Source organism: Phalacrocorax aristotelis, chromosome 2 (assembly GCF_949628215.1).
Source record: "Phalacrocorax aristotelis chromosome 2, bGulAri2.1, whole genome shotgun sequence".
Lineage (NCBI taxonomy): Eukaryota > Metazoa > Chordata > Aves > Suliformes > Phalacrocoracidae > Phalacrocorax > Phalacrocorax aristotelis.
The window spans coordinates 114,664,431-114,808,609 of NC_134277.1; the positions used below are offsets into that span (position 1 = coordinate 114,664,431).

At 39.8% G+C, this 144,179-nt stretch overlaps 2 protein-coding genes across 2 annotated transcripts; one reads left to right on the forward strand and one right to left on the reverse strand.

The window, feature by feature from the left end:
- Window positions 1-2,919: 2,919 nt before the first annotated feature.
- On the reverse strand, window positions 2,920-22,481 carry NDC80 (NDC80 kinetochore complex component). The gene is made up of 17 exons (XM_075084775.1): window positions 22,375-22,481; window positions 20,894-21,004; window positions 20,347-20,433; window positions 19,465-19,588; window positions 19,165-19,337; window positions 16,874-16,976; window positions 15,956-16,045; window positions 13,916-14,009; window positions 12,666-12,772; window positions 11,664-11,808; window positions 11,179-11,384; window positions 9,807-9,959; window positions 9,438-9,527; window positions 8,521-8,613; window positions 6,882-7,012; window positions 6,238-6,340; window positions 2,920-5,872 (listed from the first exon to the last, which is right to left on the reverse strand). Exons 2-17 carry the CDS (start codon window positions 20,992-20,994, stop codon window positions 5,750-5,752), a joined length of 1,923 nt encoding a protein of 640 aa, XP_074940876.1. The 5' UTR covers window positions 20,995-21,004; window positions 22,375-22,481; the 3' UTR covers window positions 2,920-5,749.
- Window positions 22,482-22,519: 38 nt separating this feature from the next.
- On the forward strand, window positions 22,520-41,508 carry METTL4 (methyltransferase 4, N6-adenosine). The gene is made up of 8 exons (XM_075084776.1): window positions 22,520-23,721; window positions 24,449-24,511; window positions 28,270-28,636; window positions 30,883-30,952; window positions 32,286-32,460; window positions 32,667-32,773; window positions 33,381-33,469; window positions 40,240-41,508. The coding sequence occupies exons 1-8, from the start codon at window positions 23,293-23,295 to the stop codon at window positions 40,383-40,385; spliced, it is 1,446 nt and encodes a 481-aa protein (XP_074940877.1). The 5' UTR covers window positions 22,520-23,292; the 3' UTR covers window positions 40,386-41,508.
- Window positions 41,509-144,179: the final 102,671 nt, after the last annotated feature.

Genomic DNA, 144,179 nt, shown 5'->3' on the forward strand with positions numbered 1-144,179 from the left:
GAGAAAATAATAATAGTAATGATAATAAAAGAACATACAAAATAAGTGATGCACAATGCAATTGCTTAGCACCTGTCAACCGATGCCCAGCCAGTTCCCAAGCAGTGGTCGCCCCGTCCCTGGCCAACTTGCCCTGGTTTATATACTGAGCATAATGTCATATGGTATGGAACATCCCTTTGGCCAGTTTGGGTCAGCTGTCCTGGCTGTGCCCCCTCCCAGCTTCTTGCTGGCAGGGCATGAGAAGCTGAAAAAGTCCTTGGCTAGTGTAAGCACTGCTTGGCAACAACTATAACATCTGTGTGTTATCAGCATTATTCTCATACTAAATCCAAATCACAGCGCTGTATGAGCTACCAGGAAGAAAATTAACTGTCCCAGCCAATACCAGGATACCTCTCTGCACTTCAAATGTAACAACCCTTGCTGACTAAGATCTGCCAGATAATTAGAACTGGTAACTCCAGATGCTCTTTTCCAGGCAGGCTAGTGAAGGACTGTCCTTTTGGCTGGGTTCGTCAGTAGTCACGCATGACTGTGCTACTGTTCAGTGTTCTCAGAAAGGCCAAGTGATTTCTACTGATACAAAGGCATTCACTATTCTGAATCCTGGTATGAAAAGTGAAACAAAATTCCATACACCTTGCTTGGTTCAAAATATTTATACACATTCCATCACCACCTGTCTTTCCTTCTGCTCTGGAGTCTTACCAAACTGGTAAATATTTCAGTGGAGGTGAAATTGGAGTAACAGACAATTTCATGTGCCTTTTAAATATTAGCTCTGTGCAAAGGGTTCTTAAGATTAAAATGCTAATCAGATAAGATAATGCCAATTAAAATTGTGATCGCACGCATGAGGTGCTAGGGAAAACACCATACAGACCACACATTACAAAGACTCCTTGTTTACACGAAGCTGTTGATAAGGGCTTCTGGAATGGAGGGACAAGAGAGTCAATCATCCTCTAGAAGATATGATCATATCTACTTTGGACAAATACTGGGACTGGTAGACCCTTATGAACTAGGGTTCACAAAAGGTCCACTCTCCAGAGGGGAGTTGACCACAGCAGAGCTGGTATCTGTAATGTTTTATAAAGTACTCTAAGGTCAGACTGATACGACAGCCTCAAGTGTGAGCTATAATCTAGAGCATTTTCTCTGCTTGGCAATCGTTACTGTTGCCTGACCTGTGATAAGTATCAATTGCCTTTTATTCTTCTCGTAAATTTTTAATCTCCAAATCTGAAAAATGGACATCAAAACTGCATGCAGATACTCTTCTACGAGATCTTGCTGTTGTACTGATGCAAACTGACATCTGTTTGAAAAATCCTGTAAACAAATCAAGTTCTACAGGAAAAGCCTGCAAAACTAAGGGTTTTCTCAGGCTGACTGAGAAGTCTCTGCCAGTCTCCTTATACAGGATTGAAGATGCCAGTGCACTTCCGAGGTATGACATTGGCTGAGGCATCAATAGTCCCTCATCCAGTGAGGACACTGAGGGCTGTGTGTCTTCTGTGCTTCTTCCATTCCGTAAAATGGAGTGAATACCATCGAAAACTTTCAACAAGTGCCTAAAACATAAAACTCCAATAGTCTTGTATAGTAGAGATCTTTGCAAGGAGAGAGACCTCAACAATACATGATCGCATCATGCCAGAACCCTTTCACAGCCAAAAATCTGGAGAGCAGGTGTTGTAAAATCAGGTCAATTCCTTGTTCTATAGTACTGCCGAAAGAGGAAGGTTAACTGACTTGAAAGGAGACATTAAGGTTTCCAGTATTAAAAAAACAACAGTGCTCCTCAGAGAAGAGTGGAAAGATAATATTTTTAGTCTCTTCAGATTCTTTGCAGTGCTCAGAATACTTACCAAATAATCTCTAGAGTAGACATAGGCAAGTAGCAATCATTACTCTCATCCACAAAATCTCTATTGCTTTGCAGAGTCACTTGGCATGAAAGGCCATGGACTTCCTTTTTACCACAGAGCTTTGCTGAAGGGAGTTTCCCCACTTCTAACTGAAAAGGGAATGTATTCAGCTGTCGGCCTTTTCTTCTTTCGTACTCTTTCCAGAAATGAAAATATAAAAGTATATGTATGGTTTTCAATTCTACCACAAAAGGTAGAGCAGGGATGAGAACTCCCATGAAATGCCAAAGCACACAAAATATTAGAAGTATTACAGAACCAACAGAGGACAACATATTGTTATCCAGCTTAGAACTAAAGACTTGCATAGGCAAGCAGTACTGTACATTGGCAAAACCAATGAGAAGGATCTGAGTAAGCTGAATGGACACGTGAACTGAATAGACACTACAAAGTTAAAAAAGCCTTATCAGGCTCATAAGATGCACTCAAGAAGTACTCCAAAAAGAACTGCCCAGTTCTTGACAGCGATACAAATTTCTGACAACAAAATTTGAAAAATTACATACTCCAGGGAAGAGAACAAAGCTATACACAGAGTTCTACCATGCTTCTACAGCATCAAGTGTTATTTTTTTCATAACTAGGTCAAAAATATAATCAGATGGAAGAGTGGTCATGTAAAGGAAATAATTCTTTAATGCTGAAGATAGCAAAAAGTTGGTCAGGGAGATTAATGCTGAAGGGGTACTTATGCACATAAATCAGTTGTAAAAGTAGCTTGGACCTCTGTTCCTTAGAGTTTTTAAAAAGCCATCTATTTTTTAAAAAGGTTAAGACAATTTTTATTCCCTTGCAATTTATAGGAAGCACATGCTTCTATATTTATTTTTCCTCTGCATAATGCATGTTTAACAGCAAGAATAGTCAGGGAATTAGTATCAGCTGCTAAGATAATTACCTAACTCCAGGAAAATCAAATTAATTGTGCTTTTTATGTCATGTTTCTATACTTGCAGTAGGAGTCTATCCTTCAGAGAAACAGGTTTAAGAAATTTTATTAATAGTAAATATACATAAACTTAAGGCATATTAACTGTACAAAAGATACACTAGCAATAAATGAGGCAACTGTATCCATACAAAAGCCAAAAATTTAGTTCAGCCCAGTAACAAAAACATGTTGCCAGCATTACAAATGTGGACTTTTTATTACTCAGACTACTTTAATTTCAAAATATTACATTTGCCAGTACATGAAGGAAGGTCGTTGTGACCTTGATTTTTTAACCCATTACCATTGGGTTAGTATTAGTCCTTGGAAATGACATTTATTTTGCTTTCATTTACTCAGTTAACTGACTACTCCACAAAGCAAAGAAGCTGCAGATGCTCACACACAAGAACAGCTATAGAAGCAGAGACAAACAGGTGTCAGGCAGCCAAGAGAGAGCATAACCCCTAAATAAGCACATATTTTAAAGGAACATGATTATTCTGTATAGTTCGCAGTTTTGCTTAACTAGAAGAATATTGCTTTAGATAACAAAAATATCAGAAAGATCACAAAAGAAAAAAGCTTCTAAGAACAAGGAACTGAGATTTGGTAAGGATTAGGCTGTTACAGAAAAAAAGTAGTAAGAGTTTGTAAAGGTAAAATGAAAAAGGACAAGCAGAACTACTACCCACCTGTCAGAAAACTAACAGCTGTCAAAATAAACTTCTGAAGTACAACAAAAGAACAGAAAGTTAGAAGCTTAAAAAAATGCCATCATTATCAAAATATCTGAAACAAAATACTCATACCTGAGCCAGAGGAGTCACACACTGTGTTGGCTGGGATAGAATTAATTTTCTTCCTAGTAGCTAGTATGGAGCTGTGTTTTGGATTTATGCTGGAAGCAGTGTTGATAACACAGGGATGTTTTAGTTACTGCTAAACAGGGCTTACACACTCACTTAAAAGAGTCAGGGCCTTTTCTGCCTCTCATACCACCCCACCAGTGAGAGGGCTGGGGTTGCACAAGAAGCTGGGAGAGGGCACAGCTGGGACAGCTGACTCCAACTGACCAAAGGGGTATTCCATAGCATATGATGTCATGCTCAGCACATAAAGCTGAGGGAAGAAGGCAGGACAGAGTGACAGCGTTTGTCTTCCCAGGTAACTGTTATGTGTGACGGAGCCCTTCTTTCCTGGAGATGGCTGAACACCTGCCTGCCCATGGGAAGTAGCGAATGAATTCCTTGTTTTGCTTTGCTCACGTGCACAGCTTTTGCTTTACCTATTAAACTGTCTTTATCTCAACCCATGAGTTTTATCACTTTTACTCTTCCAATTCTCTCCCCCAGCCTATCAGCAGGTAGTGAGCGAGTGAGTGGCTGTTGGGTGCTTCGTGGCTGGCTGGGGTTAAACCACGACACTATGTTACAGACAACTGAGTTTTATATATGCTCTGCAAAAATAGTATAGAATTAAAAACAATTCAGTTTTTATTTGCAGTCTGTGTTCAGATGATCCAAGTTAAGTTTTGTTAAGTTATGTATATCCTAGGGACCTGCATTTCATTCAAATATTGTGTCTAATTATAGAATTAAGGAGCAATTTCATTTAGCTATCAGCTGCTAAAAACTTTTGAACAGACTGCAAAGTTTTTATCATTGTATATTTGAATCAGTGATATTTATTACTGAACTCTTGAAAACACTCAAATACTCCAATACTTTTATTAGGAAATACCACCATAAACTGAATTATTCAAGACAAATGCTGATTTTTTTTTTAAACACAAAGGTATATACAAAGTAGATAAGATGCTACTTCCATAACACTGAACAAAAGTACATGTTCAAAAGATGGTGTTACTTTTTCTTCAGTGTATTTGAACTGGAGCTCTCCATATGCTAATTTTACTGCTACTTTCCTGAGGAAGAAAAATCAAATAAAGTCTGTCCTACTGGTCTAACAGAAGAATGCAGACTCATTTTAGACCATTTTGATGTATCCAACATTAGCCAAATCTAAAACTGATTAGCTGTATTGCTAGAATTTATATGTTGCCCTACTTAGAGCTGCCTCTTGTATACATATTCAAGTAGTACAGTGAGGTTTTGTCTGGGACTATGAGCAGTTAGAACTTTGTTTTCAAACTGACTTTCTTTCTGTAGACTATTTACAACACTACTGTATAACTACTACTGATCTTTTCAAAGAGATTTTTGTAAAAAAAAAAAATCTTACTCATGTAAGAGGGGTCTTCTGGGCAGTTTCACAGAAAAATGAACAAGCAGGAGACTGAAAGACATTTGCATTTGGTCGTGCTACTAAAAGGCTTGGGGAAGGATGTGCACTGTCATGCATGTGCACGAAATACATACATATATTACAAAATGCACAAACTATACTCCAGAAAGGAAAGTGTATCTCTCTCCTCGGTTAGCAATCCCACAAGTTTACAAAAACCACTAGCTACTTTTAAGTGGCAGTATTTCAAGTTGCCAATACCCTCTGCATTTGTGCTGTCGCTTGCAGTTCCATCTTTAAGTCCACTCTGGCTTCTTACGGTAACAGGTTAACTGTACTCTTGTCTTACTAACGTTCCTAGAAGAGCACAGATTTGATGAAAGCATGAAGAACACAAATGATTTGATTATGAAGAAAAAATGAAATTAAGTTCCACAGCTGTCTTGTCAGATGTCTGTAATCATGTATAATATATTGCAAGGAGGAAGTGTAATAAAACACAGGAAGTTCATAAACATTTCCTTACACTTATAACCAGTTTCACTGTAAACACAGGAACTACCCATCCTTTTTGAAGGCACCATACCAGAGCTTTAGAAACACAAAATTTTCATCTTCACCTTTTCGGTAATTACAGACTTTCAGCCTTCTTTTTATAACTGTCTAGAATTCTGGTCAAGAATGATAATAGATCCTCAGACATGAATTCTTCATAGTCTCTGTCAATTTTTGCATTCTGTTCATCAAGATATTTCTAGAAAGAGTCAGAGAAAGTTTATTAGAACTATCATGGTCTCTATTGTACTGGTTCTGCTAAAGCATTTTAAGCAGTCATTGCACAGGTTAAGTGATTTCAGTTAAACACTTCTCTGAAAGACATCTACCAGAAGCAGATTCTACCTGACCAGATGTTACTGCTGAGATTTAATGATAAATTCTGATTACTTATACCAAAGGTTTTGTCAACACGTTTATTATACTAGAATCCACAGACCCAGTGCAGCAGCCCTAAATAACTGACGCTTATTTGGAAAGAGTGAGCAATAATTCCTAGGTGTTTAACTGCAGTTGCAAATGTCTCTAGAAAGATTTAATTCTGAATATCAAGTTTTAGCTTACCTCTACAGATACTACATGAGTAGCAATCACTTCTAAAAGACGATTCAAGTTATCACCAGCTTTCCTGCTCTCTTCTGTTGTTGTTTGCATTACAACTTGATATCTAAAAAGACACTCAGAGTCACATCTGTAATTATAAAATTCCTGATATCTAAAACAATTACTTCACCAAATCTGATATATATTCATGTTTAGCCATAATTTTATTCAATTAGTGTTAACTTGAACGAAGTTAGATTTGTTATTATTACTCAACTTAGAAGAAAAAGGACTGTATTTTGCTAACGGGTAAGAAACAAAGTACGTTAGAGTCAGAACAGAGTCAGAATAGTCTTTCCAGACTTTAGGCCGTAAAATGTAGTTGTCACATAAGTTTGGAAACAAACTAATTTCCTTACTACAACCATATATATCAAAAAAATTACATGGAAAACCGAAGTTCTGATACAGCAGACAAATGTTCTAACAAATTATTGAGTGTTGAGGAGAAACATCTTTCAACTGTGAACTTGTGAAATTAATATACTAGATGGATACCTGCTCACCAAAGAATTTTATGTTAGGATTCGAGAAAATGCCTTTATCCTTAACACACATAAAACACAAAATAAACCACACAAACTACTTGAAGTTATGGGCCTTACTGTCGCTGAAGGTCATGCAATTCATTTGTGGCTTCACTGAGACCGTCATTGACACCACTCTCAAGTAACTGTTTATGCTTCTCTAACAAATCCAGTTCATTTGCACATTTTTCCTCTTCATTTTCTGCCTCCTGTAAACATAAGGAAAGGGGGGGTGGGGGGGGGGCGGGAAGAAGCATAACTTGGGAATAATTAGGATTTTTTTTCTTTTATATTGCCTGATTACATCCAATACTTGAATTCAGAATTCACACAGATAACTCCAAACTTGCAACTAAAAATAAAAAATGACACCCCCCAAACCTAAGTTTCAAGTATTTTCTGTATTGTCTTCCACCCAAAACCAGCCTAACCTTCCTTAACTTCTCTAATATTTCAAGGTTTGTGTTGCAGCTATTTTCCCTTCAAAGATCATCTCAAAAAGTGTCATTTACATACTTTACAAAGCTTAGAAATGGAACAAAATGAATAACTGTATCTAGGGTAAAAAAATAAAATGACCTTTGGAGTAAGAAAATTGCTTTTTTCTTCTGTGTCTGAAAGATGAATACGAAATATAAGTAATCATCTCTCCAAGGAGAATGACACTGTTGACACTATACTTAGCACAATTAAATGCACAAAACCAAACTAAATTTTGCCATCAAATAAACATGCAATTCTGGTAAATTACTGAAACATCATCCTTCAAAAATAATTTTAATACTGAAGTCTTATGGATAGCATTTTAAAAATTACACAAGGAATTACATGACTATGTCTTATTATAACAATCCAGTTGCAACTGAGTATTTTATGAGCTCATCTTAAAAGAAAAGCATATGCAACAGCACAGATCAAAAGCTAAAATTTCAGGCATTTTTAAAAACAATAAACTAAATGAATTGCCTTCAGCCATCTAAGCAGGTATTAGCCACAAAATAACCCTGTTTTGTGGTTATAGCACAGCAGTGTGGTTTTGAAAGAGCAGATATGTTAAAACACTAGCTTAGTTCAAAAAGCGTTTTTCTCCTGGGCACCACAGCCCCAAAGCCATGCTGTTAGAGAAGTTGGGAGGTACTGAGGCAGCCACTTAGTTGTTAACTGAGGAGGCTCTGTTTTGTTCTTAAACTAGAAGTGAGGAAAAGGATAGGGACTGCTCTCCCACTGGAGAAGAGAAACAAAGAAGCAACAATTTTATAACATTAAAACATTTAATGTGCTCTTAGTCAAATGTTTTCCTTAGTTTTTAATGTGATTAAACATGTTTACTAAAAACGGTAAGTATTTATTACATACAAATTGAATAGACAAAGCAGATTCTGTTGACTCCAAAATCTCCTTCAAGCACATGCTTTGAGACGCCCTGAGGTCAGGAGATGATTGCCACTGCTTTTATTACTGGATGTAGTAGCTTATGATTTACAGGATCTGCCAAAGTATGATGCCAGACTGTCTTACGAGAAAGTGAAAACTGACTCACTTAAGGGAGCACTCAAACATGCCTGAAAAGAATGAGAGAATCCTGCAGGAGGAATGGAAGGAGGGAAGGGCAGAGGTCCAAACAAAAATTCAAACTGAGAACTTATGTATAAATACAACCATTAAGGATAAGGATATCATTAAGGATAAATTGTCATCAACCTAGATGAGGTTCTACCTTAAGCTTCTGATGGTAAAGATCATCCAGCTTTTCAGCTTCTTCTTTCAGCATTTTCACACTGCTTTTCTTGTCTACTACCATTACATTCACCTAGAATGAAAACATGACCAAGAAAATATAATTTAAAAAGATTTCCAACATATAAATCCATGCCATCACAAACAATACACGGTAGCCCAGGAATATTTAAACTGGGCCAGGCTGGGTGGCATTAACTTTCTTCATATCAGCCTGTATCGTGCTTTGTTTTGGATAAGTGGTTAAAACAGCATTGGCAACACACCAATATTTTGGCTACTGCTGAATAGCACTTGCACAGCATCAGGGCTTTATCTCCCTCTCACAGCCCCTCAGTGATTAGGGTAGGGGCAGGCAAGAGGTTGGGAAGGCAGATAGCCAGGACAGCTGACCAAAACTGGGCAAAAGGATATTCCATACTGTATACTGTTGTGCTCAGCAGTAAAAAGTGAGGTAGAGGAAGAATGTGGAAATAAAATTCTCCTTCTTCCAATCCTTCCTGAACCCAATATTGCTATAAATCTTCCTGATGACCAACTTGTCAGTCATGGTAAGCCACACAACAGACTGGAATGGGCAACTTATTAAGAACAAATCTTTCCAATGTTTATGGTCAAATATATAAGCTGCATAATCTTCAATGCAGGGAATACACATTATTTCAACCAACAGAAGAAGACCCTAATTATCACAAAAGCTTTTAGGTTCCATTATAATTAAAGCAACCTTCTCACAGCTTTCCTCCCTACCCCCCCAAAAAAACCCAACCCAAAAAAGCCCCCAACAAAACCAACCTAAACAACCCACCACACCACACTTCAGCCATGCAAAAGGATAAATGAGACCAGCAGATAACATTATGGTATCTTAGTCCTAATCTTCATTAACCAACACACCTGTTCCAAAGTATCTTCCAAAGTCATTTTCCTCTGAGTAGCTTTCCTAATTTCTTCCTCAGTCTGGTTTATGATCTCCATAAGGGGAGCCTGTAATACACATACAAGAAGATCTGGCTAATGCAAATTGTTAGTTTGAACTAAGATATGTCCCAGTATGTCTTTTCCCTCTCCTGTTTTTATTTAGGCTGCTGTACCCTCCAATACCAAATTTCCTCCCTATACTATGATGTAATTATGGTAACGCGTCACACAAGCTTTTCACTGAAGTTTCATGGAGAGGTTAAGAGAGACCTTTCCAACATTTCCAAAGAAGCGCATTTTTTTTCATGAGTGGTAACAGAAACATTCAGTGTTGACTCTGCTTACCTTGATCTGAGTTCTGTATTTGACTAGGCAATTTGGTCCTGCCTCAGGATTAAACTGAATCTCAAAGTCGTGGCCTTTGGAATTCTCAGCACTTACTGGAATTAATTTCAGCTTCCGAGCCAGTTTATGATACTCTGCCAGTTGCATTTCGATCTGTTCAGGGAGAAAAGGGCAAAACTCATAGAAGAAATACAAATGGAAGCTTTGCAAAAAGTATTCATACAGTACTTCAAACAAGTTTCTGAGTTGCTCTGTACAAACATGATTCCCTGTCATGCCGCAGTATGCAAGAGCTGCATGTATTGACAGTCCAGCAGTCTGCACTGTTTGGATTAAGTGCTGTTTTATGATTCTTTGAGGGTTTGCTCTGCAAGGTTTCTCAGTGTGTATGGGTGAGACTGAACGGTTTCACCCGTAGTTTTCCCTACTCATTTGCCATGTTTTTTCCCGCTCCAAATTTTTGAGGATTGGTTGATAGGGAAGGAAAAACATGCTTGGAAATAATACAAATAACTAAAACAATGATCAGTCATTATGTTGATATGCCTTCTCTCATAGGTTTTTACAGGAAATGCCACATAGGCACACATCCTAATAACATACTTTAACTGGAGCATTCCTCCAGTTAAAGCTTATTAAATGCTTTATGTTCTGATTAATGAGTGCCATTTGCATGCAAACACCAAACAACGTAAGTATTTTTTTCCAGTTTTTATATGCTTCATGCTTGCACATTATGGGTAATTTAAGGTAATACCAAGTGCTTGATAAAGCATAACCCTGCCAAATGCAAAACATATTTGAAACTTTTTTTTAGTTCTCCATCTAGCAAAGCAGAAGCTTTTAAGTCCCACCACTTACAGGACCACATCTTTTCCTTCTGTTTGAGGGGACTGAATTTGGCCCTTAAAGCCTATCAGAACTTCCACATAAGGGACCAATCTGGCCCTAAATGCATGCAGATATTGATCCAAAGCACTAGTTTTGCATTACTTCCTTACTATGAAATCTTAACAGTAGCCTGAAGTTGCTTGTGTTATCAAAGCAATTTCAAGCTAACGTTATCAAAGCACTTGAGGCTGTAACAATGAGAGCTGACAGTGGTACATATTTCTAGCTATGTCCCCTATGATATAGAAAAAAAAATATGAGAAGAATATATTTCCATTATGTTCAAAACAGAAAAGGGGAAAAAAGAAGAAACATTTTTCAGAGAGATTATAAACATAAGCTGTTCTTGTCACTTTAGCCTGTTAAGTCATATCTATGCTGTTAGATTATTTATGAAAGAAGTTAACAATAGTCAATGTCTGAAGTTTAAGCTTGCATGATGAAAACAGTCACCCCTCAGTGTAGTAGGGTTTTCACATACCGCCTCTTTATTCCTAGCATATTTTAGCTCTTCATTCCACAGCTGATGTTCTTCTGCTTCCACTTCCTTAGTCAGCTTGTTAATGGTTTGCTGCAACTCATTTCTCTCATGATTTATTCTCTCAATGTCCGCAACTGAGTACTTTTGGTTATCAAAGATATGCTGGAGCCGGGCATTCTCCTGCTTCATTGCTTCTACTTCCATTTCTAAGTCCACAAAACATTTGTGAAATTGATGTAAAATACCAGCCTATATAGTTAAGCCTAATATCTCTGTGTTTTTTTGAGTAAATAATGTCTGTATTTCATTACTTTACTGTACAAGCAGCTATGAGCCAAAAAATCTCTATTAGCAATCCATTTTGGAAAATTATTTACAGCATCATCATATATTAAGTGTCTGTCTCTATCCCGAATCTGAGAACTACAATTATTTTAAGCCTACTTTTAGCTTCACTATCCCATTTGTGACCGAGACCTTCTTACCCACTGTCTCAACTTCCTCCTTAACACCTTCCAGTTTTTGATCAAGGATGGCTACATGAGATTCCAGATTAGCCAAATAAGCCTGGTATTTCTGGACATCTGCTTGAAGAGACGATTTCAGGTTTCGAAGTGTTACTCTACGATCCTAGTAAACAGATGGAAAGAACAACTGCTATTATATTAATCTAAAATAACTATCTTACATTCCAGACAAGACAATAGAGTAATTGTTCAACAGTATAAATATAACATTAAAGAACTTCAATAACTTTTTTTATATCTCTGTGGTTCAGCTGAATCAAGTTAAGCATCTTTAAAATAATAAGAAAGACTGAAAAGATGGTTTGTACCTTAATTCTTTCATTTCAGCATTTAGTCTTTGATTTGCATTAGGCATTGCATTAATAAAGTTCTTCCTACAGATAATTCATAACTTAAGTATAATAATACACAAAGGCAGATAAAACTAAGGGCAAGGATAGCAGGTAATAAAAGCAACACATCTTGCACAGTAGGCAGGAGTCTCAATTTGCCAGCTGCACCACCACCAAACCAGTTTTAAACTCATGATGTATTAAAAGCAGAATCCATCTTTTCAAACAAAATATTTTCCCTATAATATATTGTTACCACTGAATCTCATTCTCTCATCCCTTAAAAACTCCTCATAACAAAATTTTTGGAAGAGATAATGTTGAAGTTCAGAAAAAAAAAGTTATTAAAGTATTTTATTATTATTTCAGCAAAGCAAGATCTCATTACCTGAAAATATCAGTACAATATCAAACAAATAGTGACTGAAGACTCCACAGGAAATGCCTTGTACTATAATGGTATAGAGTCTGTAATAACCTGGCCTAATTAAAATCCTGCAGAGTACCGAAAATGATTTTCCATTCGTTGTAATGTATAATCAGCATCTTTGTTTAATAATGACAATAATGGTCAATAACATAAAATTCAATTCCACTGTATAAAGAAGCATAGACACAGTTTACTAACCGGTTCGCTTTCCTTTTCTTTTTCTAGTCTCGCAATCTCTTCATTAAGTCTTTTGTTGTCAGCTACTAAACCTTCTATCTGGAATTCATCTATATTAAATAAATCCTCTGAGGGAAAAAGAAAGGAGCAGGGGTGGTTACAAATTAACCTCACTGAATAGCATCACCTAATCTGAATATCTGTGCTTTACCTTCAGCACAGTAAATACCCATTATCTGGACAATTAATTTAAATAAAAAACAAAACAAAAAAACCCACAAAACAACCAACAAACAATCAAGAAAACCTTTCATTACAAAGCAAATAGGCAAAACCCAAAACAAACAGGAAAAGAAAATAGTTTTTCAGTCCCCATGTCATAAGCGAGCTCAAAAATCACTCCTGTGAGGTCAGTTTCCAAACTCTCATACAGCCCACATTACAGGATAGCGGTTGTTAGATAACTTTCATCTGTTCCAGCTTCACAAGGTAGTCTGGTCTGTAAACTCCTCCTTCCTCATGCACATACTTCCTTGCCTCTTGAGACATCTTTTCCCCTACTTCCCTCAGCCTTTGCCAAACATCAACATGACTACTTTTTCCTACTAACATCTAGTAAGTCTGGTAGGTTATGTTTCCTCTCCAACTGACGGCTCCAGCCTGCAACAGAAGTATCCTTAATCTGGCTTTTCATAGGAGGACATAGAAAGCAAGAACTATTTTTCCTCCTTGTTCTCATATTCTGTTTGTATTTCTGTAGGTGATGAATTGAATGAGTCAAAAAAATTAATGATTTTCCATGTCCCCAAACACAAACACAGGTTCATGCATATATGGGAACCTTCACAACAGAGTTTGGAACTCTTGCAGACTGTTTTCAGAGCTTTTAGAAGCTGAACTTCATTACTTGCCAGATGTGCATTCTCTGGTAATATTTTTTTTTTTTAATTGTTAACTCTGTCAAACAGAAAAAGAGTCATCTACATAGATGGAATTTGCATCTGAAAAACAGTATACTGCTTTTTCTGTCACAAAGCCATTGAAAACAATAGGGTTACACAGGTAAGCTGGCAGCAGAGCATGACCCATCTGTCTGTACTAGTAACAATGCATAAAGAGAAGAGAATTAAGTCAAAGTAATTGCGAGGTACTTGGGAATTTCAGGTTCCCCTACCTCAGATCACTTTTAATTGTAAGCTGAGCAAAACCAATGCTAGGAGGAAAGAAACCAGTAACACAATTAAATACTCGATTAAAACATGAAAACTTACTTAATTTTGACTGCACTTCTGCATCCAATTCTTCAAAAGTATCTCTCCCTTTCATGAATTGCTCATAGCACTTCACAGAGTAGTCGAGGAAAAGCTGAAAAAAATTTAAGTTTTCATTTCAATGATTCAAAGGGCTGTAAAATATCTAGATAGTCTAAATCTACTCAAACAATGGAATTAGACACCAAAAATGTCTTTCATTGGTTTGGCTGCACTTCTGTAAAAATCAACTTTTTTTGCTCCTTTTAAACACAGAATGTCAACAGATTATATCCAGGCAGAAGGAGACATCTAGAATTCACATTAAGAAAGGACTGGAAATACTTGACACACCCTTCCAGCATACCTAACAAGAATAGTAGATATAACATTTAAGAAGTTATCTTGAAATGTATGGAATCATCTAGTTTGGAAAAGACCTTTATGACCATCAAGTCCGACTACAAACCTAACACTGCCAAGTCCACCATTAGACCATGTGTCTAAGAACAACATGTCTTTTAAATACCTCCAGGGATAGTGACTCTACTACCTCTCTGGGCAGCCTGTTCCAATGCTTGACAACCCCTCCAGAGAAAAGCTTTTTCCTGTTATCCAATCTAAACCTCCCCTGGCACAACTTGAGGCCATTTCCTCTCATCCTATCGCTTGTTACTTGGGAGAAGAGTCTGACCCCCGCCTCACTACAACCACCTTTCAGGTAGTTGTAGAGAGCAAGAAGGTCTCCTGTCAGGCTCCTCTTCTCCAGGCTAAACAATCCCAGTTCCCTCAGCCACTCCTCATATAAGACTTGCGCTCTAGACCCTTCATCAGCCTTGTTGCCCTTCTCTGGACACGCTCCAGCACCTGGATGTCCTTCTTGTAGTGAGGGGCCCCAAACTGAACACAGTATTCGAGGTACGGCCTCACCAGTGCCGAGTACAGGGGCACGATCAATTCTCTACTCCTGCTGGCCACACTGTTCCTGATACAAGCCAGGATGCTGTTGGCCTTCTTGGCCACCTAGGCACACTGCTGGCTCATGTTCAGGCGACTGTCAACCAGCACCCCCAGGTCCTTCTCTGCTGGGCAGCTCTCCAGCCACTCTTCCCCAGCCCTGTAGCATATGGTCCTCTCAGGCTAGTTTATGGAAACTGTAGGTCTGTTTAACAGACCTCTTCAGTAAACGTGACCACTATAGTTCAGCTATGCAGATGTCAGAAAAGGGATCTAGAATTAAAGAGAGGGTACCCAGAAAGAATTTACTGGAAACTTTAAATTACAGATCTTTCAGAAGCAATTATGCCCGTACTGCAAATTTTGTTTCAACATATATGCGTATGTATTAATGTATAAGCACACATTTAGCTTAAACCATTTTTACTTGTCAACTGTCAGTTTTGTAACTGTAGTTCAAAATACTGATTTGATATTTGCAATTTTTAAATTAAATGTTCTGGCACATCATACAACCCCTTCCAAACATCTGCTGTGTGTTAACACTGAGTTAAGTCTGAATAGTACTACTAATTTATGATAAATTAGAAAGAAAGCAAGCTGCTGGATTTTTAAGTGCCTTAATTACATTGCCACCCTAGTTTGTGGCTTGGAAATTAAACAGAACAACCAACTTTTAAATGGTAAACTGAGTAAATATTGGCAGGAGCCACTACATATATAATTAAGTCACTGTCTTTACACTGTACTGCTGTTAACCTTAGAAGACTCAAGTGCAAAAGAGAAATATATCTGAGACCCCACTAAGGCAATAAACAAACAGAATAATGATTCCCTTTCTCCACAAAGAGAACAGAAACAGTAGCAACTCAGAGAATAAGGTATTTTAATTTAATACCCAGTCTTCACCAACAGACTGGCCGTGATGCCTGCTCAGGAAACTAGTTGATCAGGCTTTTTGTATAATGCTACTATACTTCCTAGAGAACTCTGTGAATGTAAAACTGAACAGAATGTATAAATAAAGTTAAAATGGCTGTGTCGTATTTAAATTGTGTTGTTACAGCATATACAATTCTAATAATCCTTTACTTTTTATGGTACCTTATTATGTACAATCCCATCATCTGTCTCTCCTCCCCAGCTCTGTCCATCGTCAAATAATGGTGCATTTTCCCTCATGGCAGCATACAACTGAAAGGCACAGGTGTACATACAAAGAGCAAGTGTGAAAATCCCCATTAGTTTTCATATTAGTTGGAAGTTCATAAGAAGCAGAGTAACACTGGATTAGGATTTCAGCAAGCAGCGTGTAATGGTGATTGGTCACATTCTGAAGCAGCACATCAGGGTAATGAGCCTGTGGTTTAGTTAACTAAAAGCACATGAAGAGGAATGCCTTCATTCACCACTGCCAAATTGCCTTGCTAAAGCAAATGTGTCTTTTCAGCATAAAGGTTGGGATTTTCATGTGTGTCCAATTCATCAGTGGTGAACTTCTGTCACAGATTCCAAATTTTGCTCAGACCTGAGCTGGCTGCAACAGAGAGTTGCCACTACTTAAAAAAAATAAAACAACAAAACAAAAACCTCCCACCCTATACATCAATGACAGGACACTTGAATAATTGCTACTGAAAATTCCATCCTTAGACTTCAGATTTAGGACAAGATGGCAGATGTCACAAGATCTGCACTGGAGATACACGATTATAACCATTAACTTTTCACATTTTTATGTATAAGTAATTTTCCCCCCTTCTCACGCACAAATTTATCCAGTGCACACAGTAAAAAAAAAAAAAGCACAAACCATTAAAAACTCAGTTTAAAAGTTACTGAAGGTAAGGCTAACGGCTAGCCTTAGCTAGGTAGCCTTAGCCTAGGTAGGTGAGAACACCTACCTTTTTCTTTACATAAATGCTAAACAGAGATTTTTAGAAAGCATTTAGGAGGTCTGTATTGAAACTAACATTCCGGTCTGAAAGTGGAAATATTTGGCTTAAAGAAGACAAATGCTACCTTGACGCAATCAATTAACCAAACCAAAGCTGTCACGATCTGAGGCCAGGTGTGTGGTGCTCCCACTGTGTACATGGAGCTTTTTGACAAAGGAAAGGGGTACCTACAAGGCAAAAGAAAATACATTTTTCATAGTTGTGGCAAACAGTGATGAAAATGGAACAGCATGCTTTTACATGCATATCAAGGCACAGAAGGAAGAATAAACTCAATTGTACTTTATACTGTACATTGAAGGAAGATAATTGCATAAAATAGTGCTGTAAGAACTCAGTTTATCATGGGTTTCTCATTTTGTGATTCATAGAATCACAGAATATCTCGATTTGGAAGGGACCCATAAGGATCATGAGGTCCAGCTCCCTGATCCTCACAGGACTACCTAAAACTAAACCATATGACTAAGAGCATCATCCAGACACTCCTTGAACTCTGACAGGCTTGATGCTGTGACCGCTTCCCTGGGGAGCCTATTATCCAGTGCCGGACCACCCTCTCAGTGAAGAACCTTTTTCTACTGCCCAGTATGATCTTCCACTGATGCAGTTTCATTCCATTTCCCTGTGCCCTATCGCTGGTCACCAGAGAGCCTATTTCAGCACCTCCCTTCTCCTATGCCTTCCTCAAGGGCGGCAGCAACTACAATGAGGGCACCCCTCAGCCTTCTCTTCTCCAAGCTGAAGAAACCAAGTTACCTCAGCTGCTCCTCAGAATTCTTGCTCTTGAGACCTTTCACCATCTTGATTGCCCTCCTCTGGACACACTCTAATAGTTTGATGCCCTTCTTATTTTGAGATGCCCAAAACTACACACAATACTTGAGGTGAGGCCGCACCAGTGCAGTGTGAAGTGGGACAGTCACCTCCCTCAACTGGCTAGCTATAGAAGAAGTGATTGAAGAAATTGACTTTTTTTGCATATCCAAAGAGTAGGAACAATTAAGGCCTCATACAAAAAAGTGTAAGCTATTCCTTCATACAATCCTTAGCCCCTTCCTATTCAGCTTAGTATGTTGTCTTGGTAGAAGCCAGATTTGTCTTTCTCCTGAAACTGCTATGGGAGGAGAGATGGGCACTGCAGTTCTAAGGAAAAAGGAGTGGGTGCCCTACAGGCATGAGTAATGTTTGATCACAGAACAGATTTTAGGAACAGCTGCATATCAAAATATTAATATTACCTATAAATATGGAGCACACAAAAGCCACGCTGCTGATTACAGACACCCTCTCAAAGTCTTCTACAAGTCAAGGAACACTGAAGTGCAGATTTTATTCTATCTTTAGACTTTCAGCTGCTCAAAGTGATTTTAAGAACATAGGACAAGAAGCTATGATGGTTCTAAATAAGTGCTCATGAGCCATTCAGCCTAAGAATTTTTAAAAAATTAATTATTTAGGTCCATTTCATAACTCTCAAATGACAACTTAAAGTGAGTTCTCAAAATAAGTCTTTTTATCCAGGATTACACTCTTGGTGCAGCAGAATAAAGCCTCTTGAGAGCAACTGCCTTTTCAACATTTCAGGTAGGACACCAGTTTCAAATGTTATAGATTAAAACAAAATTTCATTAAAATACTGAGAAGTGAACAGAACAAACTTGTACCTAACACCTAAGGAGCCCTGGTGCTTTGACACAATCGTGGCCTCAAATCTACAGAAGTAAAATACACTTCACTTTTTTTTTTTTTAATGAGACTGAAAATTCACATTCATCAACAGGCAGAGGATTTTCTTTCTTGGAAAGTGTTGGCACATTCATGATTTCAAACACTTACTGAACAAGATTAGAAATAAAATACTGAGCTACTTAGTGTTTTTTTTTTTTTTCACCTCAGCAGTCGTTTTTGTTATTTCCACCCCCTGCTTTGAAAGCAGGGTGGGAGAAACTGCAGCTAAAATTATTTTTGACTAAATTAACTGGATCCAACATTCTGAAATTGTTTTTTAGTTCTTGGATTTTAACAGAATGAACCAGAAAAGTCTGTCAAAAACCAATGTGTCTGTCTTTCAAAGTTTAATACAAAAAGATGATTAATTAGATTTTACATTACAAAGTAAGCTTCCAAGAGCCTATAGCTCTCAAGTTCAAATATAAAATGTATAGTAGAGTCTGAGGATCAGAGTAAACTTAAACAGAAGTGAAACAAAGTAATCACAACATTGTAGTTTGAGTCTTACCTGAATAAAGAAGCCTATCTGTTCTCCCCAGCTATCATGCAGCGTTCTTAGCTTTTAAATTTCTAGCTGTATCGTATCTATTTAGCACAACAGACTAACAATAATGATCTTACCCAAGCTCTTTAAAAACTCTGGGAATTTCCTCTTCAAATTTTGAGTCAGGCAGTTCGTATGAAGGGCAGAGAAATCCATAGATAAAAGTGAAGATTTTTAAGAAGTCCTTAACTGATGGAGACTGTAGTGATTTCATGGAAACGTTATGGGCGTAACCATTCTCAACAAGAAACTGAGAAAAAGAAGCATGGCATATTAGTCACTAAATAAGATCTAAAGTTGAAACTGTGAAAAATAAATATTTTTATTAGTATCTTTTATGCCTAATAACGCACATTTAGAAAAAGTTAATAAGTTACCTCACAAAGCTGCTTGATACATTGTTGGATGAATGCCTTGTCATGAAGCGGCCTGGGATCCTTGATCTTTTCTGTACCAAACACACCATACTGACTGTTACGTGAACCTCCAGCCCCACTAGTTCTGAGAACAAAAAAGAAATACAGTTCTTGTCACAATACAGATAAAGAAGAACTCTTTTAATGTTTAAATCAGTACAATTGCTATTTTCATGTTTCTTGTGCATTTGTTATGCCAAGGGATACCTCAAGGTTTCTCTTTATCTAGGATGATTGGAAAAATAACACCAGCCTGGAAGCCATGATGCACGCATACAACAGATGCATCCTAGATGCATATTTCCTTCAGTTTATTGAAAGAAATGAAGTTTTATAGAGCAGAAAAACACCCCAAGGATGAAGAAACAAAATTATGTAGGTGATTGAGAATAAAGACTAAATACTTAAGGAATATTTAAAAGGCATAGATCCCTGCAACAGTGGGGTCCTATGAAAGATGATATCTGCAAGCCATCAGAACACAAAAAGCCCTGAACTAAGCTTAAAAATAATAAAATTTTGGAAGGTTTGCATTTTAGAAGACAAAACTAAGGCAGAGTGTACTGGAGATATTGTTCTTCCTTACACAGGCAAACATATGAGAAGCTCTTAAGGTCTGCAGTACATATCATTCCCAAGAGACAGAACAGCTCTCAAAGCAATTCCTACTCCACAGCATTAATGTTCAGTGATCAAAGAGTGGAGGAAGGGAGACCTGAAGGTCTGCTGGGCTTAGATCTGTTATTTCCTATAATGAAAATCTGTCCAGAGAGAAAAATGACAAAACAATGTGGGACTGTTATTGTTTTAATTTACAGTACAGAGATCTGAAGCTATCAATACCTCTTCCCAAAAAAGCTGACTTTTCTTTCTGAAGTTCCAGGTGTAGGTTTGCTCATGCTCAGCTTCCCAAACGTACCTCTGTCTTTCCTAAAGGATAGGGACAAGCATTTAAATGATGTATTTCTACCATTTCATCTTTTGTTCATGTAAGAAAACTGTAACACATGTATATAAGCTTACGCATCTTCAGCATAGCACCATCTTAGAAAAGTCAATGTTTTTAATGCATTATTTGTCCATTATCAAAACTACTCCTGCAAGATTTATAAGTATACATTTTATACATACATGCATTCAGCCACCTCCTAAGAAACATGTGAGAAGTGTTACAATTTGAAACGTGTCACGAGTAAACAAATAGTTTAAAGAAAGTTTTTTTCAGAACTGATGCACTTCTGCAAATATCCTTGGCTGCAGCAAGTTTTCTTCTTGCTGCTTCCAATTTTGTTTTTCAGTTGCTACTCACACACTCAAACACACTACAGTAAATCTCTTCTGAGTTAGTTTTTTATACACCTATTCTTAGCAGATGATCAGCAACACTTACATCTGAGGTGTTTGAAGACCCATTTTGTTGTTGTCCTGCACTCTCAGTGCCATCATAGATTGCCGTCCGCTGCTTCCAGCAATACTCGAGCTTCGCCTCATTGTGACTATACTGTAAATCACAATCTGTCAGTATTGGAAAATCAAAGACTTAAGAGTATTTGCTTTTTTTAAACACCACAACGACTTTTCTGAGGGGTCAGAATAAGCAAGTAGAACTGCCCCTTGGACCAACCAGTGTGACAGACAGTTTACAGAAATATTGGGTTATCTTAAACCCCCAAAATTAATAGAAAATGGTGTATGTCAGACTCCAGAACTATATAGCAGTAGCCACAGACTTTCAAATTAACTATCTTATTGATGAAAGTACCAGTGCTTGTTCCAAACCTATTATTTATGCCTGGTCATTTCTATCCTACAGGTTCCAAATGCAAAACAGCTTAAGAAGTCTTTCAGTCCAATCAGCTGGGAGGAAGGCCACACTAACATGATTACTGTTTCTAGCACTTCAATCATCCCTCTGTTCCTTAGCTGCTAATTCTGAGCCTGGTTATTGATTTTGCAAATGACCTCACAGAACCATAGAAGAATAACTGGAAAGACTATTCTGAAGTAATATTATGGCTATGTTCAGACTACACATACAAAATATAAACCCAACTGAAAATATTGAATATTCCCCACAGTGGTATTAAGTGGGATTTTGAGTTAAATGGCATTAACTCTGCAAAAAATGCCAACTTTTACCCTCTACAGATAATCTGTTTTATTTTTGGGATGTGCCCAAATGACTGGACTATAACTCATCAAAAACATTATTGTTTTGTATCGTTTGAATCCTTTGTTACAAGCATCACCAAAACACATTATCGATATAAATTGTGTTTCACGATTACACTTCTAGCTGCACTTCTCCCAAACCGTTGCAGAAGTTTAGCTTCCGCCCACTTCATAGGGCAGACTATCCACGACCTCATTTTCCCTCTGGAAGAAGCTGCATTCTCCCATTACTATTCCAGAGATCCACGGTAAACAGAAGAAAATTTTTCGCAAACATACCAAGTGACTAGTTTAAGAGCAGAGTTTACTAGAGACAACATGCTAGCAGGAAAAAAAAAAAGGCAGGGGCGCGGCAGAACCGGCCACAGCTACACCCACTTGAATTAACAACGCGTTTACACCGTGCCAAAGGCAAACAGGGAAGCCAGCGGCGTTTACACGCCAGCACCAACAGCCCGACGCTCCCCACCGCCGCCGGGCCCGGCCCCCTTGCAGCACCGGCTTTCCCCCAGTGGGAGGCCCAGGGTTCCCCGGGGCCGGCCGGCCGGTGCTCGCCGCCCGCCTCGCAGGCGCCAGCCCCGGACCGGGGGGAATGGCGGGGGGTGGGTGTGTGTGTGTCGGGGAATGGCTGCCACTCGCCCCGCTCGGCAGGGAAGTCCCGCGCCACGAAGAGACCCGTCCCAACAGCCCAGCCGTTACCGTTAACAGCGCCGACTCCTTCCTCTCAATTTCAAATCGGCCCGCCGACTACGTCACTCTGCGCGCCGCAGTACGTCACAGCAGAGCGGCGAAGCATCAGGATGAGGGTTGAAGGGGTGTGTCGTCACTTCCGTTTACCAGCTGCTTACCCGCAAACCGGCAGATTCCCCTAAAAGCACTCTGGAGAGGAGGTGGCGGCCGCACGGCAAGATGGCGGCGGGGGGCGGAGCGGTGGCGGTAAGCCTGCCGGGTGCCGTTGGGCTGTGGCAGGCCCCGGGGCGGCGGGCCGCTCCCTCCCTATCCACCCGCAGTAACTGCTCGGAGCCGCCGTGCCGAGCCTCCGCACGGGCTTCGGCAGCTCCTCCCCTGCTCGGTGCGGGGGGTGCTGCGCCGTCGGGTCCCTCCTGCCGCCGAGTGGCGAGGGGACACGGCCGAGGGGTGGTTCCGAGGAAACCCCTGAGCTTCCGGGCCCCGTGTTCCTGCGGGCGCGGGGGCCGCGACTGCCCCAGTACTGCTCTTACCGCTCCTGAGCGCTGCCCTGTGAAGTCTTGATTTATGTAATTGCTGTGTATCATAATGCTGTTTTCTAACTGGCTAAAAAAGTAATCTTAGATAAAATATACACTTTATAAAATTATAGAAAGTTATTTAGACCTTGCTTGCTATAAAAAAAGTGAAATCGGAATGAAGCAGGTCACAACGAGGAAAACGGCTGAAGTCAGAAGTTTCTGCAGTGTATCCTGTGTGCACGTGGAAATCTCTGTCAGAAGATAAGTGCTGCTTTATTAAACAGTGATAATTCTGAAAAGTGAACTCTTAAAAAGAATTCCCACAGGAGAAGTTTGCTTCAGGAAGTGTGTACAATTACCGGCTACAGCTTCAAGGAGTTGATTTTCCTTCGTGAAAAGGGGAGCTGTGATGACTGTGGTACATCGGCTGACGGCGGGGTGGCTTGTGGATCATCTGTCTTTCATCAACCAGTGTGGCTATGAGATCTGTCACTCCTTTGCGTACCGTGGTGACGTCACTCTCAATGCTTCTGATGCTTCTACTGAACATTATCGTGCTACTTCTACCTTTCCTGCCACATCCTCACCAAGAGATGGTCCTACTCCTAGTCGTGGAGATGCAATAGAAACAGAAGGTAAAACAGAAAAAATTAGATATATGTTTCGAGAGGAGTTCTTTGACGTTTCTAAGCCTCATATAGCTGCAGCTCCTGAGGAGCAGCTGTGGCAGGGATGCCCTGAGGTGATTCTCACAGAAGTAAAGGCCAACAGCAACAGAGAGGAACACCAAGAAGGAACCACGAGTGGTGTCGGAGATTCCGTTGCCAGTGCTAGGAAGGTATGCTCTCTGTATTACAGTAAACTACGGCAATCCCCTGGTAAATAATATACCACTAAAAATGTCTTGCATATTTCAGTTTCCTGAAGTTATGTAGGAGAGCAGGAAGTCTTCCACAATAGATCTCAAGATGCATGGAAAATGTAAGCACTCGTAAGGATATTCTTGTGTCCTATGTCAGTAATGTGCATTCTGCGACTCAAAAACAGCAGGTTGCTCACAAAATCTGATGTTGGTTGTGGTCAGGCACTTGAGCTAAAACTGTGGTAGCCGTCAAGATTGTGCAGATTAACAGGGAGGGAAGGACAGTATGAATTTATTTTCAGTACCTAGATTGTTCAGTACTATTCCTTATGGACAAAAAAAAATAACCCCAGTCGCTCATCTAAACAAACAGATGTAATTGTGAAGAACTAGTTAATTTTCTCCTGTTATTGATAAACTGCACTTGGGAGCTGTGGCACGCACTAAGTACCTTCCGATCCCAATGCCGTGAGTAACACGACACAGCTTTGAATCGATGTGCCTCGAGAATGCCTACAGCAGCCTAAGTATTTTGAGATCGTTTTGCTTATTGGACTTATGCTTGTGATAGAAAAAGAAAGAGATTGAAGTTTCTTTTGCTTCTGAAAGAGTTCATTTTGTAATTCAGGTATGTTTGACTGTTTATTTTTTTCCTTTCGTCATGGAGTAATATGGATTCCCCCCCCATTTGCTCATTCTGCAGAAACGTAAAAGGAAATGTGTATTCAACCAAGGTGAACTGGATGCTTTAGAATACCATTCAAAGGTAGGCCTGAACAAAAGTATACTTTGTGAGTATGTGATACCTGACTTTGGGCATGTGCAGAGGGCAAGTCATAGTTGCAGACAGGTTCTGTTCTTGTAGCTTGTTCCACTAACAGGGAGGTCATCCCTCCAGTCTTTAAATGAGTAAGTGCATACAGAGAATATCTTCTGTGTAGATATAGGTGAAACTAGGCATGAAACTACAGCTGAGACGTTTCGAAGAGCTGCAAGCTGCATTCACAAAATATCTTTTACTGTTGTGGATAACTGAGCATTATATAGTCATGAGTTGAACATTAGTTGAACAGGAAGTGACTGAGTTTAACAGGAAATGACTGAAATAAACAGCGTAACCTGTTCTGAAGATCAATTCATCTTTAGCTGTGCTGAAGTTATTCAAAGCTTCCCTGAACAAATGCGCTTCAAGATGTCTCGCTTCGCCTAATGAGAATGAATTATTCCCTTTCACATTTTACATTGTCATACTAAAGCATCATGAATAATTAGAATTCAAGTCTCTATTTCGGCTCACGTCAGCAATGTATTGGTGAAGTCACAACTGAATTTCACTGAAGCATGTTAGTAAATTCTAGAAATGTAATCTGTGGTTAATGTTTGATGTATTCTTACTGCTTTCCTAAATAGTGATGTTAACCTGAACTAGGACCTGCACTTGCTTTCTTTCCTCTGACAAAGGTGTTAGTCATACTGGGCTTTTTGTTTAATTCTCTTCCTCTTGGGCTATATTTAAATGACTAAATTTTTCTTCTCTTGCATGGCAACAATTTTGCAGTAAACATGTACAGTTTGCTATGATACAGTGTAGAGGTCCTGTAATTATTGTTGTGAATAAGCTATGCATGTGCAGAATCACCTTAAAGGTGAGAACGTTGAAGATCAAGGTCATAGAATCATAGAATAATAGAATCGTTAAGGTTGGAAAAGACCCTTAAGATCATTGAGTCCAAATGCTAACCTATCACTGCCAAGTCCACTACTAAACCATATCCTCAGGCACCACATCTACCCTTCTTTTGAATACCTCCAGGGATGGAGACTCAACCACCTCCCTGGGCAGCCTGTTCCAATGCTTGACAGCCCTTTCGGTGAAGAAGTTTTTCGTAATAACCAACCTAAACTTCCCCTGGCACAGCTTGAGGCCATTTCCTCTCGTCCTATCGCTTGTTACTTGGGAGAAGAGTCTGACCCCCGCCTCACTACAACCACCTTTCAGGTAGTTGTAGAGAGCAAGAAGGTCTCCTGTCAGGCTCCTCTTCTCCAGGCTAAACAACCCCAGTTCCCTCAGCCAGTCCTCATAAGACTTGTGCTCTAGACCCTTCATCAGCCTCGTTGCCCTTCTCTGGGCATGCTCCAGCACCTGGATGCCCTTGTACTGAGGGGCCCCAGACTGAACACAGTATTCAACATGCGGCCTCACCAGTGCCGAGTACAGGGACACGATCACTTCCCTATTCCTGCTGGCCACACTGTTCCTGATACAAGCCAGGATGCTGTTGGCCTTCTTGGCCACCTGAGCACACTGCTGGCTCATGTTCAGGCGACTGTCAACCAACACCCCCAGGTCCTTCTCTGCTGGGCAGCTTTCCAGCCACTCTTCCCCAAGCCTGTAGTGTTGCATGGGGTGGTTGTGACCAAAGAGCAGGACCTGGCACTTGGCCTTGTTGAATCTCATACCGTTGTCTCCAGTCCATTGATCCAGCCTGTCCAGGTCCCTCTGTAGGGCCTTCCTCCCCTCCAGCAGATTGACACTTCCACCCAGCTTGGTGTCATCTGCAAACTTACTGAGGGTGCACTCAATCCCCTAATCCAGATCATCAATGAAGATATTGAACAGGACCAGCCCCAACAGTGAGCCCCGGGGAACACCACTCGTGACTGGCCGCCAGCTGGGTTTGACTCCATTTACCAGCATTCTCTGGGCTTGGCCGTCCAGCCAGTTTTTAACCCAGCGCAGAGTGTACTTGTCCAAGCCGTGAGCAGCCAGTTTCTCCGGGGGAATGCTGTAGGAGACAGTGTCAAAGGCCTTACTAAAGTCCAAGCAGACAATGTCCACAGCCTTCCCCTCATCCACTAAGTGGGTCACCTTGTCATAGAAGGAGACCAGTTTGGTGAGGCAGGACCTCCCTTTCATAAACCCATGCTGGCTGAGCCCAATCCCGTGGTTGTCCCGCATGTGCTGCATAATGGCTTTCAAGATGATCTGCTCCATGAAATGAAGATTTTTGAGTATGAAAACCTTTCAGCTAAAGTAAAGTCGTTCAGCAAAAGGAATAAGGGAAGAAATGAAGAGAAGAAGTTGGATGTTGTGGAGGCCTGTGTAGCTTCAAATGGTTTTTGGTGAATATGCAAAAAAGACAGTTTTGAAAAATATGTGGTTGCAGCTAGCCTGTGATACCATTCACAGATTAGAATGTATTGTTTTTACTGTATTTGTAGTGTTAAACACTGTAGCTCTGCAAGTCAGTTCAGATTATTTTGGCACTTATTGTTATCTTTAGAATAATTTTCCAAAAAAAAACCCCCTAAATTTGTGTCTGCCAATGAAAGCAGGCATTGAATCCATTTATGCATTTCAGTCAGAGTCAACACGGAGGACAGTACAAAAAAACCGCTATATTCCGTCAGCAGCCATTTGTTAAAACTAATGTTTAAATTAATTGATAATAAGAGGCTTTGTTCACCTGTGAATTAACGTGTGGATATAAGAAGAAGAGTCATCTGCATTAATTCAGCTGTACAACTTGTAGCATTTCTAAGAATGCATCTAGTAATTCTGTTAAAGTAGTGCAAAATTTTGCTATCACAAATGTAGGTACTAAAAAATGATGATTCTGTCCCTTCAGATATCTAGATGGTGGTGATATTAAAAAAATGATTTTTAAAAAATCTCCCCCTCCCTCCCCCCCAAATTTGGAAATGGTTATAAAGAGTATTTTGTAAAAATATCTTGTAGCATTGAGGATTCTGTAACCAGGAGCTTTAGAAGCCATAATATGTATTTGGAACCTTTGATAATACAACTGTAACTGGCAGTATTGCTAGTCTAAATGAACAAAAATGCCCCATTGATAATTAAAACTCATACAGGCTCAGTGATTTGGGAATAAACTAGGTCTCTAAATTTTGCAAAGGGAAGGTGCTGAAATGAATGAGAGTGTATATAGATTGAAGGGTCTTGTCTTTCTGGACTCACTGGCAGATTATTTGAGAGGTGTGTCACTTAGAAAAGATGCAAAACCAAATTCTAATAATTTTATTTCCTTTTTGTACTTCCATATTACTTTTAAAATGCATAAACTATTATTTTTCAAAATTAATTAAAATGTGGAAAAATACTGATTTTTAGATCCCAGTATACATCTCAAACAAAAATGTTTATGGACACAGTAGCTTGAAATTAGATTAGAATTTTAACTTAAATTATTTCTTTGATATTTGTGTTTGTTTGGAACCATAATATTCCACCTCTGTTGTCTGTGCAATGTTTTATTCAGTAGTCAGTCACTCTTTCTTTCTCCAGGCTTCTAATTGTTGTCACTTTACCAAAAAAACAACAACAAAAGTTAGCATGGCCTCATTATCATGCCTTTGTAGCTTTTGAGTAAATGATCTCAGTATTTGGCAAGGATCCTTTTCCCACTCTGCAGACTGAAAATGTTTTGATTTCCGTTGCATTCTGTGATCAAGTAGATACTTGAAAGATCATTTCTTTTCCCTTGTTTCTTTATGACCATACAGGTCAGGAAGCTCATTTGGGAAGGCACTTTGCATTTAGTTCAAGAAGGCCTGAAAAGTGGTTTTCTTCACCGCACTACTGCAGAACTCAGTTGCAGGAAGAATGTTGTTCCTGGACACATAGGCTGTGGGTTGGCTGAATTATGTGAAATGGCAAAGCAGTTTCCAGCTGTGAATGAAAGTGACCGTCAAGCTATACATGTGCTAGATGATGAAACCTCTATTCCAGAGCATGATCTGCTTTCGTGTGTTACAGAAAACAGCTCAGACTGTGCAAAGATCGTTGTGTTAATGGGGCAGAAGTACTTGGTGCCACCAAAAAGCAGTTTCCTTTTATCTGATATTTCATGTTTACATCCCCTGCTGAACTGTAAGTATCTTTAGGCATTAGAATTTACCACTTCCCTCCTACATGAGAAGGCCAGTTAATGTCAGGGTGACTGAGGACTCAATGAATGGATTTTAACGTACAGCATCACACTGGTAGGAAATGCTGTTGCAAGCTTTCAAAGTGGTATTTCTAACTTTGTGCAAATAGGTGAGGGTTTTCAAAGGATTCTTGAGCGATTAGGAGCTCATGTCATGGGGGGATTATCTGTCTCCAGGAGGCTCCTTTAAAAGTCTCAGCCACAGCATTTTACATGAAGGCCAAAATACGACAATTTGTAAGCGTGTCATGAGCCGCTGTCAGTATAGAAGTCATGTAAATGCATTAATTGGGACTAGATGTGCTGCTGGGTCCCTATTCCATAGGATGAGGCTTTAATATAGATAAATCCATGCTGCTGCTGGGGTGGTATTCCTGCTGTCTTGGTTTTTAGCTAGATTAGATCGTGGGAGAGGGATGGGATTATGCAACTTAAAGCAAGGGTTCCCTTACAGATTCATCCTGTTTAGCAGCAGGGTCTATTTAGATTGGCATAAACTGATTGTGAAACCAACTCCAGCATCCCTCAGATAAGGTAACAATGTGAGAGGCTGCTGGACCCAGCTGGAGGTGAACACCACTTCAGCAAGACCATGAGTAGCAAACATGAGCTGACTTGGTTATCAGCTGCTACATTTCACAGCTGAGAGTGCTGGCTTAAGCCAAAATCAGTGGTAGGGAAGTGGTGGGATTTTAGAGTTAATAACTCCTCTGTAAAAGTAAATCAAAAGCTATCCAAGCCAGTATCCCCAGCCTTAATGGGCCATGCAGAAAGCTTTAAGCTGACAACATGTGGTAGTCTTCACTGTACTTCACCATTCCATTAACTTTCAATTTGACCTTTATTATTATTAGCATCTAAGCTTCATTAGACATTCTTATAGGAAAGTTGTTTCCTGTGAGCAAGAGCTGGGGATTACTGCTCTACACTCTAATCAATAATTTTGGATTTCTTAGTTAGTTACATATGTTTCCTTCCTTCTAATATGCAATTTAGATGCTTTCACTGATTTTTTTTTAATTAAGAAGACCTGCAGGAGGTGGAATCTTATTATTGAAATAATAATTTTATATTTGAAGTCCAGAATTCAGCCAGCTAATTGCTTTCAGCTGTATGAAAGAAGGAAGATCACTATTACTGTGCTACTGTACTATCATTATGCACAGCTGTGCATATAGCAAGTTTGGATTCTCCCAGAGGTCAGAGAGCAGTCCAAGAAATTTGAGAGAATGCTTTTGAAGTAACCAACAGTAAATGTTAATATAATGCCATGACTTAGATTTTTCTTTTTTCTTTTTTTTGGTGAAAGTCTACTGTTCATTTTAATTACTATTTGGCAGGTGAAAGGGAAGAAGAAAAAAGAAGTCTTTCTTGCTGGTCAGCCCACTGTCAGTATAACACCTCCAATATTAATAAAGGAATAAGATGTAGGAAGCACACTGAATGGACGTTAAGAGTGAAGCTGTTGTTCTTACTAGCTATTTAAACAATTAACATCACACTCAATGAAGGAACAAATAAGTTCTGTGGAAAAAAATAAAATTGGAGAGTCCTGTTTTTTCTCTCCTCCAACTAAAGCAAACCCAACTTCTTCCATGAATACTCTTTCAGTCTCCTTCATCTTGTCCATTAATTTCCATTTCATACACTGGGTCTAGCTCTCTGTCTCTCTTCACCTCCAGTGGTGCAAAACAGAGTTTTCCAGGGCTGGTTTGGAGCTCTGTGTCTCAACTGGCCTGCTGAAGGATCAGACGGGCAGGGATCTTGTGTTCAGGGCTGCAGCTGTTCACTCAGCTGGGTGCCTTATTACGTAGCTTCTATTAGGAAACTTGGAGAAATTTTCATCTTTGAGACTTGCGCTCTGCTATCAGGTTTTTTTCTGAAAGTCCCCAAGATGTTAAAAATTTTGTGGAGGGCTCTGACACAGATCACATTTATGTCCCTTCCTTTGGTAAGCAGCCTAAAAATCCCTGAAGTATATGATTATCTGAATTAAAACAAGCATGCTAGAAGCCTTTTAACTTCTTATTTGGAAAGAACAGAAGAAAGCTGTGGTTTTGCTGCGTGGTTGGCTCTTTAAATGTTTGTAGGTTGGTAGCTAAGCCTTTATCAGTTTAAAATAAATCAGTAGATTTATTTTAAAAGGAATTTATTGGCTTTTTTTTTTTTTTGTAATTTCACTTCCCAGACAAGAAAAAGTATGATGTAATTGTGATTGATCCACCATGGGAAAACAAGTCCGTTAAAAGGAGTAACAGGTAAATTTTATAGTAAAATCAAATGAACTTTGTTGTCTTGGTTTCCGAAGGGTATTTAACGTTTTAATATACCGGTGCAATCCAAGACCAATATAACTGTGAAACTGTAGCTTAAACTAGCAAGTGTCTTAGCTCATGCCTACCTTCAAATCTATGAAACGTCTTGGGGATTTCACTGAAATGCTTTGGATACTTTGCATACAAAATATTTGCAAGGGTAGATCTTAAATTACCGAACTGGTGAGAGAACGTTGATCCTTGAGATTTATAAGGAAGGCCTGTTTTGTAAGCTCCAGATCATGCAGATACTCATTTGAAATTAATAGGGTTGCTTTAGTGGGCATAAAGCGAGATAAATGTATAAGTATTTCCAGGACTGAGGTCTAATTCAGAAGTTCTAGTTTTTAAATTTTTTTTTTCATGTGTGCTGTAGTTTGGGCTTCAGTGTGATGGGTAGAAGAGAGAAAGTGATAATGCAGCAGTAAAATCCTCAAGTGCAATAGGAACTTTCAGAGGACTGTAGTTTATCAAGTGGTTAACTTAAAATTTTATGGGCTTCCTTCTCCACTGAGTAACATCAGGCTTATGACAGTGGAGCTCTCTTGATTACCATAGAATTTCATCCATGTGAAAGAAGGGCAGACAGGAAATATGGCCTTACAACTTTCTAGAATAATGTCTACTCAAAAAAAAAAGAAATTGTAGTTATTCACAAGCATGAATTAGCCAGCACAAAATAAAGGCAAAAGTTGGAAGAGTTATCACTGCTGTTAGTTACCTTGTTGATGGCTAATCCTTGTTAAGCATTTCACATCTGGGTTGTGAATCTTGATTTCTCTGGGCAGTCCAGTCGAGGAGGTATTTTGGATTTTATCCTTGTTACCTGTTTCTCCCTGTTGTTCTCAGTGCTGCGTTGTATAGGGATCCCAGGTACCCAGGCGGTGGCTGCCAATTCCAGTAGGCAGCGTGCCAATGTTTCCGATGCTGCAACGTGTAGGTTCCACAAATTGCGACTCACGGGTAGTATAGAATAGCATCATGTGGGCTTTTAGACTTCTTCAGAATCACAACTTATAATACTTTGTTTGAGGGAATAGTAGAAATATGTAGTTAAAGTTTCTGCTCAGTAAAACTTCAGTACATACACCAATAATTTTATATCAGACTCCATCAGATTTGGCCACTGGGTGTCAGTCTTGATCCATTTTTATGACTTGTCAGGAGGCAATTCTTGAAACATCTTGGCCGTGTAATTTCTTTATCCATTTGTGTTGCTTTGCAATTTTTGTATTTGGTATATGCTAACTTGCATTCTCACTGTGTTGCTGTATAGATACAGCCACTTGTCTTCTTGGCAAATCAAGCAGATTCCTGTACCAGCACTAGCTGCTCCAAATTGTCTTGTAGTCACGTGGGTGACTAATAGACAGAAGCACTTACGGTTTGTTAAGGATGAACTTTATCCTCATTGGTCTGTGAAAACACTTGCTGAGTGGCACTGGGTAAAAGTAAGTTCTCATTTTTTTTGTTGCTTTGTTGGAGACTGAGAGGGCTTTCACTATAACACTTCATATTCTAGTAATTTGTCTATTTACTATTATGTGCTTTCGTATTTGAAAGGTATGGTATTGACAGTATCTTATCATCAAAGAAAATGTCTCAAAAATATGATATGAAAATCTTCTACTGTGTACTGTTAACTCCTTTGTGTCAGATTACTAGAGCTGGAGAGTTTATATTTCCGTTGGATTCTTTACACAAAAAGCCCTATGAAGTTCTTGTGCTGGGGAGAGTTCAAGAAGATGTAAAGGAAACATTAAGGTATGCCAAGATATTTATAGTAAACGTCTTTTTTGAGGCTGCTAGGATTCTCTTTGTATGTATCACTTGTTCATAGTACGATATAATGCAAAATCTTCTCTTAGCATCATCTTGTGTCTGATTGTGGACCTAAAAATAGCTTTATTAGCTTTGGGACGAGGGAGTGCTCTAGTGAGGTTCATGGGTGGAAACCTTTGTTCCTTACATCGGTGTTGGGGAACTGGCTCAGATAAAAGCCTCGTGGACAGGGAGGGCTTCCTTTGCTGGCAAGTTCTCTTGGACCATGTGTCCCTGGCACAGGCTGATGCCATTTTGGGGATGCTGGTGTTTTTCTACACATGAAAACATACAGGATTATGTTGTTTGTTTTCAAAGGCTTTGTATGGCTGTTGTTAACCACATTTTGTCTAAAGCCTCAGTGATTTCGTAAACTGTCCTTTCACGTATTATGGGTGAATGACATTTAACTTCCCTTAGACTTATCTGAAGTTTGACTGTGAATGAACATTTTGTGTTAGCTCCCATCTGAAGGAGCTCTGTGAGAGCTGCAGCATCACATTTGGTGGTATTCATTCTCATGCCTCTTTTCTTCTGATTTATACGACAGGAAATCTGAAGATGTACTTCCAATTCCAGAACATAAGTTAATTGTCAGCATACCTTGCAGTCTGCACTCACATAAACCCCCTCTTACTGGTACGTTTTGTTTTGTTGCATAATGTTTCTGTAGGGCATTGGACTTGGATATCTGAAATGATGTACTTAGAATGAGATACTTTTATATATGAAGTGCCTTGATTTCCCATATGCCAAACAATTCTGCTTAATAGGACTTGTGGTTCTTCAGCGTTTCTAACAATGTTGTCAGATGCCTCAGTCTTGGTCTCTAAAAATGAATATGAAAGTAGAACTTCAAGCATGATTGTGTAAATATTTTGGGTAGACGCGTAAAGAAAAAAGCTACATTTTTAAAATTTGTTTTTAAATGCTGCAGGAACAGTTTACAGTAGGTAGTTATGCCAAATGACCTAAAGTACCTTGTGGTGTTGGGGAACTTTGGGAATATAAAAAATAGGATATCTTATACTTAGTTAATAAAAGCAGAAACCTCTTTCTTTATTATAGAATCATAGAATCGTTAAGGTTGGAAAAGACCCTTAAGATCATTGAGTCCAAATGCTAACCTGTCACTGCCAATGTCATCCTGAAAGAAATAATTTTATTTCTGCATGAGTTGTTCATATACCTGCAGTACAGTTGTGCATTTAAATAAAAACCCAATTATTTTAAAACTGTTTAACAATAGGCAGCAAATAAGACGTGCCCAGCTTATTTCTGAGGAGCTGCATTTAATTTACTGAAACTGATGCAGTAACACCAGCCAGCCAGTTAGCGTGGGTATGAATTTAACTTTTCAGAGTTTAGTCCAAAGCATTTGAAGATTTCTGGGTGATATGTTACCATTAGCACATTGTTCTGGAGCACTCTGACTAATTTAATCTATAGAAAATGGTACTTGTTTCATCATTATAGCATCTGAGCACCTTACAACGCTATGGTAAGAAACATACGGTTTCATCGTCCCTCAAGGGGAAAGCTCATGATGAATCTGCAAGTATTCCAGGTGCACGTGGCACTATGTAATCACATCAGAAAAGGCAGGTAGAAGAAATGCATAATGTTCTTGGAGAGGAGAGGCATCACAGTTTGCTTCACTGGCATGCTTTCCTTTTTCTATTCCCAAGGAATAGAACAACTTCGGTTAGGAAGCTGATCTGGACAGTTGTTACATGTTCAGGGAGGTTCTAAAATTTGTATTTTGGGCTTGTATTTATTAAATAAAAAAATACATATATACCTATTGAAAAACTAGTAAGAAGGCACATATTTTGGTTAGCTAAAAGTAAAAAAAGGCAATTCTAGGAGGATCTTTTTGCAGTTCTGAAGCCATGTCTTTAAGAATTAGGGCTACAGCAGGAAGTACGTGTGTTGATTTAAGCAAGTGAATGGTAGGGTAGTGATCTGAGGCAGCCACCTAGAGCCTTTTCAGAAGACCAGTGCTTAGCAGCACACTCGGACACAAACAGTAAACTTGTGAGGTATCCAGGGGTGCAAAACAGAGGTTTATATGTATTACAGAGAATTCTAGTGCCAGAATGGTCCTCAGAACAATTCTTTTGTAGGGCAGAATCTAGAAACCGTACTGGGGAATCCTTTAAAAATTATGATCCTGAATGGTTTTTGAAATAAATTGTCGATGCTAATTTATATATTTCTTGAGTCTTGAATTTGATACCATTGTGCACCATTTATGTTTCTGTTTGAAGAATGAATTTCTGTTGAGCAATATCAGTGATTTACAAGGTTTTTATAAAAATCCACTTGTATCCTACAGTTTTGGCATCTCCATTCAGCTCCATGTTTATGGTATGAAAAGGTAGACCATAAGACAAAAGCTAACTGCTGATGCTTTGACTTCAGTGTTGTAAAAGGGTATCACTTCCATGACCGGACAGTATTCTCAAGTGGCCAATAGAGAGCAGCTGAGCTACATCCTAGAGTGATTCAGAAGAAATTTGAACAGAAGCAGAGAATTGGCAATGGGGCAGAAGGACACCTGATGAGTCACACGCATTCTTTATGCTTTGTTTAAGTAGTAACAAAGCCAAAAATATTAGTATTTACTGATGCTGTCTGGTACTTTATTTCTTATTACTACTATAAAGGCTGTATGTTGGTACATATGTAGCCACTTAATGACTGATTGTAACAGTTTATCTCTCTGGGGAAAGAGAAAGGTGTAAATTAAAGTAAGCCATCAAAAAGAGACGTTTGGGTTCCTACAGTGCATTTAACCATGAAATTGCGACCGTAGGGGTTTTTGGTGATGCATATGCTGTGTTCACTGCTTAGAGCTTTAATACGTCATTGTAAATGTACTTAAGCTTCTTTATGCAAATGCGTTAAAATGAGATTTTATTACTTCTGGTTTTGATTCAAATAACAGCAGGGTTTCTTCCTAATTCAATTCAGCGTTGCTCTTAGAAGGCATAGAAGGTATTCTGTTACACAAATGATTGATGTGATGTAATGTAGAATTTCAAACACCTCCTTTCCTTTTCCTGTTTTATAGAGTCTTCTTGTTGTAGTCATCTCCCCTCCAGTTTTTAAGTATGTACATTTATTGTTAGAAAATAATATTGTCATATAGGAATATTCCTAAAACCATTGGAATTAATTCTTGGCTATGTTCTAGCCACTTTGCATATCTACAGCAGAAGAGTGCAATGGGATATCTTGGGAACTCCCTCCTGTAGCAACCCTGGCTTGTTAGGCCATGTTATAAAAGTGTTCTTGGAAGAAGTAAATACCTTTTGTTTCCTTATGCACCTTGCGAGTCCTTACTGTTAGACTAATTGATAGGTCCATCAACATCTAGGGTTAACTTGAAGCTCAGGAAAGATGCAGAGATGTAAAGCCATTTTTGTGCTTAGTTTCAGGTCGTTTTCTAGCCCTACTCTCTTCAGGGATTAGACAAACTGGGCAGTAAGGACCTCTACATTGCAAACTCTTTTGAAGGATTACTGCGAAATGAGTTCAGTCGTGTGCTTTGTGTGGCTCACAAATCAGATCGTGAAAAGCTGACAGTCATTTTCACTTTGTGTATCCAATTTGCCATGCAGAACTTGCTTTTTAGGTGATGGAAGTTCAAAAGATAAGGGGAAACTGTTGCTTGTTTTGAAAATGATCCCTTCTTTTCCTTATTGAAGCATTCCTTATTTAAACATTTTTAGCAGCATGCATCTTCAATACATATTTGGGATTAGGAGTAGGCAGGTGTGGCAGGTATCCTGCCTGACTGCCAGATCACGCTTCAGAAGGAAGTGGGTTTTCTGGAAGACCAGTGTTACATCTACCAGCTGGCTTTGTGCTAGCTTTGTGTGTAGGTGCCCAAGGATAGGTGCCTGAGTTGCTGTCATAGTGTTCATGGCACCTGCAAGCTGTTTATTGTCAGTGGTATCTGTAGGTGGATAGAAGTAATTGTGTGTTTTTTCTTTTTTTATTTAAATCTGTTGCTATGGTAGAAAAACTTAATATTTAATCCTTCTACTGATGTAGATCCTCTAACCTGTTTTCAGAGGAAAAAATTCTAGAGTTTGCTTAAGGGCTGCAAGTCAGATCCATGTGTGTTAGAGTAGCCTTCTGGTTATATAAAAGCCTAGCAAAGAAGCTATAATTTGTAACCTGAACACTGACTCTTCCTATTTTAAGGAAACCTGTGTAATGAGATTTTATGCCAATAAGATACAGCCACATTATTGCCCTCTTGATATGGTTATTTCCATTGCAGTGCAAGTTACTGCCTGATGTGATTATGTAAATACCTACAACCTAGCAATGAAAAATCATACTATAATGTGATCTTGAATTATATGTAATCTGTTTTTTAAAAAACCTTCTGACTTTAGAAAAGACCCTCTCTCTGGCAGCAGTCGAGGGGAAGATTCCTGGGACTTCCTTTTTAAATTCTATAACCAAATCAATCCAAAGATTGGCACAAGCTTCCTGCTTCTGCTGAACTGACCTGTTTTTTGGCTATCTCTTTTTTGCTTTCCTTCAAACCAATCTTCGAGGTTGGTTGAATTTCCTAAGTCTGCTTCTAAAATTGTTTTTAGGCATGGAAGTTTTTGGTGCTTAGTAAAACTGCTTTTGATTACTGGACTTAGTGCTGTGATGATACTTTTAATTTATGCATTTTAAGAATGAATGTCAACAACACTAATGTGCTCTTAATGAAATTTTGTCACCTAAACAATTGCTTCCTCTACTTAGAAGCCTATATAAGGCATAAAATGGTTCTATTTTGTTTTTATATGGAGTGGGGGAAGCCATATAAAGCCTGACTCTGCTGTAAGCTGTGCACGATCTTATGCCCATTAGGGTCAAAAAGATATCCTACAGATGTCAGGGTCTGCTCACAGAGAGCTTATTGAAAGCTTTGGAACTTTGCTTTCCAAAGTCTCTCCCTTCTTTTCTGTGGAAAAACTGCAGCCTCCTGCAACATGGTTTTTCTTAGATGATCAAGAGAATAGATTTTTGGAAGATCTTTGTTAAAGTAATGGAATCATAGAATGGTTTGGGTTGGAAGGGACCTCTAAAGGTCATCTAGTCCAACTCCTCTGCCATGAGCAGGGACATCTTCAGCTAGATCTGGTTACCCAGAGCCCCGTCCAACCTGACCTTGAATGTTTCCAGGGATGGGGCATCTACAACCTCTCTGGGCAACCTGTGCCAGTGTTTCACCACCTCCACTGTAAAAAACTTCTTCCTTATATCTAGACTGAATCTACCTTCTTTTGGTTTAAAACCATCACCCCTTGTCTTATAACAGCAGGCCCTGCTAAAAAGTCTGTCCCCATCTTTCTTGTAAGATTTTAAGTATTTGATGTATATAAAACTTTGAAAGGCCACAATAAGGTCTCCCTGGAGCCTTTTCTTCTCCAGGCTGAACAACCCCAACTCTCTCAGCCTTTCCTCATAGGAGAGGTGCTCCGTTCCTCTAATCATGTGAGCAGTAAATTGCGCACAAGAAATCCTTAACTAAATAGAACATTGAAAAAGAACAATAAATTTTACCACATTTTTTTTAATATGTTGGGTTTGCAAAATGGTATAAAAGCAGCTACTCATAAGTGGTGTCTAATTAGATAAACTCCCGTGACACCAAACAGCGATGTTCAGTGCAGCGTTTTCCATCAGAATGTACATTTTCCTCTAAACCTCCTGGACTCTTCTCTGCAAATGTTAGATTTGTTTAAACATTTTAGCTTGCCTCTAAAAGAAGCAGTTTTTAGAATAAGATTTCTGCTGGTAGCAGTATTTTTTAGATTAAAAGCTGCCTTGATGATAACCCATCTGAGACGTTCATTTGACATTTGGTATAGATTGGGGGAAGGAGGATAGATTTTTAAGCCGTGCCAAAATACAAGAAAGTCTGGAAACACCCATTACAAAATATATACCAAAAAGTTTTGAATGGATTGAACCTGTGGAAGGGGTGATCGTGTAGGTAGGAAATGCATCTGGGGTTGGTTAACACTCACTAGTAAGTGAAGTGGATGCTCATCCTTCTGCAACAGGAGCAATCTGTGACAAAATCAGCTGTGGTCTCACACAGGGAGTCTGTGACTGGCAAACTTGATGCAAAAAGTCAGAACTTGGATTGCACAAAAAAAGAGCTTTCCCTCTCCCACTTTGATATATGGTGATTGGATGTATTTTTGCTTTCTGCAATGATCATATCTGAAGAGACTGGGTCAAGCAACATAATGCTGGATTTATGAGCTGTAATTTTAAGTTACAGAAATTCAGATCTGATCTGCACTGATCCTTTGGAAAAGGAAATGGTTTCTTAGTTTTTCTTCTTTTGACCTCAGTAACAACAACAAAAAAACATGTAATTTTTAGTATACGTATGCTTTTCACTCTTTCTGCCTCAGTTTTTTTTGGGTACTCCTTAAGCCTTTGCTTTTCTCATACCTATTTTTATACATAATATCTTTGTAGCTATTTCCTGAAACCTCATTAACCACAACCTAGTTGTGGTTTGTTTGTCCCAACCACAAGCTAAATGGCTTTGTGTGGCAAGTAACACATTTAACAATAAAGTGTTTGCAATAATACTTTTCAGGTGGAACGTAAGATCTTTTTCTATCACTCCAAGAATACCAGTCGTAATTGGTGGATGTTAGTGACAGGCATCTATCTATTTGGATTTAAGCAGTAAAAATGCCCAACAGTAGAATAAATTTGAGATTTACGTTACTGAATGAAAGAACACAGTTATATAAATATTTCTGCAGTTGCCAAGCTGATATTGGGGAAAAAGAAGTCCCTGCATTTTTATAGCCCTTTTAGTGCTATGCTTATCTAACTGGTGTTTCTTATTTTACCTTTTTAGCAGTTGTCATGTAAAAAAATGCTTTTATCCCCTTTAAGATGTGGAGGAAAAGAGTGATCTTAATTAAGGAAAGCTTTTATTTATTTTTAGAAATATTGCCCCTATGTTATAGGAGCTAAGTGAGTTTTTAAGAGCTGTTTGGTTGGTATTAGTGAAAAATTCAGAACTCATCCATGTAGAGTCTGAAATAAATCCTGATTCCCTTTCTCTAAATGAAAACCAATAAATCAAGGCTATTGAAGGCCTTGACAGTATTGTTCAGAATCTCAAGGGCACTTATTTAAAATTACCTTCTCACTATAAATAGTCCAGCTGTTTGATGAAACCCCTGAAATTAATTTGCTGTCTTTCCCTTTTTTAATGAAACATTCAGTTTTCACCCACTAGCAGCACACGGGAGGTTTCATTTGTTTATTTGTTCATTGTTTATTTTTGTTTCTGTTGTTATTTGTACCTTAGTCACGGTTGTTATCATCTTTTTTTTCTTTTTTTTTCTCTTGCGCAGCGGTTCTGGCAGAGTTTATCAAGCCAGATGTGGAATGCTTGGAGTTGTTTGCTCGCAACCTACAGCCTGGCTGGACCAGCTGGGGAAATGAGGTTTTGAAGTTTCAGCACGTTGATTATTTCACTCTTCTGCAGAATGAAAACTGAGTTGGGTCTTGTAGCTGAATTCTGCAATCCCACACCTTCCCAGCAGACTCTTGAACTTGCTTTTATTACTGATGGTGCACTCAGAAGGTAACAGAAATAAAACCAATTGCACTTCAGTTAAAATTAGTGAAGTGAAAGGATATCTGTTTAATGGTATCTCCATTTGTACAAGCTGGTCCTTTATTTTGAAGATCTTGAGATATTTAAATACTGATGTCAGCGTGTAAGTCCATCTCTGCTTTTTTCAAACCTCAAGAAAATAAAGATATTTTAAAGCAGTCTCACTGCAGCTATCAAATCTGAGCATCTTAAGTGCTACACTGTTGCACTGGTATTATTTTTAAAGAATGGCAATGAAAGTAAACAGTTCTGAATGATGTTTTCTTAAAGAAGATTGGTTTTTGCAAAACAGTGGATTTTGAACTGAAATAATTATGAAGTGTATCCTCCTACATGTTATTATCTGTCTACCTCAGAGGCAATAAAAGGATCAGTGCTTATATTAATTGGCAAATGAATTGTTGACTGACCACATCCTGTGTAAACTCACACTTTTAAAACAGTCAGCAATCCCATCTTTCCGTATATGGTATTAATTCTTTGAATACATTGTAAATGATCAGTCTCAACATCTTAAAAATTCTGCATATGAAGCTGTTAGATTTAACTGAAATTTTAACAGATTATAAGGGTTTTAAAAATTCTCTTTCCTTATGTTCTTGGAACATTAAAAAGCCATGCAAGTGAGCTGGATTTTTCAGCTAGCATAAAAATGATCTTTTTTTTTTTTTCTTAAGAATGGTACGCTTTGTGTGTCCTTTGCTGCCCTTAGAATTGCTTTGAAAAATAAAGAAAAGGAGACTTAACGAAGCCTCTGCCACTTATTCATTTGCAGAGAGGCAGAGGCAGAGCTGCTGGCCAAGCTGATTCTCCTGATGGCAAGCTCCTGAGCTCTGACTATTTATAATGGAGAACAAAATGCCTTGCATACCTTCTTTGCATTCATTCCCCTTTTGGTAGTCTGATGAGCTGTGAAGGTCTGTAAATTAAACTTTAAATGTTAGCAGATTATTTTTTAATAATTTTGTAATAAAAATGAAAATAAAAACATGTCAGTATCTTATTTGCCGACTCAGTTTCTATATTACGGTACAATTTTATGTTTTACTTATTGGAGCAGTGGAGTTAACATGGAAAAAGCATTTTTCTTTTCTCCCCCTCCCCCGGTGAAACATATACTTAAAATCGGTAAGTACTGTAACAGTGAAAGTAGTTACAGTTACCAGGCAAAACACTTCTTGCTGCATGATTTTATTTAGCCTACGTAAGCAACCTTACCTACAACTATAAGGGAGAAGGTGGTTCTTTATTTGCTTTCAGTTTTACAAGACATTCCCTGCCTGGAGCTTCTGAGTTCCCAGGCAGAATTCCCCTGCCCTCCCAAGGTCGTCTCATCCAATACTAAATGAGTGTATGAGTCTAAAGCATGGAATAAATCATAACTGTTGCACGTATATTGTTTTCCCTTTCTACTCTGTAAAACAGCACCAGAAGTGACGATATTGTCTGTTCCACATCCACTGCTATGAATGGCTCTAGATTATCTTTTAACTGCAAATAAAGGAAAGGGATGAACAGTCTCAGAGATCAGGAAACCACTTTTCTCCTCCTTTGAGCTGTGCAGCAGAATCCTTCTAAGGGAATGACCTTCTTCTAGCTGTTTAAGAATTGATGACCTATTTAATGTCTCTTTTCTGTGCAAGTTTGCAAGTTGCAGCCTTGTAGTTCGTTTCTCTGTTTTCTGAGCAGCCAATTCTGGCAGCCGGGAATCCAGCCTCCCGAGTACGGTTTGTATGTAGAGGGCATGTGCAGGCAGGCTGTAAGCTTCTCAGTCTGAGAATCAGAAATTGACAACTGGAGCCTAAACAATACCTGATCCTGTCATAAATAGTTACAGAATTGTGCGTCGGACGGCTGTCTGCTCTGCTACTTTTCCAGCACTCTGGCTCTGAATATGGCAGAAGTGCATAACGTAACACAACTGCAGCCAACCTGAAACTATGGGGTTTTCTCAGGAGGAGGTTCAATGTATCTCTGTTGCTAACTCAGAAATTTCATGGTGGTGTTAACGGTAGTTTCAGGGTCATCTTTAAAGCATAATTATTGCCTGTTATGCTTAATTAATAATTTAAATAGCCTCTTACTTTTCTAGCTGTCCAGAATTTCAGCTGTCCCCAACCAGCCATCAGATCTTTCAGTGTCAGTCAGATGGTTCCTCTGAGGCAGCATCTGAAGCGTGCCGAATAATCGGTGGTGAGTGAAGCCAGCTAATATAAAAGGACAAGATCCGAGTTCCTTTTATAATGAATAATATTATCTGTATCAATTGCTCCATATTACTTTTGTGTTGGAAAGATGTCCTCTGTTGTGTCAAGCCTTGTATAAAAATAGGAAGCCTGCTCTGAAGTGTTTACAGACTTGGTAAGAAATGAAAGAACAAGGGAGAAGATAAGGATGGAGGAATACAGGAAAGCAATGAGATGTTGAGGTGAATATGGTGAGTAGCAGCCTAGGTATTATGCACATCTTCAGTGTTCCCAAGAAATGATAGGGCTTTTTTCCCCCAATTTTTAAAGAGATTTTCTGCTTTTCTATTTTAGTATGTTAAAATTCACACATTCCAAGGAAAAATAAGTGAAGTGTGTATTAACGACACTGATAGGGTTTTTTTAAGTTCTAAATTCTTTGTGTGGCAGTTTGGTGAAGTGAGAACTGTGCTCAAGAATTTTCAGAAAGCACGTTATTTGGTACATTTGGTACATCTGCTGTTATTTTAGCAGGACAATGATAAAAAAATTCTTTGGCTAGGTGTTCTCCACTACTTAAGGCCTTTTAAAATTATGTCTTACTGCAAAAAATTCTCAGTTCATAAAGCAATAAGAAGTAATTTTAAGCTGCTCTTATACAAAGAGTACATCAAGTGTCATAATCAAACTTACTTTTACGAAGCTTCAGGTTTGAGTATGATTTTGAAATGTCAAATTAGCATATGACCTTTACTTGTATTTTAAAACTTTTATAAAGTAAGAAGAATTGTACCAGTAAGATATGTTTTTGGAATAGTGATTGCTAGGTGTGAACTCCTGTGGAAACGGAAGTTTCTTCTGCAAGATTAAACATTATTAAAAAGGTGAAGTAAGTGAGCAGCTCTTACCTCTTTATAGGATTCAGCTCAGGTAGGTGTCAGCAGCAGTAAAGAGTTGACCTTGAAAATCGATTTACAAACTATATAGATGATGACAAAATAACAGGAGGAAAATGCTACTATGCCTTGAGAATTGTGTTCATTAACCTCAGCATACCACTTAAGACTTACCTACTGCTTATTTTGGGTTGAACGCAACAGTAAGGGAATGGAAGATGGCTAGAAAATAGCCAAGGTATGATGTTTGTTCAGTTTGCTGAAAGAAGTCTTGTGGTGTCCCAGCTGGCAGGTATTTTCCGAATGGTCTGACAGTCTAGTGGAGCTTGCTTGACTTAACCACTTTTGCCACAGTAACATGTTTGGGTTGTAAAGATTAGGGGTGTCCTTGGGTGGCAGCACATTGTTACCCCGTGTTCTTCAGCCCTTACCTGGACAGGGATTGCTCTTTGCGGAGAACACAGCCATGGAAAGGAGCTTCTGTTTCACAAAGCCAATTTCTAAACTGCAAGACCTGAAAAATGCTTGTCTGATCTAACTGTGTGCTCTGGTTACACCCTGACTCCAAAGGAAGGACTCAAGGATCAGGAGGAGCCCCACTGTGCATTGGTCAGGGCTGGTATTGGTAGAAGAGGTGCGCACTGTGACCTAGTGTGAATCAAGGTCTCTGCTGTTACAGGAGACACCACTGGATAATCCCTTCCCTAGAATGATGAGGTATTTTCCATTAGTGGTGGTAACTGAAGGCTGATGTTATTTCAGGAATAGTGGGAAGTTAGAGAAAACAACCAGGAAGAGCAACAAGTGGGTGGGATAAACTGCTACCCATACAACAGAGGCATGGCTAAGCCACTAACTAACGAGTCTCCCTTATGGACAAAATCTGCTTTGTTGCATTGGCAAAGCTTGAGCCTGCAGTCATTAAACTGTTAAAAATCACGATGCTGGGAGGGGTATGTGGGGAGTTTGGTTATCAGAAGCAACTAGTATGGACCAGTCTAACTAGAGACCTTTGGGGGCAGATGCTCCTGCAAGACAGCCTTCCTAAAGTGGGTCTTACAGGTTGATCCCAAGAAGAGAAAGGAGCTTTGTACAGAACAGTAGGATGGAAATCTCTCCCAGAAACCTGTTCCTATGGCTCAGCCATAAGTGGTCTTTACTGCTAGAGAAGGCATCTTGGGTAACCCACACTAAATGGAGGTCCTCTCAGAAGAAAACGGGTACATCTTGTTTGTGGCCCGGTGGTCTGATGGAGGAAAGCATGGCAACAGATGCCAAGTCCACGGCCGGGTTTGAGAGAAGAGTGTATGTAAGGTCGTGTTTGGACAGCACTGGGAGGGGGACGGACCTGCCAGTATTTCACAGAGAATTGCGTGTGTGTGTGTACATGCACAGCTGGTGTGTTGAAGTAGTGTGAATCAGGGGTATACTGTCCTATAAATAACAACCAGAATTGTGCATTCCTGGAAACTTAATACCTTTGCGTTTTTACCTGTCAGTGCCCTAATGTTACCAATTTATGGGGAAAAGGTACTTTTTATTTGGTTAGAGATGCCCTGATAACACACATATTTTAACAGCTTGCCTGGAGACTGCATGATAGATACATTTTTTCTTGGTGTTTTTTCGAAGGCGTAACATAGACTCTAGTAAGTGAACAGCAGAGCAGCTGCCAAGATGAGTTCCCATGACTCTGGCCACATCTCAACAGCGCAAGTAGTACGCAGAGGGTTGGGCAGATGGGTGGTTTCATGGGTTCTATGGTAGCTTCGATTCGCCTTAGCATTATTAAAATGCCACCAAAGCAGCTCTAATTAGTCTAGGCCACCTTGCTGGGCCTGGCTATGAGAATTTTCATTGCTGGGATAATGATGATGAGGCAAGACCACATTAGGGATGTTCTTTGGGTGGATTGAAAATTTTCTAAAAGAAATCAGTTTTCACTTGCAAATATTTTTTATTAAACCTGTTGATCTCTGATGGTGTGGTGCAGAGCTGGGGCTTTCAGCTTTGGATCTGAGCCTGCCACATGGGCTGTCATGGGATTAAAGAGTTATGGGCCTTGCTTTGTGGGGCTGAGACCCAAAATGCTGGGGGTTTCCAGGCTTCCCCTCTTGGACACACCCTGGCTGCCAAACTGCAGGCAGTCATCCTCAATGGCCCTCCCTTCTGGCTTCTTAGCTTTTTAGCTCCCTATCAGTCCTATGAGAAGAAGGGCTGGGATGCACCCTTCATACTGGGGTCTTGACACTGGAATCCCAGTGTTGTTTCCTTAAGAAATGTGATATTTTCAATTTTCCCTGTGATAAGAACATTTGATATTTCTATTACTTGTTTCAGAACATTTACATATTTTAGTTAGTAGTTTGCCATTTACTTAAGACAAAATAAGTCTGACTTCCCATAAGCTCTGGTTATTGCTATTTGTTCTTCTTCCTTTCTGCTTTTCCATCTTCTATTTTGCAACTTCAATCAAACATCCATTTACACATCAGTAACTTTATTTTGTTACATCAGAGTCTCATTGGTGTTATTGGAATTGCCTTGGATTTCATGTAACTGTTGAGAAGTCTTGGCCATAAAATGGTGCGGTTTAGGAAAACCCAATTTGAAATGATTTATCATCTGTTTACACGAACCACTGTACAAAACAGAGTGTAGCATGGGGTTGGAAAAAAGTAGCTGGAAGTGAGGTAGGAAAGAGGGGCTACTTAGTAAATGCAAGCAACAGCATCATTGAATGTGCAACTGCTGCCATCCTGAGGCATCTGATGTACCACGTGGCCACACACTTGGAGCTGAGGATTTGAAATTGTGGCAATAGGGAAATTGGCTGCTGTCACAAGGACATAAAAGTGTGCAACCCACGGCAGAGAAAGCTGTGATTTCTCTTTCAATCCTTGTGTTGCCTAATTTGTAGGAATAAGGATAGAAAAGAATCAGCAGTAAATAAGATAAACAGAACAACAGTACTGTAGCAGGATTGTTTTTCACAACTGGAATTTCATTTATCTGTTTTCTGGTGCTACCTGTTTGATAACAAAAGAACAAAGTGAGGTCTAATTTGATGACTTTAATGGAAATGAGAGCCCTGCCTCTGAATATAGGTGGCTTTTTTCAGATGATCTGGGGAGATAACATTCATGGTTAATGTACTACTAATAAAATGCTATGAAAGCAAATATCTGAGTAAGAGTTTTTCCTCTGACATTCAATATGCAGTGGCATGTCTTCTTTTCCCTCTGTCAGTAAATAAATGTTCTTAAAATAAAACAGAAATATTGCTTATCACTAGCTGGAATATTAGGCACCCTTATACAGTTTTCCTCTTCTTTTGTAAAAACCAAACATCATCTGCTGAGGGAGAAGGAGGTCAGACATTCTTGTTTTGACAGTAACATTGCCCCTATTTGCCTCAGATTAAATCTTGTGGAGCTGACAGTCCCATAAGCAGCCAGAATCTGTGTGATATTCCTCACCTTGGCCAGTCTTAAACCTCCTCTTTTTTCCATTTTCTTTCCCTCTTTAAACAACAGCTTTTTAACAGTTAATGTGTAAGAAAATGAGGTACTGTAAAGAGAAAATAACAAAGTGGAAACTGATGCCTAAAATGCAGTGCAGTAATGAGGAGAGAATTGTACACTTTCATAGTCTAGTCCTCAGCTATTGCCACTGCAATGCTCATGGCTCTCTAAGCCACCGTTGTGGACTAGCTCATAAAGACATTTGAAACTTCAGAATCTGTAAATATCCATCCTTAGCCTCTTTGGAAATGGAAGCATTTTTCAGCATGAGTGAGTGCAGCTCCCCAGGCCAGCATCATTGGCACAGTGGACCTTGCGTACTGCTGGTTACAGGTCAACTGCAGAAAGTAGTTGTGTCCAGTTTTGGACCCCCCAGTTCAAGAAGGACAGGGAACTGCTCAAGCAAGTCCAGCTGAAAGCTATGAAGATGATCAGGGGACTGGAGCATCTCCCTTATGAGGAAGGGCTGAGAGACCTGGGTTTGTTCAGCCTAGAGAAGAGGAGACTGAGGGGGGATCTTATAAATGCTTACAAATATCTAAAGGGTGGGTGTCAGGACAATGGGACTGGACTCTTTTCAGTGGTGCCCAATGACAGGACAAGGGACAATGGGCACAAATCAGAACACAGGAAGTTCCACTTAAATATGAGAAAAAACTTCTTTCCTGTGAGGGTGCCAGAGCAGTGGAACAGGCTGCCCAGAGGGGCTGTGGAGTCTCCTTCCCTGGAGACATTCAAAACCCACCTGGATGCGTTCCTGTGCCCCCTGATCTAGGTGTCCCTGCTCAAGCAGGGGGGTTGGACAAGATGATCTCCAGAGGTCCCTTCCAACCCCTACCATTCTGTGATCCCGTGAAGTACAAAAAAAAATCTGAATTTAATTTCTCATCTTATCATATTTTCCTTTTTTAAAAACTATTTTGCTTAAAGAAGGATCCAGGTAAACAATTGCGTTATTCACGTAAATTGCAAGATGAAGGTCAAAAAGAGAAAAATGTTACAGTTTTTCTTGTCCACCTAAAGAAGGCAGAAATCATTATATATGTTTGAAACTGAAAGACTTGCTAATAATGTCATAGGCTAAAAATACCAGTGATGTGGGTCGTGATTTTACAGGATCATTAACTGAAGTCTAGCTAAATTTTACTGTTTTATTTAATAGTATTGTCTTGTAACAATTTGTCTTGATTTTAGCTGGGGCAGAGGTAATTCTGTTCCTAGGAGCTGGTACAGTGCTGTGCTTTGGATTTAGTATGAGAATAATGTTGATAACACACCAATGTTTTAGTTGGTGCTGAGCAGTGCTTACACTGGTCAAGGACTTTCAGCAACTGCCCTGCCGGAAAGAAGGCTGGGGGTGCACAAGAAGCTGGGAGGGGGCACAGCTGGGACAGCTGACCCCAGCTGACCAGAGGGATACCCCACACCATATGACGTCATGCTGAACAAAAAAATGGAGGGAGTTGGCTGGGGGAACGCAGCTGCTTCTCGGGAACTAGCTGGGCATTGGTCAGCAGGTGGTGAGCAATTGCACTGTGCATCACTTGTTCTGTATATTCTTTTATCATTATCATTATTTTCCCTTCCTTTTTTTTGTCCTATTAAATTGTCTTTATCTCAGACAATGAGTTCCACCTTTTTTTTCCGATTCTCTCCCCCATCCCACTGTGGGGGACTGAGTGGACAGCTGTTTGGTGTTTAGCTGCTGGCCAGGTTAAACCACAACACTGTTATATGCTATTAATTCAGGAGGCAGCTTATTGAAAATGTTTTTATGACACTGTTACTGCCCTCAAACTGTTAAATGTGTGGTTTTAACTATGTGACCTATGTATATTTCATTACTTTTTGCACTCCAAAATTTAGGCTGAGTTCAGAAAGGAAGTATATGCCCTTTTCTGAGGTTCATGGTTCATCTATTGGTTCATATAACTTCAAAGAGACAGTTCAGACATAAAAATTACATTTTCCCACATCAAAGAGACCCAGTCAAAACTTCCATCTAAAATTTTATGGTGCTACAGCCTAACTCATTAAAAAAAAAAACACAAGAGGTTTTAGGTTACAGAGAGCTATTTCTGGCCAACTAGCAGTCAGGCAAAGTTACAAGGATTTTAAAATTTCTAATAAAGTCAAGGAAGTGCAGATCATAAGAGGAATCTAAATATTATTACAATTTTCAATTACAGCTGTGTGATGCAAATCACACACACATATATATATATTTTGTGGGTCCTGTGATCTTCAAAGTTAATTGTGATAACCCTCAAAGTAAATAATGCCACAGGGATCAACAATGTTAATGTTCATCCTAACATTATAGGAGGAAGCTTTCTGCTTTTATAGTGCTGAAAAACCTCATTTACAGAGACCGGGAACTGTCTTACCCAACAATTTCATTTGGTTGATATACTCATTGCTTTGTATAGCCATTTACATAATAACATCACAGGTCTGTAAGAGAAACAGGATTATATTATTCCATAACAAAGTTATCGAGGCTTTGGTATTATACTAATACTGAGACTCTGCTTTTACATATGATTTCCATGAGAATGCTATTTAAAGGAAATGATTTACCCATTATCACACTGCTCTTTTTGAGGTCTTAAACAGGCCTTCAAAGCCTAGGCCTCTTGCTAACTAACTTTTGCTGGTGGTAGTTGGCAATTTCACTCCAAATCACTATGGTGAGCAAACTCTTCTTTTAAATGAGTAGCTTGTGTATTCTTGTCCCCTACATACACATATAAAAAGGTGAAGCAGAATAAAATTGAGTATCTGGCTTTTCACACGTGTTTCTTTACAGGAGGATTTGATCATTGTGCAAAGCAGTGTGTGCAAAAGAAGAAGATATCCCACAAATTCGGAGAGGAATGATGGGCAGTGAACAGTGATCAGACAATGGGATTGGTCCTCTCCATGGGGGATGCACTTCCTTGCAGCTGATGCCTCCACAGTGATGAGTACTCTGCTTGGAAAGGTTGCATCAATAACAGGGGATTCACTTAAAATGAAGACGTTGCTTCTGAGTTTTTAATTCTCAGTCATAAATCTTCCCTGAAAATCTAAATAGCTCTCTCAGTTTTCCAGATCTGATCATTATGCAAAGTCCCTTTGCATGACAGTAGTTGTGAAAGCAAGTGAAAATAAATCCAAATGCACTGGTAGAGTTAAGACTCCCTTTGCAGCCCAGAGATGTGAGATGATGTGTGTTGTCTTAATTTTTTACTGCCTAGCCATTTATGAAATGCTTACCCAGTGAAGATGTAATAGTTTTCATTTAAAATCTTGGTAGTAGATACTTAGTCTGAGACCAGCTGTGACACTTAAGTATTTCCTGCTTTGATGAACCAGATGATGAAATAATCTAATTAGTCTCCTCATGAGAAGCAGTCAGGAGTATGATAGCTTTCCTATTTAAGAATCAATAAAATGGCAAGATGGTAAAATCTGTCAGGGCATCTGTAACATGAATGTTTTATTATGAAAAAATGGAAGCTTCATATAGGTCTGATTACAGATGATTACTTATCTTTGCAATAGCCAGGGATTAGCAAACAGTCCTTATCCTCTTCTGTACTCTATGCATTTGTGTATTTTTGAGAGAAGGGAGTATGTGAGTAAGATTAACAGATAAAAGTATTTAGTTTTCTTTCTCCCAGTGGGTACTGTAAGTGATGACTCCATTTGTGCAAGACCTTTATTCTTTCTCACCTTTCTGCATAGCAGTTCTTAGAGGTCCATGCGACCAGTCTTCAGCTGGTATGAACCTGGGAATTTTCATTGAAGTTGATGAAATTGCACTAGTTTGCATGAGCAAAGCCATAGCCCTCTGCCTGACAGTTCCTGGTGTCCACTTTTCCCATCACTGATGATCCCTTCTCTGAATTTCTCAGCTTATTCGGGCTGTAGAAAACAACAGACAGCTCCCTATAAGGCAGGCGTAGTATTTTTTAAACCATCTGTGACTATTTTTTGACTCATCTTTTTCCATGTGATCCCAGCCTTTTTACTCACTGCATCAGAAGTAGCTCCTTCCGTGTCTTGCAGGGGAATCAAACCAAATAATAATTACAGGCTGCATGTGTTTATACTTAATCCTTTGCCTTGAAGGAACTGGGCTACTGCTAGCAGTTAAGGGTATTTGGAATTCGCCGTCTTGTGAATGCTGCAGCCTTGTGTTATAATTTGCATTCTTATCGCACCTCCTGTGGAAATGAACTACAGCTGCTCTTGCTATCTAACATTTTTAATGTATTTTATTTCTTTTCTTGACCCTTAGAAACATCACAGACCACAGCTTTAGAAATACTGAGCTAAGTATCTAGCAATTCTTCCTTCTAGGTCACACAGTGCGTTGGAGAAATGGTCTCTCTTTTATGGTAACACTTTCACATGCAGACATTCCCTTTTATCTACCTGTCCTAGCATAGCTTGTTCACGTTGAGATATAAATCTGTTTAGACTGAAAAAGACCAAATATTTCAGGAGGCTTTCTAAAAGCAGCCGAAGCATTTATCTACTTTGGTTACAAATATTCCAGCTCTACCTAACAGAGCCGTATATCTGGGGAGAGCTTAATATCATATACAGTTCTCCCACTGGATGGGGATCTTTAATGTATCATTTGTGAGTAGTATCTTCTTTGACATTTGCAGTTGCTGTTGCCATTTCTTACCTTTTAATGTTTCCAGGCAGTGAGTCTTTCATAAAGGCCTGAGCCGTCTCAGGCTGAGGCTCACTTGTCTCCTCTGGGAAGTTGTTCTGCAGTTTCGAATACCTCAGCTATTCATAAGAAGGCAATGTGACTTTGCTAGCCCTGAAGAGTACATCTGTCTCACTGACTCACCACAGAGATGCTGAAAACAAATATACTTGCCAGTCCCGATCGTGGTGCTTGGTTGGCTGGCTATTTCACGCAGTTGGAAGGATAAAGTAAGCCTTCTCAGGGGGGCCTTTGGGCAGACGGGTCAGAATGGCAGAGGCACCTGGCCAATACAACAACTCAACGGGAGCAAACACTGGACTTCTGCATCATCTGGTTCATTAGGGGAGGAACCACTTAACTGTCATGGGAGGTGTCAGACTGAATCTCTAGCACCTAGGAGGAGAAAGAGAATTGTTGCGTATGACCAACAAGGAGTCTAGGAAGAGATAACTGGTTGCATGCAATAAAGGAGCTTTTATGAGGACATCCAAGAGAAAAATAAGAAGTCTACACGAAGTCTGAATTCCAAAATAAAGGGTTAGTAAAAAGGTTAGGATTCCCAGTGAAAAATGATAACGCATGCCAAACTTGTGTTAAAAAAAAGTCTTCACTATTAACCTTTAAAACATTTAATGAACCTTTCACTTATTTCTTGAAAATTTAACTATGATAAACATTCTATTTAGCTTGTCTGGTCTGAGCTCATTTCTGAGTTATTTTCTCCTCCCAGTTTGTGTTGGCAGTATGCTCAGCCAAGCGTGATGCAAAATGCTTAACCATGTATTACGGAGAAGATTGGAAAGGCAACGCCAGCCTTCAGCTGTTGTTTTTAAAGAACCACCTTTCATATGCTCGTTACCGAGTAAGAGGCTCAGAGCCATGTATGCTAAGTCTTTTTTCTGGTTTACTTACTCCATCTTTGGGAGCATGGCTGAAGGTGAAAATGAAAATGGAGGGCCCGGAACAAGATGAGAAAAAGCAGAAGTGGTGGCTTCAAAACACTGCGATGAAGGATGCCTAGAATAATGTAATTTAAAGGGACAGCATTCTATTAGACAATGTTGTGGTACCTTGTGGTGATCACAGCAATTGGTCTCATGTCATGCTAGACCTAGATTTGCTTGAGATTTATTTATGCTTTCAGGTGATTTTGAATGTCACAAAACATGGTCATCTGACTCTTGAAAATCCAGCTGAGACAGGAGTATTGTATTTCTTTAGCTCTAAACAATAAAAATGCTTAGCACGTTCAGTTGGTACTTCCTCAGCCAATTAACAACAGAATAATACTTTGCTTGAGAACTTTGTTTAGCTTAACAGATAATATAGCCATCAGTACACTCATTGCCAGTCTAAGCTTATATTTGTAGTGTGCGTAGGTTTTTAAATGTGCTTAGTATCCAGGAGAGGTTTTGTCTTGCCAGACAACCTAGATGGATGGACAGTCTATTATTGCTCAGTAATAATCTGACTATTGCTTACAACAACAACAAAAAAAGATCACAGCAGAGAAAATGGCCCACAGTTGCATGAAAGATGATGTGCTGGTTACCAAATTAACTGAAAGCAGATCCAGATGTCACTGCCAGTTCTTTTACTGTGTGCTCAAGATGAGTACCCATGGTTTCCTGTCTTACCTAACACGTTCTTCCAATAACCCTCTGTTGTGGCAGAGCTGACTGTCGATTGAAGAAAAGCAGCAAATACTGAAAACGACTGATGGTGGCACTAGAGGCCTATCCCTCTATTCTACTCCCCAGAAAGCTAAAAAAGAACATAAAAAATAGATGTTATCAGGCCATCAAGAATTAACAACATGCAGCAGATGGTAACACCTACCCTTTGCTATATACCTAATTTTAGCCCAGACTATTTACCAGCAAGTTGTGGCAAAGGTTAAGGAATCCAGTGCTGAGAAGTGGGAAGCGAGTAGAGGTAGAAGGGAGTGCAGAGGTTCTCTCTCACTTCTGGCCCTGTTTTAGGTTGTCGTTTTAATTAGTGTCTTTGGACACCGTTATTACTCTCAGTGAAATGAATGAAGGTGATTCTTTTAATCCCAGACTATCAACTGATAGTTAGAAAATACAACCCTTGAAATATATGAAATACCCGAGAAGCTGGAGCTATATTTTATGGCTGAAACTGAACCATCTCCCTGAGAGTGTTATCAGGGGAAATGCAATTATGTTATGCAGTGTATGTGTGGGGTGTCTGTATGGGTTTATGGATGTACATATGTATTTTCACTTGTCATATTTTGTCCTTACCTGGTCTTTTCTCTCTGCTTTATTCATTTTTCTTTCCTGACACCAGCAACAGTGTGATTTAGGACAGTAAATGTCTATTGATGCATGTTGGATCTACCACTCATGTGATGGATCATCTAGACTGAGAGCATGTCTTTATTGCAGGCTTAACTCAGGCTCCCACCCACATTTTAGTACAAATCTCCCTGTCATCAATGCACTTAAACTTTTTACCTGGGCTTATCTGAGCTCGGAACAGGTGTCTGCTGGCCCACCGAGGGGCACAGGCTAAGGCCAAGGTGCTGCTGAAAGGTGATCTCTGAACATCCAACGCAGCAATGCAGCCGTGCCCAGCCCAGCACAGGGAATGGCTGCAAAGTGCTGACAGAATAAAAGATGTCAGAATTTCTCCCCCAGTGATGAAGGATGCCACCAGCAGCGTCAGCAGGCCCCACACCAGATGGATTTGAGACCAGGTGCTCTGTCTTTTTAACCAGATGAGAAGCTGGTGCCACTGCTGGAGGTGTCCACCCCAGAGGCTGCAGCCTCCCAGCAAGTGACAATGGGCATTTAATACCATTGCTTCTGCTCCCCCTCCCCAGTGCTGTTCACCAAGGCCAGACAATACTGACTTTGCTATAGACTTAGCTCACAGGCGTGCACGCTCATGTCCTGCAGTGCCAGACCATTGGCTTGATGCTACCCAAGGGACTGGCTGGATTTTCTGTTGCAACCTGCACCTTTTTATGGGCCTTTTCTTGCTTGATCCCTGCTAGGTCGTTTGGCCATAGGCTTAAATTTGCCCATGAGTCCATACTGGAAAGATGTAAGGAGGTCTACAGATTAGAAGAGAGTTGAAAACTTCTGAAGGAGTGTGTAAGCAATGCAAGTATTTTCCCCAAAGCACTGGAAGACAAAACCTTCCTTTGTTCCTCCTTTGAGAGGCTCACTTATAGATTTTATTTCTTTTTTTGTTTAATTGCTGTATTACAAACTGTGTTTCCTAATGGGAATTTCCATACACAAGATGTTTAACACGTTTCTCTGCTGTGGATGCTTTATGTAAACAGCACTTCAGTGAGAAGCAAACTGCTCTGAGTTGCACAAGTGAATAAAAATGGCCTGAATCCCTGGTTCTGATATACTGACTAACTACTGTGAGTTTTCTGTATTTTGTGCCTGATTTGAAGTGCCTGAAAGTTATTGGTTTTTATATTTATTATTTAACAGACTTCTCCTGGGAAGACAGCTCTGGCCTGTCTAGTTGGTTCAGCTACGTTTTTCAAGAACAAAAAGCTCACAAACCTGTTCATTTTGAAAGTTACGTTATTGGAAGAAGGACTGTAGATTTTTTTCAGGTTCAGTTTTCACATTTACAGTTGAAAAGATCATTCACAAGGAATTGTTTGAGTTTTGCCTTTTCCTTGGTAGACCTGCTGGAAATTTTACAGGTACATGTATTAAATTTCTGTGTGTATTTCACTATGAAAATTTTTTGAGTGATGCAAATAGCCTTTTGTGAATCGTCAAAATCTGAAATGCTTGTTGCATTAGTTAGGTAGAGCACAATTTGTTATTCCTGAGTGAATCTAGTAGCACTGGTGATTGCAAAGTATGCAAGAAACCCCAGTGATGCCAGTAATACTTGCATAAGTGCTAACCCATATGAGCATTTAAGGACAGACAATTATCAAGGTAGCATAACTTTGTGTGTCCCAGGATCCCCAGGGCTTCAATATCTCTTGAGCTTGTATTTGCAGAGCATCAAGTAAAATCAGTTGCTGGGCAAATACTCCAGTTACAACTGAGATTTTTTAGTTTTTTTCTTGTTACTTAATGCAAATAGTTGAGAAAACAAAGAAAAAAACCTTTAATGTTTCTTATTCCCATGCCCCTTTAATTAAGATCTCAAGCAGATAATAACTTTTAATAACTTCTGTTAAAAACTAGAGAACATCTGGCATTTGACTTCATAGCAAACATGGAAAAAAAAAAAGAAGCATTTTTGCCTTTATCCAGCTGACTGTACCATCCTTGGGCAATGAGCAATGAGCCAGGGTCTGATCTGCTCCCTCAGCTGCCTTAAACTGCAACAGGCCTTAAAAAGAGAGTTTCTAGCACTAATACTGTTGAAATTAAACTTTCAGAGGATTCATTCAAGTTGAAAGTTTGAATATGTTGACGCACAAGAAGCAAATGCCCTTTCTCTAAAGGACTTTATCCTGCAGCATGCTTAGAACTAGCAACAGCCTTGAGTTAATTGAATGCAGCGTACGAGAGAAGTATAACATAGCATCCAGACTCAATACAATATATTCAAGTATTTGTCCATATGTAAGTAGTTAATTGACTGTGTTGCTATGAAGCACAATTCAAGGTTATTTTATTATCTTTAGCACAAACCTGTACAATTACAAAATCATACAGGTTGCAAAATACATTTAAGGGCAAGGTAGACTTAACTATAAATTGCAAATGACAATCAGGTTTTTTGCTTGTGTCTATCTAACTGTACCCTTCAAATCTCAGGGACAGCATCTGGTGCTCAGCGAAACCCTTGTTCTATTTAGTTTTTCTGCTAGGAGGAATGGCGGTAAAAGAAATTGTTCGTTTCCAAGGGCATGCATTCATGCTAAAAATGGTTCACATTTAGATTCCTGATTCTTGATCAGTCCCAACCATTCATGTATTATGATTGGAGTCTCTCAAAAATATGGACATGTTAAAGAAAGCATACAAAAAAATCCTATACAGGGGTTAGTTTCTTTGTCCTGTCTTTCTAAACATTTTAAACAACTTTTCTCCATGACCATGAAGTCTAGAAACTTATATAAAAGCTGAGATTCTCCTGGAAAGCATTACTCAAAGGTCTGGGGAAGTGCTGAAATTTCCAGACATTTAATGAAATTGTGAAAGCTAGATTCTCCTTTTTCTTCTATCCAAGCATCCATCGGGACTGTGTGAGGCTGATGTGAAGATGAATGTGAAAGTAATACTCCATCTTACATTATCTTTCTTTAGGGCAAATGCATGAAACTGAAGAGGTCTTGCTGGGCTAAAAATGTTTGCATTTTTGGACTGGATTTCCTATTTTTTCTCCTGTCAGCCATCATTGCAGCTGCAGCCAATGCTGCACTGGATGAGGAGTAACCTGGAGCAGTAGGTAGAGGGCAGATGGGACGACAGGGTGTGTGGATACTTCACCAACCTATGTCACTCTTAGGGTACAATGGTGACGGGAGGTTGAAAGGGTCAAGGGGAAGGTTTTTCTATGTTCAGGAAAAAGCTAAACTTCATTAAAGATGTACAGCATTTCTACTGACCAAGTGAATGGCACAAGATTTCTTTACCCCCATTCCTGTGCAAGCACAGGCACACTTCAAAATATACAATTTTTGTGTGTGTGTGTAGCTGGGGAAATGACATAATGTAAAATTTATAACTGTAGCTATAACTTAGATAATAAGGTGGCTACAAATGCTGTTATACAGTATTTGACACCTTAATTCCTTGCTATTTAAGGCAGACAAAAATGTTTGCGAAACATTTCAGAAAGCTGTTGTTTTTAACAAGTGACAAGCTGATCTAGAACATAATGGCCAGGAGCTTTTAAGCAAATTAAATAGCATGATGTTCTTAGATTGAGTGCTAGATAGGAAAAACTTCCCAGGAATGAGTGTTTGAAGGCTAAAAATGGGATTTCATTGGGGAAGTAAAATTATTTTGGATTATGAGTAGCTTTGGGAAAGGAACATCCATGCAGCAGTGTTACCTTATCTATCTTATCTGTACATTAGATGTAGTTTGTCTGTGTGTAAGAGAAGGAAAGCACACCCTCTACATCGTCAGTTAGAGCGTCTGTATCAGCGAATCTCCCTGAGAGTGCCAGTGTCAGAGTTTCCTCTAATACATTAAAAAAGAAAATGGATTGCATATTACTGTATATGTTCTTGGATATTTTCTTTGAATTTGCTAGAAAGTTGTAAGAGTTTTGACATTATTGTTGAGATCCTAAAGCACTGCAGAGAAGCTAAAAAATGCATCATACCTAATAAGAGAGGAAATTGAGGAGTTGAAACGGAATGATGAAGAAAAACATTGATGCCTGCATGATGCTGGAAAATGACTGTTATGCTCTTTTACAGAAATTAAAATAACTTCAGCAAGGATTTATTATTGAAGAAAAGTAGACGTAGTACTAAAACCCAGAAAAAAGTCAAAACCAAAACACTGCAAGCAAAAAGCCTTTGGCAGAGAGAAGACACCAGTCAGGACACAAACCGAGTTGTTAAAGTATTTCTAATTAAAATGTTTCATTTAATATGAACAATAATTCAACTGAAGTATGTTTGAAGTTCAAAGCAGGTTTGTTACCTATAACAGAGCTTCTAGATGCTAGTTAAGGAGTTATGATTTAGAATATCCACAATTAACCCAGCTGTAAAGACATCTATCTGTTAGTAGTTTTGCTAATGGGTCTGCCATTTTGATACCTAAGCGCCATTTGCTCCTTTTATCTGAGCTAAAAACCCCAACAACCTATGAAAAGTTCACATTTTTAAGGGTGTTCCAGCTCGAACTGTTTTGACACAGCCACCTGCAGTAATTGCCCAGCTTGGCTATTCATTAACCATTTGTTGAATTTTGTTTCCATGACGACTTCCTATATCATAATACCTTATAAACTCAGTAGAATTCAGCCATCAACTTAAAACACCTAAATGTTTCTCTGAGTTGCATCTCTTGTTTCCTTGGCAACTTCCTCTCAAGTCACCCTAGGATATTTCAAGGCACCCAAGACAAATTCCATTGCATTGATCTTTTAAATGAATTTACACTGACCTGCAGTATACACATTGTACCAAACTTAAAATATTAGATGACAGAATCTTTATTGATTTCATTCAAATGCTGCTTCTCAGCTGAAATCCAATTACTTTGCCCCAGTGTGTACATTTTCCCCATTAAGGCGGCAAAAACAATGCTGTAAGGCGCTATCTAGATGTATGTAGACCAATCTGAAGATTAAAAACAACTTTGCATACTAAATGCAATATTTCTGCCAGAAAAAAAGGACATATTTTTTGCTGCTCCAGAGTAATGTATGATTATTAAGATAAATTCTAATGAGAAAAGGTAAATGCAGAAGAGACCACAAGAAGCATTGACACTTGCATTCTTTCTGGCATATTGCAAATGTGGTAGTTAAAAAAAAATCATAATACAAAAGAAACATCCCGGATGCTAAATCCCTCCCACCGTGCCATCCCCAACCCCACCTGCCCCCCCCCGCCCCAAAAAAAAAAAAAAAAAGGAAAAGATGTCACACTGAGGCCATGCTGGTCACATGGTCACAAAATATGGCAAAAGCTGGTGACTGATTAGGTCTGCCCTAGTTCTGCACATGCTCTAATTTGTGCTGTCTTGGAACAGTGTAAGATGCTGAAACAAACCAGCTGAATGCTGTATCTTGGTTGCAGTCTCTTCCTCCAAGCTCCCTCAAGGAAATAGTGGCCAGCTGTGAGCCAGTATTTAGTCTCTAATGTGGGTAAAGACCATCTTCATCTCCCACTTTTGCCCTTTCACATAGACTGGTTCCACAGCATAAAGAAGAGGTGGGACCTGGATCTGTGATATTTGAGTGGAAAAGTGGAAAGCAGATCAGACCCTGAAAATTAATCTCTTTTGAAGATAAGAGGGGGCTAAAATTCTAAGATCCATGCTCTTGAGTCTTATACCCATCTGCTTTATTTAGTTCTACCATACTCAATTTTCCCAGTGTAAATCCATGTCCTACTTCCAAAACTGTCCTACCCTTTTACATTGGCATCTGTACTTTGCTGGCCTCAACCCTGGTTTAGCCTCTTCCCATTTTTCTCATGGCTTCCTTTTATCTGGTTTATTGAGTATGCTTCACTCTAAAATAAACTAAAACCAAACCTAGGCAACATAACGAGTGCACAGGCTGATTTAGCCTTTGTGCAGATGAACATGGGAATATATACACAAAACCATCAAAGTTAGCACCCACAGCGTTCTTTGCTGACATCTTTTTCAGATCTCTACTGCAAGGGTAATTTGCTGCTTTCAGAGATGTTCTGGAAGCTTTTGCATCTCAGCTTTGCCAGCAGTTTGAATGTCTCCAGTTCACTGTTTTTCAGAGGAAGAGAGATCTGAAGTCGAGAGAGCACTCTGCAGCACACTGCTGCTTTGCCAGCCTTTAGCAGCAGCTGCTTTTGGAGCCAGAAGAAAATTTGCGTCCATGCTTATACCTACAGAGGGTCAGGGTTTAGGAACAGGTGTTGATTCTGGTAGGATATTTTAATCTCTTTGTTCTTAAAATTTCTTCACAAGGGTGGAATAACCCTTCTTACATGCCAGGGACAACTTCCTCTTCTGATTATGTGTGACTGAGATGAGCTGGCTCACGCAAGAGCAATTTTCTGGGTGTGTTTGAATCTGAGGTTTTAATCTGAACCAGTCAGCCTTACCCAAGAAAGATGGCTGGGGTAGTCTTTTTTGGTGATTACCCTTTAAGTCTAGCTCCAGTCTGGTGCACACGAGATCAGAAGGCAGGAAAGAAGCAGTGGAAGAGAAGGACTGTATTTTTACTGCTGTGGGAACTGGCTGTCACGGTGTCAAGAAATACCAATATTTGTGTAAAGAAAATAGAATTGCTGCTGGCAAAGGGATGAATGAAGGATGTTTTAAGAGAGAGAAGAGTGATTTTACTGATTTGAAGTTAGTCCCGGTGTTGAGGAGCAACCTGAGAGGAAATTAACTACTTTAAGCTTTTAAAAAGCCTATCAAACAAACAGACCTTAACAGAGCCTGCAATCACAGTAATGCTAATCAACAGATGTGCAACAATTAAAAAAATTTTTCGAGATGTACAGTTATATATAAAAACTAAGTAACAATGGCTTTGTAAAAGGTAACTGGAGGCAATTAATTCATACCCTTAAAAAAAGAATTAGTGAGCTGTTTGTCTAAGCCAGAACGATCATTCCTCTACCTTGTGTCTGCTGCTTTCTTACTTTGGCCTGGCAGGAAATGATCCTTTGAAGACATAATGACTTATCTAATTTTCTGCATGTTAGAAGACTCATTAAGTGTAATAAATTATTAATGCCAAAGAGATTATGGTGGAGAGCATTTGGTGGATCAGAGCTACAAGTGTTAAGCCCTTCTGGAAGTAGCTGTGGCTTGCCTATGTCTGTACAGTAACAGTTTACTGGGACTCCAAGCTTGATAGCCTGATACCTTCGGGTGGGATAAATAATAACATTTAAAAGGACCAGATTATATGATGAATGTGCAATTTCAAGCAAACTTAAAATGTTGGGCAAGTCAAATGCTATTAAACTTCCTTGTCTCTTGAGACAAATAATAGCTTTTTTTAAAAAAGAAAAGCATCGCATATGCTCTTTCAAAATCTCAAATGCATTTCATAGTGTCTGGTAGATGACTTGCACTGCCAAGACTTGCTGTTATGCAGAATGCACTTTAATTAAGAATTTAATGGATTTCTTGTGTCACCATTCAGGGTTATAATATGCTGTTTTCTCTGGTGTTTTAGCCTAGTGGTGAAATATTAATATTAAGTTTTTAGTAGTAATGGTTCTTTGAAAGTATTTTTTTGTTCTTGCTTTTCTCAGACTAATCGTTCTCTGAATATTTCAACTTTATTTAGGTGGGTGTATCAATACATGGTAGACTGTGACTGCCAGTGGGGTTTAAAGGACTAAGTTCAGGAAAGACTGCGAAAGTCTTTCCGATTATTTCTCTTGGCTTTGGTTCATGCTGAAGCGAATATTTTAAGATACTTCTCTTCAGTTCCATATTGACAGTAGTGTTACAGCAAGTTCTTAGTAAGCTAAGGTATTTTCCTTAGTCAAGACGTATGACTAGAAATATTTCATGAATGTGATCATCCATTTGTTTTAGTCAGAGTGTAGCTCTGAGCAAGCAATACAATGTATATGTGTTTGAAATAAAGGGTGTTTGTTGTACATATGGAATCAGTTTTTTGAGATAAAGCACCACCACTTTCAATCATTAACAGACTGTGGATATTTTTGAAGAGAAGGAACAATAGCAATAGCAGCTTCATTTACCCTGGGGACAGCTGAAAACCCCACAAGGCTAGGGAGACGATGCTGACCTGTGCTTGTAGTTTTGGTGTAAAATATATGGCCTTTGTTTGTTCTGCTTAGTTTCCTTCCTGACTTTAATTCAGGGAGATTGTGAGAAACAGCAAAATGCTGCATGACACGGTGGCACCTTTTTGCAGCCGAGCATGTGCCAATGGCCTGAGGGTTACATCTGCTTTGCATATGAATTTGCACAGTATATTCATCAGAGCCTAATGTGCAGGATTAGCCTTTATATATTTGTATGAATTATAAAGCAACTGCATAAAATATGTTTCAAAGGCTGCAGGCAAACTGACACTTCTTGTGTCCATCCCTCTCTTCATGCATTATTTAACATGCCTTCTACTGCCAATATCCATCAGGCTGAAATTCTTCAGGAAAAGAAATCTAAAGCTTTGTTTGGAAGACAAAGAACCTCACAAGTCAGATGATATGTTCACCTTCCTAGGTGCAAAGCAACACCAGAATAAAATAAGATTGTGGTGCCAGCAGCACCCTTGGGTACATGAAGGAGTGCTTGGAATCTCTTCCAAAACTGCCCAGCCAGTGAAGTACACCATTCACCCTAATTCCCTATTTACTTTTTATTTACCTAGGTGAACTCTTAAAGCAGTGAAGACTTCGGGGTGCAGTTTTCAGATGATGATTGGCCTCAGAAGGATCAACTTCTGGCTTCACTCATGCCTGCAAAACCAGAAGGGCTTTCCACCAAGAAGTTCCTGGTGGCTGAGGATTCTTTTCCTTCTCTGCGCCTTACTTTGGAGAAGGACTGTATGAGGAGGTATGCTGAGGAAGAGTGGCTATGACCATTTCAAGTTGTATTCTCATCACCTGGGGCTTCTGCAAAGATTTGGAGAACTTCCTTCTCCCCCATAGCACCTCTTCTTGTGCTCAGAATGGGCACTAGGGATAGCTCAGGGAAAGCCCATTCTTTGACCAGGAAGCCCAACAACATCGAAACACTTCAGAGAATTTTACTCCAGAGACAGAAAATGTAGACGTTTCCCTTTTGTGTTTGTTTTGTTTTGTTTTGTTTTTCTATTTCTTTTAAATGAAAGCTTAAATCTGCCTCAGCTGGTGAGGTGATCATAGAGCGAACCGTGGGAAACACATGAAATATCTTCTAATAGCACACTTTAAGGCCGGCAACCAGACAGACCAAGGGCCGAGCAGTCTAACGGCATGTTAACAGAGAGGGACTGAATCTTTCACTGCACTGTTACAGTTGAGGTCAGCAGAAAGCAGCGCAGTGTCCTCACATGTAATTTATTTTGGTAAGAAATTGTAAGAAAAGTAAGGTTGAAGTGTCAGATTCTGTGCTTGTGTCTGTGTTAGAGCCCCCCTTATCTTTGTCATGGACACCTGTTGGGGGTGTGTGAATGAGCACGCTTGGTTGTAAAGACCTCAGCCCCAGGTGAGACCTCAGCTTAAGACAAGAACCCCTACCCCAGGCTAGGCAAGCCCATGGGGCCTGAAGAAATGGGTAGATATATTCATTGCAGCACAGTCCTACTGCTGTTAAGGCTGCATACAGTATTAATTTGGAGATGTCTATTTTAGTCTGTTATAACCTTGTCAAATATTTGCCTTTCACTTTGAAATATTGCATGCCCATTGTCGGTCAAAGTCACTTTTTTTTTTTTGTCAGGAGGTTCGAGCTGTAGCAGATGTTTTCTGTGAAGAAAATGATGTTCCCCTAAACCACCCATATTACTGCAGTGCTAAAAGTAAAACCATAGCAATTTAAACAGGAAAGTGCCTCATGATTTGGAGGAGACACTGTAAATCTGACGGGAGCCAAGAGGCTTGGGTTACACGTGTGTGACCCAATAGTGTGGTGACAATCGACTCTGATTTGTCTACTTGTAAGGGTTTTTACATCACACTTTCAATGCAGATGTTCTTTTTCAGAAGACAGAAAAACTCTTCATCTTTTAAATCAGTGATGTACAATTATTGAATGAATGTGAGTTCTATTGATGTTTGACTGAAGTGCTTTTGTCATGGTCTGATCATTCTTTCCTGAAGCTCACAGGAGCATTCCAGCTGGCTTTGCTGACCTTTGCATTGTCTTCAGCATATGACTGTAGTTTGTAAGGGAAAGCTCCATAAGGCTATGCTTACCTTAGATATTATTCACTGTTAGATAGCCCAAGAGTTATTAATCCACGTCATGTCATTTTTTTCAAGTCCTTGCAAAGATTATTTTTTATTATAGGTATGGTAATAGCACAATTTTTTATAATATAACCAACAAAATTGTTGAAATTGAGTGCATTATTTTTGCAAATAGTCTTGACAGCTATTGCTGTGCTTGCTATACTTTATATTACACAAACTAACAGCATATAAAACGATGGAGGGTATAGTCTAGTGACTCCAAATTAATATTTCTCAGTAAGGAACTGTAATCAATATAAAACACAGAGGTTTTTATCCTGAAAAGTGAAAACTAACTTCTGATTTGTATCTGTTTCTATTCCATGATTGTATTAGAAAATTACCTGTTGGCTGTGGAACAATTATAACTATATAGTAATGTAATTCTGTTATAATAGGTGGCAGCCTGCAGTGCTTCATCTACCTTCTCATGTGCCTAACAGCTCCATGTTAACTCACAGCAGTATTATTTCATTTGTCTGTCTGAGGCAGATACAGAATAATGGAATCACAGAATCATTAAGGTTGGAAAAGACCTTCAAGATCATCAAGTCCAAACATCAACCTAACACTGCCAAGTCCACCACTAAACCATGTCCTTAAGCACCACATCTACATGCCTTTTAAATACCTCCAAGGATAGGGACTCAACCACTTCCCTGGGCAGCCTGTTCCAATGCTTGACAACCCTTTTGGTGAAGACATTTTTCATAATATCGAATCTAAACCTCCCCTGGTGCAACCTGAGGCCATTTCCTCTTATCCTGTCACTTGTTACTTGGGAGAAGAGACTGACACCCACCTCACTACAACCACCTTTCAGGTAGTTGTAGAGAGCAAGAAGGTCTCCCCATGGCCTCCTTTTCTCCAGGCTAAACAATCCCAGTTCCCTCAGCAGCTCCTCTTAAGGCTTGTTCTCCAGACCCTTCACCAGCTTCGTTGCCCTTCTCTGGACATGCTCCAGCGCCTCAATGTCTTTCTTGTAGTGAGGGGCCCAAAACTGAACACAGTATTCGAGGTGCGGCCTCACCAGTGCCGAGTACAGGGGCACGATCACTTCCCTGCTCCTGCTGTCCACAGAGTTCCTGTTACAAGCCAGGATGCTGTTGGCCTTCTTGGCCACCTGGGCACACAGCTGGCTCATGTTCAGGTGGCTGTCAACCAGCACTCCCAGGTCCTTCTCTGCTGGGCAGCTCTCCAGCCACTCTTCCCCAAGCCTGTAGTGTTGCATGGGGTTGTTGTGACCAAAGTACAGTATCCAGCACTGAGCCTTACCGAACCTCATACAATTGGCCTCGGCATATTGATCCACCCTGTCCAGATTCCCCTGCAGAGCCTTCCTACCCTCGAGCTGATCAACACTCCCGCACAACTTGGTGTCATCTGCAACCTTACTGAGAGTGCACTTGATCCCCTAGTCCAGATCATTGATAAAGATATTAAACAAGACTGGCCCCAACACTGAGCCCTGGGGAACCCCGCTCGTGACTGGCCACCAACTGGATTTAGTTCCATTAACCTCAACTCTTTGGGCTTGGCCAACCAGCCAGTTTTTTACTCAGCAAAGAGTATATCCATCTAAGGCATGAGCAGCCAGTTTCTCCAGGGGAATACTGTGGGAGACAGTGTCCAAGGCTTTACTAAAGCCTAAGCAGGCAACATCCACAGCCTTTCCCTCATCCAGTGAGCAGGTCACCTTGTCATAGAAGGAGGTCAAGTTAGTCAGGCAAGACCTGCCTTTTATAAACCCATGTTGACTGGGCCTCATCCCCTGGTTGTCCTGTACGTGCCGTGTGACGGCCCTCAAGGTGAACTGCTCCATAATCTTCCTTGGTACTGTGGTCGGGCTGACAGAGCTGTGGTTCCCTGGATCCTCCAACCTTCTTGTAGATGGGTGTCACATTGGCCAGCCTCCTGTCATCTGGGACCTCCCCTGTTAACCAGGACTGCTGATAAATGATGGAGAGTGGCTTGGCAAGCTCCTCCACCAGCTCCTTCTGTACTCTTGGGTGGATCCCATCCAGCCCCATAGACTTGTGAGTGTCCAGGTGTCTTAGTAGGTCATAAACTGCTCCCTCCTGGATTTTGGGTGGTTTATTTTTCTCCTTGTCCCTGCCTACCAGCACGGGTGCTGAATACCCTGGGGCTAACTGGTCTGACTGTTAAAGATTGCGGCAAGTAAGGCATTAAGTGCCTCAGCCTTTTCCTCATCCTCAGTAGCAACGTTCTCCTCCCCATCCAATAGAGGATGGAGATTTTCCTTGGTTCTCTTTTTGTTGTTAATGTATCTGTAAAAACATTTTTTGTTATCCCTTATAGCAGTGGCCAGGTTGAGTTCTAGCTGGGCTTTTGCCTTTCTGATTTTCTCTTTGCAAGACCTAATGAGATCTCTGTACTCTTCTTGAGTTGCCCTCAGAGTGAAATATCTATCACAGAAATATATGAACGCATTTCCATAATTAGTGTCTTGTGAGGACAGATTATGGATTTATTGGGGGACTCAATTCTTAAGTGTCTTGCAAATTGCTATATATTGATTAGTACTATCCTCTCAACCAGAACTTAGTTTAACAGCTGTATGTTTCAAAAAAATCCAGAAATCCACAACTGGAGTAACCTAGTGTTTAAATCAGAAAAATAAATGAAGTTAGATGGACAAACTGCAACTGAACTATCCTTGTAGAAGAATATTATTGAAGCTGTGGTTGGTAAACATTTGGAAATAATTTTGAATACTTTTGTGCAGGATGTGTACCGTAATTAAAATTGGCCCTCCAGGTAACCTTTCATACAGTAGTAATATTATTTAAAAGTGGAAAAGCTGAATTATTAAATGACTGAAGGGCACAATATTTACCAGATGTGTTCAAACAGAATTTGAGAATGAAGAACACCAAGATTTGCTTTTCTGTATAAATATTTCCTGCTGTATTTGTGTGCTGGGAAGGGGAAGGTTTGCTTCCTTTGGTCCTCCTTAATTAAATTCTCTATGTATGATACACTGAAACTGTAGTCAGAACCCAGAAGAAACAAACCTAGACAAAAGGAAGGTGAGAATGCTGGGGAATGTAATATCTCTCCCCTTGTTTCTGTTGGGCTTGCCTTTGCATAGCATGCTTGGAGCCCTATCTTATCTATTTCTTAAGGAGGATCCAGCAGCAATTCTTAGAGGATTATCATTTCTAAAGAGGTATGCAGGAGGAAGAAAAATGAATGTTAGTAGTCAGAGCTTGTTTGCTTTTTGCTACGGGAATGTCAGTCAAACTCTGGTGGCCAGTTACTCTGTAATGAAGCAGTTGCCCAGCTTTGTCACCATAACTTTTGCAATGTGTCTTGGTTGCTTTTAAATGGAAGATTTTTCTCACTTGTTATTTCACGAGTTGAGAAGAAAGTCAGAAGAAAATATTTAGAGATAGTGCAGTGCCAGGCAATATCCAGCTGATTTTTTGATCAGACTTGTGAGGGCGCCACTGGACCAGAAGTCCTTTGATGCCCGAATTTGCTGCCAGAGGTCAGCGTCTGGAACAACGTCTATCTGCAACAGATGAGAACATTACTTGCTTCTTTTAATAAGGTGCCTGCAACTCAAAGGGTCTGTGAAAGGCATGTCTACAAAGTTTATCCATGTCCTCGGGCCACCATTATTTGGTCTAAAGTGACTGAGTATGAATGACCAAAATTTCAGAGGTAGTAACATTAAGCACTTCCTTTCTTCTGTTTTGTTAAAAGCACGCCAGAAAGAGGTCTGAAAACAAAGTTGTAGAATTTCATTTCAAAATACTTTCCTATCTAAGCAGGATAAAGAGGCAAGTGTGTGGTGCAGACAAAGTCTGCAGTAATTTGCCCAGACCTGTGATTCTCCTTAAGCAGTGACTGTGTTCCCTCTTTTGGGGACTGCAGAGCAGTGATTGCCTTCCCCTTGCAGACAACTGGCCTCCCACACTTTATCTGATTGTCAGGAGAAAAAGCAAAGGAGAAAGAATTGCAAGGAGAAGCAAATATTTCTCAGGTATAGATATTTCTATGTCCTTTCATGCCCTGAACTTTGTTTATCTTTATTGCTACACCATCTGTGGTCCTGTTGCTAACTACTGTCCATCAAAGTTCATGAAAAGTCACAGCTCTCTTGGACTGTCTGTCACCTTACACTGGGAAATGCCGCCTTCTGTTCTATCAGCCAACTCTGAACTGTTATTAAAAATAATTCTTCGGCATCTTTGTGATTTTTACCCAGAAGTTCAGAAGACAAATATTAGTGTCTTTCTGCACATTTTTCAATTTGCATAGAAAACCAGTTTTATGTCTTTGTACGTGCAGCTCAGAAATCAAGGACATATACAGCTATTGAAAACGTCTCAGGTAGTGTGGTAAGTGTGTAATGGAAAAGAGCCTTTACCCCAACCAGGAAGATCCTCCTGGTATTGTTAAAGATAAGATTAAACTAAACTGAAAACATTGCCCAAACTGCAGACATTTGTGAATCTGCTTGGGCATTAGCCTTACACATGAAGATGACATTCCTGGAGCTCTAGATGTAGGTAAAAAAGAGAAACAGCACAGGATGCTCCAGTCAGACCCTTCACAAACATTGGTACAGCCCTGAAACAAACATGACAAAAGGGCATACAGACAAAGCTTGAAAGAGGCTGCGAGCTTGAGGAGAAAAACTCTCCTATCTGATTCTTCTTGCAGTTCAGGAACCAGGCTTTGTCTCCCTATCAGAGAGACACAGCTCTGCAGTGGCAAGACTCAGCCTCATCCTAAGCTTCTTCTAGTGAAAAAGGAAAGGTTGCTCAACAGCAGCTTTGATTTAAGTGGACAATATTACCTCTTTTCATGTATAGTCCTAAATACATACGTGCAATTAAATATGTACGTGCAATTAAATTTTTTTGGGGTATATGTTTTACAGAGATGCCAGAAGAGTCAGCCACTGGCATTATGTGAATGCAATGGCAGAGAGCTAAAAACTATCTCCTAGTGTTGTGCAGGACTGGTATTAGCTAAAACCACCCCTGGCACTATCCTGCATCTCTTTACCTCATTGCTGAGTTTCATCTCTGAACTTTGTCTTGACCCTTCCTACCTGATCTTCACACAAGTGTGAAGAAAAAGTACGTACCCAGTTTTTCTTTGGAACATATCAAGAATGTACTATTTTCAGTTAAAACACTATGGCCCCCACCCCTTATATGAGACTGTTGTGGTTTTTTTGCCTTGCATATGATCAGCCAGTGGAAATTCATCCATAAGAAAAGTAATAAATCTGCCAGGAAAGCTCATTAGTTTAATTTATTCTGATTAAATACAAGGATTGTTCACTTCCCTGTTTCATCAAGGATTATAATCAAGATTTTAAATGTGGCCAGAAGGGACATTTCAGCTAGTGATTCAGTCTGTAAGACAGGATGCAGGTTTTGTATAAGAAAACATATTTAAATATGCAGGCACAGTATGCCTGTGTGTGAATTTGAAATACAGTTGAATAAGGATCTCGACATTTAACATGAAAAATTTCTAGGAGGGATTCATTTGGGGGTGGGGGTTGAACACCATTATTTTTCCTCTTATTAGTATTGAGTTGAACATATAACCTTTTAATAGGAATATGAGGAAAATAAACAGTCAATTCTTTGTGATCCGGAACTGGCTGGACAGAGAGCTGGGCTTTAGGTAAGCTTTATTTGTGTATTTCTTGAGTGACCTAAAACACTTCCAAAAGCAAGTTAATGTTTTACAGACCTTTCACATAGCAGATCAACTAGCAAACAATCATCTTTCCTAAAATTACTACTTATATTGTCAATGACTCAGCATGTGTTTTCTAGAAGTGACTTGTGAGAGAAATTATCTATTAGCAGCTTAGACTAGCATCCTTCTTTCTCACTCTGTCCTTATCCATTCCCTGCACCTGTGGGGTCAATTCACTCATGGTTTTGTCCTATGTTCCTCTTTTACCTCTTCCTCTTTTCCATAAAACTTTCCCAAAGTACTTTCTGATCCCCTCCTCCCCTGTGGGTGGAAGCTGTCAGTGAGGCAGCTGTATGACAAGGACCGGTGTTTTACCAATTGCTTGTGCATTTCTGTAGAACGACAGAGAAAATACAGGAATTGCCAGAATGAATCAGACCCATGATTTCTCTAACCTACCATCCTCTGACCTCACATATATATTCCTCTGAACCATATAAATTCTCTGTACTAGTTTCCTCTTTTCTCCTCCTTCATAGAGGTAGACTTTCATAGTCTGTGGAATTAGGGAAGCAAAGATATAGTAGCACAATACAATAGGATTTCAGCTGAAGGAGAAACATATTCCTGGGTTGCTCCATCTTCATAAATAAAAGCATGAAAAGGGATATCTGCTGAAGCCTGAACTGTATAATGAATAGTGCACAACACTCCGTCCACTTATAAAGCTCGCTTGGGCACTTACCACCAGTGAGTGTACGAGCGCAAGGCCATTCAGGAAACAAAGAAAAAGAAGCACAGAAAGCAGCATTACTATGGGATTTGAGGTAAACACTTCGACCTGTAACACTCAAAGCATGTTTCCAAGGTTGAAAATCAGATTTAACTGTATTTAAATAAGACGAAAATATGGTAGATAAAAAGTTAATTACTTGTTGAAAGTCTCTTAAGAGACTTAAGGCTGAAAATGAGCAAAGTTGAAGAAAATACCCATATGGAAAGAAAGGATATATTACATTTATTATCAAATGGAGCACATTAAACACCATTTGTCTTGTAGAGGAGAGCTGGCAGACAAAAATCCAAGTAAATAACAGTTTAGCTGGAAAATGCCAGTTTGTGAAAAGTAAAATTTGGAGGCGGTAACTTAAACCCCTGCTTCATCAAAGCTGAAATTTTTGTTCTAAACTCAACTGATGTCCCCAGATACCTACTAACTTGGTGATTAGGATACCTGGGAATGGGGCTTCAGGTGCAAATCCCTCTGCTGTCTGCTTTGGGCTGGGGCCTTCAGCCCAAGTGTGTCACAATCCAAGGAAACCATTTTCCATGGAGGTTGAGACAGGGATGAAGTGGCCACTGCTGCAGAGATGACTTCTGGGCAGCCAAGAGCAGTGTGATTGCACTGGCTCCCTGTCTCACCAGGCGGGTGGCCTGCCATAGGTTACGGGGACGTGCTGCCTATCCTTCCGCATGACCAGCTGTACTATATGTTTCTGCCTGGACTATACAATTTCAGTAGCAGGTTCTGTACTCAGCCATCTGTTCCAGGTCCTCAGGATTGGGAAATGTGGTTGCATAACTGTAGGCTTTTTATCACATGGAGCCAGGTGGCATGCCTTCTACTGCCATTAAAATGCAATTCTCTTCGATGAATCCTTGCATGCATGCAGGGGCTGCCACACTAGATCATTTGCAAGTCCTGCTACCATCTGGGATTTATGTTGAGTGTTATTCAAATGATACACATTGGAGCCTCAGGAAAATAACAGCAGTGAAGAGAATGTACACTGAATGCATTCATCGACCCTATTCCATCTGAAGAAACGCAGTCATTCCCAGACACAAGTTTTCTGTTACTTAGGAGGAAAAAGAGAAACCATTAGATGCTTTTGATTATAGGGTTTTTTTTCAGATAATGATTGTTAAAAAGGATTTGTGTGCATTCAAATTCATTTTACAAGAAGAGAGAAAGTGTCATGGATGTACTGGTGGATTATTTGCAGGTTTGGGCCCATGTGTCTGACTGATTAAAGAAAGCTTGAGTTTTTCGGGCAGTCTCACATGTGATGAGGCGGTTGTTATGGCAACAATACATTTTTTATGAGTTATAATAATGACAGAGCAACATCTTTTAAATTACCAGGATTTAAAGTTACAGCTGTTTTGTTTTGTCTTCCTTACACCCCTTGAAAGTATTGAAATATTTTCATGGGCATGTGGTACCATCTGTATGCTTTTCTGAGTATGTAAAAAAAAGGAGCTTTAAGAAGGGGCATACATTAAGCCAATAAGAACTTTCATTGTGCCTCATGAATATTCCTTTTTCCATCCCCTCTGTGATCACTTTTAACTATTTTTTTAATGAGTTATGTTTCTCACTTGCAATGTGATAATCATAAGCATAGACAAAGTGCTGGAAAGATTGCTAGATGTTCCCAAAATTAATATTGATCTTAAAGTAACTTTCAGTTAAGCTTGAAAGTAGTGGTTTTTTGGGATGCTTCTGGGAAGTTCAGGAACCAATGCACTTCAGTAAGTAACCCTCTTGACTCTCCTAGATATCCCTGCTGAAAAGATTTGATCCAAGATGTATTTCTCACTGCTGTCTCCCAGGATGTGGTCCTGCTCTGACCATGATCACTGCTCTCACCAGAAGTCCTGATAATACTACAGGAGTGCAAAGGCAGACTTTTTTGCAAAAGAAGGATTTTTGTCCTCTTCAATGGGGTGAGAGCAGGAGTTACATTCACACATAATTCATACTTGTCACTACTCATTTATTAAGTAGAAATACCCAGATATTTCAGTCTTTAGGCTTCTTTTAGGCCCAGTTGTCCTCAATACATCCAAGTCATCTACTTGAACAGGCCATTCCACTGTTGTTATTGACCAGGAAAATTTTATTCCTTTAGGTGAGCTAGACTGTGCTAAAGATAAATCACGAGTAGTAGCTTCAAATAAACTAACCGTAGTTAGGATACCTCTGGAGTCTATTTCGGAGACTTTATTCCACAGTGTCTATACCAGTCACATACAGCAGCACATGTGTTTTCTCTGCACTGAATGCAGGGCTCCTCCTCTTGCAGCCTGAGGAACAAATGTTTCAGCTCAGTACTTCTCCTTTCTGCTGATGTTCTTAACACCTGAAAAAGGGGTAGTGGAGGAATAACACAAATGTGAGTTATCTGTAGAACTGTGTAGAAAAACCAGAAATTGGACCCAGGAAGGATTTGTTCATCCATCACTCTTAAGGAAGACACACACTTAAATCATTAAAAAATAGTGTGCAGTTTGCTTTCTGTACACATCTTGTGTATCTAAGAAAATATTTTACTTATTTCTGAAAGTGTTTGAAATAATATTTGTTCATCTATAACTGTCAAGCTTCTTTACCTTTTTGCTGAGATCTGCCTTAGGCCATTTGCTGACAAACATCCATGTGTCATTTCTTCTATACACCTAAAAGGCCATTTTAAATATTAAAAAAGCCCTTGTCCATCTGTTCTTTGAATACCTTTCAATGAAAAAGAGAGGTATTTTCATGTAGAATTTGGCGATAAGTAGATTGTGCTTTCTCCAGCACTGATAATTAGCTTTTCTTTTATTTTTCTTTCTTTCCCCATTTAAAAGTGAGGTTGTCCTCAGTACTCATAGTCCTCTTGGCATCTAAAGGAAAGCGCTACTATTAAATTGAATGAGAGGTGCCTGAAAAAGATTACTTTTACAACTTGAGACCAATCATCATATGAATGAAAGGACATCCATGACGTTTTTATTATGTGAGCTTTTTCTTTCCTTGTACTTTGAAACAGCTACTCCATCAGCACATACACTGCTTGAAAAATAACCATTTTCTCATTGGCTTCAAAGGACTGTCTGTTTGACTGAAAAAAAATCAGGAAACACTTTTCTTTCTATGTAGTTTGCGGGTGGAACAAAATACGTCTTTGCCTAAATAGCTCTGGTTTTAGATTAGTTCTCAGAACTGAGTCAATAAGTATTGTTCTAGCGTGCCTGAATATTTAATTTGGTAGACATATAAATATCATATTATACACACATGCAACATCATCAGTTTGGGATTTTGTTTTCTCCTTCCTGGACTCTTTTGAAGGAGAAGGACTGTTCAGAAGATGAGACTAAGATCTGGAAGGACTGCAAACATTTGTCCTTGGAGGAGCACTCCATAAACTTAGAAGCTTACTAAATCTGGAGCTCCTAAGGATTGAAAACTTGTTGATGGACAGAATTAGAATTTTTTAACTTTTTTTTTTTCAAACAAGAGGAATAATTTAGAGAAAAATGTAATGCAATTTCACAAAGAAGGGTGCAAACATAGTAACATAGCTAGTAACATAGTCATGTACAGATGCAGAATGGAGAGTGATGGCTATGCAGAAATACTGCAGAGAAGGCTATTGGTTACAATAGCTCACCAGCTGAGCAAGTCATGGTGTTATGGCAAAACAAACAGCACATTATGATTTATATAAAATAATGCACTACTGTTAAGGTATATGAAGTCATACCATCCTGTACTGTACTGGCACAGCCTCCGCCACAGAGCTGAGGCTTGTATGGGTGTTGAATTTAATAAGAATATGAATGACAAACAAATTCTAAAAGGCTGTACGTAAACTGTAGTATCATGCAGATGTAAGATTGACCAGTTAAAGACATGGAAGTTACTGAATATTTCTCCTTTCCTACAGTCTTCATTTTCTTCATCTTCCTGTGGGTCACCAATTCAAGACTCCAAAAAGTAGCTACAAGGAGGAAGATAAAATTTGTACATCTGCTGTTTTTCTAAGATAGGGAATACTAAGTTGAGGAATTGAATTCAGGATGAGGATTGTTTTAACAAAGCAGTGAAGCACCGAAGTAGATTGCCAGGAGAAATGCTGGAATCTGTCAAATTGCCTTTACAAGCGGGTTGGAGGGACATCTGTCAGGAAAGACAGCTGATCCTTAGGGTGAAGAAATAACCTAGATAGCCTCTTCAGCTCTGTTTTCCAGATTTCTATGAGTATTTCAGTATGCTGTTTTGACTTACAACACAATGCCATTCATGAGCTGTGCAAAGCTAACCAAGACTGTGTCTTTCAGCCTTTCAATTTTTTTTTCCACTCTCCTTTTTATTTGTGAGAGTTCAGAAACAACCGGTACATCCTGTAGCTGGTACTTCAAAACACCGGGTAAGTGAACCTTTCAAGGAAATGCTGTTTGAAAAAATTGTATTCATTAAATGACACTACAACTTTTGCAACAAGGTGATGCAATATAACTAGAATAAAATATTCCTGTATACAGGCATATTAGCTTTAAACTTTAGCACCTTGGCTACCTGATGGAGGACATTAGGCAAATGGCTGATATCAAGACTCCACCTTTCTTAGGATCTAGGCATGCATGAACACACAAGCTCCCATCCCACAGCTGGAATGCAATAAATTGCAATAAGGGTTTCTCTAGGGTGCTGAACATGTGCTGTGAAAAGTCCTTAAGATGAGTGGAAACACCTTATTTCAATTTTATCTACAGTGCTTGTCACATAGGGCCAGTCCTCTGTATCATTTAGTGAACCCTTCACTCACTCTCTTTGGTGACCAGTTAATCACTTCCACATCATTCATTTCAGTAGCACTACTTTGTCAAGTAGCTCTTCAGTGATTTGGGCAGATTTTAAAAACATGGCTCTTGCAGGACCTGGAGGGTCAGATGTTGATACCTTTTTGCAGCAGAACAAACACTTTCCTTCACCATCACCATCCTTGGAACCTGTGAAACAAGGTGCACTGCAAAAGCAGTGAGTTGATCTCCACATTTTGGAGCAAGGAAGCAGCCTAATGCCCTGAGATAACTGTGTGTCCACCCTGTTAGGTGTAGTTGGTGTCCATGAGCAGCACATGACACCGAAGTCTCTCTGGGCAAGACTAAGGTGTTGGCTTGCCTGCTTGATATCAATGACATGGTGGCATGCTATACAGGTGACTGTAGAGGTTGGCAGAAGGCTGTAAATTAATAGCTGGTCGCTGATTTCCTGAGCAATCAGGGAAAGTCCTTTAGGTACTTGCTAGGTGGGGATAGCATCAAGTGACAGTTTCCACAGACTCCCTTCCAGTGCAAAGTTTGCTCATACATGGTGGGAGTGTGATGAGAACTGTCTGCAGGGACTTGGCCCTTTCTTGGAGGACAGTATGGGCATAGCTGTGCCTGTGTCTGGCCAAAGTTCTTTCCGTTTTCTTCACCTATTTTGCGTTTATCTGTTATCTGTTATCTGTTTTTCCTCTCCATCTTTCTGATTATATCTAGAGGTATGTTAGTCTAGTCACCTTGGTGTTTGTATTTTCCTGCCGAAAAATCTTCCTGCTTTGATTAGTATCTCTATACTAGTTATTGTTTATACTTTTTCTCTTTTCACTTTTCTGTTCTTTTCCTGATTACCTCCCAGTATTTAATAAGATCCTGGGAAATTCAGATCATAACTTTCATTTTGTACAGCTGTTGCGGTTTAGCCCCAGTCAGCAGCTAAGCACCACACAGCTGCTCGCTCACTCTCCCCACGGTGGGATAGGGGAGAGAATCAGAAGAGGAAAAGCAAGAAAACTCATGGGTTGAGATAGGAACAGTTAAAAAATTAAAATTAAAAAATTAAAATAAAATAGTGATGGTAATAATGGTAATTATAATAATGATGATAATAATAATAATAATAACTAATAATATAATTAAAAGGAAAATAATGAGAAATGAAACCTGGGGGAAAAAAAAACAAGTGATGTAACCACTCGCCACCCGCTGACTGACACCACCAGTCCCCAAGCTGTGATTGCTACTTCCCCTGGCCAACTCCCCCGAGTTACTATACTGGGCATGACATCATATGATATGGAATATCCCTTTGGTCAGTTTGGATCCACTCTCTTGGCTGTGCCCCCTCCCCTCCCGGCTTCTTGTGCACCCAGCAGCAAATGGGAGACTGGAAAAGTCCTTGACTAGTACAAGCATTACCCAGCAAAAATTAAAACATCGGTGTGTTACCAACATTGTTTTCATACTAAGACCAAAGCACAGCACTGTGCCAGCTGCAGTGAAGAAAATTAACCTCCCCTCAGCTAAAACCATGACAATGGCAAAGCTTTTTTTTCCTAGTTTAATATAACTGGTTTTCAAAATTTTTTGTCAATGGTAGTGATATAAAAACATGGTTTTATGGAAATATTTGTTCATCTCAATGAAGATCATGTGGAAAAGATTAAAACAAATGTTGCTTGCTATGAAAATATTAGCAAGAGACTGTTTAAAGATGGTGATACAGATCTGTTCTACAGTGAACAGGAAATCCAGCTTATACTGCTACCTGATAGAATGCATACAGAGGTTTCTTCTTATCTAAGTTATGTGTCAAAAGGGATCAAAACTGACTTGTTCGTTATTCCCAGTGTTCAACAGTCAACAATGTCCTGGTTTTAGGTTTTTTTTTTTTGAAACCATAAGTAACAAAATTTAGAATTAGCTCTCAAAATTGTCTTTCATTAGTACAATAATGATGTTTCCTTAGAACAACTTTTCTCAGAAGTCTGAAAAACATTTCTTTAGTCTGATTTTTCTAAAAGCTTGTGATAGTTCTAAAAATTCTAATGCTAATCCTGCTTTTAAGTATTTTTCTCCTACATGGGACCGTTTTTCAAAGGAGCTCTAAAATACTGAGTCAGCCAACTGCACATGATCTCTTACACACACTGGACTTAAAATATCTAAAAAAGATTCATGTTCCTGAAAAACAGTGAAAACACAATAGTTTTTTCAAACTGCCACCTATTACCATGTGCAAGCATGTAATTTTTTGCAACTATCCATACATATGGCACACACGCTTCCAATCTCTTTTCAAAACTCAAACAGGACGGTGTCTTTTTTGTGAAGAATTTTAGGTCTAGGTGCATGAAGACACTAGACGTCAGTGTATACACCGTTTTCCACAGCCCTAAGGATGAAATAGGTGGTCATGCAAATAATCTATGTATTTTTACACCTTTGACTGCTGCTGGGTCTGCTCAAAGTAAATCTTATCCTCCAGTTATTACTGCCAACTGAAATGGTCTGTGTCTGTGTTTCTATTATTGTAGCCACCCTATATTAGTTTTCCCTCTTTCTGGTTGAGGGATTGCAGAAAGAGGTCCATTTTCTATTAACCTTCAGTTTGACACTAATTTTTGCACTAGTTCTAGTTGGTCTAGTGGGCATGTCTGGACTGCAGCATGGTGAGGCCATGGGCACAGAAGCCTCAGCTTAGGGTAACCACACTACTAAGAGTTCATCGTAGCTGACAGCCAGTCCAGTTTAGGTTTGTCTGCATGACCTGAAATAATCTCTGATTACCATACAGATTTACTGAAGTTCCCAGAGTTGACCTGCAGAGGCAGCAGCCCTTTCTTAATTCTCAGTGGTTCAGTTTGGTTTGGCAGCTCACTTCCTAGGAAGACATCATCAGATGAAAAGAGTGAACACATGACAAGGTGTGCAAGGCTAAGCTGTTGATTTCATAAGATAATGGTGTGGCTGTTTGAATTGCTGAGAAAAACTGAGGAGCTTGCTGAGAAGAACTGAGGAAAGGTATTTTCTCATTTCCGACTTCCTTAATTAGTTCAACCAATAGCCATTTTTTCTGCAGTTGGAGTACACAATAATTTTGTCATTATATTTATTCACCTAACACACACATTGCTTTCTGATTCCTTTGACCTATAGCTAGATCTAAGCCTCAGAAGTAATATTCAGGTATTCCATCAATTTAAGAACAGATGATTTCCCTAACTTCTTTTAAGTATAGTGAAGAACAGGACTAAGCCACACATAATGTATCAAAACAGATTTATGTTTATTAAGTACCAAAGTCCAGTTTCTATCTTTTCTCTTGCATGAATAAAACCTTTTACCACAAGTATTGAAATGGGGCTCTTATAGAGCATTTGTCTATGGAAGATGGTCAAATGTTCTATACAGTTTGTTCAAAGAAGTGTGAATGCTCCTCTGTGACGCATCAGATCTATTTTGGTGATTACACTGGGAAAACCTAAAGTGTGATCTGGACGAAACTGCAAAATGAGTTTGTAGCAAAGTGAGAGAGAATGTCTATAAATCCTGACCTGCAAGCCCCTTCTTGGGTTAGTGGACAACGTTTCTTCCCAGCTGGCGATAGCTACGAGCTTCAGTTAAGGTATAGTCATGTGTGCTCTTGTAACATGATGTATGTGGTTTAGGAAATCATTATCCTGACTTCCATTTATTTTTCTTTCTGGTGCCTGCTACCACTGCAACAATTTAAGTCTGGTAATTGAGTGTGCTAAGCCCTTCTTAATACTGGACTAACAACTTCTACTTTGCACTGCTGTGTTCCATCTTCTGACCAAGGTTTCTCCCAGAAAACCCAAAACAAACCTCACCAGCAATAAACACCTCTGTTAACAATATGCCATTTACATGTGGTTGCCCACTGCTGTTTGCATAAATACTTTATGTGCCCTGCCTAGCAGTTTAAGTCCCATATGTACCCATTTTTGGCAGCCATGCTTGTGCATAGCAAACTGCTGATGTTTTAAAACGTCTTCAAAATAATAAAAATTTTTGTCCTGAATACGATACTGGAGCACAACCCCTGGAAGATTCAGTGTTCGTTTTCATCTTGATCAAATATAGCAGTGTGTAGGGATATACAATGCATGGTGTATGATGAAGATTTCAGGTGACTTGTTCAAGGGGATCACACTGGCAATATCAGAGAAACTGTTTTTAGAGTGAGTTACCACCAAAAGCTTTGGCCAGTAAGTTGGCAGACATTTTACTCTGTCCTCACTGTTTTGTGATATCTAATTGGTAATTTTATTTCTGGTTGGTGAAGGGTTGTGGGTAGCCATACAGCACCTGCTCTTCCCATTGCCCAGTGAAGATGTTCTGAAATTTCTGAAGAGACCTGCCCTCTCACATCACTGGTACATCTGTGACAACAGGTCTAGGTACAAAGTTACGGTCTAGTGAAAGAATGAGGAACTGACTTTCAAAGATGCTGAGAAGAATAGCTGAAAATCAGGCACTGATGAGGAATCATGAAAATAAAAATATAAAATATAAACCTAAATCAATTGTCATAGGAAGAATTTTCTGAAACTGAAAATGTTGTGGTAGTCCCAGTGCACTGGAATAATGGAATATTTGAAAACTGCTGATATGAGACATGACTTGTAGTATGGAAGCTGGGATTACTCTATGGTATTAGCTTTATAAGCATATATTTGATGATCTGTCAGCTACTGAAGCTCTGGGCATCCCAAAGGACGCTTCTTGCTGACACTAGAGACACAGAAGGGTAATTAATGAAAATCTCCAAGTGCTGAAAAAATGCAGCTAATAAGATTTTGAATTTTTGCTTGCCTGGGGTTAATACAGGTTGTTTTCACCTTCTTCAGAAAGCTTAGAAAACAAAAGGGATTAAAGCTGTAAGGTATGAGAGTACCTGACCCGAGCAGACATGAAGATTTGCCTGCAGTATCTCCTAGTGGACCAAGGAGAACAAGCTAGCAGTATCTGGTTTGAAGAAAGGCTTTTCTGTAAAACACTGGTACTATGCTTTGCATCAGATATGGCTGGTGGCTGAATAGCAATTGACACTGAAAGAACAGACCAAGGTTGAGCTACAGTTGGATCTCTTGTGATGATCATTGCTGTAAATCCCAGGATAGTTCCAACTCAAAAAGTCTGTGACCTGGCAAGAGTGGATCACAGGGCTCCATCCCTCTATCTTCTCCCAGCATCAAGAAGGAAGATGGCCAGAAGCTGGGAAATGAATGGGGTGCCTTGCACAGGCCATAGAGAGATGCCTAAAATTACATATTTTTTCTGCCTCCACTTAATTTCAATATTAGGCGTTTGTGTTACAAAATGACAATGATTTGCTTGAATGTCATTGTAAGAATACACTGTAATCATACCACTGACCATAAAAACCAGTTATGATAAAAGAAAAACCCTACAAAAAGGTCAGATAATCACTTACTAGAAAAAAGTGTGAAAGCCATAAAGTTAGATGTTGAAAAAGTAGATGTGTTTTAAGAAAAATAATTAGTTTTGGAATAATTTGTTATACAGAGCTCTCAGCCAAGGATAAAATGTAATTTATCCATAGATAAAGGTACCTTCATAACTCAAGTAGCAAAATCAAAGTGATGAATGTATGCATTTCCAAATGCATTGGATTCCAAATATTAGGACCTTGAGTAGTAGCTGAAACACATTTTTATATCTTACAGAAGTGCATTGATTCAAGATAATACCATGACAGTGCCACCACAGGTACTCTCATGTTCTGAAAAGCTGAAAGGACATAATTTTTGGTCATCACACGACTCACATTTGTGGGTTCTGTTTATGTCTAAGTTGTTTCCACCCCTTTGTACCCATCGAGAATCCCATACAGTACTGAGAACAGCCTGGGATCTCTGACAAATACCCGGCAGTGGCAACAGCTGGAGTAGGCAGAACGTGAATTCCCCAAAACGGAAAGTCATCCAAAAACATGCTTCCTGGATCCCAACTCTCCTTGGGTTCCTAGCAGTTAATTAATTATATACCATCAAAGTGAATTTGTAAAAATATGTTAAAATTAATGTTGATGATGTACTTCACATACTCCTCTATGTACGTTTTTGTATCTGTCCCTTATGGGCAAGAATCAGCTGGACCACATAGTATTTCCACAGTGATTTTTGATGCATTTTTGTGACATGACAAATATTTCTCGACAGTTTGTAACAGGCTGCCATTTTTTGTCCCATGGACTTCCCATGGAGATGCAGGAGACAGCCTGAGGAGAGAAACTGGATATCTGGAAAACGTGACTTCTGTGGAAAGATTGAATAAACTTGGCTAATTTACAGAGAAGTCTTGGACGGAGATTGTAATGGTCTTCAAGTAAATAAAGAGTCTCTGCTAAGAGAAGGCCATTTTCTGGTACTGAACTTAAACTATAACCATGGTGATTCAGTTTAGGTATTGATAAGACTTACATTTATTAAATATCTTTAAACTCAACAACAAAATGCTTAGCAGAACTGAAAAATCTCCATTTTGGGGGGTTTAAGGAGCAGTTCAGACTACAGTTTGCCAAGACTTCCATAGATGATTTGGACTGGGGCAGTGGATGGACAGGGTGACTTCTCAGAGTTACTTTGAGCCCCAAGTTTATGTGCCTGTGATTTTCCTCTGTGATGCCCACTGACAATAACAATTAATGAACTGAAGGACTCAGGGAATGTGGAGGTGAAACTTTCTCATTGATGGCAGCAGATCAACATCAGATGAGAACTACGGCATTACCATTCCTATTTCTTAATGTCTTCAACTGTTAGTATTATCAATATGCTGCTTACCACGGTATTAAAAGCACTAAAGAAAAATGCCAGAATACTATGGGACAAGGGATACTTCATGGAAGCATTCCATTGCTTTACTGCTTGGCATCTCACTAAGCAGAGCCTTTAAACTGTAGGAGAAAAAAATATATGTTCAATTATTTTTATAGAAAGAGAAATGTAAGTGATAAGCAAGAGTTTCACTGTTATGTTTACTCGGGGGAGAATATATGGAGCATAGGTTTTCTTCCTTGGGTGGTAAGGGATCAGCTTGCTTTGTGTCAACTACTTCTCTCCCCATCTAACAACACAAATAATTTTACAATACTCTCGTCATTAAATTCACTGAACTTGTTAGAGCCAATGGCTGATTTCAGACCAATGCCATAATTAAAGAACAGCATTATGTTACCAATTTTATTTTAATCTTGTGAAGAGCTGAAGCAAATGTATATTCAAGGCTGATTAGGCCTGTGAAAATCTTTAATTAAATGCAGAGTAAAAATATATATTTTTTGCAATATGTTTCAATGGGAGCTATGTGTTCCAATGTGATTTAGATTAAATATATTTTAAATGTATCACTATTCATTTTAATAAAGAAAACAGTACAGTCTCAGTCATTTGAGAAAGGAGGGTATAAATGAAGAAAACAATGATATGGGAAAGCTGGCTTGTCTCTTTTACACTGATGTGTAAGGAGGCAAGAGTCCATGGAACTCAGTGGAAATTTCCAGCAGAAAACTTGGGGAAGACAGAAGAAAATCAGACTTCAGCTTCTTTGGGGGTGCTCGTTGATCTGAAGATGCATGCAGATACTTGTCAGTTTATGCACTGTACTGGATTTTCCCAAAAAGAGCAGTTCATTTAAGTGGCAAATCTTGTGCTCAACACACTAAATCTAAGTTCACTGTCTGCATTAATTATGCACTTACCTATTCACAAATAGTCCATGACAAATTTCAAATTGCTAAGATACTCTGGGGAAACATGAAATGGTAAAGTTTGCTCCTGGAACCCTGGGGAGGATTTCTGTCTCTTCTACTTGAAATAGCAACACAGTCTGTTCCTGAGAAATGGTAAACACGTCTTTGCATTGCAGAGCACCCTTTTCTTCCATCAGCTCTTACTGGAGCTCTGCACGTTTTGGCAGCCCTAAGTGAATGGAATGGATTTATCAGCTTCTGAAAGACAGAAAACAAATGAATCCTGCAGATAACTCCATATTTCTTGTAGCCTGTGAGCACTGATATATTGAAAAGTCCAACTGGGTTTTGTCTATTGAATAAAACATCCCAAAAGTGGAACCTCCGGATTTATTTCCCATTTGGATGTAACATGTAACCACAATTTACTCCCTGTGGTGTTTTGGGTTGTCTTAAAGACAACTGGGGTTTTTTTGGTTCCCCTGTCTCCCCAAGAGCCAACATTGTGTAGATAAGTTATTGGTATCCTGAGTACTTCTAACTGCAGCTTTCAGCATGGGATACCTCTATCAGAAAGCCTTAGTGGCATTATAGAGTAACAATCCCTTCAGAAATCTGTAATGGTTGAAGTCATGCAAAAGATTTTGTCATTTGTCATTATAATCCAATACAGCAAAACAGTTACCTTATAGGGATGAGGATGGGAAAGGCTTTTATGTGATTACATCACAAGATGATAGATGAGAGCAATTTGTGTTCATTATGAGAACAGCACCCCAAAGAGAATGCTGTTATAAATTTTTGTCCTGTGCTCCCATCCTCCACCACAAAACTAGAATACCATCTTAGAAATAAAATAAGCAAACAGGCTCTGACAACAATCCAGATGGAGAAAAGCAAAACCAGTGAAGATTTGTCTGCATTTTACTCTAGCAAGAGCATTGAGAATTAGAAAAGTAAAAGCAAAACACAGTAAGATACTTAGGACAAACTCTTAAAATATAATTCCCCCTGTTTCTTGAATAAAGATTATTTTTGTTTGGTAAATATTCATCCTGTGTGGAAAACAACTGACTTGTTCCCAAAGTGAACAAAATTACATTTTGCAAATGAGTAAATGAAAATATTTCATTTTATAAAGAGGAACTATTTCATTTTGAATGTAAAACCTGAACATTTTATTATGTTAATGACAGATTTGAAAGAAAAATAATTTAAAAGTATTATTATTTCAAATTTTTTTCAATCCAGAGATGTCAATCTCTGCCTGGCAATTTTGGGTTGACCAATCTGCATTTTCAAAAGAAAACCCAGTTGACTGGTAAATTTCCAACCCACTCTCTAACTGAATGAGTACTGAGGTCAGCAATTAGCTAATCTTTTCTTCCTTTTCCCATACGCATCATTGCAGCAGCAACAACAGGCTGGAATGAAATCTTCTGCTGCATTTGCTTTCTATGGCCTAGTAATTGCCAACTATTCAGCCATGATGGCTTAGTTTGTGTCTATGCAGTCTGGATTCTGGGATTAAGATCAGCAGCATTCAGCCTTGCACCTTTATGTACATTTAAAAAGATATTAGCAGATCTGCTTGCCTTTTTCCTCCCTTCTTTTTCTTCTTTCCACCACTTTAATAATCTCTCCATCCTCCTTGTGTGACCTGTGATATTTAATAAGCTAGGTGTGGAAAAAGCAAAGCAAATGCTCTTTATGCTGATGAAGAAAGTATGAAGGGTGAGCTCAAACATGTGTGATCTAAAGCTGACTGAAGTCGTTACTGGTTAGTGAGTTGTCTGTGCAAGTAAAAGGAAGGAGTGTGAATTGGGTTGGTACTTTTGTTGAATAGTCAGCATTAATGCTTAAGGGTCTTGTGATACTCTTAACACCCTTGTATAGATGGGTTTTCTGCTAAATCACAGACCTTAACAATAGGGCTGAGACGCTCTGTGAAGAGAGAAAATCAGGAGGGTCCAGAGCAGATGGCAGAGCTCTAGAGATGAGGTGATTCTGGGAAGACAACAATGGGGAGCTTTCCTTCCACACCACAATCTCACCAGCAGTCAAAGATGCAAAGAGATTTAACTTAGGCTCCTGCCTGGAGATGGTGTGAGAGGAGCGGCCCAGCAATGTGTCTCTGCCATGAAAGCCTGGGCTCAGGGAAGAGTATGAAACAAGGTGGTGTAGTACTGCTGATCGAGTGTTGGAGCAAGATGTAGCATATGACACCAAACTAACAAGAAGTGAGAGAGCTATAGGGTCCAGGCAGGCCTGTGGGTACTGGCCTTCTATCAGGAGAGGATGTAGAAAAGTAAAATGAAAATATTTCTATATGGAAACCAGGCAGCAGTCTTGGTTCTGCTCTTCTACTCTGGGACTCTGCCTGCCCCGTAGCTGGGATGGGGCTAGGGAGAGGGAGCAGGCTGAAGGGACTTGTAGCTACTGGGTGCTCACACCAGCAGGTGGGCATCGGGGGAGTAACAGAGCAAAAGGACAACCTGTACCAGATCTGGATACTTGGGTTTATTTAAATACTGATGAGACTAGAGCTGTTACCCCTCTTGATTATCTCTCACACTCACTCACTTCTCCTGCCCAACATTAATGCTCCCATGGCCTCATTTTCCCTTTCCCACAGTGAGGTTGCTGCTGGTTCAGGAAGGTTGGACAGAGAGTCATGTTGGTTTGAGTTGTACCACTGCTCACAGCTACCAGTCTTGGGCATCACTGGCCAAGGGCCTTGGGAAGATCCTTATATTTGTCTCTACACACCTCCACCATCTCCAGAATATTCTATGCTTCTAGGATCTCTCTTCCAGTCAGGAGCTTCCTCTTCTTCCCTCTTTTTCTGAGACCACTTCTTCAAGCTCCTCTTCTTAGGCCCTGGTTTCCCCAATCTGATTACTATGTATGCAGAAGATCCCTTATTAATGGTTCTGTCTCATGTGTCTTTATTAACTGAAGGGTTTGGGATGTGTCACTTATTTAGTCCAGGTGTTATAAAAATCTACAACCAGCCCATATCAGTTTCAGTAGCAAGTAGCAGGCTTGATCATGCGGAAGTTCAACTGTGGATATTCACCCGTCCACACACATACACCCAATAATCTGCTGCCTGTCAGCATTCACAATTTAAGCTGTTTTTCACCTATGAAACCAAGGTTTGAAGGTTTTGAGTGATAGTGTTGATATGTATGACTGAATATGGAGGCTAGAAAAGCATTGCTATGGCTTTCCAAATTCACATCTCTTGTTAATACTGAAATCTTGCTTCATTTCCTGAGTAAAGTCAGTACCTGAGAGTAAGGTTGGACTATTATAGGTTGATTCTTCAGAGGCATATTTCATTTGCCTAGGTTTATGGGTGGGAGTATGAGATGATGTTATGAGTTTAAGAGCAAACCCTTTGGCCACTGAATTTAGCCCATTTCAGTGCCAGTTATGCTTAAGAGAACAGCTGCAAAAGCACAATCCCCTCTTTGTGCTCTTCTGACACATACAGAAGTTGGAAAAGTCACTGCAGGTAGTAAGAACAAGTAGTAGTGCCAGTGGGAGAGAGAGAACTTGTTTTTCTACAGCCTCCTTGGCTTTGTTTCATATCTACTTCATTATTAGAATAACTCACTCGTTACCTTTTTATTGAGAGAAGTAGCACATGATCAGTTGTCTTCCTGGTGCAATAATATTTTCAAAATGTTATTGGCTGATATGTGTGTATTATACACTAGGGGCATTCTGCAACACACAAACATTGATAAGCTTTAATTTTAGTGGAGTTACAGGATAGAACCTATCCATTATTGACACATTTCATGTAATATATTTAATGCCAGTAATAACAATGATATACCAGTATTGATGAAATCAAGCATTTCACTGACTTTGTTGTATGGGTGCAAGAATGATATCTAGAACAGGCCTGATAAAATTGCAGCTCTTCCAGTGCCTCCCTGATAGCTGCCAAATCCCATGATCAGTATTTGGAGATATGACTCCTGATACAGAACAAAGAATAAAAAAGATGCTAAGGGCAGCAGGAGACTGCCTTGTATTATGTTATAGATCAGTCTGGTGTATCTACTTTAAATGACACCTTCAAGAAGTGAACTTTTGAGGATGGGTTTTATTTCCATTGTTATTCAAGAAATTACTGACTCATCCTTTGCAGGTTTGGAAAGGCGTGACTGGGGAAATGATGCTATTCCTTCTACATATCTTGGACTAGAGGGGGATAATTTGTTTTCCTTAGAGTATTGAGAAAGAGGGGGAATGAACTAAACAGAGGTGCAGAGGTGTGGGCTGTGGAAAGACAAATACTTGTTACTGTGAAGAAAAGCTGGTAAGAACCAGAGGATCTGAGATGACCTCTTTAACCAATTTTGCATCCATCTTAGATGATTTGCATTAAATATCTAAATTATGAATATCCAAAAGATAATAGAGCTTCTTGGAAAAAATATACTGGCAATAGTTTTGGTTTTACTGATTGTTGGAGACACTGGAGATCCCTGATATTCTTTCTACAGAAACTGCAATACCACAGTGTATTGACTGTCCATTGCAAGGTGCTGGCAGCAGGGGATGCAGGGGTGGCCCTGTGAGGAGCACCTGAGGCTGCCCCATGCTGGACACAGCCAGTTCCAGATGGCTTCAGCTGACCTGCCACAGGGTGCAGCTGGGCCCCTCAGCCAACCTGGTGGTGCCTCTCAGGAAACATAATTAAGAAAGGGCAAAAGGTGCTGAACACGAGCGCTGTCAGATGTGGCCATGGACAGAAAGAAGAGGAAAAAAGTGTAAGAAACAGCCCTGAGGACACCAAGGCCAGAGAATAAGAAGGGAGAGGAGGTGCTCCAGGTGCCGGAAGAGAGATTCCCCTGCAGCCCATGAGGAGGACCTTGGTGAAGGAGGTATCCACACTACAGCCCATGGAGGACCCCAGGCTGGAACAGGTGGGTGTTTCCTGAAGAAAGCTGCAGCCTGTGGAGAGCCCCTGCCAGAGCAGGGGAAAATGTGAGGAGGAAGGAGCAGCAGAGAGGACTGACCTCCGGACTGGCCACAACCCCCATTCCCCATCCCCCTGTGCTGCTTGACAGGGGACATGGGCTAGGAGTGGAGGAGTGAAGTTAAGCCTGAGAAAGGGGGAATGAAAGATGTTGGTTTAATGTTTTAATATTTGTCTTTGTTGGTAACAGCTAAGCAACCTCCCTGTGTTGACCCCAGAATTTTCTCATCTACTTGTGAGGGCAACTGTAACCTCATTACTTTTATGTTATGCCAGACTTTGTGGACTTAGCCAAGCAAACCTGCCCTAATCATACATATCACTATTGGCTTAAGTGAATAAGCTTACATTTCTATTGCCAGTAATATATTTGCTCCTTACTAAACATTTTGTTAGTACTTAGTATTTTTCAGTGTTTCCCAGCACTGGAAGGAGTTCATGCATAATCAAAGGATTTCTTCTCATTGTAGTTTCTGCTAAACTCTCTAAACCTAGTAATATGGCACATTGAAGCCTTTTCTGTGCTCTCACTGCATACACCAATGCATATTATGAGCTATCCTCCTCATAGCAACATTGTTAAATCTATTTGGCAGGTGGCAAACAGAAAGAAAATTGCACTAATTTTACAGTTGTGAATTCTCCCAAGCCTCCCATCTCACTTTGTTTTCTTTTACCTCTGTTTTTCAATAGAGTTCTGCTGAAGGACTTCTTTGCTCCTTACATCAGTAGAGCCCTCAGCCTTTTTCGCTACTTCAGTTACTAGTTTAGTACCATAACAGTATTAGCATAGGCACTCAGCTAAAGTATATTTTCTGAAATATCTGCCCTTCTTCTAACTTTTGGTGAACAGAAACTAGTCACCTCTTGCTCCACTCCCTGTCAAGCTAACGTATTCATGAAGATGGAAAAGCAAAGAAGCATCACTGAGGCACTGCTTTAGTTAATACTGATGATTGAAAACTGGAGAGACAGAAATTAGTGGGTGCCTTAGGAAAATAGGCAATTTGTGATGGTATTTAGTTGCTTTTTATTCTTTGAAGCTACATCTAGAGCTCATATTTTCAGTAAATTGTTTCTAGGCTTATTCTTTCATGCAGTAGAATAATTAAATCTGTGTTTCCTAACTTGTTCTTAACTGTGTGGAGAGGAAGGAAAGAAGATTTGAACCCTGGTCAATATTTCCAGGTTACTAAAGCATAATCTCCTGATGTTAAAAAGGTAAAAATTGTGAACCACATCAATATGGTAATCTCAGAAATGGTTATTCATTAATTGTTCTATGGTGAGGTCTGTGAAAACTTGTTGCTGTTCTGGATTACTTACCATATAGTTACTAAGATTATTCTTGTGTGGCTTTAAATATATTGCTGTAAAAGCAGTACTATAATATTTGATACCTAAGTTGTTTCAGGATTTTTCCTGTTTTCCTGTAAGTATTCATCCCCCCTTATCCTACCTGCCTTTCACATCTATGCCTTAATCTTTCTGAACAGATTCATTAACATTCTTGATATTATAAAAACATAATTTTGGAATATGCCTTGGAGGTAGAAGTTGGGGATCAGTAGTCCCAAAGTGTTACCACTGTTATGTCTGGCTTCAATCAACAGCCAATAATAAGCAACATGTAAGTGTTTTTTGTTGTTTTTATCCTGTATTATTTTGATCTGTAAGTTGATATAAACTCCAGTGGAGATGATTCCTACACTGAAGAATGCAAAGTAGTCACCAAAAGCTAACAGGGGACTTTTACATCTTACTGAAGCACAGCAATCTTTCATGAACAAGGTAAGTATGGAAAATGGCTCCAAGTCCAACTGAGACTTTCACATTCGTAAGTAAAAGAAAACCTTTCAATTAAGATGATGGCTCAACTGGGATTTTTTGTTCAAAAGAACAGAAAAGAGTCTTAGGATAAAAAATGATCTGGTCCAACCCTTCCCAGAAGTCTCAAAAGGGGAAACTGGTAACAGATTTAACGATAGCGGAAGGGGCAGTGCAGCAGCAGAAACCCAGCTACCACCTTGCCAGAAGAGAAACACTAAGTCAGCTGACTGAGGGAAAGAAATCTTTCTTACCCGGCCAGGATAGGCAGATTCAGTGCAATTCTTTTATTTCCTCTTCTGTGTCTTTTATAAGCATGTGTTAGTCATTCCTGTAAATGGTTTCCTTTATATCTTTATCTGATTGTTTTTATCTTTATCTTTACCTTTATATGTAGTTATCTTTATCTCTATCTTTACCTTTATCTCTATCTTTATCTTAATGTGGATTGAGTTAAATGTGATTTGAAGTATAAAAGCAAAGCTTGCTTCACCCAATGCAGTGGTGAGACTGTAACTGGGTCCCTGAAACAACTGGCTCCTAGGCACGTCCACCTCTGAAGTCAAGAGGCAGCAGAGTAGGTCCCCACTGGAGGGGAGCTGACAACACACAGGTCAGTTGAATCAGAGTCCTCTTACACCAGTTTCGAAGCATTAAAGGCTTTCAGGAGTGTGGTAGGAGGCACATGCTTGAATTGCAGTGGCCAAAGGGAGAATGCCATAGTTGTGTACTGGGCAAGCAGGTACCAATGGTAGTCAATGGTAGAGAAGAGTTTTTGTACACTAAGGCTCTAGGTCTTGTAAAAATAAAACATAAATTGTTTTGAAAAGAGAAGCAAAAAAAAAAAAGCTCTATTCAGTGCAAGTTGTAAAGCATTTTTCATAACATATTATTTACTCTGGAGTAGCACCTGGTATAAGAAGGCTACCCCTAGAGCAAGGCAATCTTCTCCTTGGTGTTCCTATATTCTAAGACCCAATATAACTTAGGTGGTGGTAGAGTCTTGTGACTGACAGCTGAATGAAGGAAACAGCAGATTGTGATTATAACTAATAGTAGGCCAGCTGTGATATACATAATATATATATTTAGTGAATACACAATATAAAGTAAATACAATATATATAATATTTAGATCATTTATATGTATGTTATGTATATGTTATACAGTATTATCTATATATGTTGTTACCATAATTGACTTCTTGCAGTCCCAATCTCTTTCTGAACCCTTTGTTTCATCCATAAAAGCCTGTTTTGTCCACTTGTGGTTTGCTGTTTATTATGTCTGTATAGTGTTCTGCACAAGACTGCCGTGACCTGTTGGGAAGCCTCAAGGCTTTATTGCAATTTGTAATAAGATAGAATTAGAGTCCAAAAATAAAATCAACCAGAAACTATCCATAAAAGTGAAACGGACTAGTCTAGTTTAATAGTGCAAGCTGGGAGCAATGCAGAAAGTACACACCTTAGACAGGGAAGAGTAAATTAGATTCTTTAAACTCTTCTGATTTTAATAATCTCTTTATAACACAGGCAAACTAATTTGTTAGGAAGTATGATATTTAATCTGACAATGTTCCTTTAATAGTCTACCTATACTTGCTGTTGTTGCCATGGTCTCTTTGCTGCTCTTAAATGTCACTGCTCCAAAATGCCGTTGCTCACCCTGCTGTGATGGGGGTGCTGCCTCCCCAAAGACTGTTTGCAGCAATTTTGGCTGCAAAACTTCTGCTTCTCTCCCTCTCTTCCAGAAAAGAAAATGGCTGGACTGGAGCAAAGCTGATCTGCATTGGAAACTTGTGGCTGTGTGTCAGTAACAGGAGCCTCAGGGGTCATCTGTCAAGGGGACTGATAAGCCCAGTGCTTCAGCTGCCTCTCCTGTCACATCCATCTCTCATAGGGTAGAGGCACCTCCCTGGGTCCTCTTGGCCCTTTAAAATGCCCATGGGTTTCCTTAGGTGCCGTGTCAGCTGCCAGCTGTTTAACCTCCCCATTCCCTAAGAGGTGCTGTATTTTTGTCCATTTGGAAACCTTAAAATATGTAGATTCGAGCTTTTGTTTTTCCTATAATGACCCCAGATTTTTCTCCTGAAATGTTTGTATATTATAAAAGAGTTAATCTCCTGCTTTCCTTCCATTCTCCACTCTTTGAGTTTAAGTATCTTTTGTCCTATTACTACTGTCACTGATAAAGATATGCAAGGAGAAAAACTGGCTGAAAAGCATAAGAGGAGTGCAAGACTCCGTACACGACCTTTTACAAAGTAAAAGATGATCACTGGATCAATGCAATTTCAATGGGAAAGCTCACTGGGCAGAAGGGAAGGGTGGAAGAGCTGTCCTTGAACATACAGCCTCACGGGCAGAGCAGCGTTTCTAGGGGTTTTTCTGTCTAAACAGGGTGGGAAGTGCCTCTCACAAGGGCCTCCATCCTTGGGGACTGCTGCTGCTTCGTATAGCCTTGCTCTCCCTTTTTTTTTTTAGTTCATCAGACCTTTTGATGTGTTCTGCCAGCTGTGTTCTTTAAAAGCTGCTGGAGATGTTTTCCAACAGGATCTTGTTCATTCAGTGCAGCTTACGTCTTTCTCATTTCTGCAATGGCTTGACAACACAGCTGTCAGAACAAATCACTCAGCAGAGCCACTGTTTTTAATGCATAGCTGAGCATATGCATACACACACATGCGCAGACACACTTACAGTTTTTGTAAGTGTCCCCCAACCACTTATTCATAAAATCAGAAAAGAATATGAGATAAAGCGCCAAATGCAGGCCTAGGAGGGAAACTATGCCCATAATCAGAATATGTCTGTTTTCATGAGGGAGGGAACAGAAGGGAGAAATAGAAGAACCCTCATCTCATGCAGATATTAAAAATATGTGTGTAACATGTGTAATGATTTTATTTTCTCTATTACTTTTAATCAACAAAGTATTTTTAGAAAGGTGACAGATTTACTATTTAAGTGTCATTTGTTAGGAGATTAAGGTCCCATTGTGTGAAGCATTGTAAACATGTATCATAAAAGGCAATTGCTGCTCTGCCCTGAGGACTTTACTGCCTACAGAGCCAAACAAAGGGTTGCAGAAGGGAAATGTAGTGTTCAAAAAGAAAAGCAGAAATGCAAACTGGAGCAAAGGGAGAAATCTTAGAATCTGACTCCCATTACAGGACTTTGGCAACAGCTATATTTCAAAATTTCTCCTACCTAAGCCTTTATCCGAGTTGTTAATGAATTTCTCAGTCTTTCTCATTTCCCACATGAATTCTTTCTGTAATTGTTTTTCTGCAAATATGAGCAAATATCCTATTACAATGTGGTGAACTGTCGCTCAACGCTTGGAAAAAATAGTCAGTAGGTTGGGTTCTGATCATTGGAAGACAGAAGTCCTTCACTAGACTGGACCAGATTTTGGTGACTAAGAAGCACCTGGGAAAATGTACCTAGATCATGCACAGTAGCACCTTGTGTGGTGTGTTGACCCTTTGGTGTAAAGCAATCCAAACTGCTAAAGGGACCTTGTGACATTGCCAATTTTCAGTCGACCAGGCCAAGATTTATCCTGGTCCAGGACTTTTGGAGCCAAAGTATTTAAGGAAAAGATGTTTTTAAATTTATGGGAATTTTCACACAGAAATATGCAAAAAGCCATTTGATTTCCAAGAAGGTCAGGAAACACCACCATTGCTCTATCGGATCCCTGTTCCATGCAGCAATGCCCTTCCTTAGTGCTGGTTGTTTAGGGAAAACCAGTGCTGCTGGAAGATAATTAGCCTTGTAAATCTTTGTGCAGAGTAGGTGAAAGATGGCATCTCCACCAAAAACAGTGGTGACTTGTCTGCTGACTGCGTGCATTTTTGTCTTGAGGAGTGAAGCCTGTTATCCGAAAGAATTTCATCTGTAGACAGAAAGAATCTAGAAGAATAAAAAGAGAACAAAACTTGAGAAAGAAAAAAAAAACAAATCCACTGAAAGTACAAGGAAATGGCCTTTCAGTAAGTTTCCTTTCTCCCTCTCTATTAATATTACATGGTTTTATTTGCTGTACTTTGTACAGTCTGAGAAAGCTTGTACTATGGAATATTTTACACAGCCTCTACTTTCCTCTCCCCCACTGCTAATGCCTCTTCTACTGCTTCACAAAAAATATTCAAATTATTTAAATTTTTTATGTTGTAGGACCTAGCAGTACAGTGCAATATCTGTAGATACCATTGGGAAATGGATTTTAATATTACTTTTAGAATCACAAATTATTCATGCAATGCAATGCAAATAACAAACTGGTAGAGAGCACAATCTGTGATAAAAGCACTTGCCTGTTTTTTAACATTTTCCAGTGTAGCTGGAGTTGACAGATCATCAGATGTTTATTACATTATTTATTAAATGTTTTAGCATAACTTTTAAATATTCAGAGAACACTGAGCCCACAAAAGACATGGCTGACTGAAGACGCAGTGACGCTGATGATGGAAGCGTGTTTCATAGTTTTCTCTACACTACTGCAACATGCAGTTTGTGCTTTATAAGGGACTATTTTTCTCTTGCTTGTATCACTCATTCCATCCTTTTGGGGACTGTGGTTTATGCTTCACTGTGTTGAGGATGCAATCCAATATTTTATGGACTGCTGTGCATGGCTTTACTGTATTTAACTGTGAAGATTAGAAAACATTGAAAGAGTTGCAGTGGTTAATGTACCAAAATAAAAGTTGAAGAAAATGCACTTTCAAGTCTAATTTATGGGTTTTTTTTTTTGAAAATAACATGGTAAAATACAACAACGTAAGTAATTTAAGACAATGAAAAAATCCACAAGAAAATATACAAAAGTGGAGCATGTCCTTCAGTTTAGAAATGTGTTCTGTCTGCTCATTCATTTTGTCCTGGCACATTGAAATGAATTGGTTGTATATTTCTGAGAACACAATCTCTTTAATTTAACCTGTCTCTGAGTTCTTCAGTGTTTTATTGCATTTGGAGATTGTGCCAGAGCAATATTTAAGAACTACTTCAGTATTTTAGGAATCCCAGATCCCAACCTTACTGCTCACATTTTTTTCATGAAGTCCCCCATTTCCTCCCTTTCACAACCAGATTCCTTGTTTGATACACAAAGATAAGAGTTGTGCTTCAGGTTTATTTCTGACACTGACATGATCTGTGTTGTGTAACCATCAACCTACGACAAGACCAAAAGCTTGCTAGGGAATATTAGAGAGGAAATATAGCAAAGGAGCTATCATAGTATAGTGAGGTTTGTTGCTTTTGTGAGTATAATTGTTGTTGTAACCTGAGCCTCCAGCGGTCACTAATTCAATTCCTAGGGTTGAACAGAAGATGATATCAGGACTATGTAAAATGGAAGGAAGCTTTGGTTTGAAACGGTTGACGTGTACAATAGCAAGGCATGTTTGATGGATGCATGCCCACATCAAAGTTGCTTACATCAGTCACATTGAGTTACATTCTACCAGGAAACCTTGTGACTAATACAATTAGACATGGTGTGCTGCAGCCTGGGAAATTAAGAGCCCTGAATCTGAAGAACCAGTTACTCTATTTAACTGTTAGTAGAGAAGGCATTAGAGCTAACTCTCTGCATCCAAGGTTTTTTTTTTTTGTTTTTGCCTCAGAAACAATCAGCTTTAAATTTTCTTTACCTGGCCAGCATAATATCAAGAATAATGAATAAATGAACTCTCTCACAGAACTAATAGTCACAGCAACACTATAAAGGAGTGCTGTGGGCCTTCTCTTACTATAAAATTTATAATTTGTGAATTGAGTCCAAAGTCTCATTTCCAAGGGGATGTATGCCTAAATCAAGGAACAAAGTAATTCTCAGTAGCTGAACCTCACCTTAAAGCCAGTCTTTTTCAAAGCTTTTATTTTCTTTCTGCTGAGTATTGTCAGATGTCAAGACCTTGTAGGCTGGTTCTCCGTTAAAAGAAAAAATCTCAGAGATTCAGAATGATGTTTTGTTAGCATAGCCTGCTTAATTTCACCTGATGAGAGTGTCCTTGAAGTGTGGTTGTCATACAGTGTATAAACCAATCCCAGTTTAAATAAACTCAGTGAAAACGCCACTGATTATCAAGAAAAATGCTGTGCCTAATTGTTGAATGGGAATAAAAATAAAAAGATCATGGGGCTGAAAGTCTTCAAGAGGTGACTTAGTCCATGCCCCTGTAGAAAGATGATTAAAAATACAGAGAATGTCCCTGACAAATGTCAGTCTAATTGTTCTTAAAATCTCCAAAAGAGAAAATTCCTCAATCCTGTTGCATATTTATATATATATGTGTGTGGGTGTACTGAGGTATGTAAATGTATTTATCATTAAAGACTGTTTTGCAGCAGTTAACCTAAATCTCTTTTGTTTTAAATCCAATTAGCTTCTTCCTGTCACATACCCAGTAAATTTGAAAAATCTGTAAGAATTTTTTTCACGCGGGCTTTTGGAACATTGGAAGGAAATTAGTGTGCTTTCCTTCCCCTTCCCATTCCTAGGCTGAGCAAGCCCAGCTCCTTCAGCTTTTTCTCCCAAGCTGTATTTTTCAAGTCTGTTATAATTCTTCCTTTTCTCCTAGATAACACGCCCTAGAAATGGGTCACAAATAGCACCAACTAGAGCAAAATGATGACTTCCACCACGTTTCAGGTGTGCCAGCCCTGTTAATACAACAGGGCATTTGATGCTTTGACAGGACCATTGTGGTGTGGAAGGAGAGACTCACTGCAGCTCCCACACCTTCTGCAGATCTGCTGCCTGCCTGGCCATACCATGCTCTGCTCGTGGGCAATTGGTCTCAGGATGAAACTGAGTCAGCCTGACCCATTTGTTTCTTGATAACCCCTGACTGGTGGATTTCTTTAACTCTATTACTGTTTTGAGGTTTTCAGGCCTCACAATTTCTAGTATCTTGTATCTAGTAACCTGGAGTTAGGCTGACTAGCATATTGTTTCTTTTCCCCTCTTTTTACAGCCATGTTCTGCTTGCCTGTCTCCAGGTCTCTGATCAGTCCCTGTTCTAATCAAGCTCCTAATGATATTTGCTAATGTCAGTTTGGGTAACGTTTTAAACAGGAGTGAATTTGAACAGCCTGTGCCATGTTGACCATGTCTTTTTTTTTTAATACTTTAAAACTATTTCAAAACCTGTCTTAGTCTGTACGACTAAACCCTTATCAAAATAAGTGCACTCACAATTTATATTCATTGTGAATACAGAAGCGAAAAAGACATGATCTATGTTTCTTTAAGCTCTTCACCAAGTGATATACTCTTGTTTCCTCCTTTGTATGAGTCTATTAAGGTCTGCAGGTGCTTGGAAATTTTATGATACAGCCATTTTGGTCTTCTATGGTGATTTCCATCTTTAGTCCACATTGAAATGATTTGCTGTTGACGCTCTTGAGGGCAGAAAGGCCCTGCAGAGATATCTGGACAGACTGGAGAGCTGGACAATCACCAACTGTATGAAGCTGAACAAGAGCAAGTGCCGGATTTTACACCTGGGGCACGGCAACCCTGGGTGTACATTCAGACCAGGGCATGAGAGGCTGGAGAGCAGCTCTGCAGGGAGGGACCTGGGGGTTCTGGTCAATGACAAGTTGAACATGAGCCAACAGTGTGCCCTGGCAGCCAAGAGGGACAACTGAGTCCTGGGGTGCATCAAGCCCTGCATTGCAGCCGGTCGAGGGAGGGGATTGTCCCGCTCTGCTCTGTGCTGGTGCGGCCTCACCTCGAGTGCTGTGGGCAGTGTTGGGTGCCACAGGACATGAATAATATAAAGCTACTGGAGAGTGTCCAGAGAACGGCCACGAAGTTGGTGAAGTTTTTGGAAGCCCATTATTTTAGTTTCCTATTCTGGCTTCTTCCCATATTTAGCCTTTTGATAGAAAGCAACCTGGTCCCCCTGTCCAGCTGCTTACAACAGCTTGTCAATAATTATTGTGTCAAAACAGTAGTAACAACAGAAACAAGTTCTTCTTCCTCCAGGAAGAACCATACTAGCCTATTAGAAAACCCCACACCTAAAATATGTGTGTGGTTTTGACCCTGGTCATTTCTGTCCTGAAATTTTACTTTCTTTCCTTTCATCTTCCAAATTCTTTGTGCTACAAGAGTCTCTGCTGACAGTATGCATGTATTTTGTAGATGTTTCCAGATATTTCTGGGAGTTTTGATGACCACGTTGGAATACCTGGACTCATTGTGGAGACTGGCATTTTGAGTTGGATTTTGGACTTGGAAGGCAGTTGGGACTCAAGAGGGATGCAAAGGGGTAGATGACATGAAAACTGGAAGAAACCAATGCCAGCAATCCTTAAAATACTACTCCTTCCACTCATTCCTCCTTCTGTACCTCCCACTATATCCAAGAGCAAGCAGGGACCTTATCTGATTTTTCAGTCCCTAACCAGCAGGTAAGTTGATGCATACAGAAGGTAGGAACTAACATCAGGAAAAGTTGGCAAATGTCATGGGACCCAGAGCCAGCCAGAGCCTTGAGGTGACTCTGCCCAAACAATTTAAAACAAGCATGTTAGCAGCACCAGATGGCCTTTGAACAACAGGAAAAGGGTTTTACTGGATCACACACTGGAACACTGAACATTTTAAACCAGATAAAACTCAGGCTGAATCAGAATTAATACAAGGGGGCTGCACAGAAAACTACCACTCTACCTTTGTGAGATAGAGCCTTACCTCCAGCTTGTTCCCAGGCTGGTGACTGCATGACTGTCTGCAATGCAGCAGCTGTTAGATGCTACAGATGCCACAGAACTCTTGCTCTGACTCATGAGGATAAGCCTTTCCTTCCATACCCAATACCAGCATGTGTGCCATCTCTCTGCTCTGTCTTGGAGTCTTCCAGTACCTGCCTCTTCCTCTCCTGCTCACTTTCCCTGCCTGCCTCTTCCTTGCTTGAGAGTGGGTGGTTTCTGCACCAAAGGGAGCTCAGTTGCTTTCTGGAAAAGAGGAATCTCTGGCAAAGCAAAGGCAGCTTTCCTCCCTGCTGCCTGTGCATGGCATTTTGGCAGAATGAATGCAGAGCAAATGCTCTCCTAAGCTTAACTGAGTGTAGGACCTAGAGCAGACTCTGTTCATCCTATCCAACAGCAAGTATCTCATGCTCATAGCAACACAGATGTTGGTGAACCACTATGTATCAACTAAACAATCATTTACAGGTTTGACATGTTGCACTAGCAGGTATTCCATGCGTGCTGACACATCATCTGTGCAACGTTCCCAGCCTCTCTTACCTGGTGGCCTGTGCAAAGGATGCCTTGCTGTCTGGCTAGTTTGGAGCACATCGTGTGGCCAGGCAGTGTTCACATGCTGTTTGGCCAGCTGGCTGCTGCCATCCACTCAGTGGGTGCTCTAATTTGGTACCCACTACTGATTTTATGATGCCATTTGTCAAATTTGACTGAAAGTGTCTAAGTGGGCTCAAAAAACTATTGAGGAGGAGGGACTGACAGACAGCTCAACAGATGAACAGGCAGATGGACAGTAAGTGTGACTGCTTAAGCCTCCCTCTCATAGGAAGTCAGTCTGAAAATAATATAAAGTGAGACAAATGATTCCTTTTTCCCGCCCCTAGAGCTATTAATCAAACTGAACAACTATGAAAACCTCTATTTTTATGGTATTCTTATGCAGACAGAAAAATAACAAAAGAAAAACAGATAGTTCAAGCCAGAGTAAGTAGTGCATTAGTTTACAATGAAGTTGATAATTTGCTTTTGACCTGCCACAAATTACACCTTTGCACTGTGTGTGATCACAGTGTAAACTACTGAGGAAACTACCTCTCTTACCAGTGTAGCACTTGCCACTCTACTTCTGCCTGGGTGAACTTCAGTGAAGCCTTGACAGTGAAGCCTTGACAGTGAAGCAGGGAGTAGAGGGGAGGGATGGGTGAATGATCAGGAAGTATCTGGAGAGAGGGTATAGAAATATAATTTAAATGGAAACCCCCAGATTCCTTGAAGTTTAAATGAAAACATCTGTGACCTAACAGAATGAGTTTGGTACTCCAGCATGTAGATAGCCTCAGTGTGTTCCTGTTTTAGGAATTTGTGCAGTGCCTAAATGCCAAAAGAAGTAATTCAAATTCATATGAAGATTCTGGTCTTATCTAACAGGGATGATTCACCAGCAGCCATGGGACCTGTCAGAGAAGATTGATGGAGAACTTTCAAAGAACCTGAAGTACCCTGAGCATTGTACAAAGGATAGACTGAGACCTTTCGTCTGGGGCAAAGGGAAATACATGACATACTGCATATTCATTTCAATTGCATGCTTTAATCTATGGGAGTTCTAGGTCTGTTTTGAGCTCCAGGATTAAAAATACCTGCATTTATCAAAGATTAAGGTTTATCAGATACCAAAACTGCGGTCTGTTCAGCCTATATGCTTAATTCCATATCACTGTTTTCTTTCCTCCAGCGAGATATTTGCAATACAGTAAAGTCAGTAAAGACAGAAAAGTATTTTGTTTTAGTATATCCTTCAGCAGCACCAGGTTAGGAACCTGCTGCTCAGCCCTGGGGGCGGTAAAATGCACCAGCTCTCTGCTTGGCAAAACAGGGAATGTTAGTAACACCGACTACTTGCAATGTGAAATCTCTAGTATAACAATAATCATGCAGAGGAAGAGGTAGTAGCACTTGGCTTTTCTTTCAAAGAAACTCATGCGAATAAGTGTAAGCTACTTACGTGTGGATCAAAGGCAAGTGGAAATCGATCATCGTAACATAATTGACACTATCTTTACAGAGATTTTTCACCAGCATTTTCTGTGTAACCTCTAGACAACAAAGGCTGACCACAAGTGAAAGTGGGCTGGTACAAGTTCTTTATATAGCTCTGTTAAGATGAAATTTACAGTCCTGCAAAAAGCTTTGGAAGTGTCAAGCTAAACCACAGGAGGGGAAAAAAAGTCACTCTTGGGCCTTGCTAAAAAAATTCTCTTCTATATTCGATTCACTAGGGGAGCACTGCACCAAGGCCGTCAGCCTGTCAAAGACAACATTACTTCAGTTAAAATTGCTCATAATTCTTTGCTAATGGCAAATTTTCGTGCAGTATGACCAGGCAACTTGTACCAGTGGTACTTATTTCTCCCAGATTAGTTTCTTCTCTGAACTTTGCCCCTCTTTTATCATATTTCTTTCCAACTCCTTTCTTTTCTTTAATTTGCTTTTACCACCACCTCTTCTAATTTTCCCAAGTCACTTGATTTATGGCATTTCAATAAATCTTTGCTGAAAGGAGTATATGCACAGTGCCTCACAGATTCGTGCTGCAGTTTTCAGGGGCTTCATTTTGCAAGCACAAACACGGTGACAGAACGGGCCATCGTATATCATATGCTGTTGCTCATAGGTGAGGAAACGGTTTGTCTGGCACTCTTTGCTGCACCCACTGGAGACCTGCTCAGCTCTGTTGATAACACACTTTCCTGATTTCTTCATGGCACATAAGACACTCAGAATTGTCTGTTCAGTCATTCATGTGGAGACCTCATGACAACAGATGACAAGGAGGACTGTAATGCGTACTTCTTTCTTTCCTTCAGAAGCCAAATATTGCAGAAATACCACACTGATGATGAAATTTCACATTTTTACCAGCATGACCCAATTTAACCTCCTGAACTTTCAGAATGGTTATAGAAAATACATAAGATGACTTAAGACACCAGGCAGAGATTTTTAAATCAGGAGGGAAAGAAAAGCTATATTGTTTTACTTACAATTTGGACATATTTCATGTGGAAATCATTGAGAAACAATAAACACAGAAGCTCTTGGGGCTATTTTCAGTCATTTTCTAGACTGGAACCTTTTGGGCTTGATGCAAAGTCTGTTGACTTTATTTGAAGGAGTCTCATTGATCTCAGTGAGCTTTCAATCAGACATATGTAGTGTCATGTCAAGGGGGAATTGTCTAATAGCTCCTCATGCAGGCCAGCCCAGTGCTGGCTCCAGAGTGGGAATTAATAATGGTATAAACTCAGAAAAAAAGTAACACAGAGGATGATCTGGGACTGAAGAAGCATCATCTCTGTAGCTGCTCAGGGAGGGGGATAGCAAAATAAGAGGTAGAGGAATTTGCTCCTGTCACCAGTGGTTCCTGCTAAAGGGATCAACCTCGTGCTATTTTCTTCTTCCAATCTCACCCTCACTTATTTCCCAACACCGTATATTTCCCATCAGTCAAAGAAAAGGACATATTGCTGAAAGAGTAAAAGCAGGATTGTTTCTCATTTATTTCCCTTGCAAAGCCTACAAACTGTAAGAGAAAATGGGGTGCAAAAAGATACCAAACTAGATGTCCTTATCTTTGACTGAAAGAAAAAAATACTCTTATGATTGTAAAAAAGGAAGTAGGAACACCTGAAATGTTCAGTGAAGGAAATCGATTAACATTCAGAAATTTGAAATGGAGTTTTTTAATGAGAAGGTTCTTATTGTCAAGGTTTCAGAAAAATTTACTCTTCATCATGAAATTAATCCAAAAATAGAAAAAACCTCTTGTGGAGAAAACCTGGTAGCAACATGCATTGAAGCAAGAAAAAGTTGATTTAACTGTCCTGCAATTTTAAAGAAAGTTAAGGCTGTCCAACAGAAAGGGATAGTGAAGGAAAATGGAAGTTCCTGTAGAAAACTGAAAGAGAAAGAAGACTTCTTTCTTATCTTTTCATCAGAGATGCATCTGTTTAAGGACACAGGAAGCAATCCACAAACCAGACACAGTGTCCTCTAGAATTCTTTGCTCACATTTCTGCAGGCTAAGTAATTTGAAACTGAGATATATTTTTTTAATATGTATTTTTTCAATTGAATCAGTTTTACACTGTTACCATTAGTCATGCAGCATTATTGCTGTCAGTTATTTAGCTATTAGAGCAATTGCAGCCGTCTACATACCCTGTTGTGCGGTTCCTGAGCTTTGCTGTCCCCTGGAGGACTCTGCTTGTGGTGGTGTCATACTTCTGGCCGCATGTCCGCTTGCGTGCAGCCTTGTGGGGTCTTCGGTCTGAGCCATGCCAGGTGATCTGGCAGTGGACATTACCTTTGAGCCACGGACTGAAGACTACTAAAGTAAATAGATTCAAAACAAGACAGATTTGGAGCCAACATGATGTTTCCGCATTATAAGATTTAGGTTTCCCATTTAAGATGCTCCCCACTGCAGTAGTCTGCGAGACCCAGCTCTTTAGATGTGACCTGTTTTGGGACAGGGAATTTCTCTTTGGCTAAGACCGTGTAAGTAACTTGTATTTGCTGAGAATTGCTCTGCGATCTGAAGTCAAACCATCACGCAAAGGTGTAGACCCATACTTGCAAAACCTCAGCATCCAGAACAAGCTGGCTTCCAGTGTTAATATTATATCAGCTTCAAGCACAGCTGATTGTATAAAGCCTTCTCAAATATACTTAAATGTATTTTGAAAGTGTAATTAAACACAAAAGGGCATTACCAGTATGAGAAGCTGTTTCTGTGTGTGTGTGTATAGATACTGTCAGTGCTACTGGAAATGAGTCGTTCACAACTACTTTTGTCATTCACACACATCATACCCATTCATTTAAGCTGGGGTAAAGGGCTGGGGCTGGTAGTGGACACTTCACTAAGTGACCAACATGACCTTTATGGAGTGCCTTTTTATACTTGTGCTTCTAAGTTATTTTGCATGGTTTAAAATAAGAGACCTTGATTGAAGATCTGGATTTTTAGAGCTTTCTGACGGGGAAATATCACAGTAAATACTAGTTTGAAAACAGAAGAAAGGGACTCCCCAAAGGTTACTTTTTCTGTCCTAATCACAAGAAAGGAGACTTCCTATATCTTCTCACAGGTATGGCTGTTTTGGGGACTATGCATCTGTACTAACTTGGAGCCTCTCACCCGGGTCGTCCATTTTGGAGGGAAGTGTCTATGGGCACTGAAAGCAATAGAGGGAGGGAAATGAGATCTCCCTTAGGGCAACCCAGAGACTTGTGTACCTACCTTGGGTCCCTTCTTCTCTGGAGAAGCCTTTTCTCCTTTCGTAGAGAGATGTAGGGAAACTAACCTTCTGAGAACTTCAGGTATGTGTTTACACACATTTAGTGTCACAAAAGCTTCCCATGCTGCTTACTGTGCAAATCCAACACAGATCACCAGTTTTAAAATCTTCCATGGACTTGCTCTTGCTTGTCTTTCACATCTCCTCTCTTTCCCAGCCCTTGCCCTGTCCCACTCTGGACTTTGCCGTGGTGCAGTGGGGCTGCATTTGCCCACAGTTTGGGCTGCACAGAGTGGACTTGTAGATCACTTTAGCAGCTCACTACTTTGCCACTTGCTGTGAGGTCCCCAGCTGGTGGGTCTTTGCAGCTGTGCTTGTGCCTTGGTGACTCTCAGTTTTTGCTATTATTAATTTCTGAACATCTGTTTTTTTAACTTGGGAAATCAATCTGAGCAAGGTTACATATCAGATAAAATGGCACTGTATTGCCCAAGTGTTAATATATTTTACTATTTAATTTAAGGGGCAAATCTCTTTGACTGATCTGATAAAATGTACTTAGAAGAAGGCTTGAATACAAAATTGAAACTGTATGTAGGATAATATCTTAAAGGAAAGAAAAAGAAGGAAATCTCAATGCATGAGGCAAAGGCTTTAAAAGACTTGCTTAGGCCAGGTCATTTGAAAGCAGAGGAAATAAAGAACAAGAAACAAACTTTTACAGTATATTATTTTAAATGACAATGGTGGCAGACAAAAAAAACATGTGTGCTGACTGGGGGAAGGATGAATGGTTCAGAGGAGAAAATAACTGACACAGAATTTCAGCATATCATGAGCTAACTTACCAGCACTTCCTTTTTATTCTTAAAACATAAAAATAAAAACGGGTACTGCTTTTCCTGTTCCCACCATGCCCAGGTCTGATCTGGGAAACTTCTGTCTGAAATCCTATTATTTCCCTTCTGAAACTCCAGTCTTTACTGTTTTTTACACAATATTTCTTCGGAGGGGTCTAGTGTGGGTGCTTTGGTTGAGCCAGTATTTGCAGCCGTAATATGGAGAAACAAGAGCCACCATGTCTAAAGTTAGAAAGTTGCACAGGTGGGAAGAACATCTAATGGACTAACTGCTGTCTGACTGGTATTGTTTTTTTAAAGTCAGGAACCGGCATTTGGGAAATGAAGAGACAAAGTCTCTGCCTTTTGTTTTAACCTTTCCTTTCGCAGGAGAAATGTTTTTGTGTAGAGGAGCTCCTAGAGCTAGGCTGCTGCAAATGGAACAACATATACCCTGGGGCCCTTAGCTGAGTTTAACTTCCTTTGTATCCATTCCTTCCACTTCCAAGATACAAATGCAAACTTTAGGATAAAAATCCAACATGACTCTCAAATTTAATTACACTTGAGGTGTCCCATTCAATCTCATGAATTCCCAGAAATTTTTCCTTTTGCTATTTTTCAAAGATTTCGAGCACTTCTCCTTATGTGTGTTCAATAATTATTGCATGTTTTACTAAGGGCTTGACTAGATGATATACAGGGTTTTTACAGGAAGAATGGAGGAGCTACAATTTCATAACTTTTTAGAAGATCTAATTTTTTCTTTCCAAGGACTTGTAAAAAATTTTTGTATATCCTGCTGAAAGACTGTTAATGTTCTGGAACATAAAGAATGGAAAAATATGCTTTAATTATGAATGGGAGACACCAATGAAACCAGTTTTCCTGTTAATTTTTTGCAGTGCAGAATTATGAAATGGTGCTGAGAGACAAGTTGGTGCAGCTGAATTTTGGGCCTAACTGATACAAGTTTTTACCTGCAGCACTACAAATTATCTGGGAAATTATACTTTGTTGATTATCATGTTTCTTTTCACGCATCTTCACCTCCTGCAGCATTCTTGCTCATAAATTAAACACCAGACTGGTGTTTGTTTAGCAACTGAAACATGATCAAGAGCGAACGATTGGTTTGGGTGGACAAGCATCCAGGGAAAAGAGCATAGACAGCTTCAGGCATAGCTATAATAAAAAATCTGATTGTCTAGAAATGAGATAATTTCAAATGAAGCTCAGCTATCTGTGCTTGTTGTGAATTATGTTACTCGCAATGTTATAGTTCCTACTACTTTATAAGGCGATAGCATTGCTGAATCAAGAGTGTTGTGAAACGCAAGGTGAAAACCTTATTGGCTGGTATTTCTTTGGCAATGAAATTTCTTTGGCAATCCTTCCAGCTGGAGGGATTTGGTCTTGATGTGGGCAGACAGAAAATCTTGTGGATCCCTGTTGTGTCCTGCCTTGAGAAACCACCCGTGTCTGGGCAACCCGGGTGGAAATTGCTGCTGGTTGGGCTGGTAGTGCTTTGCATCCAAGTCCAGAGAAATTATATTAGTTCCACTCTGGCCTAACTGATCCCAAACCAGCTATGGACATGGCTGCAGGTGGTGAAACTGCTCTGTGTTGCCTAGTTCTTTTGTCTCAAAGAAAACCTGTGTTTTATACTGGTGTTTTATAGGTAGGGAAGTGGATGTCTGTGTTCTGCTGCAGAAAAAACTATCTACAGAAATAAGCATTATTTTAATATATTATACTAACAAATCTCTAGAAAAGTGGAGCCATCAGAATTTTTCAGCAGCCTCAACTTGCTTTATGATTATGAACATACACCACGTCCCAGTGCGATGGGGAGGGTGCTGCAGCTTCCCTGTGCTAAACCAGAGGTGTGGAAAGTTTAAGTGTAGAAGAGCTGTCTCTGTCATCCTCTGGTGTTTTCAGATCCAGCAGTGACTCCATGGAGCTGTGACAGCGCTGGGAAGCAAACACCTCTGTTTTCTCAGGGCTGCATTGCACCCCATCAAACCCCCATGGGTTTGGTTTCTTTGACAGCGTTGGAGTGGGATGATCTGCCTGGGCTTGGGTATCTGGCCAGAGCTTTTGGGCTGCTTTATTCCCTTCACCACATAATATATGTCTGGCTTTGCTGGTAAGCGAATAATGGCTGTTACAGTGATCATTGCTGATTAGCAGAAAGGTTTTTCACCACCTCAAGCAGTAGAAATATTAAAAATCAAAGTAAGAGAAAAAACTATGAACATTAAAAGTGTAAATTGATAGTGACAGCCTTTATTACCCCTGCAGACACTAATGGCAATTTTTTTTAACAGTTTCTTCAGTTGGTTGATTACATGAAGTAAAGCAACTATGAGCTAGGTAATATTCATTGCACAAACAAAAATCTCAGGGAAATGGTTTGTTTACTGTTTTCAGCATCTTTACAGACATAGCAATATTCTCAGTAGAGCTGAAAGATGTCGTACCAAAACCAGAGTCAGGGAGAAGACAAGGTCACACTGTCCTGAATATGTATGGTGTTGTAACAGAAAAAATAGTCAAGCTAATTTTTAATTTGTAGGCATCTGTGCAAGGCTTGTTGTTGCCAAGAAAAAAATACAATCAAGGTGCGTGCACACCTAAAGAGTGCTGACAAGGAGAATGTCATGTAGATATGAAAACAAAGCTCCTAACATCCCAATTCAATTCACAGTAAACAAGATTTAAAAAAACAAAACCAGGAAGAGGTCTGAACTGCAGATGTACTGCTGCGAATAATGAGAATGGTGTTATTGAGCAGTGGTTTAAATTTCCCTGCACCGAATTGACCTATGTCAGCATGGAGGAGCAGCTTCCAGGAGGAGCTGCAACCAGCAGCAGGAGGTGGTAAGTGCTTGAACCTGATCCACAAGAGCAGGTCGCCTTTGAGAGCCCGCGTGCTGGCACCAGGCGGTGCTCATTACCCCCATTTGCTGCCATCGGATAGACTTCCCTCTGGTCGCGTTTTCCTTTTCACCTAACCTATGTTCATCAAGTCTATATCAGTTTTAAGCTGTCTGAGCACTAATTTGGTCACATTAGTGATAGATCAGTGCCTATCATGTTAGTGTTCATTCTTCACCTGCCCCCAGACATGAGTGGAATAAACTCCAGTGACGATAATAGTGACAACGGGTTTTGCAGCAATTGAGATGAGAGCGGCTTTAAAAGAAAATGGCTTTGAAAGTGAGCAGAGGGAAGTCCAAGCTGAGGGGTAGTTTGGTGATGGGGGAAAGTAGCCTTCTGCAATTAGTTCTGATGAATTATAATAAATGTAGAACAATATCTCCCTAGCTTCTGAAACTGAAGGAGTAATTAAATCTGGAATAAGCCACAGTTGAAATTTTGACTTAAATGCAAAGGATTATTTATTTTGTGAAGGTTGAGCTATGTCAGACTGTGCAGCTGTCTTAGTGACCAAGGAAATGGTCATTAAATGAGCTAATAGTAGCAGAAAGTGCAAGGGAATCAAATGTCATATTTCCTTTCAAAATATACTAGGAATAATTTGTTGGTGAGTCTTACATTAGTTCCAAGTAAATAAGAAGAAATTATAATTAAGACTAAAACAACTAAAGTGCATGATATCTTGGAGGATATCAGTAGGATTTCTACAGTAGAAATTTATGCCCGGTTAACCTCTTTTAATTCTTTGCTCTGCTCAGCAAAATAATGAATAACGAACAATTAAGTTTTCAAAAATCCTTGGGCAAAGGCTTTCATAAGAGGTCATTAATGATGCTAATTATGCATAAGGTGAGATGTAAAATTTTCCTTCTGGATTAAGTACCTCTACTGAATTGTTGAAATTTAAGGGAACTTTTGGGGAGAAACTAAAGCAAGGTTTATAGAGTCAACACTAACCAGAAGAGAAAAAACTTGTATCAGCTAAAGGAGCTTTTTCGCTTCCTCTGGTATAATTGCATTGCATCCCTTTTGCACTGGGGAAATTTATTACACCTGTCCTGTAATTGCTTGCAATACTTGCAGTTATCATGCTTTGAATTATCAAATTATATGTACAGCTGTTTTTATCTTAGCTAAACTCTACCTGTCTGAACTGAATAACTTCATGCTGGTTATGTGCCTGAGGTAACATCATTCTGGAAAATTTGAGCTGTAACGTTTTTTGCTGAGGGAAGAGATGAGGAAAAAATACCTCCTTTCTCTACTCTAATTTTTAGTATCCTCTTTCCTGAAAAGTTCTAGAAGCCCTGTGCTTTGGCACCGGTAATTACAAGTCGTCTTGGGGGTGGTTCTGTTTGGTCCAGCATTGCTCAATTTGGGATGAATTATAGCTCTCTGAGGGTAAAGATGTGAATACTAATTGTTGCAGAGAACAGACTGTCTGGTCTTGTTAGGATCTGGCCTTTCTGCTCGCTCGGGCGCTGTAGAGGGGAGTCATCCATGCTGGGGTGAAAATATAGATAGAGCTTCTTTGGCAAGGTTAACCTAAATAATCTTGTAAGATTGTAGTGCTGCTGTGACAACTCTACTTCTATTTTTCTGGAGCACTGTAAATATATTAAATAAAACCAATATTAATACAAAATCTTAAGACACACTTCTTATGATGAGTTGTCTATTTTTTCTTAGTCTTTATTTTCTGCCAGCTGGTCAAATTCTAAACCAATTCCAGCGGGTAATGATATTTCTTTTTCTGACATTCAGTTTTGGGTACTACTCCTTCCCACAAATCAGAAACAAAGTCCAAACCAAACCTCAATGAACGCCCACTTCAAAAAGTTTAGCTGTTGGCTTTCCTTAGGTTGCTTGGCTCATAAGTTTTGGGCGGATCTTTTTTATTTTAAGGAAGTTTCTTTCACAAGTTCTTGGAAAAACTAATAAAACTAATAAACCTTCTGCAGTGAATTTATAGAGAATCATTAACCAGGGATTTGTTGCTGTGGATACTGAGGCAGGTAGGTAGCCTACTTAAAAAACAAAAACAAAACCAAAAATAGCCACACAAAGACACAGAACCAAACAGCCCAAGATAATTTGACCTCAGCTCAAAAGTAAGAAGCAAAATTCTTCTTTTGTAACAGCAGATGTTACAGTTATAGAGGAGGTGAAGAAATACAAAAAAGGAAAGTGGTAGTAAGGTAAGCCTTAAGGGTTGCTTCTGCCCTAATATAAAGGCTATAACATAATCCTCACAAAAATAATCTTTAACAGTGAAGTAATCTATAGGTAATGGATCAATCTTTTACAAGCACAGAGATTTTGGGTTTGTCATTGTTGTGAGGAAACGCCTTCAAGGATGCTGTATCACAGAAATTTAAAAGTAACTCTGACAACTTAAGGGATTTCCTTTTATTTGTTTTGCTTTTGTGTTTTCTGGATTTTTCTGATAGGTTTTTTTCTAGCCATCATCAATACAAAAATGCAGAGCCATGGAGAATGGAAGGGAAGGGAAGGGAGGGGAGGGGAGGGGAGGGGAGGGGAGGAGAGGGAAGTAAAAAGACCTTGTGGAACCAATTTCAGTGACAAATACGCACAATTTGCAGGTGGTACCTGAGTTCTGCATTGAGGCTCAACTCCTGGGGTCGGTGGGACCCGTGCTGACAGTAACAATGGCCTGATTGTTTGTCACTGCATGTGGAGGGTGGGATGGAGAGAGGGGGTGGCATGTCCACTTTGGGTGGGCTGGTATGAGTAAGGGCTCTTTCACATGATGCCGAAAAGCCGTGTTCCTGGAAGAAGGGTCTGTGTTCACCCACCGGGAGGATGAAGCAAAACCAGGAGAGGCATTTTTTCCCTTCTGGCAGCCTCTAACTGGGGGCGAGCCATTAGTGAGTCAGCTGGGGGCCGGGCTGCTCCCCTTGCAGCGGGGGCAGGCAGGTTCCCTCTGTGTGTTGTTGCAGGTTTCTATAAAAGCCTCTTCCATTTCCAGTGCTCACCTGAAGAGTTAATTAGGGAGACAACCATGTTTCTGCTTTCGGTAGTACTTAACGATCCCCAAAATGCAAATAAAAGAAAGAGCTGCAGCTGTTTAAAATATTCCTGCTGCTATGTTATTAAGCACAAGGGGACAAACATAAGGGCAGGAAGCCTCTGATTAAGAGCAGGTTTGTATGGTGTACGTGACTCAAACATCGACATTGTTTGAACTTGGTGCTGGCTCAATTTTACCCCTGCCCATGAGGCCGAGCTTGTGTCTGAATGTTTCATACATATGTGCATTTTGAACCAAACAGGATGCAAAATCCCTCTGATGTAAAGTTTTTAAGGCTGGTATTTATCCTGTTGACAAAAAACTGTGTTTGTTGAGAAATACCACATGGTGCCATAGACTCAAGAAAGTATGGATGAGTGAGAGATACTGTCTGGGACTGAGGACAAATGGAGTTAACTTACTCTCTCCTCCATATTTGCTCTACATCATGTGGAACAAAGAACCAGACAAGAAAAAAGAAGCTTTTTTCTTTTTTGAGCACAGGTCTTTTTCAAGTGCCTTCATGGTTTCTGCTAAATAATGACAGTAACATGGCTAGTGCTCTGGGAAATAGTTGTAGCATTGCTGTTTTAAAAAGAGAAATAGAAATGCAAAGAGCTCAAGTGGTACAGGAGCTTGCCTTGGGCAACTGTTTTTTATGACTCATGTTTCGATGCCTGTGTGCTATCAGACTACAAATACTGTAAACCCCATGTTTTCCATCATCTTGGTCTTTCTGCCCACATAAAATATGTATAACTTTGCTAACAATGAAATAATATCAAATTCAGTCAGCCACAGGCAAGAAAGGTGAGAAAGGAAGATTCTACCTTTAGCTAATCCATATATGAACGCCTGCAGAAAAGGACGGCATATTTCATCTTCCTAAGGCTAGTCTGCACTATAACATTAACTATTATTCCCTCTGACACTCCAGGTTAGCCTGGAAGAGTTGAGCCTTAAAAGACTCGGCTCCCAAAAGACAGTCTTCCACTACCACTGGAAGGGTAGTGGGCTTACATTTTTTTTTTATTGTGTATAACAGTGAACCTCATCTTGCCCGTGACCCCGAGCAGCAGAGCTGATGTGGGTGGTGTGCGCCATGGTCGTTATGTAAAAGTTTCTTATTGTTCTGGGTCACAGGTGTGACAACATGGTGGGTTGCAACTACTGGCCAGGAAAGTGGCAGCCACCTGTCAATATAGCTAAATGTAATCTAGTCAACAGCTTTCTGATGAAACTTGAGTTTAGACTATGAAAAAGACCGACAGCCACTTTTCTACACAGCTTTCTGTGCTGTTCCTGTGAGTCCTCCAAAGTGTTGGAATAAGAAATGAACATGTTTTGACAATGTCAAAGTCAATGTTAATGTTGTAGAAGCCTTTATTAAAAATAACAGTTCCAAGAGACATACACCTGCTTGCTAAGGCAGTTTCAGGAAGGCAGCTCTTGGAAGGGTTTGTACAACAGCAGGAAGCAAGTTCCAGCAGCCACTGGGCATGGCTTGGCCATGCAATGACAGCTGCTATCCCAGCCAGCACTGCCCCCATTCATCCAGGCTGTAGTGCCCCATGGCACAGCGCAGCACCCCATAGAACTGCTGGCTTGTACCTGAGCACATTGCAGTTGCACCAACGGGGTTCTGCCCGGGGTATTATGTTGCTTGGCTGTGGCCAAGCTGCTTGGGCTGCTGCGGTCTTTCACCTTTCTGTCTCAAGTGCTGCTGCACAAGATGGATGCATCTGTCTTAGCTCTCCTTTTAGAAGCATTTAGCTGTGAATCAGAACACGTTACGGCAGATGACTAAAGTCACTGTTGCTGAGTTGTGAGTAACAAATTCCTAGCAGCAAAATCTCTGTGCAAAAGTCACAGCAAGTCATACTGAGGCCATTAAAAGGACACAATATGCTAGCATAAAATGTCACTCTATAATACAAGGTAAATAATGAAATTATAGTTTCATAAAAACTCTGAAGAAAAAGGACTAAAGCAGTCTTGTGTTATTCTCTGGAAGTTGTTTCCTCCTTCTGCTGCTTTCATTCATACTATTTTCATGTGTTCCTTAATGGTCTTTCCTTGTTGGTATAAGTCTAAAGTTTTAGTACAAAGACATAAAACAAAGAAAAATACATCCCTTGGTAGCCTGACATACAGAAATGGAGCAAAAACTGCTCTGGAGATTTCTTTCGCTGCTGGGCTGTTAATTCAAATCCAGCCCAACCTCTAATTACTCTTCTTGGTCCAGTTCTAAAGCCCGCTGAAATCCATGGCAAGGCAGGGGCTGAGGTCTGACAAGGCTGAAGCGCAGTTTGATGGTTCAGCTGGAATTAATTTGATGGTCTTAGTCAAGGTTTTGGGTGACAAGCATGCAGACTGTAGTGTAGGCTGATATCCCATGTTGCATGACCAGAACCACTGGCCCATTACACAGGCAGTGCAGATACTCATTGGTGAGGCTTTGCAGTGGGGAGCACTTGCACTCCCTTTTGGGACTTCCTGCTGTGATCTACTCTGGGGACGTTACCCTTCCTGAAACACTGTAGAAACCATGGAAGTGCAGTGCTATATCTTCTTCTATATTGTGCCTGGTCTCCTATGTCTGACATGAGTTTGCTCTAGTTCCTTGATAGGTATCAGGCCTCTTCCATCTTAGGCTGTCTGGTTATGGTGGCAGAGAACTGTGAGAACTGAAGGAGCTCTCTGGAAGCAGTTCCTGCCTGTTTGCAAATCACTCTGGTGGGTGCTTCAAGGGGAAAGCATACGGCAGAGGAGATTTCTCTATGTCGTTCAGGACTTTTGCCATGCCTGGAAACATCCCTGGGTTTTGATGCTGTTGCAATGGGGCCAGCAATTTCCATGGTCTGGAGAAATTATCACTGTGATCTTGCTTCTTGTCCGTGCTTTTGCTCTGCTAATTTAGCTCTGAGTTCAAACACACTATGAAGCTGCAGTGAATTTTTATAATTGTTTTGTGGGGACAAGGGTCATCCTCTTTGTCAAGGAGAGTGATGTGGTGGGAAATCTGAATTTAACTCACAAGGCATGACAGCCACTACCTCAGCAGTGCTGATGTCACAGTGAGGCCGAGGCCAGGCAGGAATTGATGGCTGCTCCAGCCTTGTCTCCAGCATGTCCAGGAGGAAACACTGCTAAAAAGCCTCTAGACAGGGAGGGGTAACAACAGTCTTGATAAAATATTATTGCACAAGATGATAAAAACCATCTTGTCTTGGCTGAACCTGAAATGCATGTCCTTGCTACACCTGAGTCTTCACTCAGTGGCAGACTCTGCTGCAGTCTGAGCTGACGAAGGTGCTCAGTCATATTAAGTGCACAACCAGCCTTACATGCATGGCAGGATATTGTGGTGTAGCAAACCTTTCCCTTTCCTACCCTCACTTAAGATGAACCATAGTACAAGCAATTTGTCTGTGACCCTGATAGCCATGCAGACTGAGAGCGTAAGGAGAAATCCTATCTCACCACACTCATATTTTTTGATACAGTAATTGGGAAAAAAAGTCCTTACTGGAGGTTATGTACCGGCCAACTTCTGACAAACCCTTATATAGTTCCATTATCCCTTCCATCAAAATGCATCTCATGGGCATTAATGAAACAGGCTATAACATTTTACAGGCAGACAAAGACTTCAGCAAGACTAAATAAGGAATTTTTGAAGGGTCAGTCTTGGGGCATTTGGAGAGACCAGCCTGGGCACTTACGTAAGACAAGAAAATGATGAATATGTGAGCACCGAGAGCTCACGCTGAGTCCTAGGCTTGTTCCGGCCTGTGACTTCAATGATCATTACCTAAGTGGCATTTCTGAACATTTTTTACACATCAGGCCTGCTGTAAGGGATGGAGCTTGATGGCTTTTCTCTTGTGGAGGAAGGAAATATGAACATGTCACAGCTGATCTAGCAGTTACTCAAAGTATGTATTTTAGCTCTGCTTTTGTAATTTTGGCACAGCCTTCTGCCAGCTGATTCTTCCTGGTGGTATAAGGCACAGAAACTGTGTAGCTCCACAGGATGCATGAGCAGAAGATGCATATGTGACAAAGGTTTCTGCTTAATCTGGTTGCCAGCATGGAGAGCATATCAAACTGCATCCAGGGTGACTCTCTGGAATGCTTTCTGCCAGTTTTGTCCCCGCTGGGTCCTGCTCCCATGCTGGGAATGTCATAGGTCTTCTCTGGCTTGCAGAGGTCTCACTTGGGTCATAGCCATTTATTTCTTCTATGGTGCAGGAAGGAAGAGACTTGTGCAGGCACGAGCATGGCACTGTCACTGTCACTGCCAGAGATGCTGGTGCTGCTCCTTGCAACATGTTGCATGGAGGATTTGTCTCCTTGGCAGCTGGTTGGTTTGACTCTATTTAGCACACGCAGGCCCTGAGCCTCAGTTCGTCAGGGTGCCATACTGAGCTACGGTAGCCTTAGAAACCTTCCTCTGAAGCAGCTTAGGAACAAAAACTCAGGGGCATTTCTTTCATGGAAGGTCTCTGAGTGTCTAGGGGGGACTGGCTGGAAAGCAAGCTAAAGATCCTTTTGAGAAAAAATAAATCATGACCTCCCCACTGCACAGTGCAGGTACAATTAACTTCTGCTTTGGGCACATCATCACAACTTGTGGCATGAATCCTGTGAATCTCTGCTGCATATCCCGATATAACGCTCCCAGCACTCTGCCCAGACCCCTCTGTAAGCCCCACGACACTCTGCAGGCACTTGTATTGGCTGGGAATACCTCACTGGTAGTGAGTAGAAGTCCACTGATATCCTACAGTGTAAAGTTCACTAGATCATCTCGACACAATAGTTTTCTTTTGGGAAAAAACCTCTCAGGTAAAGCAGCCAGTTCATCACTGGACCTGATTCAGGCCAGCCGCTTGAACCTGAGGCTCTCATCACTAGCTTCATTTGAGGACCTCATTAGTGAGATCCCTAACTAACAAGCTTATTTACTCTCTCTCTTCCCCACCCCCCACCCCCCCACCCCTCAACTGTTTCTTGTGTTTAGAGCTGCTTCTATGAGTTCATGATCCTTTGCACTTGAAGTCACAGCCTGGCAGGAAAGTATCTTATTTACTTAATAATCTAATGTCTTCCTTTTTAGTCCAACAAACTGAATACCTTCATGAAAAACAACAACAATCAAACAAAACAACCTCACCAGAACTCTAGCTCATGTTTTCATAATGACGGTAATTTAAAGCACACATTAGCATTCTCTATTTTCTTTTGATTACAGGTACACCAGAAGAATAAAATATTTATACTTGTGTGCACTTCTTTCCTTTTTGACAGCAGACTGAATATGATAAGGTTTTCTGAGCCTGTAATAAGATTAACATTTTTCAACCTATGTTTATATACATAGAATACATATTCATACATTATTATAGCCACTGAAGATCCATCAAAGGTGAAGAAAGTAAAAACAAGTCTCAAGCTAAGGGACATGTCTGTGAAGGACACATAGGTACTCATTGCCTAGGAAAAAAGGATGCTCCAGAAAAACAAAATTTCTCTGGCCTTTTAATTAAATCCAGTCACCATGAGCAACACGGCCATATAATTTCCCTTCCAAATGGAAAACATTTTTACCCTCCAAATTCTGTGTAAATTCTCATTTTCCTCTTCCTAACATCCTCAGTGTCTAGAGAGACAGATATATTTAAGTGCCATTAATTTTCAGTGCTGTATCTCACTATTGCTGGTAAAGGAGAAAGCCGTTTGGAGTTTCACCATATTGTCTCCTTGATTGCAAAGGATCTGACTCTCTGCAGCTGGGGGTAGAACTGAGAATCCTTAGAGAGACACAGCAATGCCGTGCACAGTGCCATTTAATCTGTGTATGATTTCCTTATTTAGTTTAGAATAAAGATCAGATTAGACAAAAAGCCCTAAACACTTGGTATTAACCTGTTAGAATCTTGCACCAAATCCCCTAGAGTAAATACATATGGTTGCAATGATTTCATAGAATCATAGAATGGTTTAGGTTGGAAGGAACCTTTAGAGGTCATCTAGTCCAACCCCCCTACAGTGAGCAGGGACATCTTCAACTAGATCTGGTTGCTCAGAGTCCCATCTGACCTGACCTTGAATGTTTCTAGGAATGGGGCACCTACTACCTCGCTAGGCAACCTGTGCCAGTGTTTCACCACCCTCACTGTAAAAACTTTTTTTCCTTATATCCAGTCTAAATCTACCCTCCTATAGTTTAAAGCCATTACCCCTTGACCTGTCACAATAGGCCTTGGTAAAGAGATTGCCCTCACCCTTCATATAGTCCCCCCTAGGTACTTTAAGTACTGAAAGGCTGCAGTGCCTAAATTAAAACACCCATGTTGAAGAGAGTGCAAGCTCTGAATCTCAGATAAAGCTGCTACCAGTCTATCTAAGGCAGTCTCCTGCACACAGATGATGTAAATATTCACTCTGCCTCTGGTGTGACTGGTTTAAAAATTACAATTCTGTCGTTATTCAGATGAAGTGTCTTTCTAGTCCACTTGCACTAGTTCTTCATTGACAGTAGTTATTTATTTTCCTCACATGAATTATATTCTTCCGTCCAAAGATCATAGAGTCTAGCAGTTTTTCACAGACACAGCAAATGGCAAGAACCAAATGCACAAAGCTTCCCCCCAGACTCCCTCCCCTTTGCTAAATACACTTGTTTAGGTCAATTTTATCTGTCCAGGGTGTTCCTCTCCAAGCTACGCTGTTCCAAGGCTGCAGGGCTTCTTGTTACTATATTGTTTCCTGAAATACAGAGTGCTTTCAGTTTCCTGGCTTCCTCAGCTCTGGATCTGGTTGTCATCTGTCAAGTAGTCAAATGCATACATTTTCAGCAATAATATAAATAAATCAAAAAGCAACAAGCAAGAAAAAAAAGTAAACATCAATCCTTTTTTTTCTCTTGCTCATAAAACGTAGTTAAGCACTTCTAGGTATTTTTTAAAGTGAGTAAATTAAATTGGGTAATGTGCAGTTAATACCTGTGTTGCTAGAAATGTGTGGATATTCCTATGCTTCAGGCATACAAATTTTACAGAAAAAAACCTACAAAATTTAACCCCACTGTAATATGTTTAATATAATAAGGTTTTTGAATAACCTAGCCACTATGTAAGCATTACTATTTCACAGAGTTGCTGCTCCCTTGGCTGATCCATACAGATGTAGGAATTTTAAACCATATCACAGCTATCTATCTATTAATTTCATTTAATAATTTTTAGCTTTGTGATTACTTTCAGCCTCCTAAGGACTTGCCACGTGAGGCACAAATATAAGTCTATTGCAGTGGGTAACTTCTGAGGTCCCTCAGAAGCAGTGTGTGGACCCCAGGAATGCACCTACCACAAGCTGAAATCCACAAATTAAGACAGAAATACCACAAACAATGATGAATGAATTGACAAGAAAGATAAAATGCAGGTATCAGCAATGCAGGGAACACCAGTCTGATGCACACGAGTGGTCTTTAATTCAGTGGCTCCTTCCTACCTGTGCTGAGTGGCAGGATGAATCATAAGGGAATATTTTTCAGGGGATTTTTCCTGAAAGTCCTTATTTTATGCACTGAAAATAAAAATGTTTATTTCCATTATATTATCTGTTATTCTTTCATTGTAACAATGTGTGTATACATCACCAAAAAAGCCTGAGCATTCTAAATCTTTTAGAAGGCTGACGCGCCTGAGCTAAGTAAGCTTTTGTGGTAAATGAGTTTGACAGTCCAGTCACACATTTTAATGGGAGCATTTCTTTGTGAAATATATACATTTATTACCTTTCACTTTAGGGAATGGCTTCATACTGTTATGTTGTGAGAAAGGGAAAAAATCTCAGTGGACAATCAGTTTTGGTTTGCACTGAATGTCAGGTTATATATAAGGCATGTTTTGAAATGCTACATTAAGTACTTTCCTTCTTTAACCTGCAGCTCAGGGATAGCAACATCCTGACTGAGAAGAGATTTAACCAGGATTCTGCTCTTCCAACTTCCCCTCAAATCAGAAGTTAGTCTTTCTGGTTATTTCCATGTTTTTCCAAATATTCAAGTTAAAACACAATAGGCATAGCAAATTAAGCATCTCTCTTAAATCCCTTTTTAAATGGCAATGCTGAAATTTTAATGTTTGTCTTTATCATCCTGAGCACAAACTGTTGACCTTGGTTACCAGTGCCCCAAATGCGCCTGATTATCTGAACAGAATAATAATTTATCCTTCACTTGCAATGTGGAAATTCAGGAGCCTGTTCAACAACTTCATGACTACAGTTTAATAAGACAACCTTCAGTAAGAGGAAATTAATTCAGCTTCAGTTTAATTGGTTTTCTCAGTTGCTGGAACTCAGCATGTCATGAAGGGTTAAAAAAAGAGAATAAAAAACATTAATTAAAATGTACTATGCAGCCATGTTTCGGCACAATGTGCATTATAAAAGAAAAGGTGTGTTTGTGTGCATCGGCTGTGCCTTGAACAAGCACAGGCTTGGAAATAGGCAAATATGATTTACAGCTAGAATAAAGTTAAGAGTGCAGCTAGTTTCTTTAACAGCTTGAATTCTGGTCAAGAAGAACGAATAATACTTTTTATATTTCACCCATTCAAGTTCTATACCCTACATAAACTCACAGTGGGAACTAATGCAGTTTGCAGTTGGAAAGGGCCCTACTGGCTTGGATTCATGCATGCCTGATGGGCATTGTGTTAGGTTTGTTAAATGATAATTGCCATGGGAGTAGACAATCTGCTAGAACAGGCATGAGAAAATTCCTTTTCTAGCAGATTTTTCGGCATTAAAACTGATCTTGAAAGCACTAAAAAAGACTGAGGTGAGAGCTGGTCAGGAATTTTCCATAGTAAGTGCTGATTCATGAAAAAGGGAGTGTTTCAAGGAAGTTCACCTGTTTTGACAAACCTGGATAGAATTGTGGTTGGCTTTGTCTCGGGCCTGTCCAGGCTTCTCATTTCCATGGCTCTGAGGTTGCTTTGTCAGCATGATGGTCCCAGGTCGGGCAACTCTGGAGTTTCCAGGGATCTGGAGTGTCTCTGAAATCCAGATTCAGTTGCTTTTCAAGGCTTGGCCCTATAACAGGCAATCTGGAGAGTACTTAAATATCTAATGCTATAGCATCTTACAAGTAAGTTATGAATACATCTGCATCTGCCTCTGCATCTGCATCTGTCTGTGAAGTGGTGAGAGAGAACTCAGTAACCACTAAACTGCAGAATATTTACCCTGTTTCCAAGTAATAAGACCCCAGCTCAGGAGTGAACAGAATTTTACCTTTTGCTTCAGCCAGGTTTGAATATGATCCACAGTGAATCAGGAGCCAAAGAAGAGCAAACAGAGGTATGGTCTCAACCTCAAATCAGAATACATGCTGTTTTTTCATCCAGTAAGGCATCCCTTGAAACGGATGGGACTAACTCTGAAGGAACGGTGGTATGGGCTCCTCTGGTACCCCTGGGCTCTTTAAGCTTTGTTTGTCAGTATTTTTCTGAGATACATGAAAACTCACATAGAATCTTTGCACTGGAAAAATGTTGAACATTTTCTTTAACCACCATAAGTACTAGGGCTATACGTTGTTTAAAAAAAAAAAAAAAAAAAGAGAAAAGAGAAAAAATATCAAAAGCTGAGAAACCAGACAACAAGATAACAGCTTGAGAGAGGTGCTGGTTTGTTATGCTGCCGCAAAACAGATCAATCCATGCCTTGAAGTGAACACCCATGTGTACATACTTTTCAGATGAGGTGTCTGCAAAACTTAAATAGATCTTTTTCTCCTACGTTCTGCCTTCATGGACCTCTAGCTTCTCTCCAGCTGCTTGTGATCATATTAGAAGTATTTTTCAGGCCCAAGTTTTAATTGCCTGCAGAGCTAGCAGTCAGTTGACAAACACATGTTGTTCAACAGTTATAGAAGCAGGGCTGCACTGCTAGCTGGTAGAAATACATGTCCAGACTTCCAGAAGATGAGAAACTGCTGAAAACACAGAAGTCATGAGACTTATACACTCCCAGTGCTTTTGTGGTACTGTTATTATCATGTCATGCATACAGTGAGCATGTAAGAGGAAAGAACATATATTCACAGCCTGTTAGCTGAACTGACAGGTGAAATGCATGCATCCTGTAACTGTTGAGGAATGTGATATCTAATACAGTACTATTCTGAAAACTGGATTGACAGGAAAGGCTCCATCTTAACACTACAATTAATACTACCATTTGGCTTGGCTACTGAAGTGTGTTCCTACTCATCTGAGCAGTGGAAATCTACCAGATTTCCTGATACCCAGCAGCTTGTAACAACAGGAAACATCCTACCTTGGGTCTTTTACTTTGAAACTTCTGCTTTTGAATGTGCCGTTTTTGGTGAGCCTGAGGCATAACTGAATCAATCCCTTCAAAAGATGAATAAAGTGGGATTTTGGACTTTTGAGTTACTGAGTGGCAGGTCTGTTCTCTGAATGCTATCTTTTTTTTTCAGCATGCTTCTTACAGTGTGGAAACTTTAAGGGCTGCAGTAATGTCATATGCATTAGTTAGAATTTATATAATCTCTCTTTTATATTCCAATGTTTACTGATTACTGTCTTTCAACCAAAGAGTCTCCCTGGGAGCTTCTTGCACCTGACTATTAGCTATATAATCCCTAAGAATTCCCTAGAGGTGCAGGCTGTGGCTCAGGAGGGTACCCTCCATCCTCCCAGCTGCTCTTCTTTACAGCTAGAGGTAAAGCAGTGCATCCTGATGTGAAGGCATCATGATGTATCTACAGCCCTAGGCCTTTCCAAGTTTATTTGGTGTGTAAGGCAGGAGATATACCTCCCTTGATTCTTATGCTGCTTCAAGTATGTAATAATAGCAATTATAAACCTAGTAGTGTCCCAGAAGTAAACTTCCTAGGTAGGTATCTTTGAGACACCTCTCCCCTGAGTTCACCTACTATATCTCAGTGTCATACTTCTGCAACAGCAAAAGCAGAGGTCACAGGCACATGTTGCAGACACAAGGAAGGTTTCATACACATTATGCTGCTTATGCTAAGGCTGAATACTGGAAAGTTGGTATTTCAAAGATATAGCTCTATTTGCAAGATATGCATGAACTCCCACTGAGGAAACCTTACTGTACCAAACAGCCTAGGTTCTTCTGGAGGCAACCAAATTCATTGTCACCGTTAGTCAATATTCCTGAATATTTAAAATACTGCTTCGTATTCTCAACAAGGATTTTGACATTATAAATACAAACTTCTGAAGAGACACCATTACCATTTTGATAACAGTACATAATTTTCAGAGGATTGCTGCCAAAGTTGATGCTGGGAGCAGTGAAAGATTATTTTAGGGAAATTTCCTAGTTTTATTCTGTTCAGAAGGGGAGAAAAGTGCTTGCCCTACAAGGCTGTCTATGTTGTCTCCTAATCTTCTTTGACCTTCATGATGTCTTTAAACTGTATGTAGTTCCAGTGGGTCAATGCTACTGTTGATACACTGTCTGTACATTTTATGTAAAATATAATTTTATGCTTAAGATAAGATTCTGGTGCTAGCTAGATCCAAAGAAAGTTTTGGCTTCTGTGATGATTTTCCCTGGAGTGTTTTCTTAAAATTTTGAAATAGTAAAAGACTTTCAGTGGTGACATAAATGCTTGTGTCATGAGAAGAGTATGTTACATCCTTAAATCTCACAGTCTTTCTCTGTGTTTCTGCATTCTGCAGATGCACAGACACACGTATGATTTAAACATTTCAAATATGAAAAAGAAAGGCTAGTCCCTCTACCAGAATACAGAATATGATTATACAAGCACAATGACATATTTTTTCCTTATACCAGTTTATTTCATGATCTGATGAATTCCTCTTGACTGCAAATTTTAGGCTGGGCTCCTCTTGAGCAACTTCATTTCACAATATTTGAACCAGCACCAGGAGGAAGTGGAAATGGCATTTATAACAAAAGCCATAACTGAGAAAACTCTTTGAGAGTACAAACAAAGCTCTGAGGAATAATGACTGCTCCTCTCAGAAGTCTAAAAATGTCATCAGTGACAGCTGTTGTAAAATAAGGTACAGGCAAGGTGGGTTTGATCCCGTAACAAGGGTGAAAAGGAATTGATTGAAACTGACATGAAAGAAATTCCTTAATAGTTTGATTGGGATTTAATGTTTTCCAAGAAATCTGTGATATAAGCATTGAAAATCCATTAAGAGTTGGTTGTTATAATTTATAACATAAAAACAAGAAGGAGGATTAAGAGACCTAATTAGAGCATAATAGTGATAGCAAAACACTCTGGGTTACATCCCGTAATTGATGTTGACACTGAAATTAATGTTTCAGACATGGTATGTTACTCAAAGGGAATATTTCAGTCATCTTAGATAGAGATGTGCTGAAAGAAAATTCAGGAACTCTGTCCACAGCTGATAACAAAACTCTTAAAAACTCTGTACAGTGTTTGTTTGATAGTGTTTTTATCTCCCATGTATTTAGTTACTTTTAGTCCTAGATTTGTTTCTTTGCTCACAAAGCATACTTAAAGGCATTAAATGCATAAAGGCAAAACATTTAAGTATGTGATTAGAGCTTTTACTGAATGAGTCTCTTATATGTTTAAATTTATATACACGCTTAAATGCTCAACTGGCTACAAGCCACAAGCAAGTTAATGTTGTCAGGAAACAAATCCATTCAAACTACTGGACCTGTTGATTATTCTTTTATGCAGAAAAATGCTGGCAGTTGATATAGAATTCATTCCAGTCTCTTCAGGCTGCAGAGAGCGTTAAAGGAAACAATACACATTTTCAGAAATTAGTTTGACATTGTAAAAGTTCACCTTGACAAACTGGGAGCCAATTAGATGTGTGGCAATAGACAGCTACATGAAAAGACAGACCGAACTACATGTTTCTGAAAAGAGCAAGCCTGATGCTTAGAATCTAAAAATGCTACTTTTCACGATGGTACTACAACCAAGAAAAAGACGTGCTCATGAAACACATTTTGGTGCAAAAGCAAATACATGAAAACTCAGAAAGGACATCTAATTTTGGTCAAAAAAATGGTTAAAGGGTAACAAATTTGTGATAAAACCAAATTGCAAGCTAAAACAGAAAGCAAACAATAAATGAAACAATCATTTATATTAAAGCTGGTAACATATTTCAGCTGGTAAGATTATTTCAGAATTCAAATAATACTAACACTGAATCAGATTTCTAACATTACAAAAATCAAGGTGTGAGTCCAATCACAAAATCACAGCACAGCTTTGTGAGATTCTATTGCCTTGCAAGATCCCTCCAGACTGAAACTCTGTGTTTTGGGGCGTCAGCCTCTCTCTCTCATGAAGGATGGCATTTTCTGGGACCTCCTTTCTGTCTCATCATACACATCATCAACAAATATAATGAAAAACATTGGCCCAGTTTTGATGTCTGAAGTAGATTGTTTGTCACCAGTCAGCAAATGGATGTTGCCCTCTTTGTACTTGATGGTCTGGCCAAATTTGCAGCTCATCTAGCAGTCTGTCCAGCCCAAGATTACTCAGCTTCCTGCTCAGAAGGCTGTCAGAGACATCGTCAAAAGTGTTATGAAAGTTGAGCCATATGACATGCACCACTCTCCCTGTGCCCACAGAACCAGCCATGCCATTGTAGAAGGCAATCAGGCTGACCAACCATGATTTGCCTTTGGTAAACCCACTTTGACCGTTTCTGATTACCTTTTGTCCTCTATGTGTTTGCAGGGCTGGGTGTAAGGCTGATCGGTCTATAGTTTTATGGATTCTCATTTTTCTTGAAGGTGGGCATACTGTTACCTTTTTTCTGATCATCAGAGACCTCACCCAACAGCCATTTCTTTCAGAGCTGGTAGACAGAATACCAATCGTCTCTTTTAGCACCCTTGATTGGATCCCACTTTGCCCCATGGATTTGGATACATCCAACTTCCTTACACTGCCACTAACCATGTTGTCCTCATGTAGCTTATGTACCAGCTACCTCTCTGCTTCTCAGACTGGACTGGTATATGAGATGTTTGGGAGCACGCTTTGGCTGTGAATGCTGAGGAAAAAAAAAAAGCATTAAATTTTTTATTCATTTCTGTATCAGCCATCATGAAGTTGGTTTTTTTCCATTTGTCAGTGAACCAGTATCTTCTCCAAACCCTTGTTCTGAGCACTCCCATGAAATCTCTTCCTGTCACCCAATATGCCCCTACCTATTTTTAGCTTCATCTGAGCACTGGCCTTTCTGATGTTGTCCTTAAGTGCTGGTACAATGCTTTTACATCCTCCATTGTTGCTTGTCCTCATTTCCACTTCTTGTATGCTCTTTTTTTTTTTTTTGCTTCTTAATTCACTGGGGGCTCTGCACTCAGACAAATGGACATTTCACTGAAATTCCCAGTATTTCTGTCCAACAGGATAGTTTTTTCCTGAGGTCTCAGTAAGTTGTCTTTATAAAATCAACCTAAATCTCCAAGGCACCTATTTCCTTCATGGCTACTTTCCAGGGAATTCTGCTTAGAAATTCTCTAATGAATTCAAAGTTTGCAGGTTCAGACTCCTAACTCTGCAGCTCCCTTTCCCAGGCATCCTCTGGATCCTGGAGTCAATAATTTCATGGTCACTGCAACACAAACTGTTGTCTATAGCCACATTTGCCATCAGTTCTTCCTTGTTTGTGAGCAGCAGGTCAACTACAGCCTAAATACTGCTGACTGCTGGCATTTGGATTACAAAATTGTTACTGATGTCCTCGAGGAACTTCTTGGACAAAAAGTTTCAAATCTTTTCTCATTAAATTTAGTTGGGATTGGCCTTCCAAAGTTGTCTTTCATCTTTCCTTACATTTTATTTTTTTTTGTTAACAGATAATGACACTTGTGATGTATTGGAGTGACAAACAACTAAAGTAGCAAACCCTGATTGTAACTTTTTTCTTTTTTTTCCGTTTGAAAAAGTTATTACAGTCTTGGCATATCTGAGGACAACAACAAAATTCTGGGAGTCAGTGAGCTTGCTGATATTTCAAAATTCCTGCTGTCTCTGTTTACAGGCTTGCTATTATACATTGTTAAGCTTGGGTGAGATATTCAGGACTGCATTCAACATGAGTAAAGACATTTCTTGCCATGGGGAGAATTAATCATAAAAAATGACACAGATAAAATAAGATGCCCTTGGAAAGCTTGAGGAAGGAGTTAATACAGAATTTTCTGTAGCTTTATATTTCCTTTTCTGTTTTCCATTTTCTTAATCCCACTCTCAGAAGTGGCATGGAAAGAAAGCAGGTTGATACTCAGGCATGATTTGTGATCATTGCAGTCATGGAAAACTGAGTTTTAGGAGAAATCTGAATAAAAATACTGAGCTGCCTGTGAAAATGAAAGCAAGATAGGTAACACGAAAATCTCAGGCAAGGAAGTGAAGGAAGGAAGTTAATGCACTGGGGATATTAATACAGCTGAGAGGAGGAAGCTTTATGCTGCAGAGTAATCAGATGTCTTTTTGGGTTCCAGAATAAACAAGTGCCAGGAAACAGAGCATGCTGTGCAGATCTGAGCGTTGCAGGGGAATGACCTACTACAGATCCACATCTGCGCTGGGTAAGCTGGTTTAGCTGTCTGACACAGGGCCAACAAGCCTATGGGCTAGTCTGGTGCTTTACCTGGGTTAACTAACCCTGTCTTTGAGCTAACCAACCCAGTCAGAGTACTCTGCTCTCATGGTCACAATTCTTACGTGTTTCAGAAGCACCCCGAGGAGTGCCTACTCACTGCTGTCCTCTATACTGCAGATATCCCATGGGAGGTTCAGGTTAGAAACACTTCTGAGGGTGCAGATTTCTACTGGAGAGTGCGTTTGAGGAAACAGATCCATTTGGGAAGAATGTACCAATTTTGTCCGTTAATGATGGGGAATTATCAAACCATTCTGACATTTTGTTTCAACATAGTCAAAATATCTGAATTGGTGATGCCTAAAAATGTTGCTTTGCCCCTTTCCCACTTGGACTTTGTTATGGCAATGCTTATGTCATGGCAATCAAGCATCTCTGAGTATTTTTAGTGAAATTCAGAACAATAAGTAAAAGCATTGTCAACTACATTTCTTTTGATGAGCTTGCCCTGAAATATTTCAGAAATCAGGCTTCACAGTAATGTTTGAATTTTCATTCTAAATTGACATGGAGAGGGACTTTTCAAGTGTTGGAATCTTATGAAATGTCACATCTTTTATCCATTAGGTCTCACACTGACCTTATCCAAGAAGAGAAGGTGTGTGACACCAGATTGAAAAAGTCCCAGCTATTTTCTATGAATCTTCTTCTGAAATGAAGAAAACCATTTTCTGTCAACTCTGCCCTTTCTCTGATGAACATAGCCCTCTAGATACTAGCATAAGCAGATGGCACAGGTAGAGTAAATTCTAGCGAGCTCTTGTGTAAATGGTGTGCAGCTTGCAGGGCTTGTCAGATTTCTCTTTTCTTCACTTTTAAAGGTCATTGCAACATGTCAAAAAATTTATGATGCCATTGTAGAGGGTTCATCTGTTTGTACCTGCTTAGCAAGGAGATGGTGCAACTTGTAATTAATGCAGAAGAAATACTATATTGCTCTCCACCAGAGTATAATGCAGAAACAGGGCAGATGTGCCCCTCATTGTAGGCACTTTCCATTATTTAAATTGTAATTTTTGTCCCTTGGATTGGAAAGCTGATACAGTGTCCACTCAAAACAGTTCATGAGGGACTTGCAGTTACTTCCAGGCAAATGTGGTGTGTCAACCCTGGCTGGATGCCAGGTGCCCACCAAAGCCTCTCTATCACTGCTCTCCGCAGCTGGGCAGGGGAGAGAAAATGTAACAAAAGGCTTGTGGGTCAAGATAAGGTTGGGGAGAGATCACTCACCAGTTACTGTTGCAGGCAAAACAGACATGACTGGGGAAAACTGATTTATTTTATTACCAATCGAATAAGTGTAGGACAATGAGAAATAAGAACTAGATCTTAAGACACCTTCCCATATCCCTCCCTTCTTCCTGGGCTTAACTTCACTCCTGATTTCTCTACCTCCTCCCCCCATGCGGCGCAGGTGGACAGGGAATGGGGGTTGCGGTCAGTTCATCACACACTGTCTCTGCTGCTCCTTCCTCCTCAGGAGGAGGACTCCTCACACTCTTCCCCTGCTCCAGTGCGGGGTCCCTCCCATGGGAGACAGTCCTTCATGAACTGCTCCAGTGGGGGTCCCTCCCACAGGGTGCAGTCCTTCAGGAACAGGCTGCTCACCTCCATGGGCCTCCATGGGCTGCAGGGGAATCTCATCCCCTGGGCCTGGAGCACCTCCTCCTTCACTGACCTTGGTCCCTGCAGAGTTGTTTCTCTCACGTGTTCTCACTCCTTGCTCAGGCTGCAATTTTGCTCAGTGTTTTTTTTTTATTATTATTTTTTTATTTTCCCTGTCTTAAATCTGTTACCCCAGAGGTACTAGCAGTGTCACTGATGGGTTCAGCCTTGGCCAGTGGTGGGTCCGTCTCGGAGCCGGTTAGCATGGGCTCTATTGGACATAGAGAAATCTTCTAGCAGCCTCTCACAGAAGCCACCCTTGTAGCCCCCCCTGCTACCAAAACCTTGCCACACAAACCCAGTAGAGCAACTTTTCTGTACTTTCTGCAGATAAAACTGCAGCCCTCTGAAGTGATTAACCCACACCATACACTACAATATACTTCAGAGCCTAGAGAGTTGGTACCACCTTCAGGCAGGAAAACCTGAATCACCTGACTTTAAAGCTTTCCTATCTGTAGAAATTGTGGCCTTTCCACTGGCAAAAGCTGGTCTTGCTCAATAACCTTGTTAATGCATTGCCAGCTTATACCAGCTGAAGATTTACCTCTAACCAAGCACTTCAATGCTGTCAAGCATTTCTCAGTAGCTTTCCACATTAGGCATTCCTCTGAATAAACCAAAATAGCTAAACAAAATAAATATTTTCTGTCAATGGAAGCATGAGAGAAAGAAATACCCATGCACCTCAGTGTTTGATATCTCCACTTTTCTCAGGAAGCTAAAATATTTTGTGTTTTTTTTGGCTCATTTTATTCCCAGTCTTGAACAGGATGTCTGACAGAGTAAGAACAGCTTAATATCAAACCAAATGAGAAGGGCCAGAGGGTATTTATTTATATGTAGGGACAAGTAATCTCTTTTTTCTAAAGAGAACAGGGCTAAACCCAAGAAATATAGCAAGTCACTGCTATTCATCTGAATGAGGTTATTTCCAATCTCTTTTGTATTTTCTACCCTTTTTAAGGCATACAGATATCCAAGAAAAAAGAAAAGTTGGGGGGGGAGGAAAAAAGGTTACTGTTCCTCTTTTTGACTTGTGCAAAATTATTTATACTGATATTATACATCCCCAAAGAAGCCATGTTCTGTAGCTGAAGCCAGGGAAGGATTACTCAAAATGAAAATCAATAACAACTTCCTCCAAATCACAGCTAGCCATTCTACCAACTGCCAGCCTAGGAGGCACCAAAACCACAGCTAGCTCAACACATAACTAGCAATTACTTTCAACCTTCTCCCCTTATTTACTCTTGTAGAGGACTCATTAAGCTGAGGAATGACAATGTTTCTGTACTGAGCCTTTTTGATTAATTTCCTTCCCAACCTGAATTTATTTCTCATGACCTTTAGGACTATCAATTTAGATTTTTCCCTTTAGTCATTTGGGCTTGCGCTTGACTGAAGCATCCTCTAGCCGTGAATGTGCTAGTGCAGTGACCTGTTGTGGCTCCTACACTGGGGGTCTCCATTTCAAAAATCTGACACTGCAAACCTGTCTAACCCAAAATCCAGAACAGACTTCTCATTCCGTGGGATATTTATTAGCTTAGTTTGCAAAGTAGGAAGTTTAATAAGGTGTTTTCCCCCCTTTACATTATAGTCCTTTTTCCCCGCCTCCATGAACTATTTGAAGAAAGGGTAGATCCTTTTATGAGCATAGCAGGGAGAAAATATAAAGGGGTTGTCAGGCCCCAGTATGAAAACTGAGGCTTGTTAATTTGAAGGTAAAATGTCAGTGCCTTGTTAATTAAATTTTTCAGGAGAAGTCTATATTTTTTAAGCTGTCTCTGGGTGATTGAGCTCATGAATATTTTCTTTATATCTCTTTCCCTTTCCCCACCCTAAAAAGAATTTGTATATTGCTATGTTACAGACCTGTTCCTGGTCATGTAATGACCAGGATGAATGGTCCTGGTCCTGAAATGAATGGATTTCATTCATTTCCCTCCTGGGCATTGATTTTGGACTTCCTTTGTTTTAGCTTGGTTATTCCTGTTTCTGTCTTCATACAACACTGTATTTCTCCACATTTTTATTTAGTAAAAACTGAACCTGTGGCAAGACTAAAAAGTGTGAAGATGAATTAGTGATGTCACTACGCAGTGACAATGTTAACCTAACAGCTTATTATAATGTTGACCAATAATGGTCTCTCCCTATTATGGTATAAGCACTATTTTTGTAAGAAAGCAGATAGTTCAAAAATGTGGATATTTAAAATCTATAGATCATTTTTCTTTCACTGAAAATTTTTCAGGCTAATCTTTTGCCTCAAAAAGGTTACATTTATCACTTTTATATTTCATTAGCATGAAGAATATATTCTTGCCTTTTTTCTTCAGAATTTATTATTATGTTTGTGTGGCCTTACTGGAAGAATTGAGGTCTTTGAGCTGGTAAACATATTACAGTATTTTAAGAATGTTCTAAAAATCTAAATGCAATGGTTTGCCTAATATTTAGAAATGCCATGGGGCTTAATCCTATTTGAGACCTGAACAGTAGACAGATCGATAAATACACAGTCACGTATCTTTGATATTTCATTTTACTTGGTACCACAATAAATTACACAACACCATAAAACTAACTTTGAATGTAATACACAAATTCAATGAAAGACAGGTTGAATTTAAGGAAAACAAGACCATTTTACATTCTCAGGCAAAAAGCTAATGTAATATTCAAAAAGACAGACTTTTAGCTGCTGCAGCCCATATGTACCTATAAACAGGTACAAAGACAAGCATGGATGTGAATATTGCTTATTTTACGACATATCTGAGAACATGGCTATCTGAGAACAGAGCTCCAGAAAATAATTACAAAGTGATAATTTTTGCTCCAAAGAATGTGTTCCCTAAAGCTCCGTGCCCTCAGGCTGCTTGGGTCACCTGTGGCTCCCGACTGCTAAATTCCAGCTGTAACAGAAGCTTTCTTTATACAAATTACTGCCCCTGTCATTTTCTTCCAAGCTGAAATCATCAGCTAACTCTATATGGTTGTTTCATGCTCCATTTTATTCCCTTTTAAAGCAGTTGATTGAATTCCAAGCTTCACAGTTCTTGGTGGGACATAATAGTTAGAGAAATTTTCAAGAAAGACCAACACCATTCAGTGGAATACTTTTTTCACCCCCAATATTCTGAAATCGGCACAGAAATCCGGATTCATTAAAGTCAAGGGCTTATTTTACTGGCCTGCAGCAAATTCAGAATTTTATCCATACTATTTAGTGCTGTCTGCTGTTACAAATTTCATACATTATTACCCAAGCACAGTTTATTCTGAAAAGGAGTCCTTTCACAGCACAAATCACAGCTGAAACTGTGTAGTATGATCAGCACCCGCTTTCTTGGGTTATTTTCTAAAGCAGATTAAGAAACATCCTAGTGACCTAATTACTTTTTTTCTCCTGTCACACCATTTGCTTCTGCCGTAAATGCTGCTCCCTGGAAAGAACAAATTCAGGTGCACACCTAGGTTCAAACAGAGCTCTAGACACCAAGAAATTCTGTAATGTACTTGACAAGATGACCTTGCTGGTGCACTGATAACCTTTTCCCATCAGTCTTGATACCTTTTGCACTAACGATTCATTGCACTAGCATGGAGAAAGAGTCCTGGGAGCTAACACCTTATTGCTGTTCTGAATGTAGCATCTGAACCTACAGCAGCTTCCTTGGCTGCCCTCTCTCTACTCAGGTCCCTGAATTTTGCAGGATGTGCTAGCTTTTAACAGAAAGTCTCCCCCAGCCAGCATAGTCAAAACTAGTAGGTAGGATATACAGGGCAGGCTCACACAGATCTCATGCAAAAGCATAAAGGAGGGGGTACAGGTGTGGCCAGCCCAGTAGCAGCTAACTAAAGGACAGCAGTTTGATGAAAGCAGGTCAATGTGCTTTTCAGGAAAGTAGCCTTCTTTGACAAACCTGTTGCTGCAGTTAGTTTTTGGATAAAACTGCAAGTTCAGTTCACAGAATGAGTGTGGTTTCATAACAGATTCTTGGAAGGCATGCAATACGATTCAAAATTATTTTCAGAAGGAAAGGTAAGAAGATATATGAATGTGTAACAAGACAATAGGTCAATGGTGCTTATTTTACTCTATTTCTCCTTCTACATAGAGCTATTTAGTCTTTGCTTCCCTTGCCGATATAATTATATGTTTATTCACACCATACTTTGCCTTTTAGAAGACATTTTCTAATCCAGTAGTACTCATTCATACAAAAATATTCTCATATTTTGTGTGTATTTCTCATTGGACCAGAGGGGCATTAGCAGTTACTCCAGTTTCATAGTCATTGTTCAACCCTTAAACACTTCACTAATGATATTTTTTACTTTAGGTTTCTAACCTGGGGTTTTTTGTTTGTTTTGGCTGGTGCTTTATTCACTGGAGCACTTCTCTTGTCAAACAGACAAGTGTTCCTGGTAAATGTGCTTCCAAAGCACTAAAGCTGAACATAACTGTCTTGCACTACATATGCTCTGTTTCTTTATACATAAGACCTGTAGGTGAAATATCTTCCATGCAGCTCAGCCTTGCAAACACTGGCAATCTGCCAGCAAAAAGGACTTTCTCCTTCTACATTTTAATGAAGGCAACCAATGTCTTCCCACATCCCACTTCCCTTCTCTTAGACACGGCACTGCTTGCCAGTAAGAGTCCTTTGAAGGCGCTGTGAATGTACTTATCAGAACTCTCCCAATTTGTTTTCTTCCCTTGTGGCAGACTAAAGAATGCCCAAGCTGGAGGTATTGGTCTGTTCTGCCTGGTGGCCTGTGCTGGGTGTGGACATCACAACTACCGAGAAAATGAAAAATGGAACGTCTGAGGAACAGAGACCATAGTTTTGAGTTCGTGCAGCACCAAAAAAAGGTCAAATGAAGTCAGTAGAGATTAACATTAAAAGAACAGTGTCTGAACTTAACCAAGGAAGATGTATATGGCGTACAGGCAGCCTTATCTGAGCCGCAAAGGTTCCTCGTGAGAGAGAGGGGATCATCACTGCTGCCTGTATCACTTAGTATAGCCTCGAATGGTGCACAAGGAATTTTTTGCTAAGCAACTGGCAACATCACTGTCAAAAACAGATGAGCATCAAAAAGAAAAAAAGTTTTAGGAGCAAAGAGTCAAAACCAAAATGTGGATTCGGTGAAAACAACAGGATTCTGTTACATATCTAAAGGTGATGAATAGGTTTTATAATAGGGATGAGGATCTGGTAAAAACAGGTTTAAAAATTCCCTGCAATCTAAAAGTTATCTTATAGGAACTTCCAGTGTTAACTTAGGATGTGAATGTTGGGTACCTTCATTGGCAGCACTATCTGAGAAACTGAGTGCACAGTTAAGGCTGTTCAGCCTCAGTTCAAAGCAAAACATTGCTGTCAGAGGTAAGTATTGCTAGAAGAGCATCTGAACATTGTTCATCGTCAAAGCAGTCTCAGTACATTATAAACCTGGTCTTCTGATTTCCCTTTTGGTTTCTCACAGTGATTTGACTTCCTGGCACAGAGTGAGGTGGGAGTGTAGGATGCCTGAAGGACATGACGGTGCTGTGCAGCTACACACTACTTTGAATGGCATGAAAATGAGGAAATGAAATATCACTGGAAGAAGAAACTGGGTGGTGAAGATGCACTCATGATAGCCAAGCCTAAGCATAGTGTCTTTCATTAGCAACAGCTGTCTCTCAGTGGCTGAGTTCAAAGTGCATACCTGTCATTTCGATTTTGTGAAAGACACCACACTCTTGTCACCTACAGTCTATTGAGATGCCTCTTGTGAACATCCATGAGAGACAGAAATCCACAGAAAGGCAGTCTGGAAGAATCACGCATTTTTATTGCCTTTCCAAGCTCTTACCTTGACAGAGGTGGACTGTGTATTACAAACATGCTTCAGATCTGAAAAACAACAAAAATCCTGTGGTTTCAATTTCAATAGCTCTGTCAAATACTGGGTATGCTGGTGAAGAACATAATATCTACTCAAAAAGACCCAGCAGCTATCTGTAAATGCAGCCTGATATTAAAAAAAAAGATTGAGAAGGCTAATAGCCCTCAGTTGCCTCTTTTTGTTGTGCCCTTCTTAAAGCCAGCACAGCAGGGAGCGGCAACTGTGTGAGAGGCCAGGACTAGCTGTTCTCGTCGAAACGCCTGCATTCAGCTCTGATGATACAGCTGAAAGTCTCGTGCCCTCTTGGACACTGTCAGGTCTCATTATCACTCTACAGGGGACACATTGAGCTGGCAGAGCTATACGATGAGAAATTGAATTACCCACAATGCAGAGGTCCTGAAGCACTCTGCAAATTACTGCTGCGTGCTCAATAGGGACCCTCAACGCAAGTGAACTTTTCCATGGGGGCAGTCTGTGTTGGGGAACTATGGTCTTCATCATCATCTTCATCATCATCATCATCACACACGTACATGCATACACAAATTCCGCTGCATTTGCAGCTGTGGTGGGAGGAGGAGTTGTGTGCTTAGCCCAAATAACTTTCATAGGCAGATATGGAGAAGAACTTTATCGACCTTTCTTGCCACCCACCTTGTAGTGTATAGCAGGTAAAGAGGGATTGACATTCTTATGGAAATGGTGCAAAGTTGGTTTTTTGATCATCAAGATGTTTAAAACCTGGAAAATTTCAATAACTATCTGCTCATATCAGCTTTGTACTTGTGTATTACCCTCAGGGTCTCAAGAAGCAGAGCGGAGAATTGCTTTTCCTTGCAGCTGCTTCTTGAAATCTCCAAGAAATGGCATCCAGCAAACATTAGGATCACAAAAATTTAATCTGGGGTAACCTCGAAATTCCCTTTCCCCTGGAAGCACTACCAGGGAATGGAGTTCAGAAGTGTTGCATCAGCTCTGTGCTAGACCTCTGCAGATGGGGCACATTATTATTAACATCCTGTTTATGAGCCTCATTTTGTAGAGCAGTATGGTGTTGTGCTGTTTGCTATTATAAGCACCAGACTAAAGCAGATTCCTGTCTAAAGAACTGAAACTTGTTATAAGCACAGTGCAAAGCTGAGCCAAAACCAATGCATCTCTTGTCCTACATTTTTCCAAAGGTTTGCTGGAAACAAATTAACTTGCACTGGAAGAGTCAATGTCCATTTTAGTAAACGCTTTCTTCATGCCTACTTTCAGCCAGCTCGCGTTTGGGCTGTAAAAATTATTGAAAAATACTGTTTTAATGAGAAAAAGAGTTGGTTGAATTAATGATTCTCATATTGTATTTCATATGACTTCATTGTTATGAACCCATTAAAAAGCAGGAAAAGAGGAGGACTGTGGGGAACATTTGTGTGGAAAACTGGAATTTCCGTAGACTATATACATCCATTCTAGGCAAACTTCGCTAAAACTGTTCTTGCTGCTCCTGTAGTATTCAATAAAAATAATGTTGCTGAAGACTGTTAACTTTGGTGCAATATTTTACTGTTGATGGCTTGATGAAGAAAGCAAAAGTAAAGCAGCTTTACTAAAATTAGTTACCATAGCAATGAATATAAGTGTATCTTTCACATCCTTCGGCTCCTAAAAAACAATCCAAGTGCTTTTATTTGCTGTACAGCCTCAATGAGGAATCTTTTGTTATCTTTTGTTGCTTGTCTTTCTGCAGGAACAGTTTATACACCTGGAGCCTTTGTGATAGACTTGTTTCTAAATAATCAAAATAAGGTGATATGTGAAGATTTGAGGAGATTTTACTATGTGAATGGTACAAATAACAATCTCCACAGTATTTTTTTTTCTAGCAGCAGTTAAACCCAAATATGACAGAAGCAGAATTATATCACATAGTTACTAAATTATCATATGGCCTCCTTAATTGCAACATTAATAACAGAGGCATACCCTACAACCCAAAAGTGGAACAGACCTCAGATTACTCACTGTGTGTCAGGCACAGTCACTGCACAAAGAAATGGAGGAGAAGAGAATATCCTAGAAAACAGATTCATTGCAGGAGTATATATTGCAAAGGGAATGTCCTATACAGTAAAATGAACCACAGTCCCATGGCAATATGATAACTTGCTCTTTGACTTTTTTTTTAATCAGTCCACTATATTCCTAGGCAACATGCTCTCTCTTGAGAGCTATAAATATGAAGGATAAAAAAGGATATTTTACTGAGCTGTTTTGCCTTCAAGGTTTGCTTGTGATTAATGACATAATTGAATTTCTTCAAAGGATGTTATGTAAATAAGATTTGCCTGCTGACATGATGGAGTGGGGAAGAATCTAAATAATTTAAAAAATCTCTGTCATTCCTGACTTTTCATTGCTTTGGCTTTGTGGAAATTGTCTGGTTGAAATCTTAGGAAGTACCTGGCATGATCAATAGCAGCCAGGGACCTTGAAAAGTAATGAAGAAACCAACAAAATATCTAGCTTTGAGATACTTAGAAAATTGATTGGACACACTCGTGGGACTGGAGTCATTAATAAGACTCTGAGTCTTTCATCAGTCAGTCAGTCATTATGTTCCTATAGAAGTTAAATGCATTATTTGCACCAGTATACATGCAGTTAAAATACTTGAAGTTAGCTCTGCTGACTTTAAGATTAAAGCAACCCTTGTTTAACATACAAGTGGTGCTGAGTGAAAATTACCGGTACACCACTGCTTTACTGAAAATTTGGGATTTCAGTTATGGCTAATTTTTTATTATGTGAAACAATCTTATGCGAACTGCCCAAATAAAATTCTTTCTTTCAGGGAACTGGGAGGAAAAATGTTTCATATATTGTCAACCTGATTTTCCAATTTTTTAAATGTTTTGAATAAATTTAAACTTGTTTCTGTTTGAAAATTTTAATTCCACTCCAGTTAGAAGAATTCCTTATTTTCAGCTTACTCCTCCTTTATCCCACTCCACATCAATGGGCAAAAGAAAGGGAGAAACCACCTTTTCCCCCTAGTTTAAAAATTAAAATTTATTTTATGAGGAAAACCATTTCACTCCATAATTTTGGACCATGCTATTGGTTGGTGGCACAGCTGCATTTTACCCTTCGTTCAAGGCTTTTTATCTGACTTTAAATCCTACATTTCTGTTGAATACCTGCAGGTCATTTTGTAGTCCGAAAGGTATGGCTGTTGCACTGAGAATTTGCGATCATATGCAATAGAAACTTTCAGGATTTGCTTACAATCAGGAGAAATGTGCTATTTAATGTAACTGGATTGTTACTGACTTGGGACGCTTCCTTTAATCCTTCCCACTTCCTCATTGATAACGAAGAGTATTCCATATGTAAGAGAGAGGTTTGCTGTTGATCTAAATATTTCCATTTTTTGGAAGTATTATTAATACCATAGACTGTCTTGTTGTTAGACTGTAAGGAACACAGATACACATAAAGAGGCCCAATTCCCCATGGTCCCATGTGCAAATACAGAGTTCCACTTAATTTGATTTCTCTCTAAACTAAAGATTTAACATTTGTTTTTTATTAACTTAGCAAGATGTATGTTACAAACACATTGCTAGATTTCTGGCATTGTGCTTGCTATTGGAACAGGGGAAAGCATATGTTTTTCATCTGTAACAGAGGTACTACCCCACCTACTCTACCTCAAAAGCTCTGATTGGAACTGTTTTGGTTCTCAGCAATGTTGATCTGGTGTTAGATTAGCATGAAATACTACTTTTTCTTACGGTGTGAGCTAAACCAAGAGGCTAAAAGGGAATAAACCATATCTTCTTCAGATCAGGTTAAGCACAATATTGATCGTTTTCTTCTTCTATATGTCAGTGCTGTGCTTCCACATATATCTCTTAAATCCCAGATGTTCAGGAGCAGACACGAATAAGAAAAGCCAGGAGTTAAACTCTGGGAACCTTGTCTCCCCCAGCATATATCGACAGAACAGGACTTTCCGCTGCTGTATATGTCTGAGCGAACATTGATTTTGATGCCTTACCTCCTGGTGGGCTCCTCTAGACCACTGAGCAGAAGCCCTTGCTTTTACCAGCATGAGTCTGTCCCCTAGTAACTGTGCTAATGAGGAATGGCAGAAGAAGGAGCACAGCTTAGAGGAAGACACTCTTGTGGGGGCAAACCTCCTGGGTTCGATTTTTAAGGATAAATGTTTTCACTTCTTTTCCTGTTTTCTTTGCTTATCTGGTTTCCAGAGCTCAGGCCAAAGGCTGCAAAACAGGAGATTTGAGGTGGCTTTAGTGCAGCTAATTAAGTTAGATTTGAGTTGGCCTCACTACAGGTCCTCGTTCTGTCTCAGGCTGGACTGATAAGCTTGGAGGGAGTCTGCGTGGGAAATGAGGAAAGGCATCAGAAGCTGAGGTGACGACATTGGCATTTGGGCTTCCTGAATGTCAATGCTCACTTGAGCAAACCGCACTAAAAAACAGAAACATGTTTCCTAAGCTCGTGTCTCCTTTGTAACAGGTGGACACAGGGCTGCACACAGTTTTCGTTGCATATATAAGTTAATCTCTCAATTATTTTTAAGACACCACTGTGATAGACATTTTCTATTGGCTTTATTTGGGAGGGATGCCACTGTGGGTGACAGCTGTTGTGAAAATCTAGCGATGTCATTGTCTTATTAGCCTCCAGAGGAATGGCAGAGGGATGGCAGAGAGATGGACAGAGGGGGAAGTTCATGGAGTTTGGAGGAATCCCATGTTATTTATATGGGAAGAAATCCCACACTTATGGGTGGCAAGCTGGGAATACAACTTCACCCTCTGCGGAAAGGCAGTGCCCCAGCTCCCAGAGGCGACTGTGCCAGTGTGGCTTGTGGCAGGGACTGAAATGTGAAGGAATCTGCACTTTCCTTTTGTGACTGAGGAACATCCTAAAAGCGGTTACAGTTTTGAATTACAGAGCTTTACTAGCGACAAATGAGAAAATAACTTGCTTGTGAGAAAAAAAACCACCTGCCAACAATACTTAATTTGATCCATTTAGTTTGGTAGTACTGAAGTTAATAATCTATAGACATAGTAACCCATAGAAATAGTAATCTATTAGATAGAAACAAGCTAGTAATATATACTCTACATAGCAAGGTAAAGTAATTTGAAAAGAAGTCAGTGAGGGAGATTGAATGGGATCATGGAATATGAACTCCAAAAGTTAGGTACAAATAAAAGGAAAAGCTTCAATTTCCTCAGCAGAAAAAGGAGAAGTTACAAAAGGTGTTTTTGTAAGAAATTAAAATTTTTCTGTTTCATAAGAGAGGGAAGAACAGGCGTACAGATCTGACAGTTCATGGTGTTTCAGAGTACTGAATGAAAAAAAATGCTGTTTCTTGAATTTTATTTTAGGATGCTCCAACACAACCTTCTGCAGAGACCCTATACGGTCTTTAGCAGGTTAGTAGAAATGTCGTGGTTCAGCCCCAGTTGGCAACTAAACACCACGCAGCTGCTCGCTCACTCCCCCCACCCCTGTGGGATGGGGGAGAGAACTGGAAGAGCAAAAGCAAAAAAAAACCAACTTGTGGACTGAGATAAGAACAGTTTAATAATTAAAATAAAATAATAATTATAATAATGATAATTACTATAGTAATAACAATAATGATAATATATAAAAAGGAAAAGGGAAAAAGGAAAAAAACCAGAAACACAAACGATACAACCGCTCACCACCCGCCGACTGACGCTGCCTGTCCCTGAGCCACGATTGCTGCTTCCCTCCCCCGGCCAGCTCCTCCCAGTAAACATACTGGGCATGACGTTACATGATATGGAATATCCCTTTGGTCAGTTTGAATCCGCTCTCTCAGCTGTGCTCCCTCCCCTCCCGGCTTCTTGTGCCCCCAGCAGAGCATGGGAAGCTGGAAAAGTCCTTGTCTAGTGCAAGCACTACCCAGCAACAGCCAAAACATCTGTGTGTTACCAACATTGTTTTCATACTAAATCCAAAGCACAGCACTATGCCAGCTACAATGAAGAAAATTAACTCTATCCCAGCTAAAACCATGACAAGAAACAATGATAAAAGTCCTTCCAAGATGTCAGTGCTTTCTGTCTGGATCTGGGAAAGTGTGCTGAGGCAGTGTGCTGAGTCCAGCACGTGAATCTGCTGGTTTCCAGGTGTCAATAAATTATCAGAGTCCTTTTAACTACAAAACTCCTACTGGCATCTCTGAGTGTCCAAAAAGCTGAATCTAGGTGGTGGCCAATTAGGGGTGTAGCTCAAAAAAATTAAACCAAGGTACCTTCAAGGACTGTATGTCAGAAAAAATTTAATCTTCCTATTGTAAAGATTTCTGCTTGAAATGAGCTCATTTGTGGTGTGATTTGTTGCGTAACTGAATCACTTGATCTTATTAATAAAGAAACAGTGTGTCATAAGCAGTGCCAGCACAGCCCTCAGCAGTTCCGTGAAGAGGTCTGATCTGCAAGCGAAGTACTGCCCTGGTGATTGCAGACACCCTGGTGATTGCAGACACACCGCTCCCACACCAGCGAATAGGGAGCTGCCAGCAGCTAACTGAAACACACCAATAGGTTGAGTGGTGACCACATGAGCTAAACTACAATTTTTATTGTTTTCATCAACCAGCAATTGTAGAAAATTTGCCTGTTCTATCAAAAATGAAGTTTAGAGTTGGCATGTTTTACTGTTCTACACATGGAGAATGTCACAAATATTGTATTACTTGTAAATGCTTATTTCTAGGTTCTGTGCTGGAACTTATGGCTATATATATAAAAATGATAAATATGAATGCAGTTATACTCTCTAACAATGTTGTTTCTGTAACAGTTAGAACCAATACACTTTTTTTCCCAGAAAATAAAACAACTGATAAATTTTCATTAGTTATCTTAAGTTTTCTCAAGACTATTTGCATCAACAATATCAGGTTGTGGTCTTGGTTCTTGTTTTAGTAAGCATTACTTTATCGTGTGGTTTGTCTTTGCAAATAAGTTTAGACATTGCTACTAATTTTTAATTGCTGGAATTCGTACTTTTTCCCCCCTGCTCTTTCTATAGCTTCCTTTTGCTCAGTTTTGTATGGCATATTTTCATTCCATTGGTAGATAATCAGTTCCTTGTAAAAATGGCAAACTGTACCTTTTAATATTTTTCTTGACCGCTGTCTCTCATCCACATATACACCGCATAATATTTTTTCAGTGCCTCATTTAAAGTTTAGCTCATTGCATTCTAGCTTTTCTCTTTGAGCTTTTCTCAATTCAGCTTTTCTCTTTCTCACTGTAACTTTGAGTATCACAGTTACACGGTCCATGTCTAGCTGATAATTAGTAAGTGCCTCAGTGTTCAGCCTGCCGTGTTATCTAGAGAAGAGTATAAAAACTTTACTCCTTTATACAAGTTTATTAACTTCCATCTGTCTGTTTTCATAGAACCATGAGGAAACAAAGGCTAAATGCTGCTCACTTCCCAGTTTATTTCCAGGCCATATGCATAGGGCAAAGGCACTCCTTTTGTGTTTTGCAGATCTCATTTTGGATGTAACACTTGTTTTACGTTTTGTCTTTGTTTCACCACCTCTGTTTACTGCAGCATTAGATGATGTGTTTGATATTTCTTCCCATCAGAATTTTAAATTTGGTCCAGTTATGCTTTGCAGATCAGCAAATGTCCATTGCTTTTAACATTAAATTTGGGTTTTCCAAGAGTCTACAGGATTTGCAGACATTACTTTCTCTGTTCATATTTGCCCTGCTCCCTCTTGTGTTAGCATGCCTCTGCTTGTGTAATATGACCATTAGGCTTTTGTGACATCTGCTGAAGAGACTGCTGATTTATGGCAGATAATTACTTTAGGAATAATTTTTCAGAGAAATAGATTGGCACTGAAAATGATTAATGCTAGAGAACCTGCAGGTATTTAAAAAATTGCTTTAATTATTTGTAATAGACATTCAGGATGCCCATTCACCACCTGCCTTAATAGGCTCAGAAAGTCTTCACTAGGCTGACAGACAGCAGGGAACTATTTCACAGGACCATAAACCAGCCATTCCTTGGGAAAATGTGCAAAACATATCTTTCTCCCAAACCTCTTGGGTATAATCAGATTGTCATGCTAAAAGATAAAATGAAATTTTCCCTGGATGGCAAAGCCAATTCATACTAGACACTCTTTGTCCCTATTGAGCAACTATCCTGGACAGAAAATACTGACATTTAAAACTAATAAAGATCTTTACAGTGTCTTATATATAGTATGTTTTTCTGAATGGGGCAGACCAGCTAGTTCAAAGCATTTTCTTCTTCTAGGGCTTTTTGTGTCATTTTATGTTAGTGAAATATGCAAAGGCTCATTTACACTGGGTTTGAATGATCTCCACCAGGTCATTTTTAACCATGATTTTGGTTCCTCCCCTGTTCTCTGGCCTCAGTGGAATTACACCAGGTTATATTGGTTGAGATCACGCCCCTGTAGTTTGACAGGATTTTGGTCATGAATTCTGGCCAAGTGATGCTTTAAAATTAAGCTGTAACTTAAAAGAGATCCCAGGACCTGGGATGGTGTGACCACTGCAGCTGAATGAGCTCCTTTTTCCTCTACTGGTGAATCAGCTGGATGAGGCTGCGCTCTGCTTCTTAGGCACTGGCATAAACCCTGCCACATTGTTTTCCTCTAGATATATTGCAATTTCCCCCTTAAATCTAAGTTTTGTTATTCTCTTCTGTATTCTTTATTACCTCTAAAGTAATCTCTTAACCTTTTGCCAAAGCAGTTCCTTGCACTTGCATCTGCTTTTACCAGGGGTACAGGTGGCTGTGAATGCATGGGGCACTGGTGCATGCTCTGACACCAGCACAGCCTGCATGGGAGGGAACACATGGAGAAACTCACATTCACCCTGCATATGGTCTCCCCATTTGAGGAGCCATGGGGTGCTTCTCTCTGGGGATGGTTAAGAGTAGTCAAGCACTGTGGCAGGTATAAAGCTGTGGGATTCACATTGCTGGAGGCAGATAGTCAAAACTCAGCGGGACAAGGCCATGAGCAACCCTGTCTGGACTAGCAGTTGGCCCTGCTCTCAGCAGGAGGCTACTTTAGATGCCACCAGAAGTCCATTCCAGCTCTTTTCCCTCCCCCTATCCCTTCCTCTCTCCTGTTATCTTGCTCCCTATCTTTTCCTCTGTTTCTTTCTTGTCAATGGAAACAAAACCTGGCATTTTTCCACCAGAAGCTGAAAAATTAATTAATGGGCAAAACTGACATTTATTAAACAGCTAAAGATGTTGAGTAACTACAGCGGGACTGGACCCCACCTGCTCCTGAGTTTCAGATAATAAACTAATTCACTGGCAAAAGCTAGCTGAATTTTGAGTTGGTTTTTTTCATCTGAAGTCACACTTGTAAAAACTTTGTTTTTATGAGGAAGTAGTGTTTTGGTACTGATGTGTAATTGGTAAAGGGCAGCCAGTATAATTAAACTATGAAAAGGACATTAAAATGCAGCCAAAGGACATTATTTATAGGTCACCCCTCATTTATAAAAAAGGTTATTTTCAAGCAGAGATGTAGAAAGACAAAATCCAATCATACTACCAATACATCTTTGTCTTAAAAGCATTCCATCTGATATTTGTGAATCTGCATTTCATCCTTTAGGTCTGAAATACACCATTTTTTCCACAGTCATCCTGTTAGCTTGAGCTCTGAACAATTTACTTCATGAATTTTAAT

Coding starts and splice junctions, on each gene's coding strand:
- NDC80 (XM_075084775.1), bottom strand. CDS start 20,994: ATGAGGCGAAGCTCGAGTATTGCTGGAAGCAGCGGACGGCAATCTATG. Junction 11,809..12,665: donor AAGAAAAGGAAAGCGAACCG/GTTAGTAAACTG, acceptor TCTGTTTACTAG/GATCGTAGAGTAACACTTCG. Junction 9,528..9,806: donor AATACAGAACTCAGATCAAG/GTAAGCAGAGTC, acceptor TGTGTATTACAG/GCTCCCCTTATGGAGATCAT.
- METTL4 (XM_075084776.1), top strand. CDS start 23,293: ATGACTGTGGTACATCGGCTGACGGCGGGGTGGCTTGTGGATCATCTG. Junction 24,512..28,269: donor CTTTAGAATACCATTCAAAG/GTAGGCCTGAAC, acceptor ATGACCATACAG/GTCAGGAAGCTCATTTGGGA. Junction 32,774..33,380: donor GATGTAAAGGAAACATTAAG/GTATGCCAAGAT, acceptor TTTATACGACAG/GAAATCTGAAGATGTACTTC.